At 47.7% G+C, this 119,021-nt stretch overlaps 3 protein-coding genes and 1 pseudogene across 4 annotated transcripts; 3 read left to right on the top strand and 1 right to left on the bottom strand.

Annotated features, from left to right (window-relative positions):
* The first annotated feature begins 12,185 nt into the window (after positions 1-12,185).
* ABCB10 (ATP binding cassette subfamily B member 10) lies at positions 12,186-39,250 on the top strand. The gene is made up of 13 exons (XM_080937331.1): positions 12,186-12,755; positions 21,003-21,203; positions 22,040-22,242; positions 23,859-23,993; positions 25,119-25,265; positions 26,533-26,668; positions 28,759-28,854; positions 29,836-30,045; positions 32,090-32,169; positions 33,736-33,916; positions 36,241-36,284; positions 37,153-37,187; positions 37,328-39,250. Exons 1-13 carry the CDS (start codon positions 12,344-12,346, stop codon positions 37,593-37,595), a joined length of 2,148 nt encoding a protein of 715 aa, XP_080793457.1. The 5' UTR covers positions 12,186-12,343; the 3' UTR covers positions 37,596-39,250.
* A 3,886-nt stretch (positions 39,251-43,136) lies between these two features.
* On the top strand, positions 43,137-92,857 carry NUP133 (nucleoporin 133). Its single transcript, XM_080936701.1, has 26 exons — positions 43,137-43,386; positions 45,064-45,182; positions 46,965-47,068; positions 49,854-49,961; positions 51,821-51,955; positions 52,696-52,866; positions 54,088-54,243; positions 54,903-54,973; positions 57,916-58,072; positions 60,329-60,476; positions 62,018-62,175; positions 64,247-64,338; positions 67,948-68,111; positions 70,928-71,022; positions 72,943-73,167; positions 74,322-74,444; positions 75,310-75,409; positions 76,073-76,324; positions 76,897-77,030; positions 79,328-79,486; positions 81,328-81,463; positions 83,299-83,417; positions 84,897-84,977; positions 86,481-86,545; positions 88,037-88,125; positions 90,680-92,857. The coding sequence occupies exons 1-26, from the start codon at positions 43,208-43,210 to the stop codon at positions 90,814-90,816; spliced, it is 3,477 nt and encodes a 1,158-aa protein (XP_080792827.1). The 5' UTR covers positions 43,137-43,207; the 3' UTR covers positions 90,817-92,857.
* Positions 92,858-95,438: 2,581 nt separating this feature from the next.
* On the top strand, positions 95,439-98,501 carry ACTA1 (actin alpha 1, skeletal muscle). The gene is made up of 7 exons (XM_080936942.1): positions 95,439-95,596; positions 96,544-96,684; positions 96,784-97,108; positions 97,284-97,445; positions 97,543-97,734; positions 97,855-98,036; positions 98,113-98,501. Exons 2-7 carry the CDS (start codon positions 96,556-96,558, stop codon positions 98,254-98,256), a joined length of 1,134 nt encoding a protein of 377 aa, XP_080793068.1. The 5' UTR covers positions 95,439-95,596; positions 96,544-96,555; the 3' UTR covers positions 98,257-98,501.
* Positions 98,502-117,387: 18,886 nt separating this feature from the next.
* On the bottom strand, positions 117,388-117,816 carry LOC308435962 (small ribosomal subunit protein uS12-like; annotated as a pseudogene). The gene has a single exon. The product of its transcript is annotated as a small ribosomal subunit protein uS12-like (transcript).
* Between the last annotated feature and the right edge of the window lie 1,205 nt (positions 117,817-119,021).

Raw genomic sequence — 119,021 nt, 5'->3', positions numbered from 1 at the left:
TGCACAGTTTTAATCCTAACACGTGGATCTCTGAGATTGAGGCTAGCTTCGTGTACATAGTTCCAGGTAGCCAAGGATATATGGTGTGGCACTGTTTCAAACAAAAAGGAAAAAGAAATCTCATTGTAAACTCAAAGAGGTCTAACAGCTAGATTAGTAATAAATTGAACAGTTCCAAGATGGGTAGTGTGGTAGCCTATGATTCCAGCTCTTGGGAGGACAGGAATCTGAGATTAGCTCGGGCTACATAAGACTTTGTCTCAAAACCAACAAAAACCAAAGAATAAGTAATGCTAAGGGTAAGATCAATTGTCTTTGAGAGTTTTGCTTGGAGTTGGTGTGTCAAACAATTAAGAGCTGGTTGTGCCAAGAGTGCACTGAAGTGCTCACTTAGGCTATGGAAACAATGTAGACATGGAAGGTGAAAGAATTAAGTTTATTTTCAATTTTCAGAAAAATTTAATACTTTGGACCATATTGTAGCAAACAAACCAGCAGTGTGTGTACCAGTCTGGGTGATACACAGCTGTGATCCCAGGATTTGAGAGGCAGAGGGAAAAAGACCACTGTAAGAGGTCAGCTTGGTACACAGCAAGACCTCTCAAAAAAAGAAAGAAAGAAAGAAACCTGGAAAAAAAAATAAAATTGGGAATTACTCTAAGGATGCCATGATATTGCATTTCTTGTATTTATCTGAATGCCTATAATATCTTGGTTGCATAAAAGTCTAAGGGTAGATTTTTGTCTTTTCAGATTGATCTTTTAGTATGTGTGATTAAAAGGGTGGTCTGTACTTAGTCTTTTTTGTTTTAACTGATTTTATTGGATATATTTTATTTACACTTCAAATGTTATCCTCCTCCCGGATCCCCTATTGCATCCCCCATCCCATGCTTTTATGAGGGCGTTCACCCATCCACCCCGCCCTGACATTCCTCTACACTGGGTATCGAGCCTTGGCAGGACCAAGGGCTTCTCCCATTGATGCCCAACAAGGCCATCCTCTGCTACACATGCAGGTGGAGCCATGGGTTCATCCGTGTGTATTTTTTGAATGGTGATTTAATCCTTGGGAGTTCTGGTTGGTTTGTATTGTTCTCACGGGGTTGCAAACCCCTTCAACTCCTTCATTAAGGACCCCGTTGTACTTACTCTTTTTTTTTTTTTTTAATCCAAAAGGAGCTCTGGAAAAGTTTTAAGGGAAAACTTTGATGTTTACTTCTCACCAGTCTGTTCTGGCATGCTTCTCATAATCTCAGAATCACCTGGGTCTGTAGTAGTTCCCACACGCTGTCCCCAATTCAGTGTTATTGCCACTGTAGTGATGGATACCAGTGTTAGCCAACATGGTGTAGCGTTCTGTTTCAGATTTCCTCAAAGCGGGGCAGTTGTTGGCAAGGACAGCCAGCTTTGCTTTGCTTGTCTGATCATCTTCAGAGATCATCTTTGCACCCAGCACATACTTTCCACTTTTCATAACAAGCTGGAGCTTACTCCAGAGACTTTCGTCCTCTTTGCATCTTCTTGCCTTATGTGCAGAACAACCCCCAACCTAGATGGCTGGGGAGTGAGAAATGTCTTAGTCTTTCATAGTGCCATGTTTTAGTGGAATCCTCATTTTTCTAGACAGCATACCTGTCACTGACACCGTCATAGAACTCCAGGGATGGCAGCTTTTAAGTCTTCATCCAGCTGGGCATGGTGGAGCACACCATGAATCCCAACACTCAGGTGGAAAGGCCAACCTGGTCTATATAGCGAGTTCCAAGTTAACCAGGGCTACCTTGGGTTAAACTAGGTAAAACCCTGTCTCAAAGAAAAGGAGAAGAAATCCTCAGGGTAGGGTGGGGTTTTGGTTGTGGCAGCAGCCCAAGTCACCTATGCTCCTCTAAGTCACCTCTGTAAAACCTGCTCATCAAGTTGGACTTGAATAACTTCGGCTGTCACTGTTCTATCTGGGGTGAACAGAAATAGACACCACACCCTAAAACCCTGGGCCTTCATTAAATATTCTTAAACATGGTTAAAGTCATTATTAGCATTCCTTAATGTTAACCTAAAATCCTTTACAGTCCAGATGCTCATTTTCCCGTCAGTAAGATGTTGGGGTGAGGACAACTTGACTTCCTCACTGAGAGCTGATTGACACTAGCTCCCTGGAGAGGACTGTCCATCAAACAGCCAGCAAGACTTTGCTCAGGCCAGTACATCTATTTTGAACACATCATACCTGCCTTGGAAGAAACCACACAAGTACTGGTTCTTCAGGACTTTGAAGTAGTCGTGGAGTTTTTGCTATAATAAACTTCACTGAAGTCCAAGTAATCCTGTGTCCTCTCCACCTTGGTCCCGGTGGGGAGCACTTTATCTAGTAGCAGCAGAGCCTGCTGGGTCTAATCTAAGAGTGCTCAGACTAGTACAAACAGCTTCATTTGCATATACAGATTTCCTGTGATTGGTTTGGTCACCTCTGGCTTTATACGCTGTCTGTCCAGCTCACTTGTTAAGTGTGTCGCCTAAGAGTCTGTTAACAGCTTTAAATGTGGGCGGGCCCGGGAGCAAGAAGGATGGTGGAGCTGGACTTGGTGGTGAATCCCAGCAACACAGAAGGCTGAGGCAAGATTTCCCCAAGTTCAAAACCAGTCTAAAATGAAACACACTGACTGGAGAGATGGCTCAGTGGTTTGGAGCGCTTACCCAGGCTTAATTACTAGCACCCATATAGCAGCTCATAATTTACCTGTAACTCCAGTTCCAGGGACCTGACACTTCTGGCCTCCCTCCCTGATCACCAGGCATGCATGCAGACAAAACATCCACATAAAAAAATTAGATGCCAAAATTTTAAAAAATTAAAATTCCATTCAAATGTTGCTGAGCATCGTGCCTCATTTTGTAGTGCCAGTGCTTAGCTGAATCGGGGATTGCCACAAGTTTGAGGCCAGTCTGAGCTACGGTGTGAGAGTCTGTCTGAACATTCAAAGGGGGAGGGGAGAGACAGCAGAGAGCTGGTTCAAGACAGAAGAGAGTGTCGGGGCGCAGAGAGAACTTGACCTGGTTGCTATAGAGTTTACAGGTCTGTCTGCTTTAGAGCCAAGGGCCTCAGACCGTCCAGACCCAGGAGCTCCTAACACTGGGGTTGCCATGGGTTGAAGGACCTCTAGCCTGTAACACTAGAGGGCTCCGTCTGCCCAAGGTTTCCCTTTGCCAACGACCTTTGCTCTCTGCTGGCAAATACTGAGTGAAGGGCAAACGCTACTCACCTCTCCAAGAATTCAGATTTGTAGGCAGTCTGGAAAGCAGTATGGTGTCACCAAGAAAAGCACGGCCCACGTACCTTATAGTGTTGAGTGTAAACAAAGATACAAATTCCTCAGAGTTCAGAATCAGTGTTAGTTACTTTTTCTTTGTTTATTATAAGTACTAAAGATACCTGCCTGGTATGCATATATGCATTTGTATAGACCCTGCCTAACCAGAAGTCAGAAGCAGCTTTATCCAGGAATCTAAATGCTCAGGGGCCCTAAGGGGATCCATCGAGAAAACACTGGATCAAACCTGGAGTGGAGCAGGAAGAGCAGAGCCAGTTCGGCCAGGCAGTGCAGGGCCCAGATTGAGGTCAACCGTACATTTGGGATCATTATTTCACTTGAGCCAACAGACATCTTGGTTTCTGTATCTGTGACACACACCTGCAAAGCCATTATCAGATGTGATGACAGGACTTGGGTCTGTCAGAGGTCTGAATGGTTGGTTCACTCCATAAGCGATGTTGATAGCTCTTCTTGGGTTTCCATTTCCTCTCATGAGTCACAAGGTGTAGGCTACCATTTCAAAAGGCCGTGTTGAGTATCTCTAGCTTTAAGATCACTCCCAGTGGGCATCTATTGTAGCTCTTCCTTTGTTCTAGAATGTGAAGTATACTCTCCTGGCAGCAACCTAAGCCATTTTCTGCCCAGTGAGAGAGCCATCTTTCCCATGCCTGGTGGCTTAGAGGCTGCTAGCACCACCTTATAGAGCATCCCATTGCCAGGCTTCCCCCACGGAAACTGATCTCAAGGTTCTGGAGACTAGGGCCAGGGCTGGCTTCTCCTGAGCCTAGGTTTGTAGATACCCCTCCTCCCTGGACATGGCCACGCCTCTCAGTGTTTATTCTTACTTAGAGCTGGTTGTATGAGGCTAAGACCTGCTCAGATGTCTTTGTTTAATGTTAATTGTCTCATTAAGGCCTTATCTGCAAACAAAGTCCCATTCTGAAGCCATTTACATATTTGAGTTTTGAGATAAAGTCATACTAAATTGCCCAGGGTGTACTTCCCTTCCAAGGTCTTGAACTTGTGGTCTGTCTGCCTCAGCTTCCTGGGGGATCACAGGCATTGACCACCAAATGACATAGGAACTCTTTAATAGCCATTTCGATGCCTTAAAACAGATAACGTCAGAGCTTTTGCTAGCTTGTAATGTATGATGATATCACAACGAGGATATTGAAGTAGAGTAAAATTTTAAAAATGACTAGGTATCGATTTATTGATTTATTTAGTGACTTACCTGAAGCGCTGCTTGTGCGTCCTGTGTGCCAGGCGCGACTTCGGTCACCACCTGAGACAGAACAAGCAGGACAGATGGCTGAAGCGCTGGGTCAGTGCAGACACAGTGCTCTTAACGCCCTGACCACCATGTAGGCTTCTTTAAGATCTTGTTTGCCCTCCCACCGTGTGCTTTTAGAGCAGCCGTTCTCAACCTGAGTGAGTCATGACCACTTTGGGGGCTGCATATGAGATATCTTCTATACCATGTTGACATTACAATCATCACAGTAGCAAAAGTGAAGCTATGAAGTAGCAACAAAATATGTGAACGGGGTGACCACAACATGAACTGTGTTAAGAGACCCACTAGAGTATAAAATGAGAATGCAGAGCTGAAGGGATGGCTCAGTGGTTAAGAGCACTGACTGCTCTTCCAAAGGTTCTGAGTTCAAACCCCAGCAACCACATGGTGGCTCACAACCATCTGTAATGAGATCTGGTGCCCTCTTCTGGTGTGTCTGAAGACAACTACAGTGTACTCATATAAATAAATAAGTTTTTTTAAAAAAGAAATAATGATCCTATAAGAATTCCTAAAATTATAAAAGTGATTATTAAGCTCTCTTATAGTGGGACTGCCATTAGGTCATTTCTGATGGTCAGAACTGCAATAAGAACTCTGCCAGTCTCTCAAGTGTCACCAGTTAATTGCTCTTAGTAATCAAACTTTCTCCTACTCAGAGCACATTTCAAGAAGCTGTAAAACAATTAACCAAAGGTCATAAAAAGGAAACTAAGTATTTACGGTAGTTGCCAGGATGGAGGATAAAATTTGACTGGTTTTATCTATACAAAACTTCACTAATAACTTAGCTATGGTTTTAAACCTTTAGTGAACCTGTGGAGCTGAGACAGGTGATGGATGTTTAGCCAGATAATTACTCCTAAAGGATAGGCATGTAAACATTTTTTGTTGTAAAATTATATTTCAATTTATGACTTGAATTTTTTAAAAATTTGTTTGTTTGTTTGTTTATTATAACTGTCAGACATCAGAAGGGGGCATCAGATCTCATTACAGATGGTTGTGAGCCACCATGTGGATGCTGAGACTTGATTTTTTGTGTGAACTTGTGATGAACTTTGGAACATGTGATTATGTATTCTGAAAGATGTATGAGGCTGAGGACAAAGAGGAGTCAGAACAGACTGAGGAGGACCGAGCTGGGAGAGGAACAGAGCTGAGGAGGACCGAGCAAGTGTGTGTGTGTAATTGTGAGAATGCATGCAAGCTGGACCCAGCTGGTTTTGAGTGGAAATGTATAAGTGTGCATTCGTGAATCTGTATATGAACTTATGTGAATTTATGCATATTTGCCTATGTTAAAGTTTTTCCTTCTGCAAGCACTATTCTCCTCTCTTGGTTCAATAGAAGTTTATTGCTCCAAACTTTCCCCTAGCCCGACAAGCAAGAGGCTTCTGGACAAAAGAGATGAGAGAGAGATAGAACTTTTTTCACTTGGAAGAATTGTTCTCTTTCCCCACTTAGTATCTTTCTGCTTTGCCCTTAGATGGCTTTCATAGGAAATGTTTACTACTTAGTAATAAGCGCTGTAATCACTTTTCTAAGTGTCCCTTTTCTTCCTGCGACTTCTGACTAGCAGGCTGAAAGTTAAAGCCCAGCAGTTCCTGCTGAGATAGTACAAAGGCTATTTACTTAATCCTTTGCTGTTTTAAGAAGGGGTGCTAAGTGCAGTCTCTGGCCTCAGAGGATCACAGAACGCAGATCAGCTACAGTAGCATAGTAACTAAGACTTAGTAAACTTTTTATTATACAGCAACCCTAAATATCTCATAAGACAAAGTCTTACCCTTCTATCTTGTAAGACCAAGCCTTACCCTCTGATGATGCTCTTTCCCCTCCGCCGGAGCTGGCCCCCAGCAGAGTTCATATTCCAGCAACCACATGGTGGCTCACAACCATCTGTAATAAGATCTGATACCCTCTTCTGGTGTGTCTGAAGACAGCTACAAGTATACTTACATAAAATTAATAAATACATCTTTAAAACAAGAATGCAAAATGGACCCAGAATGGAAGCCTTTCAGGCGCTATCTGGGTTCAGTCAGCTGGTGGCATCTCTCTTCCACTCTCATTGGTGCCAGAGGGCTTCGAGAAAGATTCCTCAGTCTCATGCTGGTCTGTCAGGAAGTCGTGCAAGCTTTTCATTCCAGCACTTGGGAGACGAAAGCCCCTGAGTTCAGGCCAGGCAGGGCTACAGAGTGAGGCCCTGTCTTTAAAATAGGCAAGACCACAGGATGGATCAGGCAGCAGTGGCAGGGTTGTTTGGTTCAAATTTAAAATGGCTCCCAAGAAGCTGGGATTATACCTGTGCTCCTAGCATTTGGGAGGCAAGAGGGGCAAAAGTTCAAAGCCAGGCTGGCAAACACGAGTTTGAGATGAGGCTGCATGGTACAAAGAGTTTCTGACTGGAGTGGAGAAACCCCAAAAGCTCCAGGCAAAATGATCATTGGGGTGTCCCATTGTGAGGTCTGACTCTTACAGGCCTCCTAGGAAAACTATGTTTGCTGCTTACAGCTGATTAGGGTATTTCTAGCTCAGAGAGAGAAAGATAAGGAAAGCTGACAGTGTGCTGGATGATACTTCAGAGTAAAGATAACCTCAAGTTATCAGGCACTGCCATATTGAAAATTAACTAGGTTTCTGTGTGATGTAGGAGTTTACTGTATCTTTGAAGCTCTTTCCCAACTGAAAGGTGAACAGCTTTCTCATGCTCACCACCTGTTGGTCCCTCATTCATTACTAAGCAATAAATCCTTGACACATTTTGACTTCATGTTTGCATGAGGCCATGCCTGCTAACTTTTCCAACACTTAATTTAGCTAAAGAACTGTGTCCGTATTTTTATTTCCTTTGGGGTCTTTTGTTTTTGTTTTGTTTGCTATCAGCTTTTTTGTTTCTTTGTTTTTGTCAAACAAGATCTCTCTGGGGGCAGCTCAGCCCAGCCTGGAACTCAGGCAGGTGTTGGAACTCAGGCAGGTGTTGGAACTCAGGCAGGTGTTGGAACTCAGGCAGGTGTTGGATATGCAGCAGTCTTCTGGCTTCAGCCTCCCTGGTCCTGGCCTTCTAGTTGCGAGCTACCACACCCAGCTCCTCGTGTGATGTTGAACAGGCTGGTGGATATCAATGTCTCTTCTCTGTTCTCAGTCCTAACACAATTGCCTGGAGTTAAGAAAAATCATGGCTTAAAAATGGAGAAATGTACCCTTCGTTGCATTAATTCACAGGCCTAAGGGTGCACAGCTGCAGTTCCAGCAGTGGAGGTGGGGGGGAACGGCCTGAGAGTCACTGTAAGTCTGAGACCAGCCTGAATTTACCTCAGGAGTCCAGGGCAGTCCAGACTATACAAGGAGATACTGTCAAAAAACAAAAACAGTAACAATAACTATGTAGAGACAGTCTGCTAAAAAGCAACCAAAAACGGAGACACCCAGTCCCAACAAACTAACACAACCCCCAAAACAACCCATCCCCCCAAACATCAGGCGTCCTATCCACTGTTATTCTCATGTGTTTGGTGTTGATTTGTCAGATTTTTAGATTTTATGGAAATAGTTATTATTTCCCATTCAAGTGTATTAAGATGATATATTAATGCATTTCCAAATAGCCAGTCACTTATTCCAGGATTAAATTATGTGTTGTGTGTGCATGTGAGACTAGAGTTGTCGGATTCCCTGGAGCTGCGGTTACAAGCAGAGTGAGCTGCCTGATGTGAGTGCTGGGAACCCAAGAGCAGCAGGGTCTTGTCTTTCAGACGGCGTTTCTCTGTGTAGCTCTGGCTCTCCTGCAACTGACTGTAGAGCAGGCTGGCCTTGAACTCACAGAGACCTACCCACCTCTGCCTCCCTGGTCCTGGGATTAAGCGGTGTGCTTACCCATCGGGTGCACCATCTGTCTTGCTCTGAATGGTTTTTTTATGTGACTCTAACCCCAAGCTCCTGAAAACAAACAAAACAATAACTACAAAGCCCTGAACCTTGTAATCCTGTAGAAGTGGGTAACTCTTGTTTTGCCTGTGTTGTTCCTGTTCTTGAGACATGGTCTCACTGTGTAGACCTAGCTGGCCTTGAACTTACAGAGCTCTGAGTGCTAGGAGTGCTGAGACCAAAGGCCTGTGGCCCCATGCCTGGCTTTTGTGTTTTGAGACAGGGTCCTAGTCTGTAGCCCAGGCTGGGCTGACATTCATGACAGTTCTCCAGCCTTAGCCTTCCAAGTTCTGGAATTACAGGTGTGAGCATGGATTTTTAGACCTGGTCTTGCTATAGGGCCCCAGTTGGTCTCGAACTCATGTACGTGGGCAGTCCTTCCACTTCTGCCTCTTAAGCAGCTGGAGTGACAGGTGTATGTTGTTTAGCACAGACTTGGTGTCCTAACACAGAGGGCTGTTGTCTCAAAGTCTGGCATACAGCATCACAGGGGTGGTCTTTCCAGTCCAACTTGCTGCCAGTCTTTTCCCTTGGCTTGCAGCTACATAACCATCTCTGCTGTTGCTGTGTTGCTCTTACTGTCCCAAGGTGAGGACATGGTGGGTTTACAACTAGTGAGCACCACTCCTCCCTGTTCTGGCTCCCTTTAAAGAAGTGTTTATTTTGTGTATGTGGGTACACTGTCGCTGTCTTCAGACACACCGGAAGAGGGAATCAGATCTCATTACACATGTTGAGCCACCATGTGGTTGCTGGGACTTGAACTCAGTGCTCTTAACCTCTGAGCCATCTCTCCAGCCCCCATTTGTCTCATCTTAAGTAAAATGGCATCTGCAACCCCCAGGTTCCTGCCTGGGAGTTAGCATTTCAACAGAGCCCTTTGAAGGGACCAAAGTTTAACCCTTCTAAGGACTAGTAAGACTATCAAAGCCAGCAGCACTATGGTGAACTGTGCTGTCCTGACGGTCTGAGACACTGCTGAGATAAGGCTTGAGCCGCAGCTGTGTGGCCCCAGGAGCTTCAAAGCAATTTCTAAACCACTTCTATCAGAGTGGGTTTCATGGCTTTTTCGCCACACACTACACAGTCCATCTCTCCAGGCACCACTGAGCCACTGTATAAGCTATGGGTGCGATCAAAGATTCCCCATCAGTCCCTGGACTACAAGCCAGGGTGGTTTTGCCTCTGCTCCTGTTGATACTATATGTTTGCTCCCCTGTCCTCTGAATGCATCCAGTCCAACAGGTAAAACCGCTCTCCAGTTCTGTTAGCGATCACTTTAGAATTTGATACCCATGAACCACTAAGCCAAAACTCCTGGCCAGTCATACCTCTCTCTACCCAAGGCCTTTCTTGTCTTAGAGGCAGGGTGTGAACTTCTGTTGATCCCAGCATTGCCAAGCCTTTCTCTGGCTTGCTAGGGGATTCTGGGATATTTGTCTGTTTTGCTTCTATCAAGTCAGGGTCTAACTGGATAGCTGTATGGCTTGAAATATGATATATAACCCAGGCTGGCCTTGAACTCACAGAAACCTACCAGCCCCAGCACTGACCTTGAGTGCTGGGGGACTTTGTACTGTTAATTCATCCACTTCTAAGTAGCCTGCCTGCTTCTTTCCTTGCCAGCATAGAGAATTTCTTGTGCTTTTATTTTTTTTAATTGGATATATTTTATTTACATTTCAAACGTTATCCTCTTCCTGGATTCCCCTCCATATGCCCTATCTCATCCCCACTCCCCTGCTTCTATGAGGGTATTCATTCACCCACCCTCTCCCGCCTCCCTCTCGTGCTTTTATAGAAAATTGTCCTACTTGCTGGGGTAGCCCGTGTCCTTCACTCCTTCCTCCTTTGCACAGGTTGCCATTGTGTGCAAATCTAAGATTTCCTTGTGGGGGATAATTATTTTCAGGATATTTCTCTGATTTTTAATTTTTTGTTCATTCAGTAGTTTTTCATTAGATCTTTATTCTCTCTCCCTCTGTGTGTGTGTGTGTGTGTGTGTGTGTGTGTGTGTGTGTGTACTGGTGTGGCATGAATGTACTTTAGCACAGGTCAGAGAGTAAGCTGTTGCAGAGTGCAGCCTTCTCCTGGTCCATTGAGTTCTGGGGACCCTGCTCAGGCTCAGTAGCACACACCTTGACTTATCAAACCATTTCACTGGTCTTTCTTTTTTTGTTTTTGAGATGGGGTCTTACAATGTGTCTAGGTGGCCTACCATTCTCCATGTGGTCAGATTGGCTTTGAACTCATGGTGATCGTCCTGGTTCAGTCTCCAAGGTACCTGTAATCCCTGAACCGGGAAGACAGAAGCAGGAGGATCGCTCAACAACCAACCCCCTTACCCAAAACAAAACAAAACCAACAATAACAAAAACCAAACAGAATAACCCCCAACAAACAGAGGTTGACACCAAGGTCGGTGAACTTGTGGGAGGTCCGCTTCTCCTGCTTCACTTCAGCCCTCTTGGTGGCGGCTTGGAAAGGAAAGTGAGAACAGCATCTGCGCAGTCATCGCAAGCTGTGCTCAGAAAATTCTTATTATTGAGACAGGGTGTGTGTGTGTGTGTGCAGTCCTGCTATCCTGGGACTTTCTATGTAGACCAGGCTGGCCTGGAATGCAGAGATCCAAATCTACCTGCCTCTACCTCCAGGGTGCTGGGATTAAAGGAATGCTCAACGTCTGGGGGGGAATTTTCGTGGTTTTGTTTGTTTGTTTTCTCTTTTTCTTTTCTTTCCCTGAATCTGTTTGAACTCAGGTGACCTGGTGGTGCTCCTGAAGTGAAGGCTGCATTACTCTCCCACTCCCTATTTTAATAAAGACTTTTCCAGGGTTGGGACTGAGGTAGAAAGAGGAACAGTCTTGCAAATTTGGAGACAAATTCTGCATTTGGAAATCTGATGTTTTGTTCCTTAAGATTTTTTTCCCCATTCATGTTGGTTTTCAGGAATATATTAAAATACTGATGCTGAGGTTGTTTTGTGACACACAAACACACACACTACACCCTCCCCCCCTTTTTAAAAGACGAGCTCACTATATAGCCCAGGCTGTCCTGGAACTCGCTATATAGACCAGGATGGCCTTGAACTCAGAGATCTACCTGTCTCTGCTTCTCATGTCCTGGGATAAAAATCGTGCGCCCCGCTGAACTCACTTTTGAACCAGTAGCTCACTTGCACTTCGTTCTGGTCGAGTGAACTATCTAGGAGTTCACAAACTCTCCCCTTTCCTCGCCCCAGGTCTCCCTCCATAAGATACCCCCCCCCCCCCGGCCCACCATTAGCCTAGTTAAGACCGCTGCTCGCGGGGTCACCTCTACTCTCCGTGCCTCTACAGCACCTCCTACAGTGCACAGTCCTCTAAGAAGTCTAGACTCCTCGGTACGCCGACCACACCGAGGCGGAGGCACCCAAAGGTCTCACGCGCCGTCTGTAATCTGCGACCAGCGTGCCGCGCGTGCGCACTCCGCCAGAGGTCGGCGAGAGAAAGGACTCGGACGCTCCCAGGTTCGCAAGCGGCGGAGGGAGCCGGGAGCGCGAAAAAGCTTCCGCGTGTGGCTCCCGGGCGCAGGCGCTGGCGACTGAAGCCTAGACCAGGCATTGCCAGGGAGCTCCTGGCTGGTCGCCGCCCAGGGGTGGACCCTGCGAGGCGGAAGGCGCGGCCCGGGCGCCCGCCCGATGGGGCGGGAGGGGCGGGCCGCTGCTGCGTCCCCGCCCTGTGCTCGGGCCGGGCCAGGAGGGTCCCGGGGCGTGAGGCCGGGCCGGCTGGTGAGACTGTCCGGGCAGACGCAGCGCCATGCGCGCCCCTCCTGCCAGGGCGCTGCTGCTGATTCCGCGCCGGGGCCCTGCGGTGCGAGCGTGGGCCCCGGCCGTCTCCTCTCGGACATGGCTGGCTTCTGAGTGGACGCCGCTCGTACGCGCATGGACCTCTCTGATCCACGAGCAGAGCCCGGGCCTCCGCTTTCCCGCGCCCCTGTCGGGGCTGCCTGGCGGCGTGGGGCGGTGGGCAACCTCCCCGGGGGCCCGCCGGTGCTGGGTGCTGGCAGGACCCCGCGCCGCGCATCCCCTGTTCTCCAGGCTTCAGGGAGCAGCCACCACCGGTGTGCGAGACCTTGGGAACGACTCGCGGCGGCGGCCCGCGGTGACCGGGCGCTCAGAAGTGTGGAAGCTCCTGGGGCTGGTGCGTCCCGAGCGCGGGAGACTGTCAGGTAGGACCTCCGGGGGGACCAGTGGGCAGCGGGTGGGTCCTGGCCTGACCTCGGCCTTGACAAGGGCGACCAGGTCTACTGATACCTGTTGGAAGGCTATGGATGCCTTTTCCCAGTTGGCTGGCGCTCCCCATCTGAAGTCAGCAGAGCCTGTTACCAGAATATTTAAATTGGTCCCTATTAGCTTGTTGTCAGCATCTGCTTTGGGACATTCTCTGAATAAGCTAGAGTTTCTTCCTTTAAGAAAAAAAAAAGAAGTTTTAACAAAAAACATGTATACTTTATATTATACATTTATAATAATAAAAAACCGCTAGGGTTACACAGTGTCAATCAAAAATTCACAGGATGAAGCTGAGCACTGTGAACTTCATGCTGGCTGTCACCTCCCTAAGTGGCTTGGTCAGGACCAGGAATTGGCCACAGCATAAAGGAACTAGACAGTAACTCAGGTGGATCGACAAATGGCTTTTTAAAAGAGATCAGAATTGGTTGACTCTAAATGACAAGATTCTGTAACTCTCTGATGTCTGGCGGCCAGTGCGAGCGGGACTGGTTGGAGCACTGGCACACTGAGGTCTGCAGCCCCAAATCTCCATTCCTTCTGTGGATATGGACTGTGCCCTCCTCCTGTGGGATTACACCTTGGGAAGCCCTGCTTAGCAGGCAGGGAAACATTTGGATCAGAGAGGAAACGGGATAGACATGGCGGTTTTGCAAAAGGAAAGATGTCATGCTCTTGAAACAGGCAGGACCTCAATTTCGTTGTTGAGTCCCTTGCTGTACAAATTACCCTCTTTGGGCGAGATTGGGCATGAGGCAGGGGATCTGCCATCTCGAGAGTCGGGAGTTTGCTGTGACCTTAGTATAAGAAGACAGATTTTTACAATGGCTGTTGTGGATTTCGGTGGAAAAAGTCCTTTTCTCCTTGACTATCTTGTAAGCTTTTTCCTCTGTGTTTTTAAATTTTTTTTAAATGAATTATTTACTTTCATTGTATGAGCATTTATATTGTTTTATTTTATTGTGTACATTAATAAACATTAATGTATGTAACTGGAGTTACATCCAGTTGTGAGCTGCTATGTGAGTAGCAGGAATTGAACCCTGAACCCTGGGTCCTCTGGGAGAGTAGTCAGTGCTCTTAATCACTGAATCATCTCTTCAGCTCCTGCCTCTGTGTTTCATTGAGACAGGTGTAATGTGGTCCAGACTGGCCTCAGACTCACTAGTAGCTGAGGATGCCCTTGAACTCCTGATCTTCTTGTCCATCTCCCAAGTGCTGGAGTTATAAGTGTGAGCCACCAAACGCAGGTTTAAAAGCTATCGGAAGGGAGACGAGGGCAGAGGGAGGAGCCGGGACCCTGGGTAACTATGTGCAGACTGTGAGGGGCAGAGGCAGGAACCTAGGCTCCTGCTTCTGAAACTTCAGATCTCAGAGTTGTGAGGAGTCAGACTTTGCTGATGCCATGTAGCCCTTCCTTCTGCCTGTGCCTGTCATATCTGTGACCTGTCACCTGGCCCCACTTGTCCTGCCCTGCCAGCATGCTGTAGAGTCCGAATTAAGTAAGTCAGAACCGGAACCAGCTCCCGTCACCTGAGCTGGCGGTCAGATGTGTGGCCTGAGGGACGGACACATTGCCACTCACAGTAGGGGTTTTGTTTCTGAGTCAGGGTCTTGCTCATTAGTTCAGGCAGGCCTCCAGCTTGAGACCTCTTGCCTCAACCTCCCAAGTGCTGGGAGGCTTTCTGAGTAGGTAATAAACACATTCTGTCTCCAGGAAGGCTAAAGAAGAGCTCTTTAGGTAACTTGTATTTTCTTCAGCAGATGTGCTAAAGCTGGTCTGGATGTTGTGCTGGTGGGAGTAAAAGGAAGTGGTGGCAACCGTTAATTTGTAATAGATCACGCTAAGGGCTTGGCACATTTCTGAAATGCCGGGGGAATGGAGCCATTGAGTAGGTTTGTGTCCATCCATCTGTCTTGTCTGTCTGGTTGGTTTATGAGACAGGAGATCACTTTATAGCTCAAGCTAACCACAAACTCACAGCATTATTCCCTGGTCAGCCTTCTGAGTGCTGAGATTATAAGCAGGAGCCACCATGCCTGTCATCATTTTTTAAAGAGCCTCCCAAAAGCAGATACTAAGAGAAGAAATGCCAATGTTAGTTTTCCCTCCCTCCCTCCCATCCCCCCCCTCTCTCTGTCTTTCTTTCTTTCTCCACCCTCAGTTTTTGAGACATTTCTCTGTGTATTTCTGACTGTTTTGGAACTCATTCTGTAGACCAGGTTGGCTTTGAACTCAGAGACCCACCTGCCTCTGCCTCCTGAGTTCTGGGACTAAAGGCATGCCCCATCACTCCTGGCTTTGGGTGTTACGTTTTCTAGTTTGAGAGAAAATAGACATCCCAAGACTGGGGCTTGTATTTCAGGACTCGCCCTTCCTCCCCCTGCCCGCCCCCCCCCCCCTTCAGCAGTTTGTTCCCCAGAAAACTTCAAAGTTATATATCCAGAACTTGGAAAGCAGGGCCTCCTATCGGAGATGTCTGCAGATGCTCGAGCAGAGCAGAAGCAGTGTGGCCGCAGTCACACCTCTTGGCAGCCCACTTGAGGATTTCAGCTGTCTTGGTATCACTAAGTCTGCAGCACTACCCAGAGCCTTTCGGCACCAAGTGTTACTCTTATCACTTTGGTCACCAGGAGCCTCAGAAGGTGCTGAGCCTGGGACCATCAGGAACGTCACAGAGTAGACAGGGGGCACACACTTAGGCTTCCTGTGTGTTTAGTGATAGCAGGCCAGAGCTCAGCTCTCCCAGTGAGCAGTGGCCCGGAGATTAGAAGATAGCTCAAGAGCCGGGTCTTCCGACTCCCAGGGCGGCCTCCTAGCTACACTATCATTGTACTCCGTTCCCTTCATGAGTGCAGATATGCAGGATTCGGGTTGGCTGCTCTCCTGTTTCCTGGTAAAGGTTGATGGAGTGGATAATGACTTCTTAAAAGCCAGCATCGGCCTGGAACTATGGCAGAGCTTGTGGCTGAGTTTTGTACGGATATCTGTGGAGGGACCATAGTTAAGTCCAGCCAGGAAAGGATGGGACTTCCTACAGCTACTGCTTCCTGATGCCCAGATGGAGCATTGGTCCTGCAGGACAGGTCTGAGGGACAAGAGGCACGGCCTGTGATGTGGGGGCTACTCCAGGGGTCTGACGATCTACTGGACCCCTTCCCTGTTCAGCTTTAGTCTAGGCTCTCGGCCCCTATCCTCAGTTCCTTCCCTCAGCCTAGAGTCGATCCCCGTCATCTCCCTTCTGTCCTCTGTCCTGTTCCCTGTCATATCCACATCATCTCTGAAAACATCTCCCTGTCCCTGCAGATTCCAGCCTGCCTGCAGACAGTTCTCGCCCTCTTGAGGAGGCTGCCTTTTTGTCTTTTCCTTTTCAGTCCCTGTATTCTGAGATGGGACAGCTGAGTTACCTCTGGACTGAGCCAATGCATAGGTCATTTCTGAAATGACAGCTACCGGGCGCTGTGCCAGATGCCTTCTGTGTCTAATCTGTTCAAGGCAGCTCCAGGAGAAGCTTCTGTTGCTCTTGTCTGTTTATTGTAGGAAAATATGAGGCAGAGAGGAACTGAGTGATTTGTGTTAGGCCAGGCATGTTAGTGGCAGAGCTGGGTTTTGGTCCTGTTTGACTTCTCCTTAGAACCAGCTTTTCTGACCCTCCTTAGCCTCTGACCTCCCAGACCTGAGGTCAGCTGCATTTACTGTTCCTGACCTCTCTGACCCGTCTGACTACCAGGACTACTGAGTCATAGCAGGACAATGGGCATTGAGAGAATCGGCCTGGAAACAGCTGTAGGAGCCGCTGGGTCCTGTCAGGCCAGCAGATGCTGCACTTGCTGTGGAGTGCAATTTGATCGATCAATAAAGAGCTAACAATCAGTGGCTGGACAGGTAGACTGAGGCAGGACCTTTGGATCTGGGAGGGCTAGGAACTGAAAGGATGAAGAGGATCACCATGACTCAGGGGAGAAAGATGGGATGTAAGAGCTGCAGGAGAGGAAGCCAACCAGCCATGTGAGAATTTGGTTAAGTGGCCACCGGCCACATTCTTGATTGGGCCTGGGGTAGCAGGGAAAGGTTTAGGAGTCTCAGGAGTACCGAAGGGGAGTGTTTGCTAGCAGGGAAAGGTTTAGGAGTGCCCAATCTTTGAGCAAATCACGGCATACCAAAATTAACTGGGTGTGTGTGTGTCTGTCTGTCTGTCTCTCATTATCAAATCCAGATTGCTCCTGGCTAGGTGCATATGTGCAACCCACTGGGAGCCAAAGCAGTGTAGCTAAATTTACTGCTACATTAAAATTGATTTTAAACAATAGAATGAATTAACAAATAAGTACATGGAAGAGTTTAGATTTAGCCAAATAGCCTCCTTTTCCCCAGCCAGTATGTCACTATGTAACCATTGCTGGCCTGGAACTGGCTGGGTCCACCAGGCTGGCCTTGAACTTGCCTTTAGAGTGGAGGAATTCCAGGTGTGCTTCACCACATCAGGTTTCCCCTCATCTTTGTATGGGTATCATTACAGTGTAAGAACTCAATTGGAACCAGGCTTATATAATTCATAAGGTTCTTTCTGTGATTCAGAAAACCAGAGAAGTCTGGCATAATAGTTCACACCTCTAACCCCAGTACTTGGGAGGCAGAGGCGGGAAGATCACGGCAAGTCTGAGGCCAGCCTGGTCTGCATAGAGTGTTTCAGGAGTGACTGTAATTCTTTGTCTTGGTTCTGGCTTTATAGCTGTAAAAAGACACAATGACCACCGTAGCCCTCATAAAGGCAAACATTTAATTGGGACTGACTTACAGGTGCAGAGGTTTAGTCCAGTATCACCTGATGGGAGCATGGCAGCTGGCAGACATGGTGCTGGAGGAGCCAAGAGTTCTACATCTTGATCCGAAGGCAGCCAGAGAAAGACTCTTATTCAGGCAGCCGTGAGGAAGCTGTCTTCTGCACTGGGCTGAGCTTGGGCACTAGGCTACCTCAAAACTCATCTATACAGTGACATACTTCCTCCAACAAGGCCACATCTCCTCACACTGCCACTTCCCAAGGGCCAAGCATATACAAACCACCACATCCAAGCACTCGGGTGACAGAGACAACAGTCTCTGCAAATTCAGTCTGTGTGTGGTCTATACGTGAGTTCCAGGCTAGCGGGAGTTGTATAGCAAGACCATGTCATGAGAAAGGTACAAAGAAGGAAAGGGGGAAGGAAAGGAAACTAGAGGAGAGCCCGGCCTTTGGGAAGCCAGTCTCCCTGCCCTGTCACTGTCCCTTGGAAGCTGCTTTATATCAAAAGGGAATTGTTTTTGCCCTGGTTCACATCAGCCAGTTAGACTGGCATTATGGGTGGTGGTGTGTGTTCTGTTTTACGATCTGAAGCCAGGGATGGCCTCAAACTCCACAGACATCAGAGGAGAGCCTTGAGCTCTTGCTACTCCTCTGCCTAGCTCCTGAGTGCCCGGTAGGACTGTGTGTGTGCCAGTGTGAGGACGCACCAGTTTATGATGAGGGAGTTTTCTAGTTTTCATTTCTTTATTTAAAAATTTAACATTGTGTGTGTGTGTGTGTGTGTGTGTGTGTGTGCACCCACGTGCGCACGTGTGCCTGGTTCTTGCAGAGGTCAGAAGAGGGCATTGATTGGATCCTCTGGACCTGGAGTCAAGGATGAGTTTTGACCCCTGGTATGTGAACTCCCTTCCCTGCTGAGCAGGCAGAGGACTTTGCTCTGGTGAGGCACTTTGCCGCTCCCTTGCTAAAGTCCAGCGCTCTTTTATTCACTCATCAAGTATTGACTGAGCTCCTGTTGTGTGCTGCAGGGAAGGGCTGTGGGGTTGCTGCAGCCAGCAGCATGCTTAGAATGCCAGGATGTGGGGTTTGAAGGCTGGGAGGGTGTGTATGACATTCAGCCCGTGGTTCGGGGAGACATACCTTCCACTTTAGACCATGGCCAAGTTCATCTGTAACTTCTGGGAGAAGGCACCGTTGATGGTGGCCGCTGCCATGACTTACTCGAAGCCTCGATTGGCCACATAGGACTACACCAAGGTTGAGCTGGTTCTCCCAATCCCTGGTGAAATCCCTACAGTATCCAGAGCATGAAAAAAAAAAAAACTCTTGAACCATGTGTCAATTAAGACTTTGATCTGAATTAAATCCTAGCTGTTGAATATAGTAGTGTTTTCTCTGTCAGAGAGAGAGAGAGAGAGACAGAGAATATGCCAGGACGGAGAGTAAGAGACACATGGAGGGCAGAAAGCAGGGTCGGGAGTCTCTGAAGAGGGGAGCCCCACAACCATGCTCACACTTCTTGCTCGGCTGGCTCACTGGTCCACGCTCTGACAGCTGAAGCTTGAACACTTGCCCAAGGAGAAAGAAGCTCCTACCCTCTGCAGAGGGGGCCAGGGAACTCTTCCTGGATTCACAGGCAGTCCTGCCACAGACCAGCAAGGCTCCTCCAAGGTTTGTTATCCAAACCAGAGAAGCCCAGAGGAGGCAGACCTGCTGTGCCCGGTCACAGCACCCCTTGGAAAAGGAGCCTGGCTGCTGAGCCGATCATTCTTCTAAAAATGTTCTGTACTGTAAAAAAAAAAAAAAAAAGAGGGAACCACTTTGCAGATGCTAATATTATTATCTATCTTTAACCAGCCTTTTGTCTTGTCTGTTTGTCTGTCTGTTGTTGTTCTCTGCTTTAGCATTATTGGGGATTAAACCTAGGATTTCACACATGCTAGGCAATTGCTCTACCACATAGTGATAGTCCTCTTTATTTTGAAATGGACTCTTGCTAAGTTGCCTAGACTGGTCTTGAACTCACTCTGTAGCTGAGGTTAGACTTGAACTTGTGAGCTTCCTGGATATCAGCCCTATGTCTGTCACTAGGCCCAGATCCCATGGTACATCTTGCTCAATTGTTCTAGGTAGGTGCCCAAAGAGTGACTTCATTCCTTATACTGGTAGCTTAATATTTTTAAGTTCTTTAGAGTAGGCTCCACTTACCCTATTTATGTGGGTGTTTAAGATATGGATTCTTTTGCTGATACAAACAGTGCTAGAATCCTACATCCTTGGATCTGGATTTCCACAGCATGGAAATAAAATCCTCAGGAGTCCATTGCTAGTTACTGGTGACCTCACCTGTTGCTGGTGTGAACTTGTTCCTTCATCGGTGCAGTGTGTGCTCCCACCATTGTGAGAGCCTCCTCCCCTCAGCCTCACGGTCACCATGAGTGTGTAATCTTTGCCAGTCTCATGAGTAGAGAAAACTTGGCTGTGTATGATTTCATGTTCCTTAGAAGTATGGGTGTGGTTGTCTGCTGTGTGTGCTCCTTCCCACTGGACTTTTCTTTAGAGTTCTTTGTTGTTTGTTTTAGCTGGGGGGGGGGGGTTGAAACTTGCTATGTAAAGTATGCTAGCCTTGATCTCAGAGATCTGCCTCTGCCCCCCAAGTGCTGGGATTACAGTCACCACCACACATGGCTAGAGCTTTTTAGTGAGCCTCTGCCCCCTTACCTATTGTTACTTACATGGAGAATTGTTCTCCTGATAATTACCATTTCATGCTTTATTCCCCAGAGCCATAGTACTCCGAAGGGACATACCATGTGCACCTACTCTCCTAAGCTTACATAGAGAGCTTTGAAATACTGAGTGTACTCAAGAACAATAAACCCAGCACAATGGCGTGTATCTATAATCCTAGCATTCAAGGAGCTGAGATAGTGTCATGGGACGTTCAGGGCCAACCTGAGCTACATAGTGAGTCTGAAGCCAGCCTGGGCTACAGAGTTAGACCTTGTCTCAAGAAAAAGCTTCCCCTTCCTCACATACTCAGAAGATAACTTGCTCTGGATAGTCTGCCCATCGAGTGAGCGTGTAGTTAGAGGCCAAGGAGTAAGAGCAAGGAGCAGAAGTATGGGAGAAGCAAGCTCTGGGATGAGTTTGAATAGCAGAAGACAGGAGGGAGGCCATTGTGGGCGCAGGAAGGAATACAGACCATAGCACCCCTTTCTCTAGCTGTGTGAGGAAGCACATCCCCTCACAGCCATGCTTCCTCTTAACCTGAAGCCATCTTGTCCCTCCTTTAGTCAGGTCAATGGGTGAGGGAGAGCGCCCAGCTACTGAGGCCCCGTGTGCTGGGCGCCGCTCTGCCCTGCGGTGAGTCTGAGCGTCTCCCCTGTCTTCCAGCTGCCGTTGGGTTTCTTGCGGTGTCCAGTGTCATCACCATGTCTGCCCCCTTCTTCCTGGGGAAGATCATTGATGTCATCTACACCAACCCAGGCGAGGACTATGGCGACAGCCTGACTCGCCTCTGTGCTGCGCTCACCTGTGTGTTCCTGTGTGGCGCCGCCGCCAACGGCATTCGTGTCTACCTCATGCAGTCTTCAGGTCAGTCTGAATAGGTGACAAAGGACCTGGGGTCGGGTCAGGGCACGGAGCATCAGAGCATCGCTGCACCGGCCCCTCCTCTTCCTACTACTGCACTTGGACCTCATCCCACCAGGAGGGCATTATGGTCACTCAGAACGTAATCTACTTTCCTGTGGCCAGGGTTGAGCAGGTAGCAAAAGCAAGAGCTGTCTGCACTATACTGTGGTACAGCCGCTGGCGTGGACTGGAGAGGCTCTCCTTTAGAGAACCCGGTTTAGCAGTAGCACTGCTGACAGCCCAGGGCTGCGTTCCATGTCTGTGTGGCTAGTAAGATGGTGTCTGGGTGATCAACCCATTCCTGCTATTGCAAAGTGCAGCTCATGTAAGGGCAGCCAGTCATGAACAGATGGACGTCCTGGGTCTGTGATGCTCCTCGAATGTCAAGAACCTTTTAAAGAGTTGAAATGTATTTATTGTTGTTATGACATGCTTACATGCATGTGCAGGCACGCATGCGTGTGTGGTGAGATCAGAGGAAACTGTTCTGGGGTTGGTGCTCTCCTACCTTTATCTGGGTTTCTGGGTCCCATGTGATGCCTTCGGTCATCAGGTTTGTATGACAAGGGCGCTGGACCTTCTCTCTGGCCATGGTACCTTCTTCACTTTCTCCTCTCCTTGCTCCCGTAGTCTGTAGTTGCTAACAGGAAGTTACATCCCATCCCAGGATCCACGGAGCTGACGTGTTCAGTCTACAAACTGGCTTTGACAACTGGCTAAATAAACAGCTTGCTGGGGGCCACCCCACGAGTGGCGGGTGGCTGCAGTCACGGCTGGCCACTGTGTTTGCCTTGCAGGTCAGAGCATCGTGAACAGGCTGCGAGCCTCACTCTTCTCCTCCATTCTAAGGCAGGAGGTTGCTTTCTTTGACAAGACCCGCACAGGCGAATTGATTAACCGCCTCTCCTCGGATACCGCGCTCCTGGGGCGCTCCATGACTGAGAACCTCTCCGATGGGCTGAGGGCTGGGGCCCAGGCCTCAGTTGGTGTTGGCATGATGGTATGTCAGCCTCTTCTCTTGGTGTTTTCTGTCAGGGCTCTCGGGACCAGAGCTGGTGAGCATGAGAGGCTTGTCATTTTGTAAGCACATAGAACCAAGAACATTGCCCCAGTCTGTAGGGGCAAAGGAATCGCCTCTCCTGGCCTGGCTTATATCTCTCTTGTATCATTTAGAGAGTGGCATTTCTTGAAGGCCAGGGTGTGAAGACAGACAATTGTGTCAGGGTGAGGAGCGCCTTTGGGAACCAAGTGTAAGGTTCAAGGGGTGTAGACCTCACCTCTGTGCCCCTGCAAGGTGGGCTGTGTTCCACAGACGTCTTGCTTGTCTCTGACGGCTCAGCCCACCTCAGCTCACTCTCCAGGTAGTGTCTGTGCTCCAACCAGCCCTGCTGGTTTGGGTAACCTGCAAGTGTGATCGTAATGTTCATGGGACAAGGTTAAAAGACAAGCAAGTGCCAGGGTTATGATTCGGTTGGCAGAGCGCTTCCTCAGCATGCTCTGAGCCCTGGGTTCCACGTCCACCTGGCATAGTGGCGTATGCCTGTAATACCAGAACTCAGTAGATAGAGGCAGGAGAATCAGAAATTTAAGATCCTTCTTGGCTACACAAGCTCATTTGAAGCTAGCCTGGGTTATATGAGATTGTGCTAAAAACAAAAACAACCAAACTATCCCAAAGGCCAAGCCAAAGCAAAGGGCAGGACACCAGAAGGGATTGCCAGGTACTTAGCAGAACCGTGGTTTGAGGATAGATGAGCAGCCAGGCAGTCTGTCCGTTGGCTTTACCGATGCACTTTTGGAGGCCTCATGCCATGTCTCTTACCGTCTGTGCAGATGAGATTGGGCAGGTTTTAACGATGCATGAAGAGTCACCAGCACAGTTTAAAATGACTGCATCGCAGAGTTGGGAAGTCTAATTCAACTCAAGAAAGTTCTGTTCTTTGAGCCACTATTGCCGTTAAACTGACCAGAGCTGGTCCTCTGGCTCTAGGCCGCTGAGCCCTGGAAACAGTTTCCCCCAGTCCCCAGCCCTGTGGCAGGTGTGTTAGGAGCCCCACTTCAGCTGCGTATGATATGGGGCACTTTAGTGACTTCTCTGACCCGATTGATGTGGAAAATTCTGGTTACTCGGGGCCTTAGGATGATTATACCCAAACTCATGATGTGGTTTGACCGGTGCAGAGCACAGAAAGCCTCATTCCATCCTGCCCGTCTCTCTGCTCTCGATGTGACCTGACATACTGAACATGTTAGAACTCACCCGAGGCTGTGCTGGCTACAATCTTCTCCCCAGCAGTCTAGCCACAGCCTCCTTGGTAACATGCCCTCCTTGGGTCGTTGAGGTTGTTTTGATTTTGATGCAGGACATTGCTATATAGACCTAGTTGACCTGGAACCCACTGTGTAGACCAGGCTAGCCCCTAACTCACAGATTCCCTGTCTCTGCCTCCTGAGTGCTGGGATTAAAGGTGTTGGGTTTTGTAAGAATCAAACATGCCACGAAAGCCCAGCCCAGAGAGGAGACTTGGCTTGGCAACAGTGTCGTTGGGGCTGCGCGGCGGGTCTGAGGATGTCTTGCCCCTTCAAGGAACAAACCTTCTTGACTTTTGTCCACAGTTTTTTGTGTCACCGAGTCTGGCCACCTTTGTTCTGAGTGTGGTGCCACCTATCTCTGTCCTCGCTGTGATTTACGGGCGATACCTACGGAAACTGTCCAAAGCCACACAGGACTCTCTGGCAGACGCCACACAGGTACTGACCTTCCAGGGGTGTGTTATTTAGGTGTGGGGCTCAGAGCAACCGGCATGACGCATGATGTGCGGGGCGTATTCCTTCCCAGCGTCAGCACCAGGGAGAGAAACAAGCCACCAAGTCCTTCCTTTCCGTCAGTGGATGTCAGGACAGACCTGAAAACACTCTACACCTGGCTAGCCACTTCCTGAACCTGCTTCCTGTTTGCTCTGTTTCCCAGGCTGGCCTGGAACTGGTGCTATAGCCAGGGCTAGCCTCGGGCTCACGGTCCTCCTCCTGCCTCGGCTTCCTGAGTGCTAGTACTCCGGTTGTTAGCCCTGCACCTGGCTTGCGTCAGCTTCTCACTGCTCTCCATCATTGCTCCTGGTCGGATGCAAAGCTGATGTGACCAGCCGTGGTGGAACATACCTGTAAACCCAGCTAGGATGATCATGGATTTGAGGCTAGCCTAGGCTACCCCCCTCTAAACGTTTCCTATGAACAATAGACAAGAATAAAAACAAAAAGAAGCTAATATGTTTGGAAAAGTGTTTAGTCGGCACGGTGTCTTCGTTAGCTCCGTAAATAGTGTGTGGCACTATCTTCTTTAAAAAAAAATTATTTTATTTTTACATGTATATGGCGGTTGGGTATGTGTACATAAATGCAGTTACCCTCAGAGGCCAGAAGAGGGCGTTTGGAAACAGTGAACACTCTTAGTCTTCTGGGTCATCACTCCAGCCCTGTAGTTAATGTTTTCTGACAGCAAAATGGATTCTTCTTTGCACTCTGCTATGTGATCTTACTTGACTGTGCCTCATACAGAGCCTTCCATCGGCCAAATATTGAATAAGAACCACATTTTGACAACTTTGCTATCAATTACAGTGTGACACTTTTCCCTTTGGAGTGTGTGTGTGTGTGTGTGTGTGTGTGCGTGCGCGCGCGCTATCTGCATGTATGTCTGTGCACCACATGTGTGCTTGGTGCCAGTGAAGGAAAGAAGGCATCAGGAACCAGAGCCACAGGTGATTGTGAAGCACCATGTGGATGCTGGGAATAAAATCTAGATCCTCTGTAAGAGCGACAAGTGTCCCACTGCGAAGCCATCTTTCCAGCCCTCACCATGTGTTTGGTTCCTCGCAGCTAGCTGAGGAGCGGATTGGAAACATAAGAACCATCCGAGCTTTTGGGAAGGAGGTGGCAGAGGTGGAGAGGTACACCAGCCGAGTGGACCGGTTGCTGCAGCTGGCGCAGAAGGAGGCCTTGGCGAGAGCCTGCTTCTTTGGAGCGGTAAGTAGATCACTGTAGGCGGTGAGATTTTCATCCTGTGACTCTTGACACAGTGGAAATGATTTTATTTCAATCCTAAGATTGCTTTGGACTTTAGGCTGTTTTTATGGCAGGAGAAGAAAGCAAGAAAGTGGAATCAGAGGAAAAGTAGCTTGTGTGAGGTCTGCTGTTGGTTCCCAGTGAGTGCTAGGCAGCTCTGAGGGCCACAGACATCGAGTAGGTGAGCTCTGTGGACCTTAAGACTGGGCCACAGTGTGTGTTCACACAGGCTTCTAGTCCCTCAGATGCAACTTCATGTGCCTAATCCCATTGAGGGCTGTATAGGAGAGACTGTAAGAAACTGACCCCTGAATGCAAAACCCACCATGTGTGCTGTGTATACTCAGAAGGCTGAGACAGGAAGCTTATTGTAAGTTTGAGGCCAGCCTGCTCTATGCAGTGAGCTTGGGGCAGCCTGGTCTATGCAGTAAACTTGGGGCAGCCTGGTCTATGCAGTGAGCTTGGGGCAGCCTGGTCTATGCAGTGAACTTGGGGCAGCCTGGTCTATGCAGTGAGCTTGGGGAAGCCTGGTCTATGCAGTGAACTTGGGGCAGCCTGCTCTATGCAGTGAGCTTGGGGCAGCCTGGTCTATGCAGTGAGCTTGGGGCAGCCTGGTCTATGCAGTGAGCTTGGGGCAGCCTGGTCTATGCAGTGAGCTTGGGGCAGCCTGGTCTATGCAGTGAGCTTGGGGCAGCCTGCTCTATGCAGTGAGCTTGGGACAGCCTGCTCTATGCAGTGAGCTTGGGGCAGCCTGCTCTATGCAGTGAGCTTGGGGCAGCCTGGACTGCATAGTGAGGCTGCCAAACCCAAACTAAAGCCAGATAAGGAGAAAATGGAAACATTTTCATCTGAAGCTCAGAGGCTGTTTGATGGCTAGAGAAGCAGCATTCAGAGACCACTAGGGACCAAAGCTCACAGGGGCAGGCTTAGGGCTGCAGCTCCATATGGGGGATGTCACCTCAGCTACGAACATGGCAGACCGAGTCACGTCAGTTAGGCAGGCCTAGATGCTACTCTCCTCTTCTGAGCTGAGTAGATCGGTGAATAACCGGACGGAGTAGTGTCTACGCTCTCGTGAGGATGCAAGTGTTTCTTTCACTGCTGCAGATATTTCAAAACCTTCCTGTGAGAAGTTCTGTATAGTAAAAGGGAGGCAGAGGCCCAGTTTGTACTCTCGTCCCGAGAGGTCTTTGGTTGTACTGACGTCTTTGTTTCCTTCCTCCTGTAGGCTGGGCTCTCGGGAAACCTGATTGTGCTGTCTGTCCTGTACAAAGGAGGCCTGCTGATGGGCAGCGCCCATATGACAGTGGGCGAGCTCTCTTCCTTCCTCATGTACGCTTTCTGGGTTGGACTGAGCATCGGAGGTATAGCACACAAACAGGCTTTGAGGGTACACACTGAAAACAGGCTCCACTGAGCAGGCGGTGTGACCGTGTCAGTCTCTCAAGCAAAACTGAAGTTAGGTGACTCGGTGAGCAGGTTCCCTGTTGGGAAATTTGGGGCCGTTGTGGCCTTCCACAGCTCAGGACCATGGAGGAGCTGTGTTTCCTAGCCTGCGTTTGCAGAGTGTCTCCCAGTTCCCAGCAGCACTGAGGAGACTCTGAGCCTGGATAGGACAAGCCTCACCCCACACGTGTTGCTGCCCAGACTCTTTTTTTTTTTAATTTTATTTATATGAGTACATTGTCGCTATCTTCAGACACACCAGAAGAGGGCATCAGATCTCATTACTACCATGTGGTTGCTGGAAACTGAACTCAGGACCTCTGGAAGAGCAGTCAGTACCCTTAACCACTGAGCCATCTCTCCAGCCTGCTGCCCATACTTTTAATCTGTCCATACTCAGAGTCTCTCTTTCCTCTCACTCCTCAGAATTAATAATAAGGTTTTGTCATTTTTGTTTGTTGACAGTTTCATGCCATGTACCTAGTCCATTCTGTCTCCCCTCCCCTCTCTTCTTCCCTGGCAGCTCCTCTTTGCAAATCTCTTGCCATGCTCATGGATTTTTCTTTTGTGTCCCACTGAGTTTAACCTGGGCTGTCATTGTGACTCTGGGTAAAAGTGGGTGACAGATGAAGATAGTGACCTGCCCCCAGACTATGGGTTGCCAGGACTTCAGCAGAGAGGGCTAGGACCCTGTAGGCCCCTTTCTTGCTCATTGTAGGGCCAGGACCAGTCTCTTGAGGTCTAGTGTCTGCTACAGTAGCTTCTGTTGAGTTCACAGTGGCAAAGGCATGCAGTGCCTGAAAACAACATTCCACAGCCCCTCCTCCTGTCTTCTCTCTTCCACATCCTTTTGATCCATTCTTTGGCAAATGTACTTGAGCCTTATCAGAGGTACTGTAAAAACCCTGTTGAGGGCTGCAGCTTTCAACTGGATATGTTGCCAATTTTAGCATCATGGCTGAGTCTCTCTATTCACTGCTGTTCACTAGAGGAGATGCTTCTCTGGGAAAAGCTGAGGGTAGCATGTATACATTCATATACACACACATATTCACGTGTTTTGATAAATATAAAGTGTTTTATTTTAATGGAGAGTTTTATTGCATAGCACAGGCTGACTTTGACATCTTGTGCCTCTGTATCCTGAGTACTGGGATTACAAGTGTGGCTCACTTTTTTTTTTTTTTTTTTTTTTTTTAAGATCTCCTGGAACTCACTATGTAGACCGGCCTTAGAATTCTTTTTAAAAAGCAACATTGTTGCACTTACAAGTGATTGTCCCCCACCCCAGTGTCAGGATCAGCACCCTTTTCATGGGAGTGGCCATTTGATACATTGTTGCTGAGCCTACAATGACACATTGTTGTTATCAACCAAAGGTAACATTAGAATGTTAGGGTTAGCTCTTGGTGACTCTATACCCACACCCACAAGCATATGAGTACAAGCACAGGCATAGCGCAGGAAAGCTGACAGATGTGTATTGTCCTAAACTCACCATTATAACTCACAGAGAGAGTTAGTTGCCTTTGCTGACCTGTCCGGTTCAGCTTGCTAACTCTCTGCTCCCGGCATGCACAGATCATTTCCACTGTCTGCATAGCTTTGGAGTTTTCAAGCGTCAAGGGTTTGGAGTCAGTAAAGCATGCAGAGCAGGCAGCCTTTCCTGGCCGGGTCTTTCCCTTATTCATGCACATTTAAGATTCTTCTGTCTCTCACAGCCTAATAGCCCTTGTAGGATCTTTCTTGAAGGGATTTCAGTTTACATGGGGTAAGCCCCCATGCTGCACTGAGGAGGAGGTGGCTTTTCTTGCAGTGCTGAGACTTGTCATTGGTGAGCAGTGTGGTTCTTTTCCTTACTAGGACTCTGAGAAAGAGAGGCTGTAGGAGTACTAGGGTAAGAGGTAGAGCAGCTACAGCCTCAGCTTCTTTAGGGAAAGTGGCAGACTACTCATTGACAGCCTGTGGCCTCTCTTGTCCGCTGATGATAGACCCTTCTTGTCCTCAGGTCTAAGTTCATTCTACTCCGAGCTGATGAAGGGCCTGGGTGCTGGTGGGCGGCTCTGGGAGCTGCTGGAGAGACAGCCACGGTTGCCTTTTAACGGTGAGTATGCGGTGGGGCTGTTCTTAGTTTTGGCAGTTAGACTGTCATTCTGTCCCCCTCAGAGAATGGGCCACTGCCAAGAGGTGGCCCCTGCTGCAAAACCATGGAGGTCAGGGTTCCCATGGGATACTGATGGGTACACTTTAGGGGATGTTGTAGAAATGTGGGGCTGATGACATGACGTGCTGACCACGCATCTGCAGCCAGTCATTACCCAAGGGCGAGGATAGCAGCTTGGTGTGCATAGGAACACCCAGCTGGCCATGTCCAGTATTCCGTAGTGATTCTGACATTTGTAAAAGTTTGGGGAAGGTGGAGATTAGTAAAAGGCTTTATATGTCCTGGCTCTGGGGAGTGATGCTGGGATGCTGGAACTGAGCGGAGGACCATCTCCTCGCTGGGATGCTGGTACTGATGAAGGACCTTGTCATCATCTTCCCTGGAGCCATGGGCCACCTGCCGGAGATGTGGGTGGAGGGTGACGATGAGAAGCACCTGTCAGCACTCAGGGATGTCTGCACATTGCTAGGCACTCACAGTGCTGTGAGCTTGATGTCGGCCAGTATGATAAAAGCGAGGGCATGACATCCAGTGACAAGTGGTGTGTGAGTTCCATATCAGGCCAGGTCACACCGGGGCTATAAACCTTTGACCCTCCTTATCCTCATGGTTCCCGTCACCATGCCTTCAAAATGTTTACTTGGAGTAGCTGAAGAGCTCTGCACAGAAGCTACTTGAGCACGGTGACTGAGGTGGGCCAGACAGAGGTTGGGTCTTCACACTGCTCCCAAGAAAAAGTGACACCTGGGGTCCATAAGGTCACACAGGACCTTACACAATAAGCCCAGCATCTAGGCCTGCTCCCCTCCAGGAGCATGTGTTTCTGTTCACTTGAGTCAGGCAAGGGGGACACACACAAGGGGACAGGTGCCCTGGGCTCCATTCTCACTTTAGCTTTCTGCTTTCCCTCTCGTGTTTCAGAGGGCACTGTGTTAGATGACAGAACCTTCCAGGGCGCCCTGGAGTTCAGAAACGTGCACTTCACCTATCCTGCTCGCCCAGAGGTGTCCATCTTCCAGGACTTCAGTCTTTCCATCCCATCTGGATCTGTCACAGCGCTGGTTGGCCCTAGTGGTTCTGGGAAGTCAACAGTGGTCTCACTCCTGCTGCGGTTGTACGACCCTGATTCTGGTAGGTGGCTCGTGACATGTCACTCGGGCAGAGGCATCCCTGCTGCTCGCCCCCACCCCATGCCTAGATGAGGCCACGCCTGACAACACTTCCCCATATTCCTGCCCCTGGAAATGGGTCAGTAGGACTGCCCAGCAGTGCCCAGTAAATGCCTTCTGGTGCTGGCAGCCATGGGTGCTGTCAACTGTCCCATACTCACACTGGAGCTCTGTCCTGGTGTGTGCCGAGGCCTTCTGATGGCTTCTGCCTCGGGGCTGTTCCTTGGCTGATTTTTAGGGGCTTCTGCCTTGACTGATTTTTGGTTTTTTTTTTTTTTTTTTTTTTTTTTTTTTTTTTTTTTTGAGGGGGTTATGTTTATTTTTTTGAGGCAGGGTCTTCTCCGCAGCTCTGACTGGTGTAGAACCCACTGTTTAGGTGAGGCTCATCTCAAGCTGTGGCAGTCCTCCTGCCTCTGCCTCCTTGAGTGCTGGGATTCCAAGCATGCACTCCCAGACCCAATTCCTTGGTTGTTTTAGAAACAGCTAATCTAGTGACCAGGGTCCACTTCCATGTGGTGATGCTGCTAACATTTTTCTGAACTAGTAGGATGTTCCCCAACCCTCTTTTTAGTTTTGCAGGCTGATTTTAAACTTGTGGCCCTTCTGCCTCAGCTTTCTGAGTAGCTGGGACTATAGGCCTGCACCCATCCTGCTTGCTTTTTGTGACCTATTGTGTGTTCTTACTGAAGTCATGTCCTTACCTCTAATGCAAACATTCTGTTTCCTGAGCCATCTCCCCAGCCCTCCTCTTCCTTCATCTTCCTCCTTTCTCTTCCTCTTCCTCCTTCCTTCTCCTTCCTCTTCTTCCTCCTCTTTCTCCCAAGTGCTGGGATCAAAGACATGCACCACCCTGCCTGGCCATGTTTTCAATAGGGTCCTACCACCCTTTAAGAGCAAGCGTGTGTTATTTTTATCTTTACCCCTTTCCTGCCTAGAGTAGATGATCTACACATGAGCTTTAAGTTTTGGATTTCCAGAGCAAGTAAGAGAGTGTCTCATCCATTCATGAGATGTGCATGTATGTGCACTGTGTTGCAGTCATAGACGGGGCTGCTGAAGAGACTCCAGCTTAAACTTGTAGAACACTTGTAGACCTCCATCCCTGAACCAGGCCTTCATGGTCTCTTCTGATACCAGCATGGTCAGGAGACTGTAGAGTCAGAAGGCTGCCATCAGAACTGCTAACCAGTGCACTCTGTATTCTCCTGTCCCACACACTTCTCTCTGTGATTGAGGCTTTGCATAAGACATCTGATGCGGGCTGGAGAGATGGCTCAGCGGTTAAGAGCACCAACTACTCTTCCAGAGGTCCTGAGTTCAATCCCAGCAACCACATGGTGGCTCACAGCCATCTGTAATGGGATCCAGTGCCCTCTTCGGGTGTGTCTGATGACAGCTACAGTGTACATGAAATAAATAGATTTTTTAAAAATCTGATGCATGCAACATCAACATTACCAAGTAGCCCAGCTACCAGCACCTCCAAACTCAGGAAGGTGGGCTGGTTAGACTCACCATTCACTAGAGAAGGATCTAGCGTCAAACATTCCAGAAGACTCCTGGTGCTCTTAAAGTCCCTGCTTTGTTGGTTTGGGGCTCCATGTGGACACTATGGAAGTGAATTGTTTTGGTGGTTGGGACGGAACCCAGGCCCTTGCATATGGCAGGTGGGTATTTCACCTTTACCTAACACTCCAAGTCCTGACTATAAATTTAGTCTTCAAAACTGCCTTGGGATTTGGATCAACTGGTTATTGTTTATTTCGTGTGCATAAAACTCTGGATTTGATCCGCAGTACAGCCCTAGGGGGCGAGGGGCCAAATAACGGTGCGTCCCTCCCCGGTAGGTAAGGGAGGGTAAGTTCAAGGTCATCCTTGGCTCCACGGAGAGTTTGATGTTGACTAGACTGCGTGAGATCTGTGCCAGTAAGGGAGTGTGGGAGCAATGTATCTGGGACTTTCCCTCCTTTTTGGGTTCACTTTGGTTATCACCCTTCTCCCGTCAGGAACAGTCAGTCTTGATGGCCATGACATTCGTCAGCTAAACCCCGTCTGGCTGAGATCCAGGATTGGGACAGTAAGTCAGGTAGGACCACAGGCTTCCTTTTGCTTCCCTTTCGCTTCCCTTTGTCTGAGCTGCTTTGCCTTTGATTTCCTCCACCTCATATTTCTCAGGAGCGGGACAGAGGCTTCCGGATGGATCACACCATTCCCCTCCCCACCTCACCCCACACACACAACCCCCACACACCATTCCTCTCCCCACCTCACCCCACACACACAACCCCCGCACACCATTCCCCTACCTACCTCACCCCACACACACAACCCACACACACCATTCCACACATACACACAATTCACACACACCATTCCCCTCCCCACTTCACCCCACACACACCATTCCACACACACACACAATTCACACACACCCTTCCCCTCCCCACTTCACCCCACACACACCATTACACACACACACACACACATACACACACACACAAAATCCACACACACCATTCCCCTCCCCATCCCACCCCTCACATACAGTCCACATACACCATTCTACACACACACACACCCAATCCATACATACCATTCCACACACACACATACACAACCCACACACACCATTCCACATACCTACAACACACACTGACTGCTTCCTATGGCCCAGGGACTCACCACACTTCATCGGTTGAAGTGCTAACTTACTTTATTGAGAGCCGGGACTGGTGTTCCTGTGCAGCACTGGGGGCTTGAGGAAATGACCAGCAGAAGCTCCTGCTGTTCTTCATAATTCCCATGCGTGGCATGGTAACCAAGTGTGGTTCCTTTCGTGGAGCAACAATGTGTCACAACCATCTTTCTCTCACCTCTGTGCACCCTGTAGTCACACCTGCACCTCCCATTCCCACAGTGTGACGGGGATTTCTAGGATGGATAGATGGTGCAGCCGTGGTACTGACTAACCTAAGCAGTGTGTGTGACACAAGGGCAGAGGAGAGACTAGAAACCGCTGTGCTACGTGGGGCTCTGCCAGTCAGGATGTTGTGGTGGTGTCTGCTTGTTTGTCAGAAAGCAGTGGATGGACACGGGCCCTTTGTCTGTAGCAGAAGGTTGTAGTCAGACTTGGGTCTTCCTGGCCTTGCTAGCCCTAGGGAAGGGGCTGAGATTTAGAAGGTTGTCATGGGCCAGCCATTGTGGGCACCCATCTTGGTGACTCCCACAGTGTGGTGAAAACAACAGATCGATTTGCTCTTCATAGTAAACTGGGACCTTTTTGAAAAAAATAACATTATTTGTTTTGTGTGTGTGCATGTGGAGGTCAGGTGACTACTTAGGGGAATTGGTTCCCTCTTTTTACTGAGCAGGTTCTGGGGTTTGAACTTACTGAAGACTCAGGCTATCAGCCTTTGACAACAGGCACCCTTACCCCCGCCCCCAGACATTTGCCAGCCTCTAAACTGGAACTTTTAAAATCAACCGGGTGAGTTTTAGAAGAGCAAGATCTTCAGACAGTTCTGGAAGTGTGTGTCACTCTAGACTGAGGCTTGTCCTCAGCTCACGCCCATGTCAGCTCACGACCATGTCAGCTCACGCCCACGGTGCCCATCTGGAGTTGCTGACAGGTGTGCTGTATTTCCATTTGCAGGAGCCAGTCCTGTTCTCCTGCTCTGTCGCTGAAAACATTGCCTACGGCGCTGATGACCTCTCCTCGGTCACAGCCCAGCAGGTGGAGAGGGCCGCAGAGGTGGCCAATGCCGCTGACTTCATTCGTAGCTTCCCTCAGGGCTTCAACACTGTGGTTGGGGAGAAAGGCATCCTCCTGTCTGGTAAGTGGTCCTCACGTTGAGTTTGTTGGTTTACTTGTTGCAGAAGCACTTTCCCATGACATCCCACATGGTTCCCAGTGCACTGTAGTTTATAGATGAGCTTTCCATCCTTGCAGCCTAGGAAAACCACCTCACCCTTTCCTAAAGGATGTTTCCTTCACTTTGTACCCAGAATTTTCCTTGGGACTGCTGCCAGTTAGTGAGTGACAGCAAGCCTTTGAGCATGTATGAGGAAAGATGTGCTTTGCAACCTAAGGCTCAAGGGAATTAAAGAGATGTGATGTAGTAGTCGATGACAACCTGCCTGAGGGAAAGGATTTTCCCAAAGAAACCCAGCACAGAAAGTCACCTCAGACTGTTCTGTTGCTGTGAAGAGACACCATGACCAAGGCAACTTATGTAAAAAGAAAGCATTTAATTAGGGGCTTGCTTATGGTTTTAGAGGGTAATCTATTGTTATCATGGTGGGTACATGGCATCAGGGGGAGCACAGCAGCAGAGAGGCATGGTGCTGGAGAAGGAACACATCCTGAGCCTAAGCAAGCAGTGAGAGACAGAGAGAGAGACAGAGACAGGGGGGAGGGGGAGGGAACATACATGCACAAGAAGGAATGTGTGAGCTTTTGAAAGCTCAACTCCCAGCCCCAGCAACAGAGTCCTCCAACAAGACCACACCTCCAAATCCTTCTAATCCTTCTCAAACAGTGCCACTCTCTGATAACAGAGCATTCACATTTATGAGCCTATGGCGTCATTTTTATTCATATTACCACAAAAGGGGTTCTTACTTTCCAGTGAGAACCAGAGGCCAGTGGATTTTTCAGAAATTTACTTTGATAGACCATCTGTCATCTCTGTCAGATACGATGCCCTTTTATTGTCTTGTGTAGTGATAGGGCTAGTGCCCTGGGCCTTAAGCATTGTAGGCAAGCAAGTGTTGCTACACTCCTAGGCTGTATTTTTCTCCTTAAAGCACCTCTGAAAAATGTAAAGCCCTCTTGCTGTGAGGGCATTATGAAGAGAGACTGTGGTCCTTATGTGACCTTCAGGCCTGAGCTTGTGAAGGGCTTTGCCTCAGGGAGGAAGAGTTGGCCATTCTGGGACATCTTCGTGTTCAGCAGACAACTGCATGTTTGCACACCATGGGTACCACACTCTCGGGGGAAGGGAAGCTTGTTCCCACCGGCTGTGCAGTGTGAAGAGCGGCCTGTGCTGGAGCTAAAGGCAAGCACGTTTCATTGCACATGAACTTTTCTCAATGCAAATGCTGAAACGTATTTCTTCCTGAGGTTCTGAGCTCCCATCATCTGAGGTGTCTGGTCGCTAGACCTGGCAGTGGTCCTCTCTGCTCAGTCAGTCTTGAGGGAGGGAGTGAGGATTAAAGGAAGAATAGACATTATAACATGACTTCAGCCAGCACCAAAGCCGGTTTATTTTATTCCAGTCTGCTTTTATAACATTCTAGGTACATGCAAATAAGGTCAGTTCTGGGTCAAAGACAGAGTAGTCAAGGATCAAACGAGGCATAAACGAAGGTCTCATGATTCCTGTATTCAGGACGTAGTGAGATGCTCAAGATACAAAGAACACACTCCCCGGCTCTATTCATCTTGAGCCTTGTCCTAGCCCAATGTAAACTTTCTCGCCCACATCCTTGAAGCAACACCAAGACCTCTCCACACTTCACACGGTGCCCCAGGTGTTTTGGTGTTAGTTGTTTTATTGTTCTGTTTTTGAGACAGAGTCTCATTATACAGCCCGGACTAGCACAAAACTCACTCTGTAGACCAGGCTGGCCTTGAACTTGCAGAGATCCACCTGGCTCTACCTCCTGAGTGCTGGGATTACAAGTGTATGCCACTGTGTGTAGCTGTGCCTCAGTTTTGGGAGGCAGTTGTTTGGTTCTTGTTTCGTTTTGATTCTAACTGTATGTGTGTTTTGAGACAGGGTTTCCCTAATAGCCCTGGTTGTCCTGGAACTCACTCTGTGTAGATCTACTTGTCTCTACTTCCCGACTGCTGAGATCAAAGGCATTTGCAACCACACCTGGTATCAGCTCTCAGCTGGAGAAATGAAAGCAATCCTAGGGTCTGTCTCCAGTAATGACTGTTCCAGATTAACATGCCTCATGCACTTAGGGAAAGTCTTCTGTGGAGCAAATCCTCCATGTAGGTTAGCTATGGTGATTGCTTGCTTTGCAAGCTAGTAAGACAGTGTATTTAAAAACAAACTCCTGCCCATCCCTTGTGGTTAAATGGAGGAAGCCCTCCACACTGTCTTATTGGACATTTTGTTTACCCTTGCCTTCTGTCTGCTCCTGTCAGGTGGGCAGAAGCAGAGGATCGCAATAGCCAGAGCTCTGCTGAAGGTAAGCAGCCCACGACTCGCCAGTGCCCACTTTGGGTTTAGATTTTTGAGGAGGGGATATGTGTGTGTGTGCATGCGTGCATACATACGTGTGTTTGTATGTATTATGAATGTTTTAATGTGTTTGTAATATACTACATATGTCTGATAGTCTGGTAAAAAACCGAGCTACAGGTTTTGTTTGTTTTTTTTTAAGATTTATTTATTTATTTTATGCATGTGAGTACACCGTAGCTGTCCTCAGACTGGAAGAGGCATCAGATCCCATTACAGATGGTTGTGAGCCACTATGTGGTTGCTGAGATTTGAACTCAGGACCTCTAGAAGAGCAGTCAGTGCCCTTAACCTCAGAGCTATTTCTCCAGCCCTTGCTTTTAATTTTTAAATCAATGTAGAAACTTACCTTTGCCATCACTTTTGTTAATTTTTTTAAGTGCTTTAATAATGGAGCTACTTGGTTAGAGAGATTGCTCAGTGGTTAGAGCACCGACTGCTTTTCCAGAGGTCCTGAGTTTAATTCCCAGCAACCATGTGGTGGCTCACAACCATCTGTAATGGGATCTGATGCTCTCTTCTGGTGTGTCTGAAGACAGTGACAATGTACTTACATGAAATAAACAATTCTTTTAAAAAAGAATAATAGTTAGCTTTGAATGTGTTCCTTAAATTTTATCTCTTGGGTCGAGGTGCACAGAGGTCAGCAAGCAACTTGTCAGGTCAGCTTCTCAGTGTAGGGTCTGGGAGTGGGGTTCAGGCAGTCAGGCTAGGTGGTTAGCGCCTTCACATGCTAAGCCACTTCAGCTGTCATCTCCCTGTCCAGAGTTGTGTTCACTGACGTCATTTCCCTCCTTCCATTTTTACTTTTTCAGAACCCCAAAATTCTTCTTCTCGATGAAGCAACCAGGTGAGGTTATCTCTGTGACATGTATGATGATGTTAGTTTACCTAGCGTGTGTGTCCAGGCTGGAGGGTGTCTTAACAGTGTGTGCAGCCATGGATGCAGCTCTGTCATCTTCCTCTTGTGTGTAACCTTGTCTGTCACAGTGCACTGGATGCCGAAAATGAGCACCTGGTCCAGGAGGCGCTTGACCGGCTGATGGAAGGAAGAACCGTGTTGATCATAGCCCACCGCCTGTCCACCATTAAGAATGCCAATTTTGTTGCTGTCCTTGACCAAGGAAAGATCTGTGAACATGGGACACATGAAGAGCTGCTTTTAAAGCCCAACGGGCTTTACAGGAAACTGATGACCAAGCAGAGTTTCGTGTCATACAATGGAGCAGAGCAGGTCCTGGAACCCGCACAGGTGTAGCCTGCAGTCGGGCTGTGGAGTAGTGGAAGCAGGGCTGTGGCTCCTTCAGTTGCTTGTCCGTACCCTGTCTAATGACAGGCACAGCAGGTTAGTGGTGGACTGTCACAGACCTTCCAACCACACAGCCCTGAGGACAGATCCTAGAGGCTGTGTGAAGCCTGAGTGTTATTTGAAATATGCCTCTCTCCCCAAAGAATGTACAGTATTCCTTTACGGATGTACCGGACCTCTATTCAGTTGAACTTTCTATGTCTAAAGCCCTGAAGTGACTGCAGGTTTCCAAAGTTTGCTAGCTGAGCAGAACACCTCACTTCCTGTGCGAGCTGCCAGAGCCGAGTTGTTCTCAGGTGACAACTTTAAAAAAGGAATTAGAAACTAAAGGCCTAATTAATTTAAGCCAGTTTACTAATCACTGAGGTACCTACCTGGGGTCACTGAGGGGAAGTTGGCCTTGTCTGTCCCCATGTCTTCAGGTGTTAGCATTCTGGCACACTACAGGCTGACTCTCAGAATGCGCAGTACTCACAGTTTGGGCGCTCGAGAGCCTAATGCATTTTGCCAAAGGGAGACGTCCCATTCTGTAAACAGGAAAGCTTCTATTTTTTTATTACTTCCTTGTTGTATGACTCCATTTAAGAAGCAAGGTACAAACGACTAGACATTATCAACAGAGGTGAATGAAAATCCATTTCACGTTTGTTGAAGCATGTATTTTGAAAAAAATACCCATTTTAAATATGTAATTTCCAGGTATATTGTAGTTTTATATTTTAAAATTTTATTAATAAGGCCAAATCTGAATAATATTATTTTCAGCCTGAGTGTGGTGGCTCTTAGAAGCAAGGCAACAAAAGGAGCATCATCCTTTGGAAGGCATCATAGTTAAGACACATGCTGTCCTGCCTCTGTTACTCCAAGTCCTACCAGCGTCAGCAGTCGACCTGTGGCAAGTGTGACTTCCCTGTCCAGTTAGACAAGAGAAAGTCTAAGTGCAGTGCCAAGGCTAGGAGAGGGAACACTGCTGGGTCTGCGGAATGAGGCTCCTAAATTGTGCATTGTAGATTTGGACACGGATCCTGTGAAGGAACAACCTGAACCCAAGAGGGTAATTGTTGCAGCATCCCAGTTCATGTTGAAGATTTCAACAGTCATGAATAAGTCTTCTGGTTTCTAAAAAAAGGAAGTGTAGTAGCTCACACCCCCACCCTGACACTTGGGAAGCCAAACCCTGTTACATAGCGAGTGAGTTTAAAACCAGCCAGCGCATGAGACTTCGTTTTAAAGACCTAGCATCACAACTTTTACAGCAATTCCAATAGCCAATGAATTTGCCCTTTTTTTTTTTTCTCTTGGTATCAGGCTGTTACTTGGATGCTGCCCCAGGAAGAAGTGCTTTTTTTTATGCTGGCGATGTAGAGCCTGAGGCATAGCTGCCCTGAGTTAGTTAAATGGACTGGCCTGCTCAGCATGTGTGGTGCTCTTGGAGTAGACAGCTCGTCAGCTTCCACTGCCCACATTTACTCAGCTCCAGCTCCTCGCAAGCGTTCTCAGAACTCCCAGCAGCTGTAAATCAGGCTGGTGGGAAAGTATTGAATTGAGTCATCACATTTTATTTCTTAATGTATTTAACATTTTATATCAGATTAAAATTTATAGTGAACTTAATCTGTGTCTGTTTGTTATGGTGCTGAGGTTGACCGAGGGTCCGCACACGTGCTAAGTTCTTTACCACTGACTTTATTCCTGCTTCAGCCTCATGGCTATCATTTCTTTTAATATTTTGTACATATTCAGTTTATTTTCCTTATTCTTCCCCCTGGATTTCAAGACAGGGTTTTTTTGTAGCCCTGGCTGTCCTGGAACTCCATCTGTAGACCAGGCTGGCCTTGAACTCATCACCACCCCTGCTGCCACCACCCACATAGTTTCTTTTTAAGATTTATTTATGCATATGAGTACACTGTAGCTGTCTTCAGACACACCAGAAGAGGGCATCAGATCCCATTACAGATGGTTGTGAGCCACCATGTGGTTACTGGGGATTGAACTCAGGACCTCTGGAAGAGCAGTCTTAGCACTCTTAGCAACTGAACCATCTCTCTAGCCCCCATAGTTTAATAGAATTCATTATACTAAAAAAAAAAAATCTTTTTAATCTCACATGTCATATACAGAGTAGTGACTGAGTTCCATGCCTTTCCTCTTACTGTTCTCATGTATTTGCTGTTTATTTGTGTCTGTCCAGTTACTCCAGCCCCACTACTATGTGTTTTCTGCCAGCACTGTGGTCTTGAGAAAGGATTCAGCAGTGTCAGCCTTCAAAACTCCAGCTTATGAGGACAGAGGCAGGCAAAATCAGTAAAATGAAGTCTGGCAAAGTCTGTGGCAAGCAGAGTGTTTGCGGGCTGCTTTGTCTCCAGCATTTTATACACATTACATCTGGTGCTCTGGTAAATCCCATGGTGCACACACACTTCAGTCACAGGTACCTTGGAGGGAGCCAGGTCTGTCACTTGTCTTAGCCTCTTTGCTGTAATAGCATGAGCTTCAGGAAGAATGTTCCTTACTGTTCTTGGCTGGGAGGACACTGCACAGGGTCAGGGGACAACAGAGTGGCCCTCTTCAACTTTCAGTGTTTGACACTGGCCCCTGTCTTCAGGCTGGCTCCAGAGCTCCAGGGTGCTGTCTTGTCTCTGCATGCTACATGCTTGCTGTTTATTTTGGTAGGCTTTTGTTTTTTGATTTCTAATATACACAGGTGTTTTGTCTGCATGTATGCCTGCAGACCAGAAGGCATTAGACTGAACTTCCATGGGTGCTGGGAATTGAACTTGGGAATTGGACCTCTAGAAGGGCAGCCTGTGCTCTTAATTGCTGAGGCATCTCTTCCACCCCTTATTTTGGGTTTTAAAAAAAAATTTTTTATGTGTCCTGTGAGTGTATGCTATACCTGTGCAAGCCAGACACAGTTATGCACATCTTTAATCCCATCAATCAGGAGGCAGAGGCAGGTGGATCTCTGGAGGCAGGATTTCTGTGTAGCCCTGGCTGTCCTGGAACTCACTTTCTAGACCAGACTGGCCTCAGACTCGGACATCCACAAGTCTCACAATCAGCTGTTGTAGACAGTCTGAAGCAGCCCCATATCCCACACCTGGGATTGAAATGAAGACATAGTCCTATAACATTTCTGTGTTTAAAGAAACCAGAATTCTCCTACAGTTCACCTTGCAAGAATTAAAGGCTCTGATGCCATTGCCAAGTTTCTCCTGGATTGGAAGGCTTCCTTCTCTCATCCTTAGGGCAGAGATGACTCCTCCTATATTTAATTCTGCTGTGTCTAACAACTTTGTGTCCATAATGGTCTCTCAGGTAATCGTGTTTTGGGTTTTGTTCGTTGGTATTTGAGACAGTGTTCATGTAGCCCTGGGTGGCTTTGAACAACTTCTGATCTTGCAGAAGTTACAGGTAGCTCTTTTAAATGTCTTTCTTTTTGGGGGGTGGGACATGCTTGAGACAAGAATTCAGAAAAATTCACCTGACTCTATCAAGTGCTAGGATTAAGAGGGAACATTACTACACTCGGTTATTACTAAATTCCCTGAAGTTGAAGAGAGGGTGAGTTTGTTATCTTTGTGATCAGCTTAACAAGTACACAGTAGACGTAAGGCTGTCTTTGCTAAAAAAGGAATGGTTAAGTAAAACTAGTTGCATAAGTCTTAAGTGGGGGAGGATGGACAGGGTGCTGGTGTTTACATTCCCAGATCACTCTTTGGCTCATGACAGTTAGCTTGTGACTTCTTCCAGCTGAGAGAAATGAACAATTTTGCCTTGTTCTGCAGCTACCTTTGGGTCCTACAGAGCCCAGAACATTTCTTCTCTGCTTCTGTTTTGTTGGCTGTGTAGGAGGTAGACAGAGTGGTGTCTGAAGGTTTGGTGGAGTCAGCTTTGTTCCTGTCAGGACCAGGAGTTGTTCAAAGCCACCTTGGACTCCATGAGACCTCGTCTCAAATACCAAAAATACTAAAACATAATTACTTGAGAAACCACTGAGGACACAAAATAGGCAGAGCAGAAGGTTAGGTCTGCTGACCACCCCTCGTATAAACCTCTGCAGAAGCTGGAATGGCTTTTCCACCACCTGTGAGCTGAATATTCCCTGTTTGGAGATGTCGAATTTGTGAGAATTAGGTAATACCAGTATAACTACATTTATGGGTGTGGGGGGGGGGAGAACATAAAGGCAAGCTTAAGAAAAAAAATACACTCTTAAAAGAAAATCACTGCTGGGTGTGGGCGCACACCTTCAATCTCAGCACTTGGGAGGCAGAGGCAGAGGCAGGCAGATCTCTTGAGTTGGAGGCCAACCTGGCCTACAGAGTGAGTTGCAGGACAGGCAAGGCTACATAATGAGATCCTATCTCAAAAATACTTAATGAAGCCAAGTGTGTGAGGGGCTGGAGAAGGATCGGTGGCTGAATGAGTAACACTTTTGCAGAGGATCCGAGTTCAATTTCCAGCACCCAAACTAGGTGGCTCACACACATCCCCTTCAGAGCCCAATGCCCTCTTTCAGGCTTTCTGAGTGAGCTCTTAATGTTTGTCAGCAACGGTAAAAATTGCCCTCAAGGATCTCGATGCCTCTATCAGCAGGGAGTAGTCTGCGGATATGGAAGCTTCCTTTCCCCTCTAGCATTCTCTCTCCTACCTAGTGTTGGTGGGGTTGGAAGGGAGAAAGGTGGTAGAAATAGGAACCCATAACGTAGTCAAAAGTCCGGCTACAATGAAGTCCAAGTGGGATGGACTCGCGATGAAATAACTGAAAAGGAAAGGCCACCTCACAAATTCAGCCCTGAATGTTTACAAACTCTAGTCCATCCTCGGGCTTACCTTAGTTTACTGGTAGTGTGGGGAGCAGAATGGAAAAGACCTCCCCCGCCCCCGTACACACACCGAGGCCCTCCAAAACAGCCGCAGAGGAAACTGAGCTGTGCACACCTGCTATAGGTCTTCTATAAGGTTCTGGGACTTCAGGGGCAGGGGTGAACATGCCTGGGGTGCTGGGGGGCACAATCACCTCCGAACCTCGGGCAGTAGGCCAGACCCAGCAAAGTACAAGCTGTGTTTGGAAAGCTAAGAGCTGCGGCGCAGAGCAGAGCCTGGACATCCAGACGAAGGATAAGCCTGAACTAATCTGAATTAGGCTGGGAGAAACTATGAGCGCACCACTGCCGCACACAGTGAGATTTCCTCAGCCCGCGGGCGCCTCCTTCCCCAGTCCGCGCTCGCCACAGAGGGTCAGCTCCAGCCAGATATCAGCACTTATCCAGGTCTCTGTACTTAAGCCACTTCTGGAAACGGGGATCAGGACTTGCCCCGCCCCTCCCGGATGCTGGATGTGACATCACACAAATGCTTCCAGTCCGACCCCATTCTAGTGTCGGCGCCAAGTTTTGACGTCATCACTACGCACCTTCCCTTCCCTGTTTGTTGGATTCCTGTCGTTACGTCATCTCTAGGCGCCTTTCCGCCCCTCTGGTGTTCAAGCTCCGGGCGCGCGAGGTTCTCGCTTTTCGCCCGCGAGTCCAGCTTCCTCCGCGCTCTCTGCAGACATGTTTCCAGCCGTCTCCTCTCCGCGAACCCCGGGGCCAGGGACCCGTCGGGGTCCGCTAGTCGGGATCGGGCCCGCGTCCACCCCTAGAGCGAGCAGGAGGGGTCTGTCTCTGGGGTCTGCGGTTAGCTCGCCTGGGTTGTTCTCGCCGGTAGGCCGGCGCAGCTCCGTTAGTTCTAGGTGAGTTGGGATTCTGGGACCAGCAGGCTCAGCTCCAAAGCGGCAGATGGAACCGGGTAGCGAGTAAGCAGGGGCACAGTTGGAAAGTACTCCTGGTCATTCTTGGCTTATTATTGGCGCTGTTTAATGGTGGCCCTTGTTTTAAAAGGTCAGTTGCAGGCAACTGTTTATTTAAAGTTGCGGTTTGACGCTGTGGCATTTGACACCAGTAACTCATTTGGTCTGGTCTAATCTTTGTGATGTAGTGTAGAAATGCAGCCAGGAACTCAGTCCTGCCCACTATGGGACAGGCCATGCTATGTACCCTAGGCTGACTTTGCTCAATCCACTTTTCAGATACTGGTATTTCAAGCTTGCAGGAGCTTGTGTGGCTACTATAATTTTATTTAACAGTCCCACTTTTATGTCAGGATCTCAGCATCCTTACCATAGTCTCAGAATTCAGTATATATCTCTGACTCATGGTAAGAACCTACAAACCCTGACAAAAAATGTTTTCTCAGTGCCTAACAAATGTTATTACTACATACTGATTGGCAATTAAAGAACTTTGGGCCACAAAGCGTGTCGTTGTGACTAGGTTATATAAAATCACTTTCTACGAGAGAGACAGTGTGTGTGTGCTTCAGTAAAGCTGCTGGTGTGCTGCCCAATTCACATGTCTAGTAGAATTGTTACCTTCCTCCAGCACCTATGTTAGATGGCTTACACCCATCTGTAACTCCAGCTGCAAGAGTCCAATGCTTTGACTTCTAGGCACCTGTTCTTGGGTGAATATGTTGTGAAAATATATAGTGAATTACATGTGCATGGAAACAGGAAAAACGGAGTCTGACTGAGACTATGGCTAAAATGTATGGATCTGCAAGTCTTGTAATAATTCAGAGAGTAGCTGTGACGCTGAGTAGCCACATGGGATCTTTGTTTTTTGCTTGTTTTTTGAGACAGGGTTCTGAACTCACTATTTAGACCAGGCTAACCTCAAACATCACAGAGATCTGCCACCTCTCTGTGCCTGGCTTGACTGTTACTGTTTGAGAAGAATCCTTCACTGTACTGACCTTTGAGGCAGAGGTGTGCTCACTCCTAATTTCTAAACTCTTATGGTTCAGGCACAGTGGTTAGTTTTTTTGTGGACACAAACTAGAATCATCTGAGTGGAGGGGAGCTCAATTAAGAAACTCCCCCACCCCCGAGATGGCACAGAGGTTAAGAGCACTGACTGTTCTTCCAGAGGTCCTGAGTTCAATTCTCAGCAACCACATGGAGGCTCACAAACGTATAAAGAAATCTGATGGCCTCTTCTGGTGTGTCAGCAACAGCTTACTCATTGGCCCTGGAGTGTATAAGAAAAGAAACTGTGCAAGCCAGTTAAGAGCATTTGTTCATGGCCCCTGCTTCAGTTCCTGCCTCCAGGTTCCTGCCCTGGGTAACTTCCTGCCTTGACTTCCCTTGGTGATGGGCAGTGACTCTTTTCTCCTCAAGTTGCTTTTGCTCATATCACAGCAATGGGAAGCAAACTAAGTACTATTGAAAAGCACAGTCAGTTACACAGTGTACCCAGGCTGGTGCCTTTCACCATTACACCTCATTAGAGATAGCTCAAGTAGGTTTGTAAAGGCAAGGGTGGTAGGAAATTTCAGGTTACAGGTAATCCTACATGGTCTCTTTCTTTAGAGGAACGCCTACTCGGATATTCCCCTACCACTCCATATCAGAGTCTGTGAACTACGATGTGAGAGTATTTGGATCATCTCTCCCTGTTAAGATCATGGAAGCCCTGACAATGGCTGAGGGTAGGTGCCATCTTTTCACTTGTCCCTGTATGGGTCGAGATAACCAGGTCACATGCAGTGACATTTTGGCTTTGTCTGGTAGAGAAGTAGGCAGCCTGCAGAGTCCTCTCCATCACTGAGACACTGGTCTGTGAAGCTGAGTGAATCCTTCTAACACAGTCACATCAGTGGTTAGCGGTTGAAGAACTGTGTAAATGCAATGATGTTTGGTAAACAGTGGTCATGACGAGCATTGAGGGGAGGTAGAGTATTAGAGAGCATCTCCGCACTCACTGATTTTACCTTAACACTTCTATATGTGTGTGACTCACTTGAGTAGCATGTGTACACGTGTCCTGTTGGAAAGGACTGTTTGCTGTCCTTCAGCTCAGGCACCCTGGCTGCTTGTCCCTGGACTCTTGGGATGGTGGTTTTCACACTGCTACCCTCTGCCATGTATTCTCTCCACCTGGCTCCCCCCCCCCATTCTCTTTTTTTTGTCACACTGAAATTTAATTCATACTGTGTATAAGTCTCTAAGCACACTTCAGGATCATGCCACGTCTGTGTTTAAATAGTAAGTAGCTTCCCCTTTAGGAATTCAGGAGCGTATCTTGAGAAGTTGAGATCTACAAACAAGAGCGGCGCAGACCTGAAAAACCCATCTACAGTGTAGGTCTGACCACATCTGATGTGAGGGCTGAACACTCCTGAGCAGATGCTCAGGTTAGCAGAAAGTTCTGCACAGCTTGGGCTTGTTTTTACAGCTAGCATGTTCATTTCCAATGCTGTGTGCTTTGCATTGCTGCCCTGTCTAAAAGCAAAGAGCAAAGCCCAAATAAGATTCTCAAAGCTATGAACACATTTAGAAAGCTTACCACTGCTCCCTAGACTTAGTGGTATGTTGACTTACTTTTCCCCTTAGTAAACAATGCTCTTGTGTTTCTTTATGATGAAATGATTTACCATATCTCTAAGGAGCTCTATTTGAAAATTATATTCTTTTGAAGGAATGTGGTAATTTCTTTGAAAATGGTAGTTAATTAGAGGATTATTGTTTGGTTTATAAGTGAGTCTTACAGAAGTTAAATTGTCTCTGGTTTTTGATGGTTAGACCAGACTGGCTTCAAACTCGGAGATTTACCTGTCTCTACTTCCTGAGTGCTGGAATCAAAGACACGTGCTATCATTCCTAGCTAACAGGGCTGGAGAGATGGCTCAGTGGGTAAGAGCACTGACTGCTCTTCCAGAGGTCCTGAGTTCAATTCCCAGCACCCACATGATGGCTCACAACCATCTGTAATGAGATCTGATGCCCTCTTCTGGTGTGTCTGAAGCTACTGACAGTGTACTCATAAACATAAAATAAATCTTTAAAAAAAGATTTCTTATAGCAAAAATGAAAGAGTATTAAACATATACCCAAATAAATTTTGCTTTTGGATATGTTCCTAAAGATAATTATTAGAACTAAATAAATTTCATTTTTGATAAATTAATCTTAAATATTTGGAAGTTATATGACTTACATTTTAAAATTAATTTTATTTTAATAATATATTATGATAATTGTATCTGTGTATGACTAAGTATATATGTGTGCCACGTGTGCGCATGAGCCTGTGGGTGTCAGAAGGGTCGATGGGCTCCTAGATGGGTGCTATGTGGGTGCTAGTAACCAAACCCAGGCCCTCTGCAGGAACAGTAATGCAGTTTCCTGTTTTGGTGACAGATGTGCTGTAAGGAGATGAAATGACTTTCGTGGTCTCAGTGTGAGGTTAACTGTGTGTCCTGTCCCCTCAGCTGACGATCAGCTGTCCGTCCACATCGATGAAGGCGGATGGGCCTGCCTGGTATGCAAAGAGAAGCTCCTCGTTTGGAAGATTGCTGTATCTCCTGTCACTAAGGTAATGGCCCTGCAGATACCCAGTCGGGACAAGGGTTCCAGCTGGTTCTTTATTTGTACCTTTATTCTTTAAAGTTTGTAAAGGAGGCCAGTCCATCTATGAAAGCATTAAGAACTCAGGATATGAGGGCTTGTGAGATTGCTCAGTGGTGAAAAGTTCTAGAATCTAATTCCCAGCAACTACATGGTGGCTCACCATCTATAAGGTGATCTGATGTGATGCTCTCTTCTGGATGCGGGTGTACATGTATCAGTGGAAATACTTCTCTTTCAATACTTTATTTTTATTGATGTCTTTAGTTTCTTCCTTCTCCAAAGTCCCAATGAGCCTGAGATACTGTCTTTGAGCTCTGGATCATGTGTTATAGAAAATTTAATCCCAATCCAGGGTTTCTACCCCACCTTTGGCCATTTAGTTCCTGGATAAAAGACACACACCTTTATATTTACAATAAGCTTTAATCAGCACTAGAGCTGGGCAAATGTCTACCCTCTGTAGTGTTAAAAATCTACTTTTCTATCGACAGCCCCAAGTTATAACTTACTATGTTTCATCTGGCCTGCTTTTAACTCCAATTGGCCGGCCTCTGGGGCTGTGTCTTCATGACTCACCTAACCCATGGTGGCTTTTCCTCTAATGTATCCTTTTACTCCATTATCTTGAGGCTATAATCTGCCTACACATTCTCAGCTTTATCTTCCTTGAAGTTGAGGTTTTTCTGAAGGACCAGCTCAATCTACACCACCACACCATGTACCTGTGCTTCCTACCTTTTAGTGAAAGTCCAGCGGGGGTTATGAACCTGCACCATGTTTGAGAGAGTACTTTCAGCCTTGGAAACCCCATGGGAGAGAAAGACAGTGAATGTGCACACGTGTATACGTGTGTGTGCGTATTCTCACATACTGAGAATGTAGGTTCCTATCTGTAACTTGCTCTTGACAGCCCACCTGGAAGGGTTTGTAGAGATGGCTCAGAGGTTTAGGTACTTGGTGCTCTGCAGAAGCCCCCAGTTCAGTTCTCAGCAGCTCCATGGTGGCTCACAGACGTTACAACTCTAATTCTAAAGGGACCCAGTGCCCTACTGGCTTCCATAGGCACCAGCACCACACATACCTGTAATGCACTTACATGCATGTAGGCAAAATACTCATGCATATAAAGTTAATAATTTAAAAAATTGAAACAAAGCAGCCCAGTGTGGAAGTGCATGCCTTAGTTCCAGACTCGTGAGGTAGAGACAGGTCGGGTGGGTTTTTATGGGTTCAAGGACAGCTTAGTGTACATAGTGATTTTCAAGACAACCAGGGAAAGAAAGAGTAAAGAAGGGAGGGGGAGAGAGAGACACACAGAGAGAGGAGGAGGAGGGAGGAAGAAAGGAAGAAGGTGCTAATCCTGGAACATCAGCACAGTGTACTCTCACTGTAAGCTCTTATTGTCTCTTTCTTCTTTAAACTCCAAAACGATTAGCAGGTGGGGAGAAGAGGGGCCACGCCTTTCCTAACATCAGCTTTAAATACAAGTAGCTTAAGAAGTAAGGGAGGAGTGAAGATGTCGGCCTTGGCATAGAGTAAATACAGACCTGCAGCTCCCATTGTCCTTATCCTCAGCCAGGCATGAGTTCCCTACCTTAAAGGGGACCAGACAGGAGCCAGCAGGCTTCTCCCCTGTACAGGAAGCCCTTTTGTCTTATCCTTTCCCACCTAAATAAAACCATTGAATAATTTTTAAACCAAATCTGTATTATTTGCACTTAATAAAATGAGAGGCTCTGAGAGTGTTCAGAGACTACAGTGCTGGACAGTGCCTACACAGATTTAGAACTGGTCTGCCCACATGGCTAAGAACTGAGCTTGCTTGTTTGTAAGTTGGGTGTGTAGTAGGAAAATGACAGCAGTTGTTAGCCTGACCTTGAGTGGCCAGCTCCCAAGTGTGGGAGCATGGATGAAGCTGGTGACATTCTCTTTGCAACTGTCTTCCAGCTGCTGTCACTACCTGTGGGTCACATCCCATGTGAGTGTGGGGTCCCTCATCCCTAACTCTTGGTGTATGCAGACTCCCCCCCCCCCCCGGCTACTTAGAAAGGACATGTGGTTAGAAGTAGAAAGAGGGGGACGCTGCAGGTGTGCTAAGTTAGCAGGTGGAGTTGAGTGTTCAGCTATAGCCTAAGAAATAGTTTCAAGGAAACTTGCTGTAATTTCTTTCTGGCCATAATAATTTTACAAGTTAAATAAAATATTACTTCAGCTAGCAAAGTTTTACAGGAAACCTGGTTACTTCCCCTGGCCTAGTAGTTCTCAACCTGTGGGTCATGACCCCACAGGGGTCTCATATCAGATATTTACATTATGATTTATAACAACAGCAAAATTGCAGTTTTGAAGTAGCAGTGACCTAGTTTTATGGTTGAGGGTCACTGCAACATGAGGAACTGTTAAAGGGTCACAGCGTTAGGAAAGTTGAAAACCACTTGTAACAAGTAGAAACCCTTGGTCTGGTACAAGCACAGACTAGTTCATACAGAAGTTCATTTAAGTATCCATGTGTCCCTCTCTTTGTTGTTGGTCCAAAAGAGCTGAGAAGGGGGTGGGTGAGATTGGGGGGAAAGGGAATAACATCTGAAATGTAAATACAGAGAATATCCAATTAAACAAAGAGCTGAGAAAAGAAAGGATATTGTGGAGTAGTACTTCAGGAGCGACTCATGAAGTAAGCAGAATTAGAGGGGCCAGAGTGAACAAACTGGGTTGAATTAACGGTTTTCCTATTTGGGTTTGTCTTGCAGTTGTCTGTTTGCAAAGAACTCCAGTTGCCCCCTGGTGATTTCCACTGGAGTGCTGACTTGGTGGCACTGTCTTATGCTGCAGCCTCAGGTGAAGTCCATTCTGTTCAGGTATGTGACTTAAAGATGATGGAAGGGGCTTTCGAGGTTGCTCAGAGGTTAAGAGCCTTCATGACTCATGCAGAGATGGGTTGAGTGCCCAGCGTCCACTTTGGATAACTCGTGATTGCATGTAACTTCAGTTTTCGGGGTCCAACAATCTTTTCTGACCTCTGCAGACACTTGTGAGCAGGCAGTGAACGCACAGACGAGCAGGCATACGTGCATACACATATTTTTAATAATCTTTTGAAAAAGGTGATGGAGAGCCTGGTGTGGAGGTGCACACTTTTAACCCCACCACTGGGGAGGCAGAGACAGCTGGCTCTATGACGACAAAGCCAGCCTGGTCTTTGTCAAATTCCAAGCCAGCTAGAACTAGACAAGGGGAGACCAGGTCTCAAACAAATAATACTTTTTGTAAATACGAATATGAAACAACAAGGTACAGACTGATGAAGTACTCATAAATCCAATTTAAAAAGAGATGGCCCAGAGGTTAAGAGTACGTGTTGCTCCTGCTGAGACTACCTGTAAAACTCCGTTTCCTAGAATCAGATGCCTTCTGGTTCTGGTACAGGCATCAGGCATGTGCATAGTACATACATATACAGGCAGGCAAAACACCTCTAAAATACAAAAGTCAACGAAGATGAAGGAAGAGGAAGAGCAGGGCAGTCTTCAGCAGACACACTTGACCAGAGCGAGTGAGCGTGGTACCTGCTGGTGAGGAGCAGTTGGCGCTGTCGGCCGACAGCAGTGCAGGCAGCACAGGGAGCGCTGCACAGCTCCGGACTGGCTGACAAGCCTGACTGCTGGGACTCCAGCTCACGCTCTTCCTCTTGCTTCCTGGGTTCGTGTTCTTCCCCACCAACCCCCCTTTTGAAGGCAGGGTTTCTCTGTACCCCTGGCTGTCCTGGAACTCACTCTGTAGACCAGATTGGTCTCAAACTCACAGAGATCACCTGCCTCTGTGCTGGGATCTGTCACCTAGCTCTAGCTGAGTCTCTCCTATCTCTCCCTGCTCCCTCTCCCCACTTAGCCCCTTCCACCCTCAGATCACATGTGTTTATTTTCAGCTTCACCGCTCTCAACACTGTTTTGTTTTTTCTCCCTTTTTGGTTTCCTGACCTCTATACACACTCGTTGCCATATAAATAAAAATATGTAGAAAAGCTAAGATTGGCATGTGAGGACAAAGTACTTGTCTTTGTAAGTCTAGATATCTCAGTTAATAGAATATTTCCAGCCCTGTCCATCTACCTGAAAATCTTATAATTTTGTTTGAGAAATGGAAGCATGACACAGTCACTTGTGTTACAGCAGTTTTATTTGCAGCTCTGGAGCTGGAGATGACCTATGGGTGCTTTCTCAGATAAACCTCGGGGAAAGCTGAGGTGGAGAAACACAGCTGCAGTTCAGTCTGTTGTTTTTGCTCTCTGACGTTCTCAAAGTACAGAGATGTAAGCTGGTTCCCAGATAAAACAGGGAAGGGCAGCCGTTGGTTGCATCAGGAGTGTGGTAACAGAACTGCTGTGTGTCCTTACAGTGTGTGCTAACGCCATCTGCACGTGGGGGAGAAGAAAGGCAGCTTTACGGTTGCTTGTTCTTTAAAGATTTTGATTGGCATGGCTGTACACTGCAATCCTAGTACTCGAGATGCAGAGGCAGGCAGATCTCTGAGAGTTCAGGGCTAGCCGGGTCTACACAGTGAGACCTTCTCTAAAATAAATAATTAAATATAATAATAAAATTAAATATAATATAAATAAGCATAATACTAAAATTAAATTTTGTTTTCATCAGTGTCTTAGGCACCTGCTTGTAAGGCCTTCTTGTATTGTTGCTGATGCCTGTGGTTTTGTTTCAAGGCTGTTTCTGTCATGGTTGCTACCAAAGAGGGATCCATCCGCTACTGGCCCAGCCTCGCCAGGGAAGACACCTACGCAGACACCTGTGTGGATTTGGGAGGCGAGAAGATGTGCAGGTTCCTGACAGCGGTGCAGGTGTGTACAGGGAGAGCAGCAGTGTGGGCGGGTAGGGAGGTCTGAAGCTGGAAATGTGAGTTCTGAACAGCTATAGGGACCTGGGAGGCATCAGAGACAGGCAAGGAAAAAAGGTGGTGAGGGCCCTGGTGTGAGCTAGAGCAAGGGAGGCTAGTCATTGGGCCGTCTGTCGGTTCATCCCATGTAAGCACTCTTTACAAAAGCCCTATTAGAAAGGCTTATGCCAGCTGGGCCTGGTGGTGCAGAACTTTAATCCCAGCACTCAGGAGGCAGAGGCAGGCAGATCTTTGTGAGTACCAGGATACTACGATAGCCTGGGCTACATATAGAAAACCCGTCTACGAGAGACAGAGACAGACACACTGAGAGACTGAGATTAATTCTCTTAGACACTGGGATAATACTTGCTGATATCTGATATCTACTCTACTGTTACAGAAGAAATCTAAGGCTGGCTTAACAGGCACAGGGCCCTTGATTCCATCCCTTGAATCACTTAAAGCATATGTAATGGCCCATGCCTGTGACCCTAGCATTCAGGAGAATGGGGAGTTCTCGGTCATCCTTGACTACATAGTGAGTTCAAGGCCACCTTGGAATGCATGAGGCTGCCTCAAAAAAGAAACCTGACATTTGTTGAACATACCAGTGGTAAACTCTTCATTTAAAACTCAGATTTAAAAAGCTCTAACAGTATTTTTGTGTATTAATTAATGAAAGGATCTGGTATTTATTCACAGGGTGGAAGTTTCATCCTGTCCTCCATGGGGAGCCAGTTGATTCGGTTGATTCCTGAAAGCTCAGGAAAGATTCACCAGCATGTACTGCCCCAGGGCCAAGGCATGCTTTCAGGGATTGGCCGGAGGGTTTCTTCCCTTTTGGGGATTCTGTCCCCTACTAGTGACCTCATGGTAAGTTTATTAAGAACTCCTTTACACTAAGTTGGAGATTTCCTTGATGCTGTATTACCCACATGTAAGTGTAAGCTGTTGTGTTTCTGTCCTTTTGCTTTATGTATGTGAGTGTTTGCATGTATATTTCTGGGTGCCACATGGTTGTCTGGTGCCTGAAAGAAGCCAGAAGAGGGCATCAGATCTTCTGGAACTGGAATTACAGATAGTTGTGAGCTGCCATGAGGGTGCTGGGAATTCAGCTTGGGTCCTCTTGAAGAGCAGCACGTCTCCAGCCCTATTGTGAAAATGTTAAGGTTGACTTTGGCTGTGTGTCTTCTGTCCTCCAGTCTGTGCGGCTATCTCCCACTTACCCTACTGGCTGGCCTGGGAGGAAGGAGGATGTAGGCCTAGATCTGCTGCTCCAGTTTGTCCTCTTGTGAAGCAGAGCCCTTTCTGATTGAGCTGGGAGGTTGAGCTGTGGAGAAGTCTCCTGTCACTCAGCACACTTCCTGACCATAGGCTACCTTGCCATGGGTTCCCTTGAGTCATGTGTAAACATAGACCATCTTTTCCTCTCTGTTTCTGTTAATGAAACTGTCCCTTTTATCCAGGTGACCTGGGATTCCATCCTCAGTGATAGTCTCTGGTACATCGGTGGTTCCCCAGCTGCTTCGGGTGCATCTCATGCCACCGTTCTGTCAGTACCCTCTTAGCACTCCTGACAGGAGGGACAGCCTCGCTGTTGCCCTGTCTCGCCCTATAACAGAAGTAGAGACAATGGGGGATTTTAAACTAAAAAGCATTGTGTACATAACTTAAAACCATGTACATAGCTTAACATCTGTTTTGTACCAAGGAGTCTGTACCGACGATGACCATGTCTGATAAGTGTCCTCCTCCCTGCCAGAGTCCCTTCAAGTTCTTGTCTCAAAAGCCATAAGCACCGTCTCCAGGACTTATTAAGTTTATAGACTTCACACTCAAGACTCTGTTGTGGCTTCTTTAAAGAGTTCTTACATGTTTTTCCAATTTAATAGGACACTGGTTCTCTGGAGACTAACTTTTCCATCTCCCAACTCTGCCTTCTAATTCTGCTCTTCCCAGGCCTCTTTGCAGAGTTAACTCAGCTTTTGGGATCAACTTCTCCCTACAGAGTCTGGGACAAGAAATTATAGTCAGAAATCTATAAAGCACACTAAGTTGGAGTCTGTCTCAGTATGTTCCTTTCTCTCTGCACAGCTGGCCAGTGTTCTGTGGGACAGAGGAAGATCAAGTTTCTACACCCTGACGAGTTCAAACATCAGCAAATGGGAACTGGATGACTGTTCAGAGAGGCAGGTTCACAGTTGGGATATGCACCGAAGCCTGAAGGAGAGCATCACCGATGCCATCTGGGTAAGGAGCAGCAGTGCTCACTCAGGGTGTGACTGCTCACGCCTTCTCTGTCTTCTGTTTACCTGACACAGGAACTCACTCTGTAGCCCAGGCTGGTTGTAGCCTCTTTAAGTCCCCCTGCCTCAGCTTCCCGAGTGCTGGGACTGTAGCTGAGCTTCACCACAGCCTGCCCATCTGCCTCATTTATTTGAACACGTTTCTGTGTAATGAGTAGATAGCGTTAAATACGTGTAAGTCTGTGTTCAATTCCTACCTATACTAGAACTCACTGGTTAACTTGTTGATTTATGAGGTGGCAAGGTGTAAGACGGTTTTGTGTAGCTCAGGCTGGCCTCAGACTCTACATAGTTGCTCCTCCTGCCTCTGCCACCTGTTCACTGGGAAGATAAGCTTGTGCTACCACCAGCTGACCTAATGTTTGTTCAGTCAGGGCTTCACTCTGCAGCACTGCCTTTCCTGAAACTCGCTCTATAGACAGTCGTACAGAGATCTATCTGCCTGTCTCTGCCTCCTGGCTGTTGGGATTAAAGGTTTGCACCTGGCTAGTTTTTAAATGTTCATTGGTCATGGGTTCAACACTTTGGCAGGTGCTGGGCATACAGTGGTGGAAAAAAGGCACAGTAACTACTGGGAACTTACACTTTGGTATTTCCATTTAGGGGTCTGAAAGTAACTATGAAGCTATTAAAGAAGGGGTTAACATTCAGTATTTGGATTTGAAACAAAACTGGTAAGTACCTAACTTGTCCTAAAGACGTTGGAGAACAGGTTGACATCTTTATGGTTAACAGGAGACCTGCTGCCTGCTGTGCTGGTGACCTTATGGTTACTAAGCCTCTGAGGTGTCTGTTTCTCAGGCAGTGATGTTGGTTCATGTGGGAAACTGAAACATTCCTCAGCTATAGTGTGTTCCTGCCCCCATTAGACTTAATCTTTGTGGCTTGCACAGCTAGCCATCTCTCTTTATTCCGTCCTAAATGCCAACTTCTTGTGTGTGAAAGCGTTATGTTCCTTGTTATCTTCGGCTCTTCCTGACCTTTGCTGTCCTTCCACGCTCGGTGAGCGGGCTTATGAGTTTTACTAGTTATTGATAAAGTTGTGCTTTCTTTACTTTAGATGTAACCAGGACAGCTTTGTAGCACAGGTTAGCCTTGGGCTTGGGGTTCTCCTGACTCAGTCCCAAGAGCACTGGGATCCCAGGCAATTGCTATCATTCCTGGCAGAGATTTTTCCATCTTAAGTTTATTAATGTGCACAGTCTTTATTTAAGTAATTAACATGTTTTATTTCATTTGCATTGCTGTTTTACCTTTGTGTATGTCTGTGTGAGGGCATCAGGTTTTCTGGAACTGGAGCCACAAACGGCCCTGAGCTGCCATGTAGGTACCAGAAATTGAACCTAGGTCCTCAGGAAGAGAAAACTGCTCTCACTGCTAAACCCTCTCTCCAGCCTCAGTGTGTAGATCCTTAAATAACCTGTTTGTCAGCACTTTACTGATACGCAGAATTGTGATTGGCCACCTACCATTTTCACTGCCTAAAATAACTTAGTGGATTTGGGGGGATTTTGTGTGTGGGAGGTTGTTTTGAGACATGGGCTCACCATGTAACTGGCCTGGAACTCACAGAGATCTGCCTGTCTTTACTTCTTTTTTTTTTTTTTTTTTTTTTTTTTAATATTTATTTATTTACTTATTTATTTATTTAATGTGAGTACACTGTAGCTCTTTTCAGACAAACCAGAAGAGGGCATCAGATCCCATTACAGATGGTTGTGAGCCACCATGTGGTTGCTGGGAATTGAACTCAGGATCTCTGGAAGAGCAGTCAGTGCTCTTAACCGCTGAGCCATCTCTCCAGCCCCTGTCTTTACTTCTTGAGCGGGAGTTTTTGTAAAGGTTTTGTTTGTTTGTTTTAAGATTTATAGCCTCTCTATCTCTGTCCCTCTATGTCTCTGTCTCTTTCTCCCACTCTTTCTGTGTGTCTATGCACACGTATACCTGTAGAGCACAGAAAACATCACATCCCTTGGAGCTGGAGTTTCATGTGTGTGAGCTTCCTGCTGTGGGTGTTGGGAGCTGATCTCAGGCCTCTGAAGTAACAAGTGATCTTAGCAATCTCTCTAGCACTGTGCTTTGGTTTTCAAGTTAGGAGCTTGGATAAAAAGGTTGTCAGAGAATCCTATCCCGAGGGCCCCTTCCTAAGCCCCTCTTATCTAACTCTCCACACTTGGTAGCATGGTGATACACTCTTAGTGACCCTTCTTACTGCCCTCACGTTGGCACGGTCCATTGTGTCATCTGAATGATATAGAGAGGATACTCCTCAGCCCTCTCCTCTGGCCCTGCCGTAACATCAGCGTGATGACAGTGTGCTGCAACTTTGAGCCACACATCCTCAGTGTCAGTCGGGGAGGATTAAGGGAGGAGCTGTCACCTGAGCCCTTGTTAAATTGCTTAGGAGTGGCTGCCCATAGAATGTGCTACCTTGGAAGAATTTGCATTAGGGAATGTTTAACATTTTTGTTGGGCAACAGTATAAAGAATAATAAAGTTTCAACAAGCAAAATAAGCTTTTCACGCGAACAGCAGCTTGGGTTTCTGTAACTGATGATTAAAACAGAAAACAGTCCCCTCAGCATAGGTAAGCTATGAGGAGTGCTCACTCAGTACTTACTCTTGCTCGTAGCTTTGAGGTGCTTTTGTGAGTGCTTCAGGCTCAGGTTCCAAGCATAGGTGCTGTTTCATGGCATCGATCACCTGGACCCGAGGAATGGACTGTGCTAATTCCCACACTAAAGTTCTAAGTCAGGTTGCTTGTCCTATAGTTCACACAGCGAAGTATTGAGTTATCTTGGTCTTTATTTCTGAGGTTTTGGGTTATTTGCTTGTTTGTTTGTTTGACACAGGCCCAGGCTGGCCTTGAACTCAGGTCCTTCTGTCTCTGTGCCCCAAGTTACAGGTGTGTGCCACCATTCATGTTTGGTTTTAATTCTGTGAGTCTTGCTAAGCACATACAGTGTAGTCGTTCATCTTGACCATGGCTGTGACAGCAGAGCTGCGTGTGCCGCTCGGTGCTAGAGCAGCATCCACACATAGGCAGAATTTGAGCTCAGTGGAGGGGATGGGGGAGATCACCCCCTCCTGAATTCCTCTGTGTCCATGACAGTTCTTGATCCGATCTTCAAAGTTCTGTCTTTTTCAGAATGGTACATAAATGGACTCATGCTGTGTAATACAGCTTTGACATGGTGGATAAAATTGATTCAGAAATTACTTTGTTTCCATTCCTAAATAGTATTCAAGAGAATGTATATGTAGATACACCAGGATTTGTCTGTTCAGCAGTTGAAGTCTTTGGGTCGCTGTCAGGTTGGCTGCTGTGATAAAGCCACTGTAAACATTTACACTAAGGTGTTTGTGAGAATTTTTTTTCCTTCCCTTGGGTATTCAAATATCTAGGTTCAGGGCTCTATTTATATGGTGAGAGTGTGTGTGTAATTTTGTAAAAATCTGGCATTACTGTCTACAAAGAAGTCTGCAGGGTGTAATGGCATATGCTTTTGGACCACTGAATCTCAGGACAGCCAGGGCTATATAGTGAAACCCTGTCTCAAAAAAAAACGACAACACACACAGACGCCTCATTTCTCTTCCCATCCCCCTTTTCTAGTGATGGGCTCCTGATTTTGGCAGCAGCATGGCACCTGGGAGACAGCCCCTGTCTTATCTATTACTCTGTGATCACAGTGGAAGACAGCGGTAACCGTGGTAACCAGATGTCAGACGTGGTCACTGTAGAAGTCACTCAGTATAACCCACCTTTCCAGGTAAGCCAGGGTACAAGGACGCCATGACGCACCTAAGTCCTGTACAAGTGTTGGTGTCTTAGTTCCTTTGCAGGATCTGGGAATAGTTGTAGACATTACTTTTCGTTTTTCCATCTCACTGAACTCCAGAAAGATGTCACTGAAGGTGGCCTGCAGCCAGGCCCCTGACGCGTGTGCTGGGTGGGAGGAAGTTTGAGAGGGAGTTTCATGGGTGAAATACTTGGGTTTTGGTTTTGGGGTGTGTGTGAGTTGATTCATATTTGAGATAGGGTAACTGTGCAGTCTAGTCTGACTACATAGTCAAGATATTTCTGTCTCGTCTCCCAAATTATTATAGGTATGTGCCATTGTGTCTTCCTAGGATTCAATTTTGAGACCTTTATATTAGAAACAAACTCCATGTTCCTAGGGGGATGACCACTTTATGTTCTCTACAAAATAAATCACCAGAAGACAGTATTACTAATGTGAGTGTATAACAGAAATTAAACACATTCTTTAATAACTATCATTTACCGGGGGAAGCCTTGTCATTTTACCTGATGTAGCATCTGGTTCTCTTAAGTCTTTATTTATTTGAGACAGTTTCACTATGTAGCTCTGGCTCATCCTGGAATTCAGAGCGCTGCTTGCCTCTGTCTCACCCCTCACCCCCGTGCACTGGTGTTAAAGGTGTGTAACCATGCCTGGCCCTTGCTTGTTTGTTTTTGGGGTATCTGTGAGTTCAGTGCTTGGGGAGAGCAGAGGCATTGTATGTGCCTCCTGGAGCTGGTCACAGTTGATTCTGAGCCATCCCACAGCAAAGTGGGGACCAAACATGGCTCCTCTTGCAGAGGAGCAAGCATCAACCACAGAGCCCTTTCTCCAGCTACTAAATCTTTATTCTTAATAATACTTGTTTATCTGAATCCCATAAGAAAATCTGTTGTTCTCTTATTTCTAACAGGAATAAACCATACCATGTGTTTCAGTTCAGTATAACTGGTAATCATAGCTTAGTGTCATTTTAATGTTTCATTAAGTGCTAGAAAATATAAAGAAAAACTTGGAGAATGAACTCTGTCCTACAGTCTCACTAAGGAAACACTCATATTAGGAGTCTAGAGAGACGGCTCAGTGAGGAGCATCTGCTGCTCTTGAGAGGACCCAAGTTTGGTTTCCAGCACCCATGTTAGGTTACTTACAACCACCTGTCCTCCAGCCTGGGGGAGGGGGTCCAAAGTGTTTAGCCCCTATATGTTCCTGCATCTGTGTGCACATATCCACGTACAGGTGCACACACATTAAGAATAAATTTTATAAAATTTTGATTCTGCAGTGATAGTGACTGTAGTCCTAGTTTTGTGTCTAGTGAGCTTGTACTTATTTTTTCCTCTGATTTCCTGTGTGAACAGATAAACTCGATGGTCTTGTATATGAGAGCTTGTCTGGTGGCCTCAGGCTTGGTGTGGTGGCATGCACTTATTAGGAAGTACGTGCGTGCCTTTCCGGAGGCAGCAGATACATAAGTTTAAGGTCAGCCAAGGATACAGAGGAAAGCTGTGTCTTTAAAAAAGGCCAGAACCAAAGTATTTTTCCTGCATCTTCCAGTATAAAAATTAGTAACAAATTAGAGCTTTTAATTTCTCATTTGGTTAGTTGGTTGGCATTTCAAGACAGGGTTCCTCTGGGTAGCTCTGGCTGACCTGGAACTCACTCTGTAAACCGGGCTGACCTCAAACTCAGAGATCTTCTTGTCTCTGCCTGTTGAGTGCTGCTGATCCTGCTACCACACTTGGCTTACCTTCATTTCATAGAAGACTTTTAAAATTTTACTAATTGCAGCTCAACGAATAATTTTTATACGACAAGTTTCTTAGTCTGTTTGCCCTTGTAGTAAAACACCAGTGGCTGGTAGTTCATAAGCTGAAGGTTAGAGGACAAAATAAGGTTCCAGCAGCTGTGCTCCTCGTTCTCATGGACAGCACCTTCCTGTTGGTGCGCTCACTAAAGGTGAGCAGGGCCCTCCTCAGACTCATGGTTAGCAGTCCAGCATCTGAAGTGCAGAGGAGCACCAACATCCAGGCAGTAGCCGTTTTATAAACCTCCCCTTTCCTGTTTGTGAATCATGTATAGTATGTAACGTTCACAAGGATAATCAGGGAATGAGAATTTTAACATTTCTGTAGAATGGTGTTATATAAACATGGTTGTGAAAACCACACAAATATTTTTGTCTTCATTCTTGGTAGCTATAATCCTAAATTTACCTTTCAGTCTGAAGACCTGGTTACATGTCGATTGATGGTGCCAAACTTTTCAAGCCAGATGACCTGTCTTTCCATGGAGAACGCTGTCTTTGTGTGCTCCACGGGGACCGGGAAGTTCTCCCTTCCCCAGGAGAAAATTGTCTTTGAAACACAAGGTACTTTAGAGGACAAAATGGTTCTATCTTCATTGAATTATATGTTGCCTTCGTCAAAACTCAGTTAATCACATTCATATGGTGTCTTTTTGACTCTCATTCTATTTTTACATGTGTCTGTTCACTAATATTATATAATTTTCAATGAATAATTTTTTTAATTTTTTAAATAAAGATTTTATATATATATATATATATATATATATATACACACACACTGTAGCTGTCTTCAGACACACCAGAAGAAGGCATCAGATCCCATTACAGATGGCTGTGAGCCACCATGTGGTTGCTGGGATTTGAACTCAGAACCTCTGGGAGAGCAGTCAGTGCTCTAACCACTGAGTCATCTCTCCAATAAATAATTCTTAAATTCAAGCACTTGGCCAACTCATTAGCCATTCTTGGTAGTTTCTCTTCTTTTATTATACATTTTGCTTCTGGTTTGCTACCTGCCAGTTAGAAACGTTAATACCGTTTGCAGCAGCTGAGTTCACAGCCATGCTGAACACCCAAGCTGGGTAGAATTCCCAACTGTTATCTTTACAGGCAAAATTAGTTTAAAAGTTGTGTTTTTGTTTTTGTTTTGGGGTTTTTTGCCTCAAGAGAGACCAAAGAGGTGAGAACTAACAAACACTGGGAGAAGTGAGTGCCCATCGTGGTCAGTGAGAGAGACTGCTCTGAGCTCGTCATACTAATTTGTCCAGCCCTGCAGGGAGACTCCTGGGTGCTGGCCTAAAGTGCAGAGCAAGCATATAGATACTGTACAGCCTCCCAAGACTACAGAGGGCAGTGTGGGCTGGACCACAGATAGAGCTGCATGGTGGTTTAGTATTATGGGCTGTTCCTAAGGCACAGAGCAGCCTGCCAACTACCTTGATTGGCCCAACAGAAACAGATTATTAGGCAGGAAGCAAGAGGGCACCACAGAGCAGAGATGCTGCCATTCCAAGTTTGCAGAATAAAGAATTTGGAAGAACTGAGGAGGGAGAACTGCTTGCTGTTCCCTTGCAGGGATATGTTTTGGTTTGGTTGGTTGGTTGGTTGGTTTGGTTTTTTAAGATTTTTTTTTTCTGTTTGGGAACAGTGATACCAGTGGAGGCCAGAAGAGGATATAGTCCCAGGAGCTGGAGTTACAGGATGTTGTAAGGCTGTCAGTGAGGTCACTGAGAACTGAACTCCAGTCTTGTAGAGAAGCAGCAAGTGCTTTCATTGCTGACACCACTCCTGCCCAGTTCTCTTGTCTGTAAAGTGACAAGACAGTCTGCACCATGGAATAGAACAGGATCATTATAGTCTTTTGGAATTTAAAAGCTAGGACCAAAACATAGCATAAACTGGGGTCTGAGGCAGGGGGATGGCATAAGAGTCTGAGCAGCACAGTCAGACTGTCTCCATAAAGAACATAAAAATAAATTATACTGAATTTATTTGTTCTGTAGCATTTAAGTGTCATAAACATGAAAGGTCACAGGCCATTGGGACAGTGTAGAGGATCTAAGGAGTTATTCTGTGTAATCTTGGTGTACATTTTTTCTTAGGAGATGGCATTTTGGGTGCTGGCTCGTGTGGTGGTGTTCCTATCCTTTTCTCTAGGAACAGTGGTCTGGTGTCTGTCACTCCAAGGGAAAATGTATCCCTGTTAGCAGAAGACTTGGAAGAGTCTTTGACCTCTTCAGTTGGTGGCCGGGGCAGTGAGGTAAGGATCCTTAATATTTACTTTATCAGCACATTCACACCAGAAGAGGCGGGTCGTCTAAAAGGGCTGGGGAGTTGGTTCCTGGTTCTCTTGTCCCTCACCTCTAGGTCTTCCCAGAAGAGCTGCCTGTAGGTCTCAGCCACTCCTGCTCCTTCCTCTGTATCTTTGAGTCAAGTGTATATGTTGCTGTCTCTAGGTCACCAGCTTTAAAGCAAGGACTTGGGACAACTCCTGCCTCTGCTCTCCTTTACCTCTCCTAGAAGCAGGGTGCAGGTTGATCACTGGTGTGGGTCCCGAGCCCAGGGATGCGCTCATGACGTTGCACAGAGTGCAGCTGTGGGATGCTGGAGCTTTGGCAGTAGGGAGCGTGGAGCACTGTCTGAGGTGACGTCACAGAAACCGTCCAGCAGCTCTGGAGGTGCTTGTTGGGTAGTTTTCCTGCGTTACCTAAGGATGGCAGCCAGGCTTATCCTGCTGCTTTCTTCACTGTCCAGACACTAAGGACCTGTCTCCACCTATGCCAGGCAGACCTGCATGTCACCTTACATGGGTTCTGGGGATCAAACTCAGGTAGCCAAACTTGCACAGCAAGTATTTGTATTCACTGAGCCCTCTCAGAGACCCTAGAGGATGGATTCTGAGAGGCTTAGTGAGATTAAAAATAAAGAAATCAACTTTGTTATCTTGAAACCTGAGATAACTTTATCTGTAAGTTTGGGGTTTTTAAACAATAAAAAATATTCCAGCCACAAAGACTAAAAATAATGCTTACAGATTTTTTTCATATAAAGACTATATGAAATATAGAAACAAAATTTTTTGGACAAGAAATATTATTTTGATACTAAATAATCAACTTTTATTCAACAAACTCCAACGTTGCTAACATAAACAAATTAATTGATTAAATTTAAAGAACTGTCCACTCTTGTTTACTAATTCAGTGACCACAGGAGCCAGTGGGAAACTTTCAGTAACTCCATAGCAACTCATTCCTGTCATTCGTAGTATGTGTGAATCTGACTTTAATAAAAAAAAAAACATTGCCTTATCTTGCAAAATAAAATACAAAGAAATGTTTACAAAGAATATTTCTATATTTGCCTAAAACATAAGTCTCTTCTACTGAAGTACATGACAAATTCATAAGACACTGGCTTGTCTAACGTTTATAAGTCTTTGTGTGTAGCCCTTTGTGTGTGTGTGTGTGTGTGTGTGTGTGTGTGGAGTGAGTGTGTGAGGCAGAATCTTGTTGCGTGTGTAGCTCAGACTGGTGTGGAACTCAGTCTTCTTGCCTTGTTCTCCTCATTGTTGGAATAACAGACATGTGCTGCTATGTCTAAACTTTGTGTAGACGGTTTTCATAATTAAAGGTTGAAGTGAATGAAGCCAGCCATGGTGGTACAGTCTTTAATACCAGCAGTTGGGAGGCAGAGGCGGGTGCCAGCCTGCTTTACATAGAGTTCCAGGTCAGCCAATGCTGCATAGTGAGACCCTGTCTCAAAAAAGAGGGAGGAGAATGCTGGAGAAATGGCTAAGAAATTAGAGCATTTGCCACTCATGTAGAGGACCTGGGTTTAATCCTAGCACCCACATAGTGGCTCATAACTATTTGTAACACTAGTTTCAAGAGATCCTGTTCTCTCTTCTGGCCTTTGAGGGCATCCAGTACAGCACACGTGTGTAATAAAAAGAAACATTTTAAATAAAAACATTGAGATAATTTGGCAGTTTATATGCGGTGTGTACTTAACCCTTGTTGGTGATCATGTGGCTCTGTAGTAGTACTGCTCAGTGTTCCTGAATTCCTTTGCACTATTCTGTTCCTGCTTAGTCTCCTTAGGACTGCTCAGCCGTGTCATTCCTGTGTGCTAATGCCTATTGTGACAAGCATAGGGCATAGGGACAGTTGGGACAGTTCTGACCAGTGGTATAAAACCCGAGTTACCTGCCTTTTCTGCAGGGCTTTGATTGGTCATCGGCAATCAGCTCAGGGTGTGAGATCTATCACAGGATCAAGTACAAATGATCCTGTGCCTTCACCTCTAAACAATAGCTTTTTTTTTTTCAGAGTATGGTTTTTGAGACCACCACAAAAAATGAAACTGTTGCCCATGAAGACAAGACAAAACTGCTTAAAACTGCATTTCTACAGTACTGCAGGTAGAGTGCTTTTTATTTTTTAAATTAAAGATCTTTCTCTGTCTCTGTCTTTCTGTGTGTGTGTGTGTGTCTGTCTGTCTGTCTGTCTGTCTGTCTGTGTTTTCATAGAATCCAGAAAAGTGCATCAGATCTCCTGGAGCTGTAGTTACAGGCAATAGTGAAGCACCTAATAAGGGTGACAGGAACAAAATCCAGGTCCTCTGCAAGAGCAAGTGCCACGCCCAAGCACCCCAGCACTCACATCCACACACACCTCCCTGTTGTTTTTATGGTCTTGCTGTGTAGCCCAGGCTGGCCCTCCTGTCTTTCCCCTCTGGTACTGGATTTGTAGCCGTGGACACTGCTCAGCTGCCGTAGCACATTTTAAATCACTGTCATAGTGAATTATTCTTAATATTAGCAGTGAATTTCCCAATAACTACACAGAAACTAATATTTAAAACTGCACCTCAATAGCTGAGCGGTTAAATGATCTACACTAACCTCCTCCCTAATCTTGCTCCTCTCAGCCCCATCCTGTGGTACTTGGATATTGTTGTTCATCTGGCACCTTGGGCTTCAGGCGTGTTTCCGTGATCTTTCTCCAGACCCCCTTCCTCATGGCTCCAGACTCTATTCTCCTCATTTATCTGAATGTCTCGCCTCTCTCTATCTGGATGTCCCGCCCTGTTCTCTCTTCTGCCCAGCCATTGGGTGACCAGCATTTATTGACAAGGCAGAGAATAAATGGTTAGAATTGTTCACACAAACCTGAGACAGGAGATTCTGTGCCCTGTCCAGATTGAAACTAGATATGAGGACAGAAAGATCAGCATTGGAATACCACAAGGATAAACTTCACATAGTGTATAAGAAGGTAGCTTACCGTTTGTGTGGGACTCAGTTTACTGATGCTTGCTGTGCACTGGTGGGTACTGAGAGCTGGTGGTGGGAGTGTCATTTTGAGGAAGTCTTTCTGGGTGCTGGGATTCTACATGATTATCTGAACCTGACAGCCGCTAGAGGCCCCATGTAGGTTGGGAGCATAGGATCTAACAGCCTTCATGGGAAACATTGGCCATTAAAATTGGCAGTCCTGAAGACAGTGGACAAGGTCTCCCTTATAAAGTATCAAAGCTAGTGAATTGCAGATTGAATTATATGGGTGTTATAGAAGTATCCCCTTTAGCTGAGGTTTAGTTACCACAGAACCTAGTGGTTCTTCAGCCTTGCTCAGATTCTGCAGTTTGGCTGTTGGCGACCAGGTCAGATGGCAGTTGGGCAAGTCCCAGCTGTGCTCTCATTGTGCCTAGATTCCGAGGTGCCCGTTTCGTCTGACCTTCTCTCATTTCTAGGGTCTTGGCTGGCAGCTCTTTGCTTCCTGTAGTGTGTGGTCACTGCCTTGACATTTGAGACAGGTAACCAGTTGGGGCGTCTGTTGAGCAGTACCCCTGGCCTCTCTCTCTAGAAGCCAGTGCCACACTGGTCCTTTCTCCTGTTTGTTATAATTACATTATCTCCAAACATTGTCAAACAGTCCTGGGAGTCAAACATACCAGATAAAACTTTCAAAACTATTTTTTTAGCTTCATATTATTTGGTTCTCGTTTTCCTCTATTCAGAAAATGTAAATACAAAGTATTTTGTTGACAGTTTAGGGAAGCATCTGTAATTATTAGTTAGGTCTTGTTCAAGTAGATCCCTACAGCCAGTAGGAAGCCTGGGGCTCCAGCCCCAGTTGTCGACACCTGGAGATCATTTCAGCCCTTTTTGCCCTGACTATGTGTCTTCATCTTTTAGCAAAGAGCCCTGGAACTTAACCACCCCACTATGTCAAGGGCTGACTGGGCTTGTTTGTGGAGTGCAGGATTCCTGATGTACTGGATATGCTTGGGGCACAGTAGCCTTGGAACTGAAGTGTCATGGGCATGGGTTCACTTCCCAGTTCATTGTCAGCACCTTTTCTTCCTGTTACATGCTTTCCTTCAGGAAGGGTTGGTTTATGTTGAAACAGACTTGGGAAAATCACGGCCATGCCTTGCCTCCCACGTCTCTCTTGCCAGAGCTGTAAGGCTGTGAACAGGATGGCTACTGGTTTTGAGTTTGGTCCTTTGTGAGGATGAGGAGAGGAATGAAGCGGCAGTAGCTTGCCTTGCACATCTTGATTTGGAAGGATGACCTTCAGCATTTACTGCTTCTATTGCCACATTCTACTGACTCAGTGCAGGATGGTGCAAGCTCACCATCAGCTAATACTGTCAGCTAATATTGCCTTGTTTATGGTCTGCTGGACTCCCTGTCCTGTCCACATGGGGGCACCACTAAACTGTGTAGTATTTATTTATGGTCTTGTATTGCATGGTTCAGTCTTACTAGAGGGATTTGGGTTATTTTATCTTGCACAGGTTTCTAATGATGGTCTTGTAGACTGTACATGATAATGCAGCCAGCAGCTGTAGCTTTTATATTGGTTTCTTATGGCTACCAAAACAAATTACCATAAACTCTGTGGCTTATGGGGCTCACCTTGCAGGGCTGCACGTGCCGTGCCCTGCAGGTTCTGGAGATGCTTTCAGGCCTCTCATAGCCATGGCTACTGCTGAGCTTGTCAGTGCTTTCCTGTTTGCCTCTTCCCAGAGTTTGTTTCTTTTGAGACAGCTCCTGTGTAGCCTAGGCTAGCCTAGGACTTAAGATCATCCTCCCTCTTTTTAGGGGCTCATTGTTCTTCAGGCTGTTGCTCTGGAAGTTGTTCCTCAAACTCTTCTAGGTGTTCTGGATGGTTTTGTGTCAACTTGACACAAGTTAGATTCATCAGAGAGAAAGGAGCCTCCCTTGAGGAAATGCCTCCATGAGATCCAGCTGTAAGCCTGTTTTTCACATTTGATGCAGCTTCCTTGATGATAACAGAGCATGCTCTGTGGATGGCTGATACCCACTTCATTCCCCTTGCTCTATTCCTCTAGACAGCGCTCCTTCCCTCTGAAGGGTTTACTGTCCTTCCTTTTGCTTGCCTGATATGTTACTTACTTTCCTCATAGTTCTGACCAAATACCTGACAGTTTAAAAATGGAAGAACTTTTGTTATAGCTTAGAGCTGACAGTGATCATCCCTCATAGGGAAAGGTCAAATGGAATGGCCATGGGGGATGGTCACCGCAGGGGATGGTCACCGCAGGGGATGGTGAGTGCATTGCATCTGCAGTCAGGTAGCAGAGCAGAGAATGGGCTTGTTCCGCTCTACTTCACTTTTTTATTCAGTGTAGCCGTTGGCTGATTCTTCCCACCACAACCTAGAAAACTCCAGAGATTTGTCCTGAAGGTGATTCTAGAGCCTGTCGAGTTAGTTAACACGTAGACCATCACAGTTCTGTGTGGCCTTCCGTGGCCGAGTGCTTACCTGCAAATATGCCATTGCGTGTTTAGTGGTCTGACCGATACCATTGTGACTTTCTAAATCCAGTCATTGCCTGACAGGACTGCATGTATTGATGAGTGTACAGCTGCACAGAAACGTTATCCTGAAGCGTTAGCAGTCCTTTAGCCTGAAACACGCAAGTGTGATTTCTCCTCAGTGTCTGCGGTGACCTGGGAGTGTTGCCTTCAAAAGGCTTTGTGTTCCACACACTGCAGGAAAGACTTGGGCCGCGCTCAGATGATGGCTGATGAGTTGTTTTCCTCACACACTGACTTGGAGTCGGACTCTGAGCTAGACAAGGCTGTGACTCAGATCAGCGTGGACCTGATAGATGACTACCCGGCCTCAGACCCACGCTGGGCAGAGTCTGTCCCCCAGGGTAAGTCATCTGGATTCATCATGATGGAGGGATGAAAGCAGCACAGAGCGGAGAGCAGTGTTGGCTTCCGAATTCAGGGACCACCTTTAGTGTCTCAAGCAATTGAAGGCAGCCTTCCCCTGGCCCATTCTGACAGGGGCTCCAGACACATGGACTTCTAGGTCAGAATAGAGCCAGTCATGATTCTTAGCATTTTAATCTAAAACAGCTTGGTGGCTGTGTTAGTCAGGGTTCTCAGAGGAACAGAAATGGTAGAATGAGTAATATATGGAATGTATTAGATTTTCTTACATAGAGTGCTCCAGCTGGTCCTCATGGCTGTCTACGGACTCCAGGCTGAATGTTTCAGCTCTGCTGGTCTTCAGTGTACATCAGAATCCCAGAGATTCTTCATGGGCTCTCGTGCCCATGAAGGAGTGGACTCACCAGCGAGAGTAAGAGCAGGCAGAGAGCAAAGCTTCTCCCCTGTCTTTACTTGGCTACCATGACAGGGCATGGCCCAGATTTAAGATGATTCAGTTAAATAAAAATCCTTCATAGGTATGGCCAGTGGCTTGAGTTTTTAGTTAGTTCACATGTACTCAAAAGTTGACAGCCAAGAGTAGTCATCACAGCAGTGTGGGTAAGCATTTGGTACTCACTTGCTCAAAAGTAAATCATTTCAGCACACTTCAAGCATTGACTAGTAGGATCTCCCAGGTGTTGGAGAAATTCTTGTTATTCAGAAGAGAACACCTCCCCTCCCCTGCTATCCCAGGTGACTACCCACCACCTCCCCTCCCCTGCTATCCCAGGTGACTACCCACCACCTCCCCTCCCCTGCTGTCCCAGGTGACTACCCACCCCCCTCCCCTGCTATCCCAGGTGACTACCCACCACCTCCCCTCCCCTGCTATCCCAGGTGACTACCCACCACCTCCCCTCCCCTGCTATCCCAGGTGACTACCCACCACCTCCCCTCCCCTGCTGTCCCAGGTGACTACCCACCCCCCTCCCCTGCTATCCCAAGTGACTACCCACCACCTCCCCTCCCCTGCTGTCCCAGGTGACTACCCACCACCTCCCCTCCCCTGCTATCCCAGGTGACTACCCACCACCTCCCCTCCCCTGCTATCCCAGGTGACTACCCACCTCCCCTCCCCTGCTATCCCAGGTGACTACCCACCACCTCCCCTCCCCTGCTGTCCCAGGTGACTACCCACCCCCCCTCCCCTGCTATCCCAGGTGACTACCCACCACCTCCCCTCCCCTGCTGTCCCAGGTGACTACCCACCACCTCCCCTCCCCTGCTATCCCAGGTGACTACCCACCACCTCCCCTCCCCTGCTATCCCAGGTGACTACCCACTACCTCCCCTCCCCTGCTATCCCAGGTGACTACCCACCACCTCCCCTCCCCTGCTATCCCAGGTGACTACCCACCACCTCCCCTCCCCTGCTATCCCAGGTGACTACCCACCACCTCCCCTCCCCTGCTATCCCAGGTGACTACCCACCACCTCCCCTCCCTGCCTGTCCTAGGTGACTACCCACCACCTCCCCTCCCCTGCTATCCCAGGTGACTACCCACCACCTCCCCTCCCCTGCTATCCCAGGTGACTACAACCACCTCCCCTCCCTGCCTGTCCCAGGTGACTACCCACCACCTCCCCTCCCCTGCTATCCCAGGTGACTACCCACCACCTCCTCTCCCCTGCTATCCCAGGTGACTACCCACCACCTCCCCTCCCCTGCTATCCCAGGTGAATACCCACCACCTCCCCTCCCCTGCTATCCCAGGTGACTACCCACCACCTCCCCTCCCCTGCTATCCCAGGTGACTACCCACCACCTCCCCTCCCCTGCTATCCCAGGTGACTACCCACCACCTCCCCTCCCCTGCTATCCCAGGTGACTACCCACCACCTCCCCTCCCCTGCTATTCCAGGTGACTACCCACCACCTCCCCTCCCCTGCTATCCCAGGTGACTACCCACCACCTCCCCTCCCCTGCTATCCCAGGTGACTACCCACCACCTCCCCTCCCCTGCTATCCCAGGTGACTACCCACCACCTCCCCTCCCCTGCTATCCCAGGTGACTACCCACCCCCCCTCCCCTGCTATCCCAGGTGACTACCCACCACCTCCCCTCCCCTGCTGTCCCAGGTGACTACCCACCCCCCCTCCCCTGCTATCCCAGGTGACTACCCACCACCTCCCCTCCCCTGCTATCCCAGGTGACTACCCACCACCTCCCCTCCCCTGTTATCCCAGGTGACTACCCACCACCTCCCCTCCCCTGCTATCCCAGGTGACTACCCACCACCTCCCTCCCCTGTTATCCCAGGTGACTACCCACTTAGGCTGCTCTGCATTCCCAGTTACCAGAAAGTGTCTCAGATGCAAATCTCTCCACACAAAGATCTGCTTCAGAGATTTAGGGAGTTCCTTGCTGCTTTCTTGGAGCCAAGCCTTACAGTGGCTAACTCAGGGCACGCTTTTTGTTTTTAATAAATACAGTGTCAATACTACTAGGTTTTTCTCTGAATTTAAAACCTCTTTTGACACAGGGTCTCACTTTGTAGTCTAGGGTGTCCTAGAAGTCACTATAGCCTGGACTAGCCTTGTAGTCTCTTGCTTCTGCTTTACCAGGAGGTCAGATTACTCATGTGAGCCACCACCGACTTCTCTCCAGCTCTGCAGCTCTGTGAGGGGTGGATGTGACTTCTGTTAAGAACCAGTGCTCTGCTCCTTTCAGATCCTCCCAGCTTGTTCCTTCTTGTCCACTCCTGTTCTGAAAATGGCTTTGTCTGTGCTTTGTTACTGTGTTCTGACAGAGGCCCCTGGGCTCAGCAACACCTCACTGATCATTTTGCACCAGCTGGAGGACAAGATGAAAGCTCACTGCCTCTTGGTGGACTTCCTTCACCAGGTAAGCCTCAGCACTGGGTTAGGGGTGGACTCACTAGCCCTTTCTGGGGATTTCCTTGGATGAACCTGGCTTATGTACTGGTACAGAAGTAATAGTTGCAGGGCCCTTTCTTTTTGGTGATCAGATGGTGCCTTTACCCACTGAGCTATCTCACCAGCCCAAGACCAGCGATTTGTAAAATCAGAATCTCATGCAAACGTCTCTAATGCTTTTATATAAAACCATGGATTTTTGTACACTGGTTCTATATTGTCAGGACCTTGACCATGACCAGGTGGAAGGGATCAAGAAAGTAAAAGTCATACTGAGAACCTGTGTGCTGACAGCTTGTGACAGGCAGTCAGGCTGTGGGCACACAGTGACTTGGAGGACTTAATGGAGTCTTAGCTGCCCCCAGCTCTAGTTGTGTGTGCAGACGCTGGTGTCTTTTGCGTTTGCATTCTCTTCTCTGTGGCTTGTAAGGGAGGGTGGTTGTTTTGTTTTTAAAAACAAGGTCTCTTCATGTAAATCTAGCTGTCCTGAAATTCACTATATTGATCAGGCTGGCCTAGAGACCCACCTTCCTCTGCCTCCCAAGTGGTAGTGTTAAAGGAGTGAGCTGTCCTGCCCGGCTCATCTCCATAGTTTTGCCTCTGAGCGGAAGCATTTGCCATCACAGCCAGGACACAGACAGCCCAGTGCTTGAGGCTGTACTTCTGTATTTGAGGCCACTCCCATTCTGACTGGGGTGGTAATGCTGTGGCTGTGGTCCCTGGTGTGCTGTGTGCTGGAATGATGTTAGTGCACAGCGGCAGCCCTACTCTGCCCCCTGAGCACTCCCTGCTGACTGCTTTCACAGAGGAACTGTGCTTTTAAATTACCTTTGAGACAACAGGAAAATGAGTTCAAATCATGTAATGGTAACTTTTACTTTAAGAACCATCAGCCAGTCATGGTAGGAGACGCTTTTAATCTCCCTGCTTATGGAACAAAGGCAGGCAGATATCTGAGTTCAAAGCCAGCCTGGTCTACACAGTGAGTTCCTGTCTCAAAAAAAGAAAACATGGAACAGGCAAGTAGAATGAACAGGCATGGCCGCAGTGACAATCCCCAGTGTTAAGGTCATCTGTCACGTGAGAAGTCAGGGAGCTTTCAGGCAGAACAAGGCTCAGCTTCATGAGTGGCATGAGACCTGTGTTTTGCAGGGCTTACAGTTTTTTTGTAAGGGGTTATTTTGTTTGTTTTGGGGGTTAGGGTCTCATGCAGCCTGGAATATGTAACCAGAGCCAACGTTGAACTGATCTGACGTTTGCTGGCTGAGCCATGTTGCCACACTCCCACACACCCTTTTGTCTGTCTGTTTCTAAAGTGGCTTGCCAGGGTGTACAGAAGCAGAGGCAGAAGTGAGCAGAGGAGAAATGAGGTTACTTGTTAGTGAAGAAATGATACTGAGTATGGGAAGCAGTTCATCATTGCTGCATGAGTCTTGACTGCTTTCTAGTTCCCATCACTGCAGTATTTGATAAATCATTGAGATCCTGGCAACCCATCAGAAACAGGGCGCCCGTGTAGGAGACGGCTGCCTGCCCCTCACCTTGGTTCTGGAAATTGTCCCATAAGATGGTTGTTCCAAGAGTCCATTTCCCAAAGGCCTGTAATCCAGGACAGTAATCCAGGCATACATCAGAAAAACCTTCTGATTCTTATGCTATCTAACTAGTGATTTCAGTCATGTGACAGCCATTCTCAGAAACAGCGAGGTGACTTTGACAAGAATCCTCAAGTTTCCCTGCGTGGAGCGCTGTATGATTCTACCTTATACACATTGGAAACAGTGTCACCCAGAGGTGGCCTATAGTGGGGAAGCTCCTAGGAGAATGTGGCCACATTTTCTATGAGTGCTTTCTGAGAACGAGTGCTTGTTTTGTTTGTTTTTGTAAGGTCGGCTTGTTTAGACGTCTGGGCTCTTACCCAGTCAGAGGGACACCCATGACCACCCGACTGCTGCTCTGTGAACATGCAGAAAAGCTGTCGGCCGCCATCACACTCAAGAACCACCACTCTCGGCTGCCAGACCTGGTGAACGCAGCTATCCTGCTCGCCCTGAACAAGAGGGAGTGTGAGGTCCCTCCCAGCCTGACTCCCGCCGATGTCTTCTTTCGAGAGGTCAGATACACCCTAGTCCTCCTGTGTCTTGGCTGCATTGTGCCGTGTGTGGACGTCCCTGGGGCACTGTTAACAGATCTCACTGACATGTCGGCTCGCACGGGCCTCTGCGCTATGGATACTGTCACTTGTCCTCTTCACTGCTTGCCCTTCAGGAGGGGGCGCAGCTGACTGAGAAGGGGCTCCCTCATGACCAGCACAGGAAGCTGTCCTTCAGTAGGCTCAGGCTCTAGCTTGCTCCAGGGTGAAGAGTTGAGGCACTGCGGGTAGCAGGTAGGAGCAGCTGCTCTCCAGCCTGTTGGCAGTTTGATTCTGTCAAAGACCAGATTCTTTAAAAGAAAAAGAAACAACAAACAACTCTTTCACACATTTATGTGTATGTTTATACATGTGTGAGTTTGTGTGCCACATATGGACAGAGAACAACTTTGAGGAGTTCTCTCCTTCTAGCATGTGGTTCTCAGGAGTCAAAAGTGTCAAACAGCATGGCAGCAGGCAGCTTTACCTGCTAAGTCATCTCACTGGCCCCAGACCAAACTTCTGTGCAGCTGACGACAGCCCAGTGACCATCCCTTCCCATCACCCCCTTTCTGGAGCGGTACTTTATCCTGTCTGCTTACACCAGCATAGAGGGTTATGTTTGATTTGGCAGCCCTTGTAGACAGTAAAAGGGCAGGAGGCTTGGTTGGAGGAGCACCCCATTTTGTCATTGACTCACCTTGGGGAGAGGCCAGGTCCACGCAAGGCTTCATAGAAGTAGCCCTGAGCACCCCGAGACGGGCTGAGTGGCCCAGCACAGCAGCTGTGTTTGCACACTGGAGACTAGGAAGAGCATGGAGTCTTCGTTGGCTTTGTTATGAACTAATCCTTGCAGTCTGCTGGGAACCTGTGTCAGATCCCTCACACACACACACTCCCCCCAAATCTAAAAGTCCTGTGTATAAAATGCTGTAAGCTAAGAGCTGCACATATCCTTTAAAGAGCTGAAAGTCACCGCTAGGTTCCATTTATTAGCTGAAGTGACAGTGGCCGACTTCCTCGGTTTTACGTTCATCACCACGTCAAAGTATTACCTTCTGTTGAATGGTGGAAAGATGCAGCTTGCCAAGTAGGACCTGTTACCCTAAGCCTGATGTGTGACTGTCTGCCCTCAGGTGTCCCAGGTGGACACTATCTGCGAGTGCCTCCTGGAGCATGAGGAACAAGTCCTGGGCGATGTCGCATTGGTCTCTCAGGAGTGGGCGGACGTGGCCGTCGATGTCAATACAGTCCTCAAGGTACTGTGCATGGCAGCAGTGCCAGCAAATCACCGTCCAGGACAGGGTCAAGAAAGTGGTTTTCTTAACCTGAGCTAGTGAGATTATAGCCGTTTGTAAATTCAAAAAAGCTAGGACAGCCTATATTTTATGGACTAACAAAATTATTTTTAGTATTTCCTTTGTGTACACTAAAAGGTTTCTATAATTTTGACTTTGTGTTTGGTAACGTAGTCTTTGAAGGTTTTTTTCTCTAACATCATTGCAGAGGATTGCTGTTAACGAAGCTGTCAGAGTCCATTCATTTCTCTGGCCTTGAACTGGTGCAGCCTCAGCCTTTCTGTTAGCGGGACACGCGCACGCTTCGTCTACCTTCTGTGTTTGAATTGCTGAAAATGTATTACTGAGATTATTACCTAAGGGGTTGCATTCGTTTTTCCTATTAGACTTTATAGTGCTATTTTTTTTAAAGATTTCTTTTGTGTCTGTGCGTGAGCGCACGTATGCGTGTGCACACTGTCACTATCTTCAGACACACCAGAAGAGGGATCCTGGTCCCATTAACAGATGACTGTGGGCCACCATGTGGTTGCTGGGAGTTGAACTCAGGACCCCTGCAGCCAGTGCTCTTAACAGCTCAGCCATCGCCCCAGCCCTATGGTGCTGTTTTTCTGCTTTGGTTATTACTTAGTTTTCTGAAATGAAGTTAAGCTGTGGAGTGAGACAAATTTTTGAAAGCTGAAAACCCACACGTGCTAGATGTTTTCTTACTTGTAGGCTGCGCTGTAGGCCTTCCTTCGGCACAGCATCCCACAGAAAGAGGTGGACAGAATTGTACTCACAGATTGTTGTTTCCCAGGTGTGACAGTGTCTTTCATCTTCCCAGGACATGCTGCAGGCTGCCACTCATTACCGCCTACACAAAAGCTCTGTGTACAGTCCGGAAGAGCCACTAGGGAAGGAGCCAGAATATGTGCCGTGGACAGGTACGGTCCTGCGCAGAGCACACTCTGTAGTCTGCCATGCTCGTGCTAGTGCTGTGCCAGCCCTTAGGCAGGCCTGAGAGAGATGAGGGGCAGGTTAACGGGCATCTGTAGACTCAAAGGGCCCCTCGGGTTGGTTTCTTTGTTCTGTTTTGTTTCAAGACAGGGTTTTTTCTCTGTAGAGCCCTGGCTGTCCTGGAACTCACTCCAAAGACCAGGCTGGCTTAGATCTCAGAGATTCCTGCCTCTGCCTCTCGAGTGCTGGGATTAAATGTGTGGGCCACCACTGCTCGGCTCGGCTGTATTTGTTGATTCCATCCTGTTGTTTCTTTATTTGAATGGATTTATGGCACACCTGCTAGGCTTTAGCAACGAGGCCTCCACAGAAGAAAGTGGTGGCTTTGGAGGACTAGGCTCTACTTCACGTTCATATCAGAGAGTAAGTGGAATAGCATTAAAGGAAATGAGAAGGAAGCAGGATTACACGGGCCTATGTTAAGGAAGTCTCCACTGAGGAAAAGGATGGGGTTCACAGGCCATGAGCAGCAATCACCGGAACACTGCTTTGTTTTTCTAGAGCAGTGAAGAAACCTGATTTTCAGGTGGTTGGTCTTTTCCCTTACCATCATGGAGCCCTTTCTTAGGAAGTTGCTTTGGATTTCACAGCCACAAGTGGTCCATCCGGTATCCGCACAGCAATCATGCGCCAGCACGGGATCATCCTGAAGATGGTGTACCCTCAGGCTGATAGCAACCTCCGCAGCATTGTGATGGAGCAGCTTGTGGCCCTGATTGACTGCTTCCTGGACAGTTACGTTTCCCAGCTGAAGTCTCTGGAGAAATCCAGTGACCAAGAAAGATACAGCAGTCTGGAAGTGGAATACCTGCAGAAAAGATCGGAACTCCTCTCTCCCCTTCGTGAGTGTCTGGGAGTGAGAAATGGCTGTGGGCTGTGTGTACAACAGGGAGAGGCTGGAGAGCTCCAGTGCGATCTGTGCAGTTAATCTGCCTGTGGTCAAGGCAAAACGAGGCACATATGGAGAGCTCTCTGTATTCCTGCTATTCCTGCCATCCAGCTTTGTAAAATTATTCTGATACAAACCCCACAGGAGGTTCGACTGATTGAAAAAAGAAACCAGTCGTTGAAGCTGTGCAGATGCCCTTAGCCATGGGGTCAGCATGCTTAGCTGGGTGGCATTTTTCCAGCACTTGAGGCTGGCTCAGACAAAAGAACTCAGGCCTTCATGTGAACAAGAGGCTTTAGAACAGAGCCTGGTGGTTGTTGGTGATGGACACAGGTGCACGATGGGGCTGTTGAGCAGATTGCAACTTCCTTTCATAGCCAGATCAGGAACATTTGTTCTACTGGACAGTGACAGGGTTTCCTCTGGGGAGCCAGCAATGGATTCAGGGCTGCATTTGCCTCTTAGGAAAGTTTAGGTGGGTCAGTAATGGGCACAGTTTTGTTACATCATCTCTTTCTCCTGAAGTCACACTAGGCCAGTATCCATGGGCAGCCTCTCTGGCAGAGAAGTACTGTGACTTTGATATCCTGGTTCAAATGTGTGAACAGACAGACAACCAGGCCCGACTCCAGCGCTACATGACCCAGTTCGCTGACCAGGTAAGCACACTGGTGTGTGTGGGACTCGGGGTAGGGCTAGCGTACCACACCAAGGCTTTCCCTCTCCAGAAAGCTGCTGTGGCTCTGAGATGAAGAATGACACAGGAAGATGACAGATTTCACGTAATGCTGTCTTGTCAGGCATCGTCCTTACGTCACTAGGTTGTTAGTTACCCTCTGTTGCTCTGGCACCACACAACCAAGGCAGCTTAGAGAAGAGTGCGTCTACGTTACAGAGGCGTATGGTCTGTGGTGGAGCAGTGCATGGCCACAGGAACGGAACCTCCAACAGAGAGAGCAAACTAAAAATGGCCGAGTCTACATTTTCCAGCCATCCTGTGTTGTAAAAAATACTTTTAAAAGTCTTGGCGCAGGGTTTCTTCCTGCTTTAGACCACAAGTTGCCCAGCTGTTGTGCTGCCTAAGGCATATTTAAAAATGAAAAGCTACCATGGGCCAAGGGAACGTGGCCCAGAGGGCTGCCTGTTAGAGTCCAGAGCAGCCCAGATGGAACATGGACTTGAGGAAGTTGTGACTGAGTCATCTGTAGAAAAGTGGATTCTAACAGCACGAGGGGCGGGCAGCTGCCCAGCTGCTGTGCTGCCTAAATTGTACTCAGAAATGTAAAGGCTGCGTGTATCTTCATTGGGAACAAAAATGGCCTAAGGCAGGAAGGAGCCCACTCTGGGATTTTCACAGCAATCCCTGTGACATACTTGTTTCACTAGCCACATCTCCTAGACCTCCTCAAACACTGCCACTGTCTGGGGACCAAAGGTCCACACCTGTAGGGACATCTCATCAGATCACCACATAAACACTGAGAGATTTACTGGCCTATGGAAATGTCATACTGTCACCTTGGGGGTTTGACCTCTGAACTGCAGGGATGGAGCACTGTAGAAGTAAAGCATGCTCACAGGCAGGGAGCTTGCCTCCAGAGAGCTCAGACAGGCTCCTACCATCAGCAGTTTTGATGCCAGCTTTTTGTTTTTAGACAAGGTTTTGGTGCTGCCAGGGTGATTTGATTGTTCCTTATATAGCTACTTTGTCCCATAAGTTAACCTCATAAAAGCCTCTCTCCTCTACTATTAAAGGAATTTTGTATGACATTCAGAATACCACTACCGAACCATTGGTTATAAGTAGCTGTTAATGGCCTGAGGAAGAAAACCGAACCTGTTTTCTTAATAGGGTCTCCTGTCTGGCCTGGGACTCCTTTTGTAGACTAAGCCTTGACCTCTCCCTAGATCCACCTGTCCTTCCCTTTGAAGCACTGGAAATAAAACCACATGCCTAGCTGAAAACAGGTGGCTTTTAGTTTTTCTCTGTAGCCCTGGAGATCCATCCAACTCTGCCTGCTGAGTGCTGGGATAAAGGTGTGCACCACCCACCACCTACCTGGCTGAAAACACGTTTTAATGTAACGGTTCCAGTGCCGACCTTTGGTGGTGTGCAGTGTGCTCATGAGTGTGTCAGTACAGTGTTAATCAGCACTGGTGCTGGTGCTTTGCTCTGCTCCTCAGTTGTTTGCTTTGATGTCTGTGAGCGTTGTGCCTGCCCGTGTTTATGTGTGATCCCTGAAACTGTAGTTACTGCTGCTTGTGAGCCATTGTGTAGGTTCTGAGAACTAAACCAGGTGCTTTGTGCTCCTCACTGCTGAGTCATCGCTCACTGGTGTGAGACCAGTGCTTCTTAGGTTTGTCAAGAGATGGCTGGATTTAGGAGTAGGAATGCATTGTCCATGTGGGGTAGACGCTAACCATGTGGGACAATGTTTTCTTTTGCTTTGCCCAGAAAAAGCCAGAAGAGAGTGTTAAATCACCAGGAGCTGGATTAAATATAGTTGTGAGCCACCACGTGGGCCCTGGGTCCTCTATAAGGGCAGTCAGAGATCTAAATGCTGAACTATCTCTTCAGCCCAAACTATATTGTATTGTATTCTTACAATACAGGGTTACTTGCTAAAAAAATTCTGTTTGGGGAACTGCAACATAGCTTAGCATCTGATGACCTGCCTTAGATCCTAGAACCTGCATGGTGGAAAGAGCCAATTCCCAAGTTGTCCTGGCCTCCATGCTTAACACAGCACATGTGGACACACACACACAAGTTGCCCTCTGACCTCCATGTAAACCATGGCGCATGTGGCACACACACATGGGTACACACACACACACATTAACAAATGGTAAAAGTTGGAGGGTTTCTGTTTGGAGGTTCCTAAAGGAACTGAGTATGTTATATTTTAAAACAGTCTTGCTAACTGTTGATGTGTTCTTGGTCTATTCTTTGTAGAATTTTTCAGACTTTCTCTTTCGTTGGTACCTGGAAAAAGGAAAGCGAGGCAAGCTGTTATCTCAGCCCATTTCTCAGCATGGACAGCTGGCAAATTTTCTGCAAGCCCATGAGCATCTCAGCTGGTTACATGAAATTAATAGTCAGGAATTAGAAAAGGTAAGATGGCTTAGTTATGAGAAGCAGCTGGTTATACAATTTACGTATTTTTAATTAATCTTGGTCTAAATAATTAAAGTATTGCTTATACCTGCATAGCTGGTAATAGTTGGTGTCTAGGTCTCTCTATCACTTAGTCCCAGCTACCCTGGAACTGACTACTGACTTTATAGATCAGGCTGGTGTCAAAGTCACACTGGTCTGATTGTTTCTACCTTGTGGATACTGGGATTAAAAGCATAAGCCACAGGCTGGAGAGATGGTTCAGTGGTTAGAGCACTGACTGACTGTTCTTCCAGAGGTCCTGAGTTCAACTCCCAGCAACCACATGGTGGCTCACAACCATCTGTAATAGGATCAGATGCCCTCTTCTGGTGCGTCTGACAATGACAATGTACTCATATAATAAATTAATTAACCTTTAAAAAAAAAGCATGAGGCACCACACCTGACTTAAATTCTTTTACATTACTATTGTGTGTGGGCACATGCGTGAACACTGTTGAGGAGGGGGTCAGAAGACAACTTCAAGTTAGTTCTTTTCACCCTAGGTTCTAGGGATTAAACTCAGGTGGTCCATCTTGGTGCCACACTTGTTCATCTAATGAGCCATCTCTGACATGTAAGTTCTTATGGTATAGATATATTAATTAGCCTTTATTTTTTCACATTGTATGTATATGTTTAAACTTCATCTTATATTCTGTGAATATATATAGTTAAGATATGTCAACTTATAGACTTCTTTATTTTAATTTAAAACATGCTATTAATGGATTGTTTGCACATATTCTTTCTGTCATACACTGTGACAAAGAACAGCTTAGGGAAGGAAAGGTTTGTTTGGCTTCCACGCCCTAATCACCGTGATGACTGAAGGAAGTCAGAACAGGAACTCAAACAGCAGAGGCAGGAACTATGGAGGATATTCAGTTGAGATTCCACCTTTCCAGATATATCTCTGTTTGTGTCCAGTTGACAAACCCACCAGCATGCCTTCTGTTCTCTCTCATCATTGGAATAGTATTCTTCTAATACTCCAAATGTAGGCCATTAAATATTTAAATTATAAACATTTTATTAATTATATAAAATCATTAATTTTTTCTTGCTAGTGACTTCTAATGAAAATTCAGATTATAGGATCTCTGGAGATGACTCAGTAACGGGCTTGTTGTACAACAGAAGGATCTGAGTTTGGAACTGGAGTAAAATCCATGTAGAAAGGCAGACCTACAGTGCGCACATAGGATTTCAATATTGAAAAGTGAGACATGGGCAGATCCCTGGAGCTCACTGGACAGCCAGCCGGAGTCCACGAGCTCCAAGTTCAGTGAGAAATACTGTCTCATAAAAGAAGCTGGAGAGTGACCAATAAAGACTCCAAACACGGGGCTGGAGAGGTGGCTCAGTGGTTAAGAGCACTGACTGCTCTTCCAGAGGTCCTGAGTTCAGTTCCCAGCACCCACATGGTGGCTTACAACCAGCTGTAATGGGATCTCATATAGATAGAACACTCATATACATAAAATAGGTTTTCAAAAAAAAAATTTTAAAGATACCAAACACCTCTGACCTGCATGTACATACGTATGTGCATGCACGCAAACAGGAACACATACGCAAAACTCAAATTCAGAGAAGACCATTGTGTATTAAAGTGTGTTTGTGATTGAATGAGCACACAGGTGTAAGGGAGCGCCATTTTCTAAGTTTCCCTCGTGCGTGCCTTGCCAGCTTGAGATCACCTCACCGTGTGGCCGGTGCTTTGACTGGGATCCCAGCTCACCGTGTTCACCGTGTCTTCCTTGCAGACGGCTCTCTTGTTTTGTTTCCTGTAGGCTCATACAACACTGCTAGGTTTGGCAAATGTGGAAACGCGTTACTTTGCAAAGAAGAAAACCCTTCTTGGCTTGAGTAAACTGGCTGCGTTAGCTTCAGAGCTTTCTGAGGACACACTGCAGGAGAAGATTGAAGGTGAGCGGGCGGGCACGCCTTGTCTGCCCGTAGTGACTCCATTTCAGTAGCTGCTGCTGCCTGTCTTCCGGGTCACTAATCCATCCTCACTGTGTGAGCAGGTGTAGCCGACTTAGTAAGCTCTAGTTTGCCTTTTGTTTCGTTTTAAGAAGCCCCATCTAAAAAAGAAATAAGGTGGAGAGCAACTGAAGAAGACATCCCCTGTCCACCTCTGGTCCCCATGCAGAAGCTGAGGGAAGGATAATCTGTGTTCTCGTCAGCACACAGACCTCTCAGCTAAGACAAGCCCATGTCTCACACCTTCGAAGGGTTGTGAACGGTCAGGCCATCAGCTCATGTGTCCCTTTGCCAGTGCTTAGCCTGCCCCTGCATGTCACCACAGGAAGCAGGGCACTGTGCACGCGCCAGCCCACACCTTCAGTTGGGCTGTGAAGGCACCAAACCACTGTGAGGAGTGTTTTGGGAACACCTGGGAAACTTGAACTTTTCTCTTTTTTTCCCTTGAAATAGGGTCTCACTATGAAGTCCAGGCTAGTGTTGAACTTGTAACCTTCCTATATCAGCCCTGAAGCTGTGAGAGAACATATTTAATATTAGATGATAGTACCATAGGCTTGTTAATATCAGAAGGCTGCGTAATACTGTTTGCTATTAGATGTCCTTTCTTTTCCTCGTTTTGTTGTTTATTTCATTTGTTTATTTATTTAATGTGTGAAGTACACTGTCGCTGTCTTCAGACACACCAGAAGAAGGCATCAGATCCCATTACAGATGGTTGTGAGCCACCATGTGGTTGCTGGGATTTGAACTCAGGACCTCTGGAAGAGCAGTCAGTGCTCTTAACTGCTGAGCCAGCTCTCCAGCTCTTGTTTTTGGTTTTGGTTTTTTATTTTATTTTTGGGACAGGGTTTCTGTGTAGTCCTGGCTGTCCTGGAACTCACTGTAGACCAGGCTAGCCTCAAACTTGAAGATCTTTCTGCCTCTGCCTCCCTAGTTCTGGAAGTAAAGGCGTGTCCTCATTTTTAGGAATACCTTCCGAAATACTTGAATGTAAGTGTCCTGAGGTCAGCAGCCTCCCTATGATAGAAAAAGGAATGGAGGAGGGAACATGCCTGTTCTAAGGTTTTCTAGGAAACTGAAGGCCAGCCTGGGCTATGTGAAATCCTGTTTGTTTATTTTAATTGGAAGAGTTAGAGGTGGTTGGGCATTCCTGTAATCCACTAGGAGGTAGAAGCTGGCAAATCTTGGTCTCAAAACTTAAATAAATTTATTGAGTTCTATGAGTAATTTCTGTGCAAACTTTTGAATGGAGGGCGAGGGGATGTGGATTGGAGGTATCCACCTCCTGAAGGAAGTACTGTGATTTTGGTTTTGTTTTGCTTGCTGAGAGTTTGTGGAACATTGCTGCTGTGGGTGGGCATGCTGTGCTGCAGACTGTCTCTTGTGACTGCTGTGGTGGACGCACAGAGTGCATCTGGGCAGAAAACCTGCACCATGCAGAGAGGGCTGGAACCCATCCAGTCAGTGCAGGGGTGCACGTTGACTAACACTTGGTTTTCTTTCTGGATACCAGCACCATACTCCTTCACTGAGCCGCCCTGAAGTGAGGCCTGCAGCTGGGCCACGCATCTCCTGGAGTAGCTTTCTCTCTTGGCAGATGCTTTCTCCTGCTGTGGTCTTGGATCAAACAGTAAATCTGTGGCTGGCAATGAATAAGCAGTTAAAGGCATAACACCTGGAGACAGTGGGGTAGCTTTAGAGCGGTTTAGAGCTGGTTGGCTTTCATTTGCATTTGAATGGCGGTAGTGAAATCCCCTTGTGTCCTTGATCACCAGCCATGGCTGAGCAAGAACGCTTCCTGCTGCATCAGGAGACCCTGCCAGAGCAGCTGCTGACCGAGAGACAGCTGAGTCTTAGTGCCATGCCCGTGCTGACCGCACCACAGCTTATCAGTGTAAGTCTTAGAGCTCACAGCCTTGTCCTGTGTCCTCACCCAGAACAAGCTTGGGTTTGCTAGGCCATACTCTGGAGCGTCCAGCCAGAGACCTTTCCCCTAGAAAAGCTGTTAGGAGCAGAAAGAATTAGGAAGAAGCAGCTACCCGGCCCTCGTGGTGCTCCCTTCTTCTGAGGACTTGTAGGAATCACAGTAAGATGCTTTCTTAGAGAAGGAGTGCTTGCTGTGAGGTGACTGTTTCTAGGTTTTACTCTGCAGTCTCTTAGCAAAGCTGGCTTGTGGAGCCCAGAAGCACAGGCCTAAGTACTCACTGTTTCCTGGCAACAGTGATCCAGGCAAGGCCAGAGCATCTAGGATGCATCAGGTGAGCAGCTGGTGCTGTGCACTGTGCCTTCCTCCTCCTCTGCATTTCTCCCTGAGTCTGCTCTCATTGCACTTAAAGGAAAGCAAGCAGTCCAGGACCTTGCGTGTGGGCCCTGGTTAGCAACAGCTTCTGAATGGTGCACTCTCCAGAGAGAGCATTTAATTGAGAGATCTAAGATGTAAACTGTGCATGCTGTGATTCATGGGATTACAGCTTGCTCAGACACAGCACACATTTAAATGCTGCTCTCCTGCTTCAGAGGTGGAGGCAGAGGGATTTTGCAAAACATGGATTTAAGACTCTGGTAGCAAAAACTAGGAAAATTTTAAAGAATTATATAGTTTTTAAAAATGAAATTTGTCTTATGACATATAATGCTAAGCAGAAGGAGATAGGAAAAACTCATATTGGTAATTTTAATCAAAATTGTTTTGTTTGTTTTTTCAAGACAGGGTTTCTCTGTGTAGCCCTGGCTGTCCTGGAACTCACTTTGTAGACCAGGCTGGCTTTGAACTTGGAAACCCCTCTGCCTCCTGAGTGCTGAGATTAAAGTTGTGTACCACTACTAATTTTTTTAAAGTTTTTGATTAAAAGATGGCAGGATTTTGAGTGACATGTGTCTGTTACATGTGTCACAGAGAGACTGGGTCACAGGTGTTTGTTCACTTCTGTGGTGTCAAGCACTGGAACCCAGGGCCTCATATGCTAGGCAAGCGCTCAGCTCACCACACACAGCTGTGTGCTGGGCTGTAGTTGTGAAGGCGTTTGAAAGAGTAGCATTCCAAAGCCAGATGCCGAATCTCCCGTGAGCTCAAGGATGGGACATGGGACGTGTCAAAGCTCGTACCAGAGAGCCTGCGGGAAAGCTTGCACTGTACTCGTCACCTAAGAATGCACATCTTTTGGCATTTTAAAAATATACCTGTATATTGCATTATACAAATTAACTTTTGGCTTAGAATAGCCATTGTTAGATGATTTTCTATAGACACGATATAGCTTCCAGATGAGACATTGTTATTTGGCTACAAAAATACATTCAGATTATGTGAGAGAAAATAAAGACTTATTTCCTCCCTAACTGGTACGGGTCATCTGCCTTGTACTTATGACAGCTGTATATCTGCGAAGAAAACAGAAGAGCCAATGAGTATGATTTCAAGAAAGCCTTGGACTTGCTGGAGTATATTGATGAGGTAAGAGATCACTGTCTGGGCAGCGTCACACACCTCTAATCTCAGCACTCAGGAGGCAGAGGCCGCTGGGTCTCTGAGTCTGAGACCAGCCTGGTGTACAGAGTGAGAAAAAGTTAGAAAAAGAGAAAACACCGCCACAGGCATCTGCATACATGTAAAAAGATGACCCCATGAAAAGACTCAATTTTGGTTAAGAGCCTAAAGTTAGTTACCTGCGAAGGCAGACATCCACCCAGACTGTTACAAGGTGGGAAGCACCACATTTCCAGATGGCTTTCTGTGTAAGTGAAAACAAATGGGCTATTTATATGTTTATGTGTGGAGGGCAGACTGCCAAGCCCTCCTTATACCAGGTGGATTCCCAGGAGCAAAATCAGGTCTTTGGCTTTGTGACAAGTGCCCTTACCTGCTGAGCACTGGCCTTCAAAATAAACTTTAAAGGAACTTTTCAAAGTCTTAAAGTATTCCTTAGTAGCCACCTAATGGAAGCTTTCAGCAGTCAGAATGCAAATGCAGAGGCTCTGGGTTATGTTCCTCAGCTGTGTAATAAGAAAGAAGGTGCTTGATTGGTTTTAGAGTCATGGTGATAACTTTCTTTTTAATATGTGTATGGATTTTGAGACCTGGAACCTCAGTGTGGCGCCAGAAGCCACATCCTGTTCTGCCGCTCACTGCTGTGCCATCACTTCAGCTCCTTTGGGACTTGGGGTTTTTCTGGGTGGCGTGAGGTTTTTGTTTTGTTTTTGAGCTAGGGTGTGAATGATGGAAGCCCTCTTAAGTCTCCCCGCTGCTGAGTGCCGCCCACCATGCCTGGCTATATAACCATTTGGTTTTTTTATTTCTGTTTGTATATGAATGTGTACGTCTGGGCACCTGGGTATGGAGGCCAGAGGGCAACACAGAGTGTCATCCTCAGGAGCACCATTCACACACATCCCTTGAGACAAGGCCGTTTGTTTGCCTGGAGCTCATCATTGGACTGGCCTGGCTGGCCAGTGAGACCCAGCGATCTCCTTTCTCTCCCTCCCCAGCAGAGATTACAAATGTGCCCCTCACCCTGGGGCCAGATCTTCATGTACAAGGCACCACTTTACTTGGTAGGTTTTAACCGCCAAGAGTTCCTGATGCACTCAGTGATCTGACGCCAGCACAGATTGAGCAGAGCTGACACTTTAGAGGAAAGGGTGCAGCGGGCCGGAGTCAGCAAAGAGCACCTGCCGCCTCTGCAGAAAACCCAGGCGGTTCCTCACATCCACACCATCCATAACTCCAGGTGCAAGGGATCCTGTGCCCTCTGCTGGCCTCTTTGGGCATCATGCACACATACAGTACATTTATATATAGATAGAAGCAAAATATTCAGAAACATAAGTAAGTGTTATAGATGGTGGTGACTGAATTAATGTAGAACAACAGTGTTAATTAGGGGCCAGTGTAATGAAAGTTTACTGTGCACTTTATTTTTAAAGCAAGCTCAATCGGGTTGTTCTGTTTGCTGTTAAGGAAGAAGATGTGAGCATCGATGACCTGAAGCTGGAGATTCTGTGCAGAGCATTGCAGAGAGACGAGTAAGTCCGCTGGCTCCAGGTCCACAGGCAGGAGCTGCTCCCAGCCCAACTGTGACTTGGTACACAAGATGGTTTATGTGCTTGTGGGCATTTCAGCTTTGAGCATAACACACCATGGTTTACTTCTGACTGATTCTTCGTGAGTTTCACATCACACACCCTAGCCCTGCTCATCTCCCAGTCCCTCACAGCCTCCCTCTGCCCTTGCAGCCTCCCCTCCTCCAAATACAAATAACAACAGCAAAAGCACAGAAACATCCCATTGTGGAGACTGGAGTCCATCACGCTGTGTCCCACACACAGATCCCTCTGTCCACACAGCTTCGTTTGCTATGCTCATTGCAATGAGTCATTGATCTGGTTTCAGATCTCTGGCTTCTGTGACACCATCAGTATTGGATCCTCACTGGACCGCCTCCTGGTTATCCTGTTGTTGCTCTGTGTCACAGAAATCCCGCAGCTTTGGATCAGCGGGACTGGTTCTTACACCATTTGAAGATTATATAGATTTTGGGGTGGGCCAGTCAGAGCTCTGAATCTGGGCCTAGGTGGTAACTGAGTTGGTCAGTGCACCACCAGGGCAAGCTTTCCAGCACTGCTTCAGCTAGGCCGCCCAGTGCCCCCGTCAACCAGAGGCAAGGGCAGCTGTCCTGCCCTCAGGCTGGCTCACCTGCACGCCCTCCTCCAGAGCCAGCTCTCCTCTGCCCTGGACTGGCTCCTGAGTGAGGAGCAGGACCAGCTCTTCCGCTCTTAGAAACAGTAATTTTGATGAGAACTCCCTGCCCTAGTTTAAATTTTTTAACCCTTGTGTGTGGGAGTGGTAGAGGTCAGAGAATAACTTTAGAAGTTCTCTCCTTCCCTACCTTTACCTGGTATCTAACTTGGGACATCAGACCTGGATGGCAGACACTAAGCCTTGTCCTAGCTTCTAGTCTTGAGTTTTAGATTGGCTGTGGCTGTGTACACGGAGCACCATGTGCCACTGGGAAGAAGCCACTCTTGCTAACTGTGACATAGTGCATTCACGGACAGGAAAGACAGAAATTGCTGAGAACCGTTGATACTGCAGTGCTTGGGAAGCCAGCATTTTAGGATGCTGACTAGATCTGCTACTTGAAGCATTTTCTTCAGAAAGATGCCTCAACAAGTATAACATGCCTGTAGTTCTACAGCACCTGAGAGGTGAGGCATGGGGATAAAGAAGGGGCTAGCCTGCACTACATAGCAAAACGCTGTGTCTAAAAACACAAAAGTCTTTTTAAAGCTTCTGTGGTAGTGGCATTGATGGCACGTGCTACCAGTATAGCTCAGGCAAATACAGACCTAGACGGGTCCCACATTTAAAGTCCATTACTTTGATAACTTAGAGCAGTGTAATAGAACTTGACACCCATTTCATCATCCCAAAGCCATCAGGCCACAGTAGCAGGCAAAAGCCATGTGTCTCAGCTGCCATGATGATTCCGTTCACCTCGATCTTTTCTTTTTCAGCTGGTCTGGTTCAGATGGCAAAGATGATCCAATCGAAGTGTCTAAAGACAGTGTGTTTGTAAAGATCTTGCAGAAACTTATAAAAGACGGTAAGTGGTTTACTAACTATTAAAGATGAAATGTAGCCAGGCTTGGTGGAGCACACCTTTAATCCCAACACTCAGGAGGCAGAGGCAAGCAGAGTTTGAGCCCAGCCTGGTCTACAAAGGGAGTTCAGGACAACTAAATGTTACACAGAAAATGTTGCTAGTTGGTTTTAGATGTCATGGGGACTGTGTGTTGCCAGCATGACCTGTGCTGGGTCAGATGACCCGGGATCTCGTGTGGGAAAGCCTTGTTCTCGGTGAGCTGCTTTCCTGCACTGGGGACCCAGGGTTAACAAGGTTCAGGTAAAGTCCTCCTTATGATGACACAGACTCTGGTTGTAACAGCAAAAGTCTGTGACTTCTGACTCCTGCAAAAACTGCAAATGTGAAATGAGAGATAGACTCTAAGTGTATTCCTTCCTGAGCTGCTCCAGAATAAATGACAAGAGGCCCGGAGAAGGGGCTTAGCAGCTGACACTGCTCCTGCTCTTCAGAGGACGACGCTCACTTCCCCCCTCCCAGCTCCCATGCCAGGCAGCTCACCGCTGTACGTTCAGCTCCTTAGTAAGCAGCACCCACCATGGCTTCCATAGTCATCAGAACACACATGGTATATGAAATTAAAAACCAAGGGCTGCTGGGCCATCTCAGCAAGTAGAGAACTTCCACCAGGCCTGAGGACTTGAGTTCATATAAAGTGGAAGGAAACAACCAACTCCCAGAAGTTGTCCTCTGAGCTTTACACACACTCTTTGAGAGGACGTGGGTTAGGGCTAGTGAGCTGGTTCTTCAGTGAAGAGCTCTTGTTCTATCCAAGCCCCCACAGGTAACTGTAACTCCAGTCTCACGGAATCTAAAGTCCTTGCCTTTGCAGACATCAGGCACATGTGTGTGCACACGTGTGTGGTATACATTCATACTTGCAGCAGAACACTCATACATGTAAAACAAATAAATATATTTTAAAAGAAAATATAATTTAAAAATTGGAGCTGGAGAGATGGCTAAACAGTTAGGAACACTTGTGCTTGTTCCTGAGAAGCTGGGTGTGATTCCCAGCAACCATGGTGGCTCACAACCATCTATCCCTCCATTTCCATGGGATAGAGCACCTGGCCTCTGAGAACACCAGGCACATGTGTGTGCACAAAATACTCATGCATAATGATATTAAAATGCATAACGATTTTTTAAATCTTTTTTAAAAAATTAAATTGCAAGACTTTGCACAAATTTTAGACATTAAGACTAAAATTTAATTTAGAAGTAAAACTAAGAACTGAGAATGCCTGTGTCTAAAGCAGTGAGGAAATCGCATTTGCTGAAAAAGGCCCGCACCTGCAGAGCCTGGGAAAGATGAGTCTCAGAAGACCTCTGCCTTTCTTTGTACTGGGAGCTTAACAGTGTCAGAAAGGTACAGAAGACAGAAAGTCTGCACAGGGCAGGTGTGACCAACACCGGGTACCGAGTCCCAGGAGTTCGCAGACCAGCTGGCCTGCCCCTGGCAGGTCTTTGTAGATACAGAGATGCTGTATTTGAACAGCCAGTGAGTAAATGGATCCTGGGTCCAGCGACCCTGCAGAAAGACTAAGAATGGCAGTCATTAGGATGACAGTCACACAACCCCTAACGTTCCCTGTGCAGGTGCTGCAAGCTGTGTCATTCAGTCTACATAAAACATGGCTGCCCTACCTGGCACACAGTTGCCCAGTAGACCTTTTGGGCTTTGATGATATTGAATTATTCAACTTATAACAAATACAAAAAAAAAAAAATGGTGCTGGATACATCAAGAATACTTTTATTTGACAAGGGTGTTCTCTGTAAAACCAGAAAGCCAGGCCTGGTTACAAAGCTAGTGCACGCCTTTAATCCAGCACTCGGAAGGTGGATCTCAGTGAGTACAAGTCCAGCCTGGTCTACAAAGCAAGTCCAGGACAGCTAGGGCTACACAGGGAAACTCTGCCTCAACAAAGGGAACCTGAAAGTAATGTAACAGACTATAAGACTGTGCTCATTTTAAGTCCTGTCCTGTTTCTTTGTCAGATGAGGTCACATTCGGTGTTGTAATTAGGTGGCTTATGCGCTGCTTCCTCTTTCCTAATCCCCGCATCCTGGTGCCTGAAGTGCAAAGGCTTGCTTGCTGCCCAGGCTGCTCTTAGGCTGTCAGGTTCAAGGATCCTTTGGCATCCTGAGTGCTGGAAGGACAAGCGCCCTGGTTGAGCTGTAACCTCTGCAGTACTGTGGCCAGCTCTGTGACAGTGTTGATATTAAATTATTCCCCCAAGACAACATAGAAGTGACTTAGTTGAAAACTTACACATCAAAGAAATGCCTTAAACTGTAGAGGAAAAAAAGACAATTTCAGATTCTACGTAAGATTTCCTCTGGAGAACCTGCTCTGACCATTACAACCTGTGGGCTCCAAAGAGGCTGCTGTCCCCTGAGGGCTCTGCATGGGAGGAGGCTGCAGTGTGGGCCCCTTTGCTCGGGGACTTCGCAACTCATCTATTGAGGAGTCTCAGAAATCAGAAGTGACCGTGTCTTTTGTTTGCAGGCATCCAGCTCAGCGAATATTTGCCAGAGGTGACGGACCTGCTGCAAGCAGAGCAGCTGCGAAGCCTCAAGTCCAACTCTTACTTTGAGTTTGTTCTAAAAGCAAATTATGAGTATTATGTCCAAGGACAGATGTGACATTTGTAGAAATGGTTGTTTCTAAATTTTGTATAAATGTTTGCTTATAAAAGTATTGAGGCCAAAAAACTTGGGTCTTAATCAACATGAAGTCTGTTTTATCTGGCACTGGGTTCTCCATGCTTTATGTGGGGGTTGTGATAGAAAAGGAGGTGCAGCCCTGATGTTCTTTTTCAGCTGTAAGGTGTCCTCTCCTTTTCCACTTGAAGTGCCCTCGTTTCTGTGTTGCTGCCCTTCTCCAGCCTCCCTTGGTCCAGTGAGACGGAGTCTCCCCAGCACTGCCTCCGTGCACACAGTTACTCCTGTCTCGGGGATTGTAAGGTTGAGTCACCTTTGAGTGTACAGTCAGTCTCTCTCTTTCCCTCTCCCTCTCTCTGCCAGAGGGAAGTACCTACTTAGCAAAATAAAGGTGAGATCTTTACTGGCTTAGCTGGTAATTCACTGGGAATGTTCCTCACTTTCTCCATTGATTTAAAAATTAGAAGTAAGGGCCGGAGAGATGGCTCAGTGGTTAAGAGCACTGACTGTTCTTCCAGAGGTCCTGAGTTCAAATCCCAGCAACCACATGGTGGCTCACAACCATCTGGAATGGGATCCGATGCCCTCTTCTTGATGTTTCAGAAGACAGCAACAGTATATTTACATATAATAAATAAATAAATCTTTAAAAGGGGGGGGCCCTTTCCCCTGGCTGGCATCACGGAGGCCACATGATGATCGGAGTTACTGTAAAGATGTTAACCAGCAGTTCGTCGGCTCTGGCAGCCTTCCTCAAAAAGTCCAGGAAGCTGAAAGTCCCCGAATGGGTGGACTCCGTAAAGAGCTTGCCCCAATGACGAGAACTGGTTCTACACATGAGCTGCTTCCACAGACGGAACCTGTACCTCCGCGGTGGCACAGGGTTGGTTCCGTGACCAAGATCTACAGAGGACGGCAGAGAAGTGGTATCAGGCCTAGCCTCTTCAGCAGAGGCTTTAAGTGTAACCCGCAGAGTCCTCCAAGACCTGGAGGGGCTGAAAGTGGTGGAAAAGGACCAAGATGGGGGCCACAAGCTAACACCTCAGGGACAGTGATCTGAACAGGATCACTGGACAGGTAGCAGCTGCCAATAAGAAGCATTAGAACAAAGGATGCTGGGATAATAAATTGCCTCAAACACATTAAGACAGGGGTCCCACTACATAACTCCGGCTGACCTGGAATTCACTATTGTAGACCAGGGTGACCTCGGATCCACCTGCCTTCTGAGTTTGGGGTGAAAGGTGTGGGACACTACACCCATCAATAATGGGTGAGTCTTAAAGTTGTAAGGTGTTTGCATGGCTTTCAGAGCTATTGATAAGTTGTCACTGCTACCAAATATGGTACTGGCATTGGCTATGACTCATAAGCCTAGGATGGTTTCAAGTCTCACCAGGGCTGGTCTGTCCAAAGGTGTTGCTCTGGGAGCTCTGGCTGTGGCCTCCCTGTGTGAAGGAAGGAGCTAAACCTTTATGTCAACTATTGCAACTCCAGAATGGTAGACATTTAAACTTATTCCAACAGTGAAAATGAAATTGAGACTTTCTGTTTTGAATATCTTTACTTCCATTTTAAAAACTGGGCACTGAAGAATTAATGATTTGTTTCTAAATCAAGTAGCCAAAAATGTGTCCTGGTACCCAGTGACACATTCTTCTTGGGACCCTTGTTGGCCCATCTGTTAGTTCAGCACATGAACTAATTAGGACTGTGAGTGACAGCAGCCACCCTTGTCCCTGAGGTGAGTATGCTGCGTTCTGAGGATGTGTGAGTCAGTCAGGACCTGGGTAGGACAGGCATACTTGCTACAAACCCCTGGGAAGGACCTTGGCAACCTGTGTGAGGCACAGAGAGAGAGGTTTTATTGTTTCATTCCTTTGACTGGCTGCTGTGGGGGCAGCCTGAGGTCTCCAGGACAAACTCCCCGCATCTCAGGCGTCAGGGTCCCATATTCTGAGTGTTTCCAGGTAACCGCGGCCCCTCTATAGCTTCCACCACCCACTCCCAGTCTGTCCTCAGAATGGCATGATAGTCCTGTATAAAATACAATACATGCTGAAAGAGCAGACAGTGTATATGTTGTATATATGTTTATCATGTGTATGACACAATGTATGTATATTGTATAAAATGTACATATGCACGCGTTGTATAAAATAAACTTTTTGAGATAAGATCTCACTATGCAGCCCTGGCTGGCCTCAGACTCTCAGTCCTCTGCCTCAGCACTCCCAAGTGCTAAGACCACAAGTGTGCACACTAGCCCTGGCTAGAACAGATTTTTAAGGCATGTGGACCATGACATTCAGCTCATATCCAAAATAAACACAGATAGCTGGTTGAGCTGAAAGCCTGGGACTTGAGTTTGGAAATGAGCCTCAGGCTGCAGTGGAGCACCTTTGTACTATGTGGGGACAGTACTCTGCACACTTATGTTCTCAAAGGAGCTTTTCCAGTTTCCCCTCCCTGCTAGGATGGCGGGCGGGTCCTTGTATGGATCTGCATTTTGATGTGCTGGGGCCTTAATAAAAACCGGGTTTTCCTTTTATCTGTTTTTTTACTCATAAGAACCAGCTGCTGAGGCTCAGCAGGTAAGCAAGATGAGCAGCCTGAATTCAATCCCCAGAATCTACCCGAGTGGAGGGAGAGGACTCCCTGAGAGGCTCTGTGGTTCCAGAGCTGCTGCAAGGGTTGGAAGGGTAGAGCCAACCTGCTGCCCACCAGCGAATACACTGGTGCTAATACAGACCTACACTACAACAGAGGTCTAGGAGATTGAAGCGTTGCCTGTTGGCTGTGTTTGCTTCTGGGTAGATACTGCAGTGACTAACAGGATGTGAGGGGTGAAGGGGCAAAGGAGAGAGAGAGGTCTGGGTGTGTCGCCTGGTGGCATAAGTGCCCCGTACACAAGCATTTGGGAGACCAGCAGGAAGAGAACCCAGCCAGAATTCCAGGGGAAAACTGTCAGGAAAGGGTGCAACTGAGATTAGAGTTCATCTGCCCTGCGCACTGCTCCAGGTGTGGCGCAGCAGGTTTCCTGAGTTCACGTGTTCATGGTCCACTTTGAATGTGCTGACTCACACAGAGCTGAGAAATCCACGGGCAGGCGTACTGGAGTGTGGGGCAGTATGTACAGCCTGGCCTCGCTGAGGTCCAGAGCATCAGAACAATTCTCCCTACTCAAAGGTGAACTCTATGCATTCGATGCTTCCTTCTTTCTAACAGTGCCATTGTCCTGGCACAGGGTGAAGGCGAAGTCACAGAGCTGATGCCTGCTGGGTGGGAGCCTGGCCTCGCTTCATGGCCTCTGAGAGCAGAGGCTCTGCACCTGTCCCAGCTGCTAAGTTCCACTCCAAATGGAAACAGCTATTTTGGGAGCGCTTAAGCCATCAGAAAAGTGAATGGCTCCATGGTGGCTTGGCTCTGATGCACCCCTCAAAGCATGTCGCCTGCTTGGTCACAGAACAGTTTTCTTTGGGCTTTCTTATCCCTCTCCCTGCCCAAATTGAGAGAGGCGCCAAGAGATGACCTCTACTCACACCCCCACCCCAGCTTTCACAAGTAGCTCCTTCTAGAAACCCAAAGGCAGATCCCCATCTATCAGCGGTATAAATAGAACCCACACAGGCCTGGCAGGTGGTGGCCCCAAGGTAGATGGGAAGCAGCCGGGCCTGACAGGCATCATCCTCTAAATATAAAGATGAGTCTGCCTGGGAGGGGCTGCTCCTGGGCTCCCGTCTAGGGTTTTTAGTGCTCCTTAGAAGGTACATCCATTCCCTCTAGGTTCCAGCAGTTCCAGGTGTGACCCTTTCTTCAGTGCCACCAAAGGAGAATGGCTACCATTTGCTCAGCCTAGCCAACTAGATGACGGTCAATTCCGGAGCTTGGGGCACGCACGCATACACTGACCCTTCTGTTCCTTTCAGGAGTACACTGTAGAATGCAGGGACAGCTCTAATGTCCCGGCCTCACATTCCCTGTGCCAGGGCCACATAGCCACCGCACCTCCTCTCACTACCTCCTCCCCTCTCTTCCACCAGTTGTCTGCCCAGTGACAGCTGCATGTCCTACACTGACTGACAGCCTGTGGGGGTGAATGGGGGTAACGCGTATCAGATCTCTGGATTGGGGAGCTTTGAAGGGGGAAAGAAAACGGAGATCAAATATGGGGGTTATTTTCCATCCCTACCTGGTTCCCTTGACCCCTCCCAGCTCACCTGACAACAGGGCTCCCTCCCCTGGGCTTGTGCATCAGGGTTTGCTAGTCCGGGTTAAGAACCCATAAATGGAGCGCATTGTGGCAGGTCATCAATTATGTGCCCAGGTGGGCAGATCTGGAGAAACCTTTGAAACAGGTAAAACTCAGGAAATACAGACCAGTGATCTGCAAAACAGTGACCTTTGGTCCGGCCCAGCCCTTCAGAGAGCCTTGGAGCCAGTTGGGAGGAGCAGACAGCTGGGGATACTCTCCATATACGGCCCGGTCCGGTCCTAGCTACCTGGGCCAGGGCCAGTCCTCTCCTTTTTTGGTCAGTGCAGGAGACCCGGGCGGGGACCCAGGCTGAGAACCAGCCGAAGGAAGGGACTCTAGTGCCCGACACCCAAATATGGCTTGGGAAGGGCAGCAACATTCCTTCGGGGCGGTGTGGAGAGAGCTCCTGGGACTATATAAAAACCTGAGCTAGGGGCAGGCAGTCACAGGGACGTGAAGCCTCACTTCCTACGCTCTCGGCACCCAGGGCCAGAGTCAGAGCAGCAGGTAAGGTGGGGAGGTAACCTGGAGACCCAGCAGAGAAAGCTGTTGAGCCTTGGGCCTGTATTTAGCACTGAGCTCTGGAAATTTCTCTAAACTCCAGCCCATTTGGGCTGCTGACTAGGCATTTAGGATATGCCTGGGGTCTGACCACCCTCAGACTCCTCCCTCCCCTCTTTCTGGGGACAAATCCAAGCCCTCCTGCAAGTGAGCAACCAGTGCTTTCCTACTGAGCCACACACCAGCCCCTGGTTGGTTGAGATTTCTCTCCCTAAATTATATTTTCCCCTTCTGCCTTTCATCCCTCTCTTCTTCCTTTCCACCCCTTTCTCTGCTGGGGTTAAATCTGGCCCCTTGGGATGCAGGAGGTGGGCTGGGTCTCCCACAGAGCTACGCCTCAGCCCCTGGGAGACTGATTTGAAGATGACTTTGGAGAGAGTCAAGCATTGTCTTAGCCCTGGGGCAACTCCCTTTGAGCTCTAGGCTTTTCCAAAGGGCAACAAGCCCGGCTACTCTTCTCTGAACTAGGAGACAGGTGGAAGGGTTCCTTCGGAGTTTGGAATGCCGTGTTCCAATGGGCAACTTTGCCAGAGTTGAGATAGACTACCCTTCCCTGGGCAGACCACAGACGGGTGGGCAGCAGGCCTTATGCCCCCTTCACAGACGAACCTGTGAGAGGATAGCATTAGCACAGCTGTGGCACATGTGGCCAACCATGAAGGCAGAGGATCTCAGGATGTCCCCTGCACGCTTACTTGGAGGACTTAGTGTGGTCCACAAACTGCTTCCCGTGTTGGAAAGTACAGCCTTGAAATAGGAGAGCATCCTCTGGCCCCGTGCAAGGGGAGGGGATGGGGAAAGGAGGTTCCAGATGTCCAAAGTGAAGATGGGTTAAGCAGAGCCTCAACCTAACCCCCATCCCATACACAACGCTCAACACCTTGTCTTTGCAGAAACTAGACACCATGTGTGACGAAGACGAGACCACCGCTCTTGTGTGTGACAACGGCTCTGGCCTGGTGAAAGCTGGCTTTGCCGGGGATGACGCCCCCAGGGCTGTGTTCCCATCCATCGTGGGCCGGCCCCGTCACCAGGTCAGGCTGCTAGCAGGGGAGGATAGGCTCTCCAAATACAGCCTGTGTTCTCCCTGTCCCCCAGCAGTAGTAACAAGTATCTGATGTCTCCATCTGCAGGGTGTCATGGTAGGTATGGGTCAGAAGGACTCCTACGTGGGAGACGAGGCCCAGAGCAAGCGAGGTATCCTGACCCTGAAGTACCCCATCGAGCACGGCATCATCACCAACTGGGACGACATGGAGAAGATCTGGCACCACACCTTCTACAATGAGCTGCGTGTGGCCCCTGAGGAGCACCCCACCCTGCTCACTGAGGCCCCCTTGAACCCCAAAGCTAACCGGGAGAAGATGACTCAAATCATGTTTGAGACCTTCAATGTGCCTGCCATGTATGTGGCTATCCAGGCGGTGCTGTCCCTCTATGCCTCCGGCCGTACCACCGGTAAGTGCTCACATATGGCCCACTCTGACTAAGCTGGTGTCGCCTCAACATTCCAGCCCAGCTTCTTAATCCCCTGCACCATGTGCATCCAATCCCTTATCCCAGTCCTGTACCGCTGTCTGCTCTCTCTGCTGGTCCCCTCCACTCAAACACTGCCCCTTCCTTGCCTGCACAGGCATCGTGTTGGATTCTGGGGACGGTGTCACCCACAACGTGCCCATCTATGAGGGCTATGCCCTGCCACACGCTATCATGCGTCTGGACCTGGCTGGTCGCGACCTCACTGACTACCTGATGAAAATCCTCACTGAGCGTGGCTATTCCTTCGTGACCACAGGTGCGTGCTCCCAAAGCCCGCTGCGGGTGGGCGGGCGGAGGGTGAGCACAGGCCCCAGGCCTTGCTCTGAGGCCGCCCACTGCTTCTGCCCCTACAGCTGAGCGTGAGATTGTGCGCGACATCAAAGAGAAGCTGTGCTATGTGGCCCTGGACTTCGAGAATGAGATGGCCACCGCTGCCTCTTCCTCCTCCCTGGAAAAGAGCTACGAGTTGCCCGACGGGCAGGTCATCACCATCGGCAACGAGCGCTTCCGTTGCCCGGAGACGCTCTTCCAGCCTTCCTTTATCGGTGAGCCGCCAGCTCGGCTGGAGTGCCCGGATCAATTTTCCCTCGTCCCACGCCTCAGAGTATAGGGTCTCCACCCGCCGGTGCCCTTAGTCTGACTCTGCCTCTTCCCCCGGGCACCAGGTATGGAGTCTGCGGGGATCCATGAGACCACCTACAACAGCATCATGAAGTGTGACATCGACATCAGGAAGGACCTGTACGCCAACAACGTCATGTCAGGGGGCACCACCATGTACCCTGGTATTGCTGACCGCATGCAGAAGGAGATCACAGCTCTGGCTCCCAGCACCATGAAGATCAAGGTGGATGGCATGCCCGGTATGGGCGGAGACCGGGGCGGGGGGAACACGCAGGCACCTGACACTCTTTGTCTTGCAGATCATCGCCCCCCCTGAGCGCAAGTACTCTGTGTGGATCGGCGGCTCCATCCTGGCCTCGCTGTCCACCTTCCAGCAGATGTGGATCACCAAGCAGGAGTACGACGAGGCTGGCCCCTCCATTGTGCACCGCAAATGCTTCTAGGCGCACCCGCGTCTTCGTACGCGCTCTCTCTCCTCAGGACGTCAATCGACCATCGTGCTGTGGCTGCAGGGTCGCCCCATCCTCCGCCGTGGCTCCGTCGCCGCCACTGCAGTCGGCGCCTGTTTGTGACGTGTACATAGATTGACTCGTTTTACCTCATTTTGTTATTTTTCAAACAAAGCCCTGTGGAAGGAAATGGAAAACTTGAAGCATTAAAGCCAGCCATTCTGTTTTGCTCCAATAAAGTGTCTGTTGTCTTTATTTACTGGGAGTAGGCAGTGGGCAAACGAAAGACCTGTCTCCACCTCTCACTGTTCACAGACCTAAGGGTGAGCTCCTTAGGAACAGAAGTTAGGAAGTTAAGTCTTCTCACTCAAATGCCATTGTTTTTCCTTCTGGGTCATAGCCAGTCCTCCTATAAGGAATCTAAGTGGCTTGCCTGGTTTCCGGCTGCTTGGCAAAGCGTCTTCCCCCTTAAGAGGCGGCCACTGCGGGCTGTGAATCAGTGGGCGCTGGCCATGGTGCTGCCTGAAGCTCCTCTCGCCAGGACTGGAAATTGGATCCTCTAGTCTAACCAGTATTTAATGAGAACTTATAACAGTGGCCGGCTCTTCCTTTCCATCGAATTCTGGTGGCGCAGAGCGCTCTTCTTGCAGGGCTGTGGAGAACAGGGAAGGATCTGGGCTATCCAGGAAGGAGGCCGTTCACAAAGGCCAAGGCTGGCAGGCAGGCTCATAGAAGACAAAATAAACACAAGAATCGGTCACCCCTTACCATCTTAAAAACCCAATGCTGTGCTAGGATAACACACAAACTGAGCTACATCCCAGTCACCACCAAATGCTTTAAAGATACAAACCACAGTTTGAAATTCCCCAGGAGAGAACTAAACCTGCTCTTATCTATCTATTTCTTAGGCATGATCTCATATGTAGTAGAGGCTGGCCTTGAACTCTTAGTTACGTCCCTCCCCAGCCTCTCTAGAACTGGCATCCCACTAATGTCACCAAACACAACTTACTGTTAAAAGTGCCTTACTATTCCCGGTCGATATTTCCAAGGGCAGGGGTCTAAATAAAACAGATGCCAGGGCTGGAGAGATGGCTCAGTGGTTAAGAGCACTGACTGCTCTTCCAGAGGTCCTGAGTTCAATTCCCAGCACCCACATGGTGGCTCACAGCCATCTGTAATGAGATCTGATGCCTTCTTCTGGTGTGTCTGAGGACAGCAACAGTGTACTTGCATGCTTAAAGTAAATAAAGAGGTTTTAAAAACTAAAAACAAAAACCAAAAAAACAGATGCCAACCCGAGAGAGGAAACAAGCTGACTCAGAAGCATGTTCACAGATAGGCTTGGCCTTGTAGCTGTTATCTGTCACAAAGCCGAGGGCTTATTTTATCTTTCTTTCCTCTTGACAAGCTTCAGAAATTTCCAAGGACCCCAGGGCGCTGTTAGGCAGACTGACTTCTAAATACAGCTCCAGACTTTATTACAACAAGCACTTGGTACCAGACTGACTGAAACCCACACATTTATTCTCCCCTGTATGGAGGAAAGCTCAAGACAGACCAATACCTACCACTATATAGGAACTCAGGTTTGTATTACTAATGGCAAATATAAGTAGGGATGTCTGGCCTGCTGATACCCAGTGCCAGACATACCTGAGCAAACCTCATCCTCAGCCTGAATAATTTGCACAGAAAATCACCAAGGTAACCATCGGCATTCTCTCTCTAAGTTAGCTACCATATTGAGCATGCTGGAGCCAGAGACGTAAGTATGAGCACAGCGGAGTGATGAGCCATTTCTCCTGCTGTGGCAGTCAGCAGACAACTCAAGATACTGTTGAAGCTCTTGGTGGTTTGGGCTCTGGAATCACTTCCCTGAGCACCAGTCAGAGTCTGAGACTCAGTCTACCACCGAGAGGGGACAGAAATGATGAGCTGTATGATCTCACTCAAGATGTACCGAGACTAAAGTTTCCTTTCTTTTCCTGATATCTCTCTGAGAAGAGGCAAGTGTCATACGTTTTGCTAAGTGTTCTGCATTTTTTCATGCCCTTGGAGAACGTTGTTGATTTCTGACAAGCCATTATAAACGAGGCTTGAGATTTCAGTGTAGCGTGTTGTGGGGGAAAGGATGGGCAGATTGGAGCAAAACAAGAACCTAAAACACTGGAACCATCAGGGAAAGAATCAACCATTGTTAGCTCATCTCTACTGAAGCAAGCGTTTTTGTTGAAAAGTTGTTTAGAGAATCAGCATGCATGTCAGTCCCTATGGTTAGGGAATAAAGATGAAATAAAAATTTTTGTTTCCAGCACAGAAAAACCATACACATACACACTTATACACACATACACACACATACACACACATATACATACACATACACACACTCACACATACACAAACACACACATACACACATATACACATACTTACACATACACACAATACACACGAGCACACACACACACACACACACACACACACACATATACACACATACACACACACACTCAGCGTGCACTCAGAGGACTGTTCTCTCCCTTGGAGCTCTAGCTTAGCAGGGGAGGGAACTCAGCAGATTTAAGAAACCAGTGTGTAGGAACTGTGGGCGTGAGAGTAGGCCAGATGAGATGTGGTCAAGGCATTGCTTTCCATACTACAAAGGAGCACAGGACAGCAAGGAAAACTGATGAAATGCAGCCCCCAAATCTTAACAAGTGTCATGCCCTGTCCTTGCTTCTGAGGCACTGCTCAGCTCTACTCGGAGCCAGGGGGTCTGCCACAAACTCTCTTGTTCTCTGGTTTGTTTGTTTCTTGTTGTTGTCTTGTCAAAGATAGAAGATGACCGGGAACTTCTGATGAAGATGGTCAGATTAACGACTGGGGCTAACGGGGTGCTCCAGCACGCCTAGGTTATGGGGTGCTTGGGGGAGGAGGTGTTGAACCAGCGCTTTTGTGTGTTTGCCGAGTCCCCAGGAGGACACCAGCTGGAAGGCCAGGGGGCCTGGCGGCCCTGCCGGCTAAAGCTGACACATAACATGCCCAGGGACCATCTGAACCATGAAAAAAGGACAAAATGAAGGGCAAAATAGACACAGGAATTAGGCCAAAGTGACAAATCAGCACAGAACTTCTATGGGGGACACAAGGGTGGGTTTTATGGGGTCTTCTTTTTCCTTTTCTTTTCCCCCCATTCTTCCATGTTCCTGCCAACTTAATGTTTCCAGCAGATACATGTCATGTTAGTGTTAAAATGTTAAAGTGAAACGAAGGGCAGATAAGTAGGCAAAGGAAAAGGCCACATTCCCCCAGCTGCAGGGGTTCTGGTTCGGAGGCCAGGAGGATGTGTTAATGTGTAGGCTCACAAAGCCTCATAGAGTAAAAGTGTGTGCACGCAGCGTTAGCGCATTACTGTATCTTACACATATAGTTCCGAGTCAGCTCTCTTCCTATCGATGGAGCACACAGCACTACTCTGGAAGCCAAACAGCTGCTATCCTCTCAAAGCCAGCAGTGGACTGTCACAGCAGGTTACGGCTGCTGGGCTTGGTGACTGTAAATGGTCCTTTGTCATGGCTAGGGTGTGTCACTGGACATCCATCCGAGTAGCTCGCCTTTCCTCCCAGCCAGTTGTGTAACCCTGCCTTGGATTTGGCCTTATGGCTTTTGAGGAGGAACTACAGTACGTGCATAGCTGGGGAAGATGAGGGAGAGGGGAATCAGCTGCGCTGCTTTGGGGGAGCCCTCACTACACGGTGAAGAATGTCCAGTGTGGCTGCTCCTGAGTACCCACACTCCTGTCACTGACCCTTCACCCATGCTCTGTAAGCTCAATAAACCCATTGGCCAATGTTTGGTTTGTCACTGGGACCTTATAAAGTGGGGAGAGACATTACTGAGTTCCCCCTTCTCCCCAGAGAGAAAATTTTCACAACAGATGACAAACATGTCTGTTGATGTTATTACATGTTCTGCATCTTCACCGGAGAGAGAGGACTGTTCCTATGTGGGTTTAAACCGATAGAAAGTGGTGTTTGGGATCCCAGCATAGCCACGAGTCCTTCTCAGAGAGAACTTTTAAGCACAGAAAACATGTTCTGGGTTGGCATATCCCAGTTAACAAGAGCAGTTAGCCAGAAGCAGAACTTCAGAGACCTTCCTGGAACTATGGAGTAGACATTTGCTTTAGCCTTGGCAGGCGGTGCTGTCTACATGCTGAGCTTTGCAGCCTGAATGGTACTTCCATTATGGAGTCAGTTGTGCTAACAGGGTCTGTTACAGTGTCTCATGGTATTAAAAAAGGAGAACAAAGCAAGGCTTTTTGACAAGCCTCACACAGAAGGGACAACTGGTAAAAAGTTAAAGGAACTGGAGGTCCCTCCTTAGTCCATGTGACCCTGACAACTTGGTCCTCAGCTGGCCTTGATGATACCAAACCAAACAAAGGAGGGGGGGGAGGAAGAAAGAAAGAGATAAAGAAAGAAAACTAATTAGGGCCACCGGTTTTGTTTTCCAAGGCAAAATGTACTGGCTGGTTTTGTGTCAACTTGACACATCTGGAGTTATCACAGAGAAAGGATCCTCCCTTGAGATCCAGCTGTAAGGCATTTTCTCAACTAGTGATCAAGGGGGGAGGGCCCAGCCCATTGTGGTCCTGGGTTCTATAAGAAAGCAGGCTGAGCAAGCAGGGGAAGCAACCCAGTAAGTAACATCCCTCCATGGCCTCTGCATCAGCTCCTGCTTCCTGACCTGCTTGGGTTCCAGTCCTGACTTCCTTTGGTGATGAACAGCAATGTGGACGTGTAAGCTGATTAACCCTTTCCTCCCCAACTTGCTTCTTAGATGTGATATTTTGTGCAGGAATACAAACCCTGACTAAGACAGTCTGTTAAGAGAAAACTCCTAGTCAAGAGAATAGAATCTCTGGCCTGTGTGCAGACATTCCAATGGGGCCAGGTCTCCTGGCCAAGGAATCACCCCTAGGAAGGCGGGCTTCCAGTAAACCAGGCGATATCCCTCATGGTAGGGGCTCAGAGGCTAACTCTCTACTCCCTCTGTAGAGGAGTTTCTCACTCCAAGATATGATATGAAAAGAAAAAAATCAAACTCCTTTTTAGTGATTTGAAGAGAATGTTTAAAAATAAGGTGGGCTTTATAAGAAATATTAAATACTATTATTTTCTATCAAACACAATGAAGCTTGTGTTTAGCACAAGGAATTTAAATCTTTTATCTTCCCCACCTTGTAAGGCTTTTATTCAAGCGTTTTCTTCTTTCCTCCCTCCCTCCCTCTCTTCTTTCCTTCCCCTTCCTCCCTTCTTTCTTTACTTCCTATCTTTAGCTGAGACAGGATTTCTTTGTGTAGCCCTGGCTGTCCTGGAACTCCTTTGTAAACCAGACTGGCCTTAAACTCGGACATCCACCTTTATGCAAATGTTTTGTTCTCCATACAGGATAAAGGTTGGAAACACTGGTTCTAAAGTCAACAAGGAAGCAACAGCAGCAACGAGGCAGATTAACTCTGCTGCCAGAGGGAAGGGCAAGAAGATGGACTGTCATCGGGAGTGCTACTGAAGCTGCACAGGGGTAGGTCTTTCTACCTCTGTAGAATTTTAATCCAGCAGCCTGGCTACTCTGGCAAGAGATCACATCCAAAGACCTTCTAGGTCTATGTGATCTGGCTGGAATAACCACAACCTTAGAACAAGCATTTAATCCCAAACAACAAAGGTAAAATTAGTTTGTAGAAGGAAGCTGCCGGGCTGGAGAGATGGCTCAGTGGTTAAGAGCACTGACTGCTCTTCCAAAGGTCCCGAGTTCAATTCCCAGCGACCACATGGTGGCTCACAACCATCTGTAGTGGGATGCAATGCCCACTTCTGGTGTGTCTGATGACAGTGTGCTCATATACATAAAAAAAAGAGAGTAGGAAGCAGCCATGTTTGAGAGTGATGACTAAACTGAGGGGCAGACAAAGTTAAGTTTATACACATCAAACCAACCAGGGACATTCTTCAGGTCAGGCTCCCAACCCAGACTATTCTAATTTGTATCGAATTGACATTGAAGCCAACAATAATAGGATGGTTTGTCCATCAGAGGCCTGGGGTTGATCAGGAAGAGCACCTGTGTAGAGGGCCCTGCTGTGTCACAGGATAAATTATACACAACAGGGAACTGAGGAGGAGGGCCATTTTGGTTTTCCAATTAGTGTTATATTCATTACAAAGAACAGAGTTTCACAAGGACATTTCATGTAATTTTTTTTAAGACTTACTTATTGGGCTGGGGAGATGGCTCAGCGGTTAAGAGCACTGACTGCTCTCCCAGAGGTCCTGAGTTCAATTCCCAGCAACCACATGGTGGCTCACAACCATCTGTAATTGGATCCGATGCCTTCTTCTGGTGTGTCTGAAGACAGCAACAGTGTACTCATATAACTAAAATAAGTCTTTTTTTTTTTAAAAAAAGATTGATTTATTTATTATATATGAATAAATTTTATTGCTGGTCACACACAGTTTATACATCATAAGAACCATGGGCAAGAGCTAGACAAATGGCTCCTCATTTAAGAGCACTGGCTGCTCTCCCAGAGGACTGGGGTTTGGTCCTAGCATCCAACAATCTGACAGAACACTCGAACCTATATTAAATAAACAAGTAAACAAGAAATAAAGACAATGGGAAATCACTCATCTGTTTAAACCTGGAGCACACCTTGTGTCAGGTGGGGGGAGGGGGACAGCCTGGTCCTAGGGTGGCGCATGGCTTGGCTGTAAGCCTCTTCATGTCCCTTCAGTCCACTGGAGCCCTGTGGCTGGCAGGGAGGTTCAGTAGACCGGGAATTAGAACGTGCTGAGCAGAAAAATCTAAGACTAGGGAGGACAAGAGTTCCTGCTGCCTTGGTCTCCTCCTATCTTGTGCACCAGATAATAGTCCTGCCTGACCCTTAGTCTGCTCTGGAGACCCTGCTCTGTAAGTGTGTATGTGAGGAGGTGGGTCAAGGAAGGAGAGGGAAGGGAAGGGGCCGAGGAGATGAGAGCCCAAGATACAGGAGAGGGAGGGAGGATGCTGGTTGGGAGGGGAGCTTGAAGAAGGGGGAGGGGGGTTGTGGGGGAAGGGAGGAGCTGGGCAGCAGCTGTCTACAGGGCCATCCTGAGTGAGTCACCGAGCAACGCCCACTGCCTGCTTCTATTTTTATACCAGCGCCTGCTCACATCTTTTGTGAAATAAGCCTTCCAGTTGGTGGAGGAGAATCTGATGGCGGAGGGCAAGGACTGAAGGAGGCATCCGAAAGTCTGTGCAGGAATTGCAGAGCAGCAACTCTGCTGTTGTTAGGAGGTTCTAAGTCAGTGCTTTAGGCCTCTGCCCTGCAGAGCCAAGGAGCTACAGGCCCTTGGCTGCTTTAGAGACTCTGGGACAGAGTAGAGAATTTATAAGCGCAGCAGCAGGCTGGGGTACCACAGGCATCTGTTTCCGGGAAGGGCTGGTGAACGGTGGGCACAGGCACCCGTATGGCAGGGTTTTCAGTCACACAGCGGAGGAGGAGATACAGTCAGGAGAACCACACACCGAAGCCCCGGGACTACCATCCAGGGAAGAATGGTCGCTTGGACAGATTAGTCCAGGTCTTCAAGCTTCAACTCTCTCACGTGTAAAGACCATACTGAGGGGAGCTTTGTCCACCTCAGAAGAGGCATCCAGGTGAGGTAGGAGCAACAAGCATCTCCTCAGCATGCTCTGGGGAGGTGGATGGTTAAAAGTAATGTGTGTCCCAACATCCCCAGGATAGACACTGGCTGCTAGTGCAGTCAAAGATCTGAATGTGAAGAACCCCTCATTCAGAAAGATGACTGAAGCCGGGCCTCTGGGAACACTGAAGGTTTCTGTATGTTCCCTCTCCCTGGCACAGGCCCTCCTTCTGGAGGGAGGCTTCAGGCAGCAGCTGACCTCTCTTCAACACCGCCTGACCCGAGAGGGCACTGGCAAGCCTGCTCTGGCTGTGTGGTTCACCTTAGGCCAATGAGCACAGGCTAAAACGTAAGCTCAGGACTGAGAACAACGTTGACTTCTCAAGGGTCCAGATATCCAGGGCAGGTTCTGATCCCCAGTGAGAAGCAACCCTGTTTGAGCTCCTGGACACTCTCCCTGAGACACCATTCTTTGACCTGCGTTGGAAGAAAAGAGACCAAGTTTCCCTTTATAACCAGTTCCCTGGCACCAGGCCCAGCTTCAGGAAGCATCTCTGGGGTAAAGGGACTGTCCCTTTCAGAACTGACCCCTAGGGAGAAGAGTTTCCAAGAGTCTTACTTTGTGGAGAGAGCAAGGCGCAATCCTAAACACTATTGTATCAAGACGTTGTCTCTGCCTGAGCTTCCCCCAGTCAGGAGAGCTTGAGATGGCTGCTGGGATAGTTAGTGGGTTAGGTGGTTCCTTTCCCACTTAGACCTTGGGCAGGCCCTCTGAGTCCATATAACCTCCTTAGCTGACATTGTCACGCTGCCCTAAGTGGGGTCCCCTGCTGCATGTGCAGTGTTTGCTTGGTTCTAACTGAAGACTGCAATGAGTGTCACGGCTCTGCTGGGTGTCTGGGCAGGGCTGAGGTGACAGCTGCATGCATGCCGGCCATTCCCGCCAGCAGGCTCATGCTCTCAATATAGGCCCGGCTGGCCCTGGGAGGCCGAGCTGCCCGAGGGCAAAGCCAGGGGACAAGCCAGGGCAGGCATCAACTTTCTTCCTGCCCTTGCATGGCTAGGGACTGTGGCCTGCCTTCTGATTTGTGTGTATTATTAGGCCTTAGGAACTCCACAGCTTGGAGAGCCCAGAGACATGGCGGGGGTGGGGTGGGATAGGATCGGTGGAGTGGAGAGGTAGGGTGTTCATTATAGGCTCTAGCTCAGAACCTGAGGTTGCCCACGGTTTTCTGGTGCTACAGGAAGCCAGGTTCAGGACCTCCAGAAAGAGGGGGATACCTGACTTTTTATTTCGATGTTTTCAGACTCCCACAAGACTCTGCCTTGCTTACCTAACTGTTCCCAACTCCTGGTGATTCTTTCCATTCTGTAAATTAACTTGGTGAGAGCCTGTCCGGGGCCTTCTTACTCTCTCCACATGGTTACATGAGTGTGTTTACCAGGGTTGTCAATGGAACGCAACTATGGGGGCCAATTTTGGAAACGGGAGGTAATTCAGTGGGGTCTGGGTAAGGCAGGCCCCACCTTGCTCCAGGCCAAAGGCTTGTCAGCTGAGTCTGGCTGCGAGGAATGTGTGCTATATCCATACATGACAGAGGTTTCAGAAAATGACAGGCATCTTCCAAAGTGCACCTGTCTCCCTTCACTCGTGCCAGAGGAGTACCTCAAACCTGGTGTTGATACTGCAGTCTTCGCCGCGTTCCTGGGCTGGGATACTGAAGGACGCAGTTAGGGAGCTGTGAAGCAGTGGGGAGTTTGGTGCTGTTGGGTCTTTAGTCTTGTGGGACCATGGACCCTTCCCAGTGAGTTTCCCAGGAGCCTACAGCTATTAGGTAGCCTCTCTAGTGTTCTCTCTACTGTGGTGTGAGGCTGCCTGTCCTCCGGAACTGTGCCTGTGCGGCTCGTCACTGAGCATTGTCTCCGAGATGACCTGAATCCACGGTGATCACCCAGGATTTCTACCATCTGCTCCCTAAAGCTGTCTTCCCTTGCTGGTCTTGGCAGATGTGAAAACACCAGGGGGTGCCTTTTGCAGTTGGGGTTGTGGGGAGACTCCAGCCTCTGGCCACGGACACATACTGCAGTGGAGTCACTACGGAAACCACTTCCCCATCCGTGAACAGGACAGAAGACTGTCGTAAGAGGTTGAGCCCTTGGGTTGCCGGGGTCTGGGTTGAAGGGATGGTGTAGGCAGAGGAGACACTGAAGCCTGGGTTTCATGCTGTTATGGTTCTTCTCACCTCCGGAGGTGTGTGTTACACACACCAAAGCCTCCATGTGACTAGTCTGCTTGCTGATGCTCCTCTGGGCTGTGGCAGTATCTCAACCTTCCTGTTCTTCAGTAGTTTTGACAACACTGAAGTCCTTCGTCAAACATTTTCTGGTTTGATTTATTAATTTATTTTTAAAATTTTATTGTTTTAGTTATATGAGCACACTGTAGCTGTCCTCAGACACACCAGAAGAGGGCATCAGATTCCATTACAGATGGTTGTGAGCCACCATGTGGTTGCTGGGAATTGAACTCAGGACCTCTGGAAGAGCAGCCAGTGCTCTTAACCTCTGAGCCATCTCTCCAGCCCTGATTTATTTTTAAGACAGAATCTCATGTTGCTTGGGCTAGCATCCAACTCAGTATGTAACTGAGAATGGCCTTGAACTCCTGTTCCTCCTACCCTTGCCTCCCAGGGCCAGGATGACAGGCGTGAGCTACTGTGCTTGGCTCCTGTCAGATATTTTACAGAATGGTCTTTAATTCTCTGGCATTATCTTCTAAGAACAAATGGATAAGCGACAAAGCAACTTCCCGGTGAATAACATGAGTATGCCTGGGAAGTCGCCCTCACCATGCGGTGCATGTGCAGATTGTCTGCTGTGTCTCTCCTGCTAAGTTACCTTAAACATGCAGCTTCCTCTGGAGCCCCGGCTTTTTGGGAGAAGGCTTCACCTGCTGGAGGAGGACATAGTCACCTGTGATACTCAGATCTTTGGACCCGGGGCTGCCCTCACAGCCCCTCATATACTTAATCATTTATAGGGTGTAGACTTACACATAAGTATTTGTTATTGGAAGATGGCCCCTTTCTGCCCCATCCCCCTTCCTAGCATGGACCAAATCAACGAAGCAACCTGCAGGGAAGGTTGGTGTATCAGCTGCACATCACCCCAGGTAGTTAGCATATAGAATACTGCTGGGTTTCTACCACTTGCCTGTCAAAGCCAATTGTGGGCTTCTTGGCCCCTTTGGGAGGAAGCAGTCCTGCTCTTCTCTCTGGAGTCCCTGTGCATTCTCCTCTGAAGGAAGAACCTCTCTGGGCATTTGGAGCATCTTTGTTTCCTGCATATCAGGTGGCTGCGGCATCCTGTGACGGATGGCCTCTAGGCAGCCTAATGATTTGCTTTCACACGTGGGCTTTTTCCTTTCTGAAACTCTGTCTCCAGGGAAGCAGCTTCTCAGGGCCGGGCGGCAGTCCAGCCCTTGTGTGCACGTCTGTGAGCGTGTACACCCCATGTGTTCCAAACCTCTCCAGAAATAGACAGCTAAATCTTCAGCAGGATTGAGAAAGCTAAACCCCTTCCCCCCCCCTGCCCCATGCACAAAAAAAAACATACACAACCCAAAAAACAAACCCATAGCCTTAGCGGTCTTTGTGCAGTATGGCTTGTTCAAGACTGAGCCAGAGGTAGTCTTGACAGAGACCCTCTTGCCTGCGAGGGAAGGAGGCCCTGGAGCCTTGTGCACACACGGCCAGGAGCAGGCGACTGCTGTGCTGAACTCTGCAGGCCAGGCTGAGATCCCCAGAGCCTGGGATGTTGCCTTCGGAATGGACCAGACAGCCCTCAACATGTCACTGTAGACCTGCTGGGCAGAAGGCATTGTTCTGTTTACAAACCACACTGCTCGTTTCTCTTTTCCTTCCCCTCCCTTCCTCCTGTTTGCAGGCCTTTATGTATCTCAAGCTGGACTTGAACTCACTATGTAGACCAAGAATGACCTTGAACTTTTCTTGGTTTTGAGACAGGATTTCACTCTGCAGTGGGCCTGGAACTTGCAATTACCACAGCCCGTTTTCTCCAGTGCTGGGACCCCATGCAGTGCTAAACAAACATGCACTCTGCCACTGAGGCCAGCCACAGTCATTTCTGAGAGCTGGACAGGAGACCAGGGCCAGGCCCCTGATTGGCCATTCCTAAATCTCATGATCTCTCTAAAGCTTGGTTTTCCTTTTGTAAGAGAAAACTGCAGTATTACTGAGTCCCACAGAATAAGATGCTCCAAAGGTGCTGGGCTACACATGAGCCCTCTTGCCTGCCTGGAAGGTTTGCATCTAGCACTTGGCTATCATCTCAAATTCAAGTTAATATCTTGCCTACGGTAGCTTGAGTCTGCCCTCCACCACCTTCTGATGGTCAACTGATTATCCACAAAAAGATGATTCAGGGAAAGGAGAAACGGCATTGTCAACAAATGGATTGAGGGTCGCTGGATCTCTACATGCTAAAGAACAACCTGGACTCTGTGATCGCAGGCCCTGGAGCCCAGGACCTTATGCCTGCTGAGCAAGCCTTTCAGCCACGGAGCAATATCGCCAGCTCTTTATTTAATGACCAGGCTATCCTTGAACTTACTCTGTAACCCGGGCCAGCTTTGTTTGCTTTTTAGTACAAAACGCGTGTGTGGTGTGTAGTGTTTGGCCTGTGTACATCACATCTATGCGGTACCCTAAGAGGCAAGGCATTCTCGAGGTCCTGAATTCCATCCATATGGGGCAGGGAGAAGGGGTGCATGTCTTGGTCTCATTATGAACATTTGAACCAGGGGAACCTTGATGCCCACAGAAAGCTTCCATATCATGGCTGAGGCTTCAGGTTGCTCCCTGGCTCAGCAGGTCGTAGATTGGAGGGGACATTTTTACCAGAGGACAGAGGCAAGACTGTCGTCTTGGAGAGACCTCGGTACTCCATCACCTCATGCCCTCAGCCTGCGTACCCTCCCAGGTCATGTCCACAGAGGGTCACGACACCTACTATGTGGAAGTGCAGATGGCGTGAGTTCCTGCAATATCCCCCAGCGGGGACGGTCCCAGTGCTCTTCCATAGCTGTGGCAATGTAAGAGGCTCACAGCAGCCCCTGGAGTCAAGGACCACGTTCTGTGTGGTCTGGATGGCTGTTCCTTTTGAGTCACAGATTTTAAGACCATGCCAACACAGGCTACTGAGGTCCAGAGTGGAAAAGTATAACCATGATTTCCTCCCTCCCCTTCCCCTTTTCCTCCTCTTCTCCCTTCTCCACCTCTTCCTCTTTCTCCTCTCCTCTTCCTCCTTTCCCTCTTTCTCCTTCTCCTCCCCCTCCTCCTCTTCCTATTTTTCTTCCTCCCCTTCCTCCTCCTCCTCTTCTTCCTCCTCCTTCCCCAGTGTAATTTGCTGTGAAGGAGTCACATTAGAGGGAAGACTGCTTTCACTAGAGGGTACTGACTATTTATCCACTGGGTTTTTCTGGAGCAGGTCTCTAGCCTGAAATGATGCTTGTGCTAATTCAACCTTCTGCCCATGTAATTCTCCAAATAGGTCTAATGTGTCCCTGGCAGTTCCCCAAACATAGATGAATTCTCAGCTGTGGAACCACAAGTGACTTCTGGGACCAGAAAAAAATAGGGACAGAAGCCAGATGGGCTGCCAGCTGCTGGCTGCAGAAAAATAGAAGAGTTAAAATAAGGGCTGATGAACAGGAAGGGGCAAGAACCCGACTTTGCTGCTGACATCTTCCAGTATTTAGAAAATCTGGACTTCTGGCACATTCCTGTGGTGGTACATGCCTTCAATCCCAGCACTCAGAAGGCAGAGGCAGGAGAGGAGCTCTGAGTTTCAGGCCAGCCTAGTCTACAGAGTGAGTTTCAGAACAGTCAGGCTACACAGAGAAACCCTACCTCAAAAACAAACAAATCTGGATCTTTCTCCTCCTTCTCCTCCTCTTTTTCCTCCTCCTCCTCTTTTCCCTCCTCCTCTTTCTTCTCCTCCTCCTTTTTTCCCTCCTCCTCCTCTTCCTCATCATCTAGGTTTCTAACACAGGGTCTCTCTATTATGAAGTTCTAGCTGTCCTGGAACTCACTCTGCAGACGAGGCTGGCCTTGAACTCACAGATCCACCTGCCTCTGACTCCCGAGAGCTGAGCTTTAAGGTGTGCTCCACTCATCATCTTCTCGTTTTTGACCCAGGGTCTCGTTATATAGCCCTAGTTGACCTGTTACCTACTGTATAGCCCATTACCAAAGTCATGGTAATTCTCCTGCCTCAGCCTTCTGAGTGCTGGAACTACATGGCAGTGCCACAAGCACCCTATTGAAGAGTATAGACACCCCCCACACACACTTTTTTGTGACAGGTAAATATTGGATTCTTGTTGATGATGATAAAGGAGAATTTTGAGTTGAAAAAAAGGAAACATATTTCAAAATCTGATTCTGATGTGCCTTTAATAACTTTTAATGTAACATCTCACCATATAGCCTAGGTTTGTCTAACCCTAAGTACCGGGATCACAGGCCTGCACTGCCATGATTAGTACTGTGCTGAAAGCCGGATGTTTCTATTTCCAGGACAAATAGGAGCAAGTATTAAACATGGTGGAGGGGCTTCTTTTGAACCATCTCCTTGACTTGCAAATAGCTTCTTCCTTTCTAACGGTGTCCTCCTTAACCGTGTGTCTGTTTCTGATCACATCCTCTGTAAGAACACAGGACTAATAAATTAGGCCTCTCCCTAACAACTTTTATTTTGTTACGTTTAAGACCCTCTTTCCAAATAAGGTCACTTTTTGAGATCTGGGCTTAGGACTGGTTTAGAGGAACATAGGGCAGCTATGACTTCCTCCTCTGATCTCCCTCCAGCAGGCTGCTGTGTGGAACACTTGTTCCCTGGCTTGGGTGCTGTTTTAGCAGCTGCAGAACCTTTAGGAGGTGCTGCTGCCTTAGTGGAGGAAGCGATCACTGGCAAACCCTGAAGCTTCCAGCCTCACATTTGTTCTCGCTGCTGCTGCTGCTGCTTTTAAATTTTTATATTTATTTATGTGAGCACACTGTCGCTGTCTTCAGACACACCAGAAGAGGGCATCAAATCCCATTATAGATGGTTGTGAGCCACCATGTGATTACATGGATTTGAACTCAGGTCCTCTGGAAGAGCAGTCAGTGCTCTTAACCACTGAGCCATCCCTCCAGCCCCCAAACCCCTCTTTCTTTATGGAGCTTCCTGTTAGATATTTTGTCACAGCAATGTAAAAATAGTGCAGGGTGGACATTCCTGGTGGCCGTATACACGGGTACACTCAGGTTCTGTCTGAGCTTTCCTTGTGGGCCAGGAATCCTAAGCTAACACAGTCTGTGTCAGAAGGGGTGAGTGGATGTGAGCAACTGCTTGTTCAGTGGACGTAGGCAAAGGTAGAGCTGAGGGGAAGAGAGACAGGAATGAGGATGGGTCTGGACAGAGGAGGCCCAGCTCCCTCCTGAAAGGCTTCTGCATTTGGAGTGGAAGGGAGATGGAGGAGTCCTATCAGACACTGTCCATGTTTGTAAGTATGTGTGAACAAGAGTGTGTGTGCACATGTGCACCAGTATGCACGTGCCTGTTGATGTGTCTACAGTCCCATTGCTCTGAGTCTTAGTGGACAGAATACCCCCACTAGTCTCCATTTCTAAAAGTCCTTTCCTAGGGGAGTTCTCCTCTAAGGTTCCGTGACAAACCAAGGCATGATTTCACAAAGGTCACTCTCGGGGAAACAACAGGTTTATTGGGTTTATTTATAGAGCATAGGGTTACATACAATGCAATGGGGTACCCTTCCCCCAAAAGCTATTCCTGAAAAGCCTTTACCTAACAGGGATGAGGGCTTCCCCCTTCATAGATGGAGCCCCTCCTCCTAGGCTTTTCCGGTCCATATTCTTCCCCCTGGGCCGCACTGCAGTTAAGGCAAAGTTGAATGGAACAGGTGGGCGGTACTGAGAGGCAGGAGCCACAGGTGATGGTCCTGTTAGTGTCCCCAGCCGCCCAGGAGTGGGTGTGAGATACCCAGCTGGGATAATCTGTTGCAAGAACTCAAGCTGAAAGCACAGGGCTCTAAACCACTGAGCCATCTCTCCAGACCAACCTATGTGTTTTAAAAGGAATTCAGGGAAGAAGGATGGGGTACCAGAGTTGAGGGCTGGTGAGATGGAACTGCAGGTTGCCAGTGCACCTAAATCCATCCCCATGTTGAAAGGAGAGAACTGACTTCCACAACCTCTCCTCTGACCTCCACGTACATGAGACAGATGTGGCCCAAATGTCCATGCTCATGTGTGCACATTCACACAGTGGTAACCTTAACATCTCAGCCTCTTACCTTCAACATGAAATCTTGTCGCAGCATCTGAGCTCCCTGTGAGACCCTGTGCTTTCGGGAGTGATGCTGAGTCTGACGGCTCCAAGGACTTGAAGGGAGGCAGGTGTGGGGAGAAAAATGGATAACAGTGCCACAGACGATGATTCCCAGCGATGCTCAGCTCGGCCCTCCGTCTATGTGCAGGGAGATCATCTCTGAGAGTCAGAACAGTTTGCATCTTTATAGAACAACAAAAATAGCATTCGCTCTGTCTCGTTTGGGCCTTCCAGAAGCAAAATCTGAGCATTCCCTGTGAGCCTGGCTCTCTAGCCGGAACAAGCCCATCCCCAGGAGACAGGGCTCAGACTGGAGGATGATAAGGGGAGGAGTCCATATTTTTCTACCAGGAAAGGTGGAAGTAGGCACAGCATAATGATGTATGTCTGTGAGCTCAGCAATGGGAAGCTAAGGCAGGAGAATCATAAATTCCAGCCAAGCCTGGGCTATGTACCTAGATCCTATTTAAAATACAGAAACAGAGCCAGCTATCATAGTGTAGGTTTGTTAATCGCATCCATCTCTTGAGAAGCTGAGGCAGAATGACAAATTTGAGGCCTAATTGGGTTGTTTTGAGTTACTAAGTACCAGGCCAGATAGGGCTATATAGCAAGACCCCCATCTCAAAAGAAAGAAAAAGGAAGAAGGGAAGGAAGAAAGGAAAGAAGCAAGCCAGCTAAGGGCTGAGTGCACCTCAAGAGGCTGCTGAGCAGGAAGGTCAGGGCCAGGTAAGGCTTGAATGTAGCTCAGAGCTGAGGGCCAGCCCTGGTTTCTGTTCCGTGTTCACACACAATGTCCTCACAAGGCTCGGAAGCATGTGGTAGGGTCTGTCATGGATAATGGGTATGCAATTCCCTTTCCTGGTGTATGTGAGAGAAATGGAGAGGTGGCCATTGTGTAATCGAGGTGTTTTCCTGGGCTGACTAGACACCAGACTGCCTGGGCTGTGGGTTGGGAGGAAATATGGGGCAGATATTGTGAAGGGGTCACACTGAAGGCCCCGGAGTGAGGGGTCACCGTGGTGTGACCTCGCTGTGGGAGCAGAGGGTGGAGGGTGTGAGCCAGTGCTGCTCAGCACAGCACAAACAGGTCGCGGTGCAAGATGCTGGCCCGTGTGCCCACACTGCCTCCAGCAGGGAACTCTGAGATACTGTCTGCGACTGGACGTCTTAACCGCTGGCCAGAGAGCTTGCAGGTGCTTCCTTAGTATCCACTGTCCCACTGGGTGCCGTAGTACAAGCCTGTAACCCCAGCACCCAGGACACAAAGGCGAGAGGATCAAGAATTTGATGCCAACCTGGACCTCCAGAAATCTTGCCTCAAAAACAAAACAAAACAAGAAAAACAAAACAAAACAAGAAAAACAAAATGGGCTGGAGAGATGGCTCAGTGGTTAAGAGCACTGTCTGCTCTTTCAGAGGTCCTGAGTTCAATTCCCAGCAACTACATGGTGGCTCATAGCCATCTGCAATGAGATCTAATGCCCTCTTCTGGTGTGTCTGTAGACAGCTACAGTATATATAAATAAAATAAATAAATCTTTAAAAAAGAACAAACAGACAAAAAACCAACAACAACAAAAAAAGACAAAATCACAAACAAAAACAAACCAACTAAGCAAATGGAGAATCCCTGAATACATTCTTCCTCTGAAGAATGAGTGAGTGTTCTCTTTGGGCTAGGCTGCCCTCTGAGAGCCAAAGTCTGGACTCTTAGCACCCCTACTTCTCTCAGGGCTGAGGTACTGCTCAGCATTGCCCACGTCCACATAACTCCATAGGCAGAGACAAGGTTTACCTCTCTCTCTCTGCCCTCCAGTGGACAGATAGGAGGTAACTTAACCCTTCCTTATAGAGGCTGGGTTGCTGAGGAGCTGAGGGCATTTATCTGCTTCTTGGTAAATTAGATCATTTAGCTATTTGGAAACTAAGTCTTGGGTCCCTTCCCCTATACCCTTCTACCCAGCCAGCTCCCCAGCCTCTAAAGTTTCTGGACTATTGCTGTCTGGCCTTAAACCCAATCTAAAACCAATCCTAGAGGAAATTAACCTGAAAATCCTGATTCTATATGTGCTTGGCTTGATGCTCTTGAAAGTACAGAAGCATTCTTTTCCCTCACCTCTACAGTGTGCTTTCCTCTCAAGAACGCCTTGAACCTAGGGCAGAGGCTGGAGAGCTATTTCTAGCTCTGACAGGCTTTGATGAACGCCTGCACAAGGCTGAATGTCTGGGCACGGGGACCTGGCTGTGGTGTCATTTAGCACCTAATCCACGGTAGCTGCTACCCAGGCGCTGCCTGACAGAAGGCATAGATAGTCCCTGAGGGCTCCAGCTGGTGGGTTTGGAAAACTCTGGGCCTGTCGCTTGTGCTGAACATGGAAAAGGAAGCTGTTTAAATGTCTGTGTCCGTTTGTGTCACCAGGGGAGTTTCAGTACTCATAATAGATACCACACTCAGGCTGTAGCTTCTGACCAGGGGACCTCGGGTAGGCCTTCTGGGCATGCTCCATGCTACTGGGAATGATTGGGAATTTTTTTTAAATAAATGTAAAGCCTAACTTTATTTTTAAAAAGTATTTATGTATGTGAGTACACTGTCGCTGTCTTCAGACACACCAGAAGAGGGCATCAGATCCCATTACAGATGGTTGTGAGCCATCATGTGGTTGCTGGAAATTAAATTTAGAACCTCTGGAAGAGCAGTCAGTGTTTTTAACTGCTGAGCCATCTCTCCAGCCCAACTGGTGAGGTTATTTTTATTTATTTATTATATATATATACTGTAGCTGTCCTCAGACACACCAGAAGAGGCCATCAGATCTCATTACAGATGGTTGTGAGCTATCATGTGGTTACTGGGATTTGAACTCAGGACCTCTGGAAGAGCAGTCAGTGCTCTTAACCACTGAGCCATCTTTCCAGCCCCTGAATTTTTTTTTTTTAAAGAAGATGTTTCATTTCTTTTTCAGAATATGACGATTTATTACTTTGCTTCCATTGTCAAATTTTATGATCTTGGTCTTGCCTTCTTGTCTTTGCACAGAGCCAAAAGAGACACGTTGACTATTTTAACAAACTCTAGAATATAACAAGACTCCAGGAATATTACCCACAGTATGACCTTTTCCACCAAATCCAGCAGCCAGAGCTTCATTTTCCTCAGTGAAGTTCAAGTGGTCATCGCTGGGCACAAAGGCTGTGATTGTCTTGCCGCTCTTACTGAGCTGCACCTGGACACACTTCCGGATGGCAGAGTCGGGCTGTTTGGTTTTGACCCCTACTTTTTCCAGCACAGTTCTCTTTGCCTGAGATTGGCCTTTGGGGCCGTGCCCAAGTGGGCTTTTCTGTACTGGTTATCCTGCCACTCCTGGTCCCATCAGTGATGTCGGTGACTACGGAACTTCCAGGCAGTATGGAGACCGCAACACTTGCCCATCTTGCTGGTGCCATGGGCAGAGAGAAAGAGCTTCATCTCTTGGCCTATGGCTAAAATGAAAAGGAGAGTTCAGTTGGCCCTAAAAGGCAGCTTCTGGGGGCACTTGGAGAACATCTATAGTCAGTGACCATCAGTATCAGTAACAATAGCAAAAGCTACCAGGACTCTGTGTGTCTTAGTGTTCGATTGCTGTGCAGAGACACCATCACCAAGGCAACCGTTATGAAAGTAAGCATTTAATTGGGGCCTTTGCTTACAGTTTTAGAGGTTTAGTCCATAATCATCATGTCAGGAAGCAGTCAGGCATGATGCTGGGTGATCGTTTATCCGGATCTGCAGGCAGAGAGAATCCGGGCCTGGTGGAGGCTTTTGAAACCTCCCACAAGGCCATACCCCCTAATCCTTCCCAAGAAGTTCCATTAACTGGTGACCAAGCCTTCAAATATATGAACCTATGGGGGTCATTCTCACGCAAACCATCATGTTGTACTCATTCCCAAAGAATGCATCACGCTCAATACATACTATTCTTTGTAAGACAATGCTCAGCTGTTACCTCAGAGGAACCTGGCAGAGAGCATCAAAGAAGTCCATAAATAAGGTAGCAACACCTCCAATCCCTGCACTCTTGAGGCAAAGGCAGGTAGATCTCTGAGTCTGAGGCCAGCCTCATCTACATAGCAAGTTCCAGGAGAACTAGGGCCAAACAGAGAAACCCTGACTCATAAAAACAATCAATCCACAAGTTAGTGTTGTTGATATGGTAGTGTGGCTCAGTAGTAAATGGTGCTTGCTACCAAGCCTCACGATATAAATTTGAACCTCAGAACCCATGGGAAGGTAGGAAGAGAGGACTGAATTCACAAAGCTGTCCTCTGATGTTTATACATGCACTGCTGCCCACAAATAATAAATGATAAAATCAGGAATGAGAAATCCATAAGGTACCCATGTAGTCCTGTGTATGCTATATTGTGGGCTGTGTGCTAGCAACATTTGTCAAAGATCAGGTGGCCGAACAATTACATTCTAAAAATGATATTGCTGATGTTGTGTTCTTGGCCCTCAGTATGAGGAACTAGAAAACCTGCCAAATTTGTGGGTAGCACAAGGCTTGTTGGGAAACTTCTAGACAATGACCAAACCCATCTCCCGAATTCAACAGCCTGCAACTGCGGGCTCAGGCCAACCAACCAAATGGTAAT

Source organism: Micromys minutus (assembly GCF_963924665.1).
Source record: "Micromys minutus genome assembly, chromosome: 24".
Lineage (NCBI taxonomy): Eukaryota > Metazoa > Chordata > Mammalia > Rodentia > Muridae > Micromys > Micromys minutus.
This window is presented reverse-complemented; position numbering and strand designations above follow the sequence as displayed.

Bases quoted from the DNA above. Each gene is read 5' to 3' on its own strand.
- ABCB10 (XM_080937331.1), top strand. From the start codon at position 12,344: ATGCGCGCCCCTCCTGCCAGGGCGCTGCTGCTGATTCCGCGCCGGGGC. The intron at 21,204-22,039 runs GTCAGTCTGAAT...TTTGCCTTGCAG, and splicing joins CTACCTCATGCAGTCTTCAG to GTCAGAGCATCGTGAACAGG. The intron at 25,266-26,532 runs GTAAGTAGATCA...TTCCTCCTGTAG, and splicing joins GAGCCTGCTTCTTTGGAGCG to GCTGGGCTCTCGGGAAACCT.
- NUP133 (XM_080936701.1), top strand. From the start codon at position 43,208: ATGTTTCCAGCCGTCTCCTCTCCGCGAACCCCGGGGCCAGGGACCCGT. The intron at 54,244-54,902 runs GTAAGGAGCAGC...ATTTCCATTTAG, and splicing joins GCATCACCGATGCCATCTGG to GGGTCTGAAAGTAACTATGA. The intron at 86,546-88,036 runs GTAAGTCCGCTG...TTTCTTTTTCAG, and splicing joins AGAGCATTGCAGAGAGACGA to CTGGTCTGGTTCAGATGGCA.
- ACTA1 (XM_080936942.1), top strand. From the start codon at position 96,556: ATGTGTGACGAAGACGAGACCACCGCTCTTGTGTGTGACAACGGCTCT. The intron at 96,685-96,783 runs GTCAGGCTGCTA...CTCCATCTGCAG, and splicing joins TGGGCCGGCCCCGTCACCAG to GGTGTCATGGTAGGTATGGG. The intron at 97,446-97,542 runs GTGCGTGCTCCC...CTGCCCCTACAG, and splicing joins CTATTCCTTCGTGACCACAG to CTGAGCGTGAGATTGTGCGC.